The sequence below is a fragment of the Pleurodeles waltl genome, chromosome 6 (assembly GCF_031143425.1).
Source record: "Pleurodeles waltl isolate 20211129_DDA chromosome 6, aPleWal1.hap1.20221129, whole genome shotgun sequence".
NCBI lineage: Eukaryota > Metazoa > Chordata > Amphibia > Caudata > Salamandridae > Pleurodeles > Pleurodeles waltl.
The window spans coordinates 1,555,020,428-1,555,164,606 of NC_090445.1; the positions used below are offsets into that span (position 1 = coordinate 1,555,020,428).

The window sequence follows — 144,179 nt, forward strand, 5'->3', positions numbered from 1 at the left end:
CAAGGTGCACTGCTACAGCAGATGAATGACCAGTGTAACTGAGTTCCTCAGCCTTGGGAGCACAAATATATGTAGGTCATTGTTGGATTTTGCCTTTTTGCAGGGTCATCCCCAATCGTTTTGCCTCCTGCCTCCTAATTTTTCTGACCTGTTTCTATTGGCTTTTGAACTCTGAGCACTTTACCACTGATAACCAGTGCTAAAGTGCATATGCTCTCTGTGTAAATTGTATGGTTGATTGGTTTATCCATGATTGGCATATTTGATTTACTAGTAAGTCCCTAGTAAAGTGCACTAGAGGTGCCCAGGGCCTGTAAATCGAATGCTACTAGTGGGCCTGCAGCACTGGTTGTGCCACCCACATTAGCAGCTCTGTAAACATGGCTCAGACCAGCCACTGCAGTGTCTGTGTGTGCAGTTTTAGACTGTAAATTCGACTTGGCAAGTGTACACACTTGTCAGGCCTAAACCATCCCTTTTATTACATGTAAGATACCCCTACGGTAGGCCCTAGGTAGCCCAAGGGCAGGGTGCAGCGTATGGCTAAGGTAGGACATATAGTAATGTGTTTTATATGTCCTCACAGTGAAATACTGCTAAATTTGTTTTTCACTGTTGCAAGGCCTGTCCCACTCATAGGTTAACAGGAGGGCTACCTTTAAATAGGATTAAAGTATAGATTCCCTTTGAGAGCAGATAGACATGTGGAGTTTGGGGTCTCTGAGCTCACAGTTTAAAAATACATCTTTTGGTAAAGTTGATTTTAAGATTGTGTGTTTGAAAATGTCGCTTTTAGAAAGTGAGCATTTTCTTGCTTAAATCATTTCTGTGACTCTGCCTGTTTGTGGATTCCCTGTCTGGGCCAGTTTGACAGTTGGGCTGGTTGCACCTCTCACTAGACAGTGACACAAAGGAAGCCGGGGTGTAGTCTGCATTTCCTGATGGGCCATCTGTGCTAGGAGGGAGGGGAGGAGTGGTCACTCACACCTGAAAGGGCTGTGCCTGCCCTCACACAATGCAGTCTCCAACCCCCTGGTATGAGTCTGGGGCCTGGGCAAGGCAGGAATTCACAAACAAGAGAGAATTTCCTTTGAAGTAAGTCTACTTCAAAGGGCAAAATGGGTATAAGAAGGGCATCCAAAACCACAGACTTTAGAACACTTCTGGAAACCAAGAGGAACCTCTGCCTGGAGAAGAGCTGAAGAGCTGAGGAAGAAGACCTGCCCTGCCTGTGACTGTGCTTTGTGGAGCTATCCTGCAGTTGCTCTTTCTGCCTGTGCTTGAGGACAAAGATTGGACTTTGTGTTGCTTTCCTTCTTGTGAAGAACTCTCCAAGGGCTTGATTTAGAGCTTGCCTCCTGTTGTTTGAAGTCTCAGGGACAGCAAATACTTCTCTCTGCCAGCACCTGGAGCCTCTGCTGAGCCTCCTACTCTGCCAAGTGGTGCCCATCCAGTTCCTGGGACCCTGAAAGGAGAAGCTGGCAGAACAAGAGTAAGAAAACCATGCACAGACCGCTGTGGGGGGAAGACCGACGCAACTCTGATCCGCAGCTGAAAAATCGAAGCACCTCTGGCTAAGTGACTGAAAATCGACGCTCGCCTGCAATGCGACTGGAAGATAGACGCCTGGCGCTGGAGAAACAACAAGCAGCATCGCTGACGGAGGCTGGTAAGATCGCAACCCGCGCTACGTGGTTTTCAGATCATCGTGCAGCAGAATTTCCGACACAAACATCAATGGGCGTGCAAAAACGACGCAAGGCCGGCCCGGACCCGAGAGTGCGGTTCGAGTCAACACCTCGCTCTCCTGCGGAGAGAAGAAACGACACACGCCAACTCGACTGAAGGAGAAACGACGCAAGGTCTCGCTTGTGAGTGATATTGACGTATCGCAAGCCCTTTTTGACGCACATGCAGGGTTATTTTTGACGCATCCAGATACATTTCCATGCTAACAGCCTTAACGTTGTGTTTAAAATAAAATGAAGACTCTTTTTGCATTTTTAGTGATCACTTGTGTATTGTGGATTTTTTTCGTTTTGGTCTTGTTTTGTTTAGATAAATATTTTATATTTTTCTAAACCTGTGTTGTGTCATTTTGTAGTGTTTTCATTAAGTTACTGTGTGTGTTGGTACACATACTTTACACCTAGCACTCTGAAGTTAAGCCTGCCTGCTCGTGCCAAGCTACCAAGGGGGTGAGTGATTCTCTTTTACCCTGACTAGAGTGAGGGTCATTGCTTGGACAGGCCGTAACCTGACTGCCAAAGACCACATTTCTAAAAGTCATGGTAAAACAACCCATCTGCAATAGAATGTTGTGAATGCTTCAGCCATTGTTCTGCATCCTCATCTTGTAAGACTTCTTTTAATTTGTCCAAAAAATGTAGATTAGAACAGAACCCGATAATTCTTTCTGGGGCGACCAAAGGGATAGGTTTTTGGAATCCTTGCTCTTTTGGAGAGTTAACCTAGATGCGTGAAAGAGTGTCAGCCTTTAGCTGCTGTATTCCTGGCCTATACTTAATCTCAAAATTAAGCTCATTAAAAAAGGATAAAAACCAACACACTGAATTATGGCAGTGCCCCAAAACCCCACACATCCAATACTAGCCCCAAATTATAATAGTATATTTAATTAACATGAGGAAAAAGCATGAAACAGGTACATTATTGGTGTAACCACCCTGCCCCAAGGTAGAAGGCCGGTCTGGCGAGCCAGAGCTGGAACTAGTAAAACAAACCACCAATGCACACTGTACAAGTAGTAATGCAGTCTATTAAAGTGGACAACATAGGTTCTACTGTATAGGAAGTCAGGAAACCGTAAATTCATCAACAATGCAGAAGCACCGGTCTCGCAACTCAATGTCTTTGGCGCTTGCTTTTTAGTCTTAGTGGAACAACGCTATTAGGGGAACAACTCACTTTCTATGATTTTTGGCCAAATTCCCCAAAAACGCTCCAACCTATTGGAAAGCATTGGTCATACTCTGACACGGTTCACCTGTGCCCAGAGTCACAAAAAGGAATAGTCCATCGATAAATGCATACGTCTCTTTCCGTATCACTCTTGTCTCATTTAGGAATAAACAAATCAAGTTCTTGTGCACCGACCTGTTCTGCCACGAGGTGTGGGAGCGCGTGAGTTAGAGTACTGTTCTTTACTTCTGTCTTTGTTTTTAATTTTTGCAGGATCAAAGCGGATGGGGCTGCACTGCACATCTGTAGAGGAAGAGATGCTCTGGCCAATCTCCTCATAGGTCAGGATCGTGGAAGAAGACGCCAGAGAGCCGAAAACCAGCAAGACAGGATGCCTGGAGTGTCACCTGAAGGTAAGTATTTTGAAGTCAAGCAATCCAAAAGACCGCGGGTGCACTTTTAACAGGAGAACTCACACTTTGCTTGACACAGGGGCGGGGCTGAGTCCTGTTAAGTAACTCAGAGACGGCACGCTCCCAGAAGTGTGCAGGAGGCACGAGTGTTAACAGAGCAGTTTTTACACATGCCAGTACTTGTTCATGAGGGTCCTGTTTACACCAAGGTAACAATTAACATAATCCCCTTTAGGAAAACAATTAACACAATCCTCTTCCAGCAATACACATAACTGGGCACATTATGGATAAACCCCTTAAAGAGGCAATGAGTTACCCAAGAGGATAGGAGGAGGCCTGGGGGGGTCATCTCCTACCAGGATACAAGGGTGAGCAGACCGTACGTGAAGCATGCGCCGTGAAAGACTCACATTACCTTTGTGAACAGCACAGGTAGTGCTTAGAATAGAACCTAGTGAGGAACCAGGAAAGATTAGACCCCCACCCAGGGTCTCCTTCCCAGCGGTGGAGGGACACCCTTGTCCTTAGGGTCAGTTTAGCAGAGAGTTCACAAATCAAACGGAGTCACCAACTGGAGGAATAAAGAGAAGTTTATTACATGAATTATAGCTCGAGCTAATACAGAGTCCCAGGACAGTCAAGTGACTATCCTACGGAGGCTGCCCCTTCACTCTGGGGCACCCAACCTTATATACACACAAAACTGCTTAGTCAGAGGACAACTCCACCCCTATCGTATTCAAGGTCCTCTGCGGTCTTCGAATATTTCAGGGATACACTTGTGGTGGGAGAAGGTACAGATGCAGCTGGCAGGAGGTGGCAACGACCTGTACAAACTTGTTCTGGCAGTTACTGACTAAGCACGACTATTCTCGGAACTGTAACTGGAAAAAGTAATATGGCAGCGATAAGCAGATTGCAGCCCAAGGCTGCGAGCACAAGGTCAATCATCAAAGTTCAGGAGGTTTGTCGAGCACATGGCAACATAATAAAGATAAACAGATGCCTAGCAGCTATGGTGTATGATTAACTTTATGTACATTTTCTCACTAGGAAGATTAAGGTGAGCAGCAAATAGAACGTCTCGAGAAGCAGTGGGCAAGACAGATCAAGTGATGGTCAAGCGAGAGATGTACAAAGAGAAAGGATTTGCAAAGGAGGTGTTATAGGTGTGAGAGCTTGGAACATTTAGCACTTCTCAAACTATGCCCTGTGCATTCATCAAAAATGCGAGGGTTGTGCTATGAGAGATAATTTTTGTATGAGTTTAAAGGAAGACCAACAGAAGAGGGGTTAAGTAGGTAAGTAGAAGCAAAGTGAGGGAACCACCTAACTCGCGGGGAGGACGACACCGCCATGGCGGTGGCGGCCCCCCCTTCCCTATTAAATATTTTCCACCAGTCTGACCAGCGGAAACCTTGAAATAGAGCGTTCTCAGCTCTTTTAACATAGCACAGAGGGAGCCGAACTGAACCCTCAGAATGTGCACTGTCCGCAAAGCACACAGTGCACATTCCGATGGTGCTGGGCAGGGAGGCCCATGTACTAGCCTTTTTATGGTGGTGAAGCTGCCATGAAAAGACTGGCGGAGAACAAAGTCGTAATCAGCGGGGCAGCGTTGAGTTCAGCGCCACCGTGGCTGATTACAACCAATACTGCCGTCATCTGGTTGGAATCTTGGATCGTGGTGGAGACGTCAGTCACTTGGGAGTCTGGCTGCCAAACTTGCAAAGTGGCAGTCAGACTGCCAATCCGTGGTGGTTGGACCGACAAAGCCACGGCAGTCTGACCGCCACTGTGAGTATGGCGTTCTTGTGACTGCCAGACTCTTAATCAGGCCCAATATGTTTCAAGTGTGGATAAAAAGGTTGAACGCGTGGACATTCTGAACAGAGAGACGAGACGTAAATCTGTTTGCAAGGTTATGCTGGGAGGAGTGAAACTGTTGATTGAAGCAGATTCAGGCTCACCCCACACGATTACTGGCAAAAATATGTAGGCGGAAGAATCTTTTTGCGGTTTTAGCGCAAGATCTAAAATTCTCAGATATTAACATGGACAGATTTAATGGTGAACCTACCTCTAGGACTGAGTGATGGGCAGTCATCTTTGACTTTAAGACTATAAAGAGAGAAAGACAACTGGAAAATTATATGCGGGAAAGGAAAGATCATCAGTCCCTGGGCAAAAGTTCAGAACAGGAAATTTGGGGTGGGGAGAGGTGGAGTGGGAAGGGACGGGTGAAGCGTGAGCACTGGATTTAAACTGTTTAAATAATTTCCAACTGTATTTTCCAGGAAAATAGGTGCATTTTGACAATTTTCTCATTAGCTAGTTTTAGAGGCCAGTGCCACTCCAAAGGTATGTAAGTTGAGAGAGGAGGTAACGAGCTGCTTGAAACTGACATTCTTAGGCTCATATGATCACAGCGAGATGGACCAATGGTAAAGTGCACCTTTTCACAGACCTTAGGGATCACAATAACAATATTATAGTAGAGAAATTTCCCCTGCCGAAAATAAATGCAGTGCTGGTCTTGAATAATGGGATGAAGTATCTTTCTTCAAATTACTTTTCCTCCACATACCACCAAGTAGAAATATATCAGGACAGTAAGAAATTCACAGCGTTTTGAATGCCACAAAGTTGTTTTTAACACATATGTCACTCGCAATATTGTTGGTAGCTGCTGTGCTTCAGCATATTCCGTATCATTTCCTCAAGAACCTTCAGGGAATAATGATCCATTCAGAATGTCATTTTGGTAATGTTTTTTAACGTCCAGCAAAACATGGTGTCACCTAGGAGAATACTAAGTGCAAGACTGCTGTATACATACTCAATTATTTGGAACATGAAGGTAGTTGTGGGGGAATTAGACCTAAATCTAACTTGCTGAGGATAACTAAAGAGGCACCAACACAACTGAACAATGATGATCAGAAGTCACTCCTTGGATTACTCAGTTTATACAAACTTTAGGAATTTCTCTGTAAAAAACGAATCCACTCCGGGTCAAAATGAAGTTTTTACAGAGCAGCTGAATGACAGGAAGATATTTCCAAAATGAAGCAAGACATTTGTTTTGCAGAACCATTTCAGGCTTTTGATTCAACAGCAAATAATATAGTAATTATAGATGTAAGTTGTAAGGGCATCGGAGCTGTGTTAGTCCAAAGAAATAAGAAGGGAGAAGTGATATATCATCTCCATCACAAGCTTTAAACGAAGCCTGGGGGAACGCTTCTCTGTTATGGAGAAAGAGACACTAGTTCTGGTTTGGGTTTTAGGACACAATTGCCAATTGGTGTGGGGAACAAATGTGTTAATTTGACGGAATTTCAGCCCGTGACTAAGACTTCAATGACTGCTTGGTTATCTATGCAATTAATGGATTGTAACAATAGGATTTAATTTGTTCCTTGAATTAAACACAGAAAGTGGCAGATTTTTTAGCTGACTTTCCTTGCCCTTAAGAGATTCAGAAATGGGCGTTAACAGCAAGATGGCTGACCAATAGCATTGAGCTAGTGCGCTGGCCCCCAAGTTCGTAATCCTACATGATCCTGCTTTCCCTGGGCCTCACAATGACAAGAACATGTGCTGTGGCAGAGGGGCTGAGGTGTGGCCCCCCTGAGGAGAGAGGAGCAACGACTGGAGTCGTACCTGCGACTCCAATAGAGATGGGAGGAGAAAGCGGTGGAGGTCTGGCCCGCAAGATGGCCGGCACAATCGGAGGAGACGCTAGGCCCAGACAGTGAGTGGAGGTACCAGTGCTGAGGGGCTCGAATGGTAAGCACCCGTCAATCGTGCATGAGGCAGCGCACAGAGACCAGGACACTGGCCGGAGTTCTGGCAGTGCGCTGTCCCGAGAGAGGTCACCTGGCGCGCTGCACCTGGCCGGATGCGGAGGAGCTGCAGCCTTCAGGGCCCTACCCAGTGACAGAGTTTGAGCGGGAGGCTGCATGAGTTCAGACTCTGCCCTCCCTGCCCCCCCCCGCCCCACCGCGGCCGCTGGTGCAAGTGCGGTGGTGGAGGAAGAGACTGTGCTGTGCCCCCCCCACCCCCCAGGATCCTGTGGCTACTCTAGAGGCCAAGACATGAAAGTTGGAGATGAGATTGGAGGATGTGGAAGGACAGTCCCGAAGATGCAACCTGAGGGTAGTGGGCTTCCCAGAGGGCGCGGAGAGGCCGCCCAAAGCATTTTTGGAAAACTGGATTCGGGTTGGCGTTACCCAAGGCCCCCCTGTCAGCTGTGTTTGTAGTAGAGTGGGCGGACAGGGCCTTAACCTCTTGGCCGCCTGAGGGCCCCCTCGAGGATAATTATTGCTAAGATGCTCAACTATAAAGATCAGGACATTATCTTGCAGGAAGTGCGTAAACATGGTGACTACCTTTTTGAGAATCATACATACAATTATTTCGTGACTATATGAGACATGTTCAGCTCCAACGACAACCCTTTGTGGCGTTACACAAAAACTGAAGTCACTGGGCTACATGTACATGCTGCTGTTTCCTGCTAAGCTGAAAGTTCTGCATGCTGGCTGCTCAAATTTTTTCCAAACGCCGGAAGTGGCATGGGACTAACTAGAACTCAGAGGGGGTGGGGTGGCCTCGATGACTCCCTCCGCCCAAGGGGGCTGAGGGGATGTCAGAAGGGCCACTAACTCTATGGCCACCACACAAAGTAAAAGTAGACGGCAATGTCATGGCAGCGCTCAGGCAAGAGTGATAGTGCGCCCTGATGGTTCCTTGAGTTTGGCGGCAGGAGAGGGAGGAGGCCAGGATGCTGGTGGGGACAGTTACTTCTTCAGCATCCTCGTGCACGGGGTCTCTGCAGGGAGAAGAGGGCTCCGCCTTAGACTTGGACGAGCGCTGCACCTGAAGGAGATGCACACATGAGGCGTTAGTTTGGACACAGGAGTGCGCCTCAAAGTACCTGAGAGACTGTTGTGCATAACAGACAATGCTTGAAGGTTAAAAACAGGAAACAAGGAGATGAAGAAGGAAAAAAGTGCACATGCTGATCTGTTGATGTGGTGTTGGGGTGGGTCCCCCACCCCACTACCATATGTGGAAAAAAACTGCGGTACTGGCCCGCTCCTTTTTCCTTCCTGGCTCCTCTCCCGTTTGGAGTGAACGAAGGGCGCAGGGCAGCAATAACGAGAGGGGGCTAGCACTACAAGGAGGAATACCTATTGACTTGCTTCCTTGGTTGTTCTTTGTTTTGCTTCTTCTATTGTCTCTTTTTTGGCATATTGGCTGTTATCTGTGGGGAGTGTGAGTGCAAATCGAATATTGGTGGGAGTAGACTTGATGCACGCTATCCTAGGACACCTTGAGCTTCCTTGCGGCATGGTGGGAGTTTCTCTAGCGTTACTTGCAGCCGAGGTGTAGGTGGCAGGCAAATGCAGGATACCCACGTGGAGTGGGGAGACACAAGTTGTTTAGAGGTTTTTACCTGGGGATGGATGGGTGTTAAGGAGGATTGTTCACTGATGCATTGGAGTTTCTTGTCACAGCAGTGGTGGATCAGTTGCACTAACACTATGAAGGATGCTACACTGTGGAAAGTGAGAGCGATGTACACGCAGGCCAGTGGGACGGGCGGGCAGGGCGGAGTGGTGGAGGAGACTGCTATGATTACAAACTGAAATAGATCCCAATGAGTGATTTAGTGCGCTTTCTTACATAGAATGGGCGGGGTCTGAATTAATTTGGAAAATGGAACCGAGTCCACTCATACCCCAGAAGAGTTGGTGTACACATTACTCTCCTACAGGAGAAGCATTTGATGGACCCAGAGGGGCAAAAACTACAGAAAGTGGAGGGGCTAGCTCTACTCTTCCACGTATTTATCTTATGCAAGGGGGGGTTCGATATGGGTGGCTCCAGGGGTGACGCTCCAGCTGAGGGGCCAGGAGGCAGATGTGGTGGCAGATATGTCCTCCTGCATGCGGACCTAGATGGGCGTGAATGTCGTATAATAAATATATATGCCCCGAATACAGATGATGATGAGTTTTTTTGGGCCCAGGAACAGGAATTGCTACTCTATGTTGGGATGCCTATTCTGTGGGCTGGTGATTTTAATTGCGTGCTAGATGGCACAATAGAAAGATGTCTGTCGCAACGGAGCACTAAACCCCGCATGACTACTAGACTCCAGGAAATCATGACGAGGCTGCACTTGGTGGATGTCTGGAGGGAACTTCACCCTATGTCCAAAGCGTACTCATGTTATACCCTGGCTCATAAAGCATTTAGTAGGCTGGACCGTATCCTGCTAACTAATGATGGCTCACTGACTGTGCGGCGGGCAGCATATCAGGTGCAATTTCTGTCAGATCACGGCCCATTGGTGCTGGGGTATGAGACTACCACCCCTAGACAGGCTGTCCCCCTGTAGCGTCTGCGCCATGAGACACTCAGGGACCCTGACTATAGGGTAGATGTGCTGGGTGTGCTACAGGGCTACATCAGGGGGAACTGGAACACAGATCGGGCCTGTGGAGTGGAATGGGAGGCCTTGAAGGTGGCTGTGAGGGGGGTGAGCATAGCTAAAGTGTATGGTAAATGGAGTAAGCTGGAAGAGGAGCTCACACAGCAGGACGGGCCATGGAATTACTGCAGAGCCGAGTAGGAGATGGTGCTGTGAATGCACAGGGGCTCCTGGAGGTGCATAGACGGGTACAGGTCACGTGGAACAGGCTGGACAATCTGGTGCGCAGGGATTATAGACAGCTGTTGCATCGGGAGGGCGACTGATCGGGCACATGTTAGCATGGTTACTAAAGTGTGAGAGGCCTCCACTGGTGATTTTATCCCTTCGTGGGCTAGCTGGAGAAATCATAGTGGGACAGCAATGGGTCAACTCTTTATTACGCCACCACTTGAGGGGTGTATATGCCTCGCCACCGCGTGTGGATAGCACCTTGATAAATGGGTTCTTGGCGGGCCTCCAGCTTCCAGGGCTGACGAAGGCACAGGCAGGGGAACTGGAGGGAGACATACAATTGAAAGAGTTGCAAGAGGCGCTCTGGGATATGCCCAGCGGTAAATCGCTGGGCCTCGATGGTCTTCTGGTTGAATTCTCAGCCACACTTCTCCCTAACCTATTAGAAAACACTGGGCGAGGCACATAGGAGGGGGGCATTGATAGTTATGAAACCAAAACAGGGGAGGGATCAAACTGACCCTAGTTCCTATCAACCATTGTCGATGTTAAATGTTGATGTAAAATTGCTTGCTAAAGTGCTGGCGCTGCGATTGGGACGAGTGCTTATGCACTTGATGCATGAAGACCAATGCGGATACATGCCTGGGAGGGGCACACACATGAATTTGCGGCGACTCTCCCAAGTGATGCAGGAACTTAGAGGCTCTGAGTTGCAAGCTGCACTGGTGGCCTTGGACATCGAAAAAGCATTTGATTCTGACATCGGAGTACTTATGGGAGGTGATGCGCCGAATGTGGATTGGGCCACCTGTTTTATGTGGCACGGCGAGCGAGGATACGCACTGGGATGCAATCTGACTCCCTACTTAGAGAGCGAGGTACAAGGCAGGGTTGCCTGATGTCCTCGCTCCTGTTCACGTTAGCAATGGAGCCGTTGGCGGTACAACTTTGGGAGAGGCTCCAAGCTTGGGGTACAAAGGTGGGGACCAAGGTGCATACGATTTAGTTGTATGCAGATGATGCTTTGGTGTATGTAACGGATCCAGAGTGCTCGGTCCCTCTCCTGTTAAGCCTTATGGATGATTTTGGAGCAGTTTCGGGCCTCAGTGTTAACAGGCGCAAGATGGTGCTCTACCCACTGGCATCTCTGGTTGATTTGGAGATGACGGAGCTCCTGCAGGTGGATCTGACGTGGGAGACAGAGACATTTCAATACTTAGGCATACAGGTGACTCATTCCCCTCGGCTACAGTACAGTTTGAACATGGGCAGAGTAATGGATGGACTCCGCTCCTGTGTCCAATTTTGGACCACACTCCCATTGTCAGCTATGGGTCAGGTCACCCTTAGTAAAATGGTACACCTCCCTCGATGCTTATATATTATGCAGAACTCTTTCTGTGACCTCCCGCTGACATTGTTCCGCCAGATAGACAGGTTGTTGGTGTCCCTGATCTGCATAGGTAAGAGGAGTAGGGTCCGCATCGAGGTACTGAAGCTCGACCTGGTGGACGGTGGATTGGGCGTGCCGGATCTTCATTTATATTACATGGCCGGTCTGTTACAATATGCGGCCCTCTGGTGCGACGATGCACCTAACTGGGAGAAAACCCTGCTGGATGGGACAGTACTAATATGGGAGCTTCCGACACTCCTTATGAGAGGTGCTGGGCTCCCCGAAGGCGCTTTGTTCATGGTTTTGCAGGTAGCTCAGATAGGGGAGCAGGTGTAAAGGGATAGATGAGTAGATATCTGGGGGGTGCGTGCAATGTGGGATGCTGATCTAGAGCTACCATTGGAGGACGGGGACTGGGCCAGGGCACGTGTTAGTGCAGGAGGGATCCAGTAATGCTAGATTTAAACTGGTGCAGTTTTACTATTTGTATAGGGCATATCTGAGGCCACAGCGACTGCATAGAATATTTCCGGCACAAACTGAAAGCTGTGGCCGCTGCGGTGCCTCTCCTGCCACTTTTGCCCATGATACTTGGCTATGTGGGTCCCTGCAGTCGTTTTGGTGTGAGATAGTGAGAGTGCTGAGAGGTGTCACCATAGTTAAAATAGACTTCACGATGCAACACTGTTTGTTGGGATTGCTCCATCTCCCCACAAAAGGGCGGAAAATGACCTTTCAGTTTGCACAGCTGGGGTTGATACTAGCAAAGCGCCGTATTGCTATTCATTGTGCTAGGCCAACTCTTCGGTCCTGTGAAAAATGGATGGCTGATCTGGTGGAATGGGATACAGCTGAGAAGTATAGAGTCTGAAGGTTTCGGAGTGATGTGAATGCTGATCAAGATCAGGAAGCTTGGAACTCTATGATATCGAGCATCTTGGAGGTGAGCCTGAGGAGGAAAATATGGACTGGCAAACAACTGGGAGCTCATGTGACTCTGATAATCAGGAACAGCAGCCAGGTGCTGTAGCGTTAAGCTCTGATCGAATGGCGCTCTTGGGGCGATATATAGGGAACTGAAGTGGATGGGGCTGGTATGCATGGCCCTGTTCAATCACCCCCCGCCTGTGTGGCGATGAGGCAACAGCTGGGGGAGATGCCGGTAAAGCTGGGGAAAGTGAGTGTTTCTGTAAGTAATACATGGCTGTCATGTTCTTCGTCTGGATGAGGAGTATCATTCCCACAATTCAGAGAAGAAAAGCTAGATGGACAGCTAACAGCTCTAGATGGCTGATATGGAGACCCCGGTGACTGGGCTCCCACTGGTCTTGAATGGCCAGGCTCTGTAGATGCACACTCAACCCAAAGAGAAATGAGTCTATTGTAACGGTAATCTGTGGAATTGGGTCGAGAAAAGGTAGCACTGCCAACAACTTGTTAGTGTTCCACCACTACAGAGAGCGATGGGTGTGGCAGCTGATCAACAGTAGATGACCCTCCACCTGAGACCATTGATGCATTAAGCATTCTTGCAGTGGGTGCATATGTAACCTGGCATGGGGTACTATGGCGATGCAGGAGTCCATCATGCTAAGGAGGAGCATGACCATCCAGACAGTGACCTTTTGCTTTGGCTGAAAAACAAGGAGCAACGCATGGAGGGACTTGTCTGGGATAGGCTTTGCCTACTTTTTCATTGAGGGTTGCCCGTAAATAGGGTTGAATCAGAAGGGGTTGGAGGTGGGACTTTGCAATGTTGATGCTGATCCCAGATCTTGCAAGAGGTTTATAACAGCGCGTGTGTGCTTTGTGCAACACTGCTGCTGCACTATGCTCTTTATCAGCTAATCATCCAGGTATGGAAATACATGGATGCCCTGTTATCAAAGATGTGAGGCTGCTACTGCAAAGTATTTTGTAAACACTTGAGACTCCGAACAGCAGCACCCTGAATTGATAGTGTTTGCCACTTACCACAAACCGGAGTCAGCGCCAATGCGCTGGATGAATCAGGATGTGGAAACAGGCATCTTAAAGTCAAGTGCAATAATTCACCTTGCTGTAGCAGCAAACTGACATCCTATATAGTGTCCAGGAGGAAATGTTCTGACCGGATGTATTTGTTGAGGGGCCGAGGTCCAGAATAGGTCTAAGAGACCATCCTTCTTGGGATTGAGGAAGTAGAGGAACACACCCCCTGTAGCCTGTAGGTGTTCTGGCACTGAGTCTATGGCCTCTATGAGAAGGAGTGCTTGAACCTCTTCCTAAGCTGGTGCTGTGGAGAGAGGACATGTTTGCGGGGTGGTAGGTTGGGCTCCAAACGGTAACAGTGTTGAATGATGTCTAATAGCCATTGGTCTGAGGTGATGTGATACCAGGTGGGGTATAACCTCTGAACTCATCTGCCCAACCAGTGCTGAGTGGTCAGGGGAATGGTAGGGCAAGTCACCCTTGCTGGGGGCAGTTCCTTTAAGGGAGCCGCCATTGCCTTTACCTTTGGAACTGTTACCCCTGTATGCCCCTCAGAAGTAGCCTCTTGCCGACTCTGCTGATGCTGGAAGGAAGTGGAGGCGTCTGTGGAGGTGGCCTTAGAGCCACCTCAGTATGCTGACCTGCAAAAGAACCCACAAGGGTTATGTGTCTGGAGGGCACCCATGGCTTTTGTGGTCTCAATGTCCTTTTTTAAAATCTTTTTTTCAGCATCTCATCAAACTGTGGCCTGACGGAAAATGTTACTTACCAGTAGACATATGTTCGTGGCATGTAGTGCTGTAGATTCACATGCTGTGCTTAAGATCACCATCTAGTATTCAGTTTGGAGTAGTACAATTTGTTTTTCTTTGAAGAAAGTTTTCGAGTCACAGGATTGAGTGACTCCTCCACTCGGTAATACTGCGCATGGTCATCAAGTCCTTTGTTAGATTGTTTCTCAGCAGGCAGCAGAGTGAAGTAGTGAAAGAGTAGAATAGAAAAGATGTCCATGCTATGTATTTACATATGTACATTATTTACATAGGATTAAATTGCAATTTCTACACATGTCCGGGGAGGAGGGAGGGTGCATGTGAATCTACAGCACAACATGCCATCAACAGATGTCTACTGCTAAGTAACATTTTCCATTCAATGGCATGTGTAGCTGTAGATATGCTGTACATAGACCGCAAAGTAGTCCCTCCATAAAGTGGTGGCTAGCGTACAGGAGTTGCAATGGTTTGAAAAAGTGTTTAAAGTACAGCTTGTCCAACATTTGCTTGTTGTCATGCGAAGATATCTACACACTAATGTTTTGTAAATGTGTGTGCTGTAGACCCTGTTGCTGCTTTCAAATATCTGCTATAGGTATGTTACCTAAAAATGCCATAGATGCTCCTTTTTCCTAATAGAGAGTGCTCTAGGTGGTTCAGGTAATTGTCGTTTAGCTTTAGTATAGCAAGTCTGAATGCATTTGACTATCCATCTGGCTATAGTTTTAGAAATTGGATCTCCTTTGTGTGGCAAGGAGAAAGCCACAAAAACTTGTTTTGTTGTCCTAAAAGTTTTTGTTCTATCTATATAATACATAAGAGCTCTTTTAACATCGAGAATATGTAGAACTCTTTCTGCTATTGAGTCTGGCTGTGGGAAGAAAACTAGTAATTCTATGGTTTGATTAATATGGAATTGCGAAATTACTTTTGGGAGGAATTTTGGATTTGTTCTTCACGCAATTTTTTTATTTATGAACTTGAAAGAAAGGTTCTTCCAAAGTTAAAGCCAGGAGCTCACTGACACATCTATAGGAGATGATAGTGATTACAAAGGCTACTTTCTATAAAAGGAATTGTAGGAGTAAAGTGGCTCAAACGGTGGAGTAAAGTGGCTCAAACGGTGAAGCCATAAGCCTTGTGAGTACAATGTTAAGATTCCAAGATGGAGCTCGAGGAATTCCTGGTGGGAATATTATTTTTAGTCCTTCCATAAATGCTTTGATACCTGGAATTTTAAATAAAGAAATATGTTGTCTATTCTGAAGATATGTGTAATAAATATTGTACAATGTCTTGTACTGTTGGTTTCAGAGGATGAATGTTTTTCATTTGAGAATAGCAAACAAAACGTTTCTATTTTGCCACATAGCATTGTCTAGTTGTAGGTTTCTGTGCTTGTTTAAGGCTATCCATACATTCCTCCTGTGGTAATTGTAAATATCCAAATTCTATGACTTCAGGAGCCATATCGCTAGATTGAGTGATTTGGGATTTGGATGTCTTATTTGGCCCTGTGTTTGTGTCAGGAGATCTGGTCTGTTGGGAAGCTTTTGATGTGGAACAACACAGAGTTCCAAAAGTGTTGTGTACCATGGTTGACGTGCCCATGTAGGAGCCACTAAGATCATGTTGAGGGAAGATTGTTTTATCTTCTGGACCAGAAATGGTAAAAGAGTGGTAAAAGCATAAGCAAATATCCCTGAAGAAACTCATCTATAGACTATTGCCCTTGGACTGAGGGTGTGGGTACTTGGAGGCGAAGGTTTGGCATTTTTTGTTTTGATATGTTATGAACAGATCTATTTGAGGTGTTCCCCTCTTTTTGAAGTACTATTGAAGGACTTGTGGGTGGAGTTCCCACTTGTGTGTTTGTTGCTGCATCCTGCTTAGTAGGTCTGCTAAGTGGTTGTCTGACCCTGGGAGGTATTGTGCCACTATGTGAATGTGGTGACAAATAACCCATTTCCATATTCTTTGTGCAAGATGGGACAGTTGATGAGATTGTGCCCCCTTTCCCCCATTTTTGAAGATAGTAAATGGCAGTCATGTTGTTTGTACTTATCAACACTGTCTTGTGTTGCAATTGGGAAGGGAATGCTTGCATTGCTAAGAATAATGCTTGCAGTTCCAGGTAATTGATATGAAGAGACCGCTGAGTATTGTCCCATATCCCCTGAACTGTGAGGCTGAGGAGATGAGCTCCCCAACCGTTGTTTGAGGCATCTGATGTGAGTCATCCAAGGCATAGGGTCTACAATGGGCCACCCTTTCATATGGTTTGTGGTATTCCACCAATGTAGAAAGCGATACGTCTGGTGGTCCAACAACACTAGATCTTCCATTTGACCCTGTGCCTGAGACCATTGATGAGAGAGACATTGTTGAAGAGGACACAGATGAAGTCTGGCATGAGGCACTATGGCAATACAAGATGCCATCATCCCCAAAAGTTTTGTAACAGTTCTTGCTGTGTATGTTTGGTTCTGTTTTAATGTAGCAGTTAATATCTGAGCAGCCGGAACTCGGGCTGGGTTGAGAAATGCTATTTCTAATTGTGTGTTGAGGATAGCTCCCACATAGGGTTGTATTTGGAGGAGTTGCAGATGAGATGGGATGTAGTTCATGGTGCACCCCAGAGAGTGTAGGAGACAAATTCTATTTTGAGTGTGTCTTTGACACCGTGTGAATGAATTGGCTTTGATGAGCCAATCGTCCGAATAGGGGAAAACATGAATTTGTTTTCTTCTGAGATGTGCTGCAACTACTAAGAGACATTTTGTGAATACTCTGGGAACAGGTGTGACTCCAAATGGTAATACTTTGAATTGGTAATGTTTTCCTGCAACTACAATTCTTAGGTATTTGCGGTGTGCAGGATGAATAGAAATGTGAAAGTAAGCGTCCTTTAGATCTAACACTGTCATGAAGTCGCTTTGTTGTATAACATCCTGAAGAGTGACCATATGAAAGTGTTCTGGTAGGATATAGTGGTTCAAGGGTCTGAGATCTAATATACAGGGAGTAAACTCCTGATCCTTGGTATTGTAATGGTACTAGATACTATACTATTCTATACTATATATGGTTCTATAGCCTCTTTTAGAAGAAGGGAATGTACCTCCTCTTTGAGAAGCGTGAGATGATCTTGTCAGAGTCTGTGACTACAAGGAGGTATATTTGGTGGAGTGAAACTGAGCTACAGACAGTACCCATTTTGGATAATTTGAAGTACCCATTGATCTGTGGTAACTTGAGACCATTGGGGGTAAAAAAAAGTTGTAACCTTCCCTTTACAGGAGTGGTGTGTGTTGGTATGGTTTGCTTTAAGTCATTGTTTAGTGACGGATTAGGAACCTCTAGATGTAGATGATTTTCCTCTTCCCTCATTGTTTCCTCAATGTGATCCTATAAAGTAACCTCTGGTGTATTGAGAGGTGGGTTTAGTTTGATTTGTGGGATGTACTTGAAATGATGCTCTAAATCCTCTTGCAAATCCTGTGTGTGCTGGCTTGTAGGGCAGTTTGATTATCTTTCTTTAATTTTTCAAGTGTGGTATCCACTTGTGAACCAAATAAATGCTCCTTATCAAAGAGCATGTTTAAAACTGCCTGTTGTACATTCTGTTTAAACCCTGAACATCTGAGCCAGGCATGGCGTCTTATGATTACGCTGGTGTTAATACTGCATGCTGCATCAAACACATCTAATGGAGTTGTTGGAAATTGTTTGTCCCTCATTTACAATTTCTACCCTCCTTTTACGATGTTCTTCTGGTAGATATTGAAAAAGTTTCTTCATAGCATCCCAGTGAACTGTATTATACCAGGATAGAAATGGTTGTGCATTTGCAATTCACCAGTGACTGGCAACTTGAGCTGCCACTCTTTTTCTGTTGCATCAAACCTTTTACTCTCTTTATCAGGAGGAGGTGTGTTTCCTGTTGATTACCTATTAGCCCTTTTGCATGCAGTAGAGGCAACAACAGAGTTCGGAGGGATTTGTGTTTTTATATATAAAGGATCAGTGTGCGCAGCCTTGTACTTTTTATCTACTCTGGGAGTGACAACCCTTGCTCTAACAGGCTCTTTAAATATTTTGTCTGCATGTCTGAGCATGCCTGTAAGCATTGGAAGGAGCTGACTTTCGTTATGAGTTCCACCACTGGTGTTAAATAAAAAAAATCTTCCTCTGTTGGATCAGTGTACATATGTACATTGTGAAATGCTGCTGCCCTAGCTATAACCTGTTGATATGAGGTGGAATCCTCAGGTGGTGTAGGTCTAGCTGGGTAAAGAATCGGATCATTTGGTGTAATAGGATCCGGATGGTAATCATTCCATGGGTCCTGTTCCTTCAATGTATCCCCTAAATCTTGAGACCCGCCAGCTGGAGAACTGGGCGGTATGAACCCTAAAGGAGGGGGAGATGTTGGTGGAGGAGTATGTTGTGGAGAAGGAGGTGAATAACTTTGAGTATGAAAAGATGTCTTTTCTTTGGTAGTCTTTTTTGGAGGCGTAGAGGAATCAAGACTCTCTTGGAAAGTGAATTTCCTTTTTAAAAGGTGCAGGGTGATTTGAAGTTGGCGCTGCCTAGCGTCCATAACGTCTCAAATTGGTTCCACCTGTTATGTAGGGGTGGGTATGGACTGTCCACTCACTGAAAGTCTTTTGTGATATTTTCGGTTCCGAAGGTTTTTGTTGGGGGAAATATTCGGTGCCGAAACATTAGTTGGATGTGTAGAAGTGGCCGGCACGGCAGCATCATGTATTTTTGGCCTTCTCTGAGGCAAATTAAAGGCGCTGGAGGTCAATGCCAAAGATTTGTCTTAGGCTTTATTCGGTGCCTAGGTGGTATGCGAGGCATCCGAATAAGTTTCTTGGCTTCAACCATGGCTGGAAGGCAGAGGCGGACCCGTAACCACTTTTGTTGTTGTTTTGTCAGATGTAAAAGAGGGCTTTTTACTCACAGTTTGTGCTGCTTGTACTGTTTGACTCTCGATGTCCGACTGCACATCAGAGTCTGAATCTTCAAAGGAGAAGGCCCCCTCTTGTCCAAGCTGTGTCTTCTGGATGTCGAGACGCCATTTCCATCCAACGAGCTCTCCAATCTCTAAGTGTCTTCTTTGAAAGAAAAGAATGGCACGCTTCACAGGTCTGGTCGTTGTGGCCTGGTAAAGGACACATATTGAACACCTGATGGTAGTCGGTGTGTGGAAATTTTGAGTGGCATCAAGGGCAAAACTGAAATGGAGTACAGTCCAATAGGGCTTTATGCTTCAATATCACGTGAGAGAGGTAGGCCCAAAGAGGACCTGCGAGGGCCTCTATGCGTCCGAAAGGGCTGAAATTTTTTATTCCGAGTAAGGGAATGGAACTGAAAGCTATTTAAGAATACGCAACCAGAAACAATACCGACGATGATAGTAAGACGTAAAGGATACCGTTTTAGACTGTATGGAACCAAGAACTCGGAGTGAGAGGAACACACGTCCGAAACCGATGGCGGAGAGAAACAATCTAGCAAAGGACTTGATTACCATGCGCAGTATTACCGTGAGGAGGAGTCACTCGAGCCTGTGACTCGAAAACTTTCTTAGAAGAAAAAAGAAAATTGCACTACTCCGAACCAACAGTTGATGGCGAGCTTATGCACAGCATGTGTATCTACAGCAACACATGCCATCGAACTAGGTGTTCCCATCGATGGGTAGGTTGAGGAGAACCTGTTGGATGCCTGGCTTGAAGCCAGAGACATGGAGCCAAGCGTGTCTGCACAGGAGAATGCTGGAACTGATGCAGTGAGTGGCGGTATCAGCAACATCAAAGGCACATCTGATGGTAGTGTTCGAAGTGAGCTTGCCTTCTGAGACTTACTCATGTCCTCTCTTGGTGAAGTCCTCCGGGAGATGTTGTAGGAGCTCATCCATTTTGACCCAGTGGACCTGGTCTTATCGGGAAAGCAGGCCAATGGAGTTGGCGATTCACCAGTGGATGGCTGATTGCGTTGCGGCTCAATTACTGGCTGTGTCAACGTGCTTGATTTCCTTGTCTAGCGGTGGCATGTCACCAGTACCCTGTGCGTTGGCTCATTTGCAAGCTCAATTCACAACCGGGGAGTCGGGAGAGAGTTGATCCCGATGTAGGGGTGGTCTGAAGGAGAGGCCTCATATTATTTGCCAACTAGAGTGGGGGCTACACAGGCTTTCCCCGGTCCCCTAAAGATGTCTGTGGCCTAAGCATACCTTTCAGCAATGGATGGACTGGCATGGAACATTGTGAGGAGGACAGTTTCCAGCAGTAAATCCTCTTCAATGGCATCCCTATGCATGTTGACCTTATGGAATGAGGTCACCTTACCAACAACTTCATGGTAGAAGGTAGTATCTGGTGGTGAGATGAAGTAGATATCGAGGTCTGTGTCATTTGGCTTGTCTATATCATATAAATTCCAAGCGTCATCATGCAGGGGGCATTTCATAAAGATCCCTTGTTTGTTGGTCCCCAAAGAGTATGTGGTGACCCCTGTGGTGTGTAAAGAAAGGGGTCAGCAGAGAAACAAGGTGGGGAGGATCAGGGAGGATGTAGGGAGGGGAAAAGTGGCTGTGAAAGAGTGCTGGCAGTCTTGTTGTGTCGTTTCCTCTGTTTGGGTGATGGTGTGGGTTATCAAGCCTCTTTGAAGGTGAGCTGTCTCTTCGATGTCTGCGTGGCTGAGTGAGTGGGGGTGGATCATTACGTGCTACTGGTGGTCATCAGGTTTGTCCTACTGTTTCTGGAGAACAAGTTCCATGGAGCCAAAAGAAGATGTATTTGGTGCCAGAGCATGGGACATCAGCGCAGAGTGGGCTTTCTATGCTAAAGGCTTCTGCTACAGAAGTGTGTTTCGGTGCTGAGTTACGGTGGTCCACACCAAGAGTGTCGGCTTCCAGATTTTCTTTGGTGCTAAACCATGACTGGACATTGGATCTCAAGCAGGAGTTCGGTCCTGACCATAGCCAGAAGGCAGTGGCAGCCCGGCAGTCAAACCGTTAATAACCCGCAACACAAAAGGTGAATTAAACATGATTAGTCTGGAAAACACAAAAATGGCAAACGGCTGGCAAAGAACCTTTAACAGTGCCAACATGCATAGTCTTGCTGGGCCAAGGACAAAGCAAACAATAAAACATCCAACAGTTTGGTTTGCAAAGGGTCTGCTTTGTAAATTCCACATAAGGTTACTTATTTGTCCCAACGCCTGGCATAAACATACTTCGTACACAGGTTCCTGGCAGTAAGGATGACATCCACAAGCTCAAGGGGTAGACTGGATGCAGTCAACTGCAGCTGATTAATCACACATATAGAGGCATAGATTGTGCAGATTTGGCCTGATCAAACGTCAGCTGCTCATGCCCATAAGTACCAGGTACTACATTCTCCTGCCCCAATCAGGATGACCTGGGCTCAGTTGGTCCTGACATCCTTCAGAACTAGGGGCAGGACTGGCAGAGTCCTAAAGGCATGCAGTAGTCTTGTGGTCCAACCTGGCCTGAATGTGTCTCCTAGAGAGCGTTATTGGGAACTTCCAATGTGCAGAAATGTTGACGCTTAGAGTTCTCAACAGTGGCGAAAAGGTTTCTCTCCACTGTCTGAAGATGAACTTTACCACCTCAAGGTGGAACCATCATTCATGATCCAGCAGGCATTTTAGACTGAGCTCATTCTCCCATGTGTTTCCAGATTTTGCCATGTGGTTCGTGACCAGGGAGATGCCTGGACACTCCAGCCAACTCCGGAGACGCAGAGCCTCTTGGCACAGGACTTCAAACCCCACTTCGCACTTGGCTGCGATATTGTACATGAGAACAAGCAACAGCCTTCCCTTAATGGATGGCAGAAAGGCCTTCAATGCCACACTGATGGCCCTAAGTGCCAGATCTCTACAGAGGCCTCTGATCATTTCTCTTACATGTTCTCCCTAACTCAGCAGTGATGCATCTCTCACTACCATCAACTGTAGATGGGGAGAAGAGAGGATTCTACAGTTGGTTATGTTGCAGTCTAGCAGCAACCACTACAGATCATATGTAGTTTCCTATAAAACCTGAATGATATCCACCAGGTTTCTTTCGTGCTGGGCCCCTGAGACTTTAGATCAAACTGCAGTGTCCGAATATCCCACTTGGTGAAGTGGACTAGTAGGATGCATGAGGTCAACAGGCCAAGAAGTCTCAGATTTGCTCTCACTGGGATCCAGAACAGAGGCTGAAACATCAGGATCATAGCCCGAATGTTCTTGACTAGCTGTGGGAGAGGAAAGACCACGAAACCCCCCTCCCTCCCCACATGTCCAAGACAGCTTCTAGGAACCCTTTGCAAAGAAGTCAGGGTGACTTTGGCCGCTTATCAAGAGCTCTAATGATGTCACGGTATTTTGAAGGTGGTCTACGACTGAACGTTGCAAGTTCACCTTCAACAGTCAATTCTCGAGGAAAGGGTAAAACTGGCATCCCCAACTATCAAAGATGGACAGCAACCACCACCAACCAAACGGGCGATGGTAAGGCCGAAGGGGAGCACAGCAAACTAAAAATCCTTTTAGCCAACCTTGGACCACAAGTGAGCACACTGGATCTGTCCTTCAGCAGGAAAGAATTCAGGTATCAAACTTACAAAATAGAACAAAACCCTCCATTATTTTTCAGCTCCGCAAAATAGCAGGATTAAAAAACAAACAATGTGTAGGGTATTGTAGGCTGTAAGCTAACCTTAGAGGTTATTCTCTTTTGTGGAACAACTGTTCCCCTGAATTGGCCTGTGAACTGCAGGGTGTCCGTAGATTTTGCTGTCGCTTCACATAAGTGAATTTGTCAGGGTGAGGAAATCAGGTAAAGTAGAGAAAGAAGAATGCATGTTTCCCGAAACCTTAAGGGTCATTGAGGTTTTAACCAACCCTGCCAAACATAGTGATGGGCAGGGTTTGACACATGAGCACACTGGCCAAATGTATATGTGAGATTGTATAGGTCGGCAGTGGAGTGACAGGTTAGAGGAAGAAATGCTAGTAGATATGGGAGAGGTCAGTGACTGTTGAGTGCTTCAATCAAAAGGGGGTTAGGTGCAAAGAGATTGAGCTGGTTCTGGATTCCACTTGTACTCTAGGTAAAGTACCCCAGCCCTGTATGTCTTCTGCTTTAGCCTGTGAAGTAGGGGAAGTGTCTGCTACTTTTACTACTAATAAGTCTCATAACTAGCAGCAGCACTTCCTGTGGATGACTACCTGTCCTGCATGACTCAGAGATTATGTGGCCAGTGGAATTTTCTTTTGTACTTTGGGTGTTTTAAAGTATATTGTTGTCTCTTCAATTAATTGCTTTTTATTATTTCTTTTGGTTTAAGAGGGGGGGGAAGATGTTTGTGTTGGGTTATTCCAGTACCGTATTATGTATGTATTACATACCTGTGTTTGGAGTGCAATGTTATTAGAGTAGAATGTTTGCTTTTAAAGTGGACCAGGGCTGGAATAAATTACTTCAGACATGCTCATCTTGGAAATGTTATTATATGGCCCCTGAGTGCAAGAAACATGAAGGATGGCAAGCCTGGCACCAGCCAGGAGAAGGGTCAAAGTGGCTGGGTGCACGTGTCTGTATGAAACTCCACATACGAACAATATTGTACCAAGTTTTGGGTAGACTGTGTGTTAGACCTGTCAGCTCTTGGCATGGTTGTCAGTCTTTTAGGCCTTTGATTTCCTGTTTTGATTCTGTGCTGAATTTGGTTTCTACTGGCTTTTAGGACTCTGGGAACTTTACCAACTGCTGACCAGTGCTAAAGTCAAGTACTCTCTCTCTAAATGGTATGGGTGATTGGTTTTTCCATGAGTTGCCTATTTGATTTACTAGCATGTCCCTAGTAAAGTGCACTAGGTGTGCCCGGGTCCTGTAAATCAAATGCTACAAGTAAACTTGCAACACTTATTTTTCCACCTACACGAGTAGCCCTGTAAACATGTCTCAGACCTCCCACTGCAGTGTGTGCGGTTTTAAACTACCATCTTGACTTGGCAAGTGTATCCACTTGCCAGGTCCAAGCCGTCCCTTTTACTACATGTAAGTCACCCCTAAGATATGCCCAAGTGGGCAGAGTGCAGTGTATTTAAATGGTAGGACATGTACTGGTGTGTTTTTACATGTCCTGGTAGTGAAATACTGCTGAATTCGTGTTTCACTATTGTAAGGCCTATTTCTCCCGTAGGGTAACATGGGGATTGCCTGGAAATTTCTTAAGTGTAATTTCCCATCAGGAACAGATAGAGATATGGGGTTTGGGGTGTCTGAACTCACAATTTAAAAATACATCTTTTGGTGAAGTTAGTTTTTAGATTGTAAGTTTGAAAATGGCACTTTTAGAAAGTGCATAAAAGAAGCAAAAGCCAACACTGTAAGGGGATCTCTGAGCCTAACTCATTCACACATTTTTCTGGCTCCACCTTAGAGAGCAATATTGCGCAGAGGCGCTGATTATAAGTCTTTTGTGATAGTTCAGTCAGGGATCATGTCCATTGCAAGACAATACTTTGAATTCTCTCTGAAGGCCTAATCTTCTTTGACAGAGCTTACCGCAGCTCTCTATTGTTGACGCATTGAGAACCCACTGGATTCAAGGGGTCTCTTCAAGACACAGAACACCTAGGCACAACTGTTAGCAAAACACTAAAATAACATTTACTACTAAAGGAAATCTCAGGAATGCCAAAAGATCTCACCACAATGCCCTTTACACACTACACATTCCGTTAAAAATACCTGATCAGTAGGAACTGCTATCTTGCTAAATAGCTTACTACCACAGCGGGGTCCCTCGATTTGGTGAAAGAAAATGAATGGCCTCACTGTTATACATTGTAACACAATGCTAATACTGTAGCTAACCGTGTGTTTTCAAAAGATTTCAACAATGTAAAGTCATTTAAAAACACAAACTCAAAATGTGCTTGTTAAAGCATCACGAGTGACATGCAAATTTCATGTGCCACGAATCCAACAACAAAGACACAATAATACAATAAATTACAGCCAAATAAGCGTTGAGACAGCATTTCAAAATGAGCTTGGTGGAAACTAAATTGCAAACAAATGTCACTTGCCACAAAAAAAAAAAAACCTAAAATGGTAGTAATATTCCAGTCTGAAAAGCAAAAAAGGACATTTCAAAATGCACACCTGCTGCTGCTGAAAATGTAACCTCAATCTTACTTTACCGAGTAGAGAGAAGAAAGGCTCCTCAACTTGCAGCACTGAAGTGTAAATCACTTTAATTGCTTGTACTAAAACAAACAGATTTACAGGATCACATTAGAATAAAGCAAAATCCTAAAATCTAAAGGCAAACGCGATGACGACATCTGACACTGCCAGACATTACCCTATGCTGGCTCGCAATGCGTCCAGACCAATGTTCATCAAACAAAAGGCACCTGTAGTTTGGGGGAGGGTTATATAGTATGTGACCTTCACTTTTAATGTAATAAATCCTGTGCTTTATCATCCCAATTAAGAAAATTACAACAAAAATAATAATAACTCCAGCATCATATTACATGAATGTTAATGAAATAAATCAATAACCATACAAAAATTACTTTGCTGAAAATATCAAAGTGCATTCCTCAATTCAAACCAAACAATTCACTAAACCAATTAGGTGGTTGTCGGAACTGTAGTCCAATTCTCCCACCTTTCTGTTTGCTGCAAAGATGAACTGCATGGAAGTGCAGAAAAAAACACAAAATGAACATTATTAAAGCCTTAACTTCGCTGTAGCAGTAAACCCTGTCCAACATCCATGCTTATCTGACAAAAATCCTTCAATGCTAAATCAGACTACATAGGTGACCCAAATTAATAACCCCAATATGTACCAACAGTATAAATAAAATGAGAATTGTTACTACCTTCAGTGGAATTGAAACACTGAAATACAGGATTATGGGAACTGGAGTCCATTTAGCCAACATCTGCCCAGGTCACACACAACTAGCCATTACTACGCTAGCCAACCTCCATAGTTGACCACAAATACACCCTGGTGCCAATGTTTTCCAACATTTATTATGCCACACTGACCACAAATGATTGCAAAGAGGGGGACCCATAATACTATACCATGGCTGGCAAATTGTTTACAAACACTATGGTTAGCAATTAACCCCTTAACCGCTGGGCCTCCCCCCGCCCCAAGACCACCTCCCCCCCCCACCTCCCCTAAGTGCTGAGCCCTTTTTTGGATATTTTGGGTAGTTTGCGCTTAGGCCTTCATAACTTTTTGTCCACACCAAATTTGCTTCCTTTTTTTCCAACATCCCACGGATTCTAAAGGTACCCAGAGTTTATGGGTTCCCCTGGAACAGACCACGAAATTAGCCAAAATACAGCTAATATTTCTTTTCTTTTCAGAAAAACTGGAAAAAAAGGGCTGCAGAAGAAAGCATGTATGTATTTTTCCCAGAAAATGGCATCAACAAAGTGTTTGTCGTGTACAATCACCATCTTCCCACCTTTCAGGAATAGGCAGACTTCAACCAGAAAACCAAAATTTTCAACACAATTTTGGAATTTTAATGGGACATACCCCATTTTTACTATTTTTGGTGCTTTCGGCCTCCTTCCAGTTAGTGACAGAAATGGGTGTAAAACTAATGCTGGATCCCAGACAGCTAAACATTTCTGGAAAGTAGACAAAATTCTTAATTTAGCAAGGGGTCATTTGCGTAGATCCTTCAAGGTTTTCCTACAGAAAGTAATAGCTAAAATAAAGAAATATTGAAATTGAAGTGAAAAAACAGCCATTTCTGTCCACGTTTTCTTCATGCCATCTATGGCAGATTTTTTAAAGCAATATATTGTTACGTCTGCTGGACTATTCTGGTTGCGGGAATATATAGGGCTTGTAGATTCATCAAAAACCCTAGGTACCCACAGCCAATCAATGAGCTGCACCTTGCAATGGGTTTTCATTGTATACCGGGTATACAGCAATTAATTTGGTTAAATATAAAGAGTAAAATATAGGTATCAAGGAAACCTTTGTATTTCCAAAATGGGCACAAGATAAGGGGTTGAGAAAAAGTGGTTATTTGCACATCTCTGAATTCCGGTGTCCCCATACTAGAATGTGATTTACAGGGACTTTCTCAAATATACTTATTTTTTGCACACGGTCTTACATTTGGGAAGGAAAATATTTAGAGAAAGACAAGGGGCATTAACACTTGTTCTTCTATTCTGTGTTCTCCCAAGTCTCCCGATAAAAATTGTACCTCACTTGTGAGGGTAGGCCTAGTGCCGGCGACAGGAAACACAACATGGACTCATCACATTTTACCATTGAAATCTGATGTTTTTTTTGTTAAGTGCCTAACTGTAGATTTTGGCCTCTAGCTCAGCCGGCACCTAGGGAAACCTACCAAACCTGTGCATTTTTTAAAACTAGACACCTAGGGGAATCCAAGATGGGGTGACTCATCACCAGGTTCTGTTACCCAGAATCCTGTGCAAACCTCAAAATTTGGCACAAAACAAAACACTTTTCCCTCAGATTTCGGTGCTGCAAAGTTCTGGAATCTGAGAGGAGCCAAAAATGTCCTTCCACCCAGCATTCCCCCAAGTCTCCAGATAAAAATGGTACCTCACTTGTGTGGGCAGGCCTACTGCCCGCAACAGAAAATGCAGCCAAAACACAAAATGGACACATATTTTCCTCCCCAAAGAAAACTGAGCTGTTTTTGCAAAGTGCCTTGCTGTGGATTTTGGCCTCAAGCTCAGCCAGCACCTAGGGAAAGCTAGCAAACCTATATATTTTTGGAAACTAGACACCTAGGGGAAATCAGAGTGGGTTGACTTGTGGACTCTCACCAGGTTCCGTTACCCAGAATCCTTTGTAAACCTCAACATTTGGCAAAAAAAATCAAAACACTTTTTCCTCACATTTTGGTGATAAAATATTCTGGAATCCCAAGGGCGAACCACTGTCAATTTAATTTCTTTATTTAAAAAAATTGCTTGTTTTTTTGTTTTCCCTCCCCCCGCACCCAGGCTAGGTGAACCATGGCTCACTTTTTAAACTACATAGCTTCCCCCCCCCAAAAAAAACCTGGTACAATGCCAGGCTTCCATGCTCTGGCTTTAAACCAGAGGTCTAGCAACCAAAGCTCAATATGCCCTTCGACAAGGAGCATCTTTTCGGCCCTCAAGTGGACTCCACCCATGAGAAGTTGAAAACAGATACAGCAAAAGCCATGGGTCCTCTTTTCCCCCCTCACAAAGAGCCACTTTTCGTCACCCCACGTTTAGAGGCGGTTACAAATCAACAACCTCAGAAGCCTCTACCTCCCCTCCGAGGGGTAGACTTACTTTTATTTATTTTTTTAAATATGCCCCCAAAGGGCGGGGGAGGGGGTCCAGCCCGTTTTCAGCAGGGGCCGACCCCCCCCCCACCCCAAAGTGAAATCCCTCATGTCTAGTAGGGTTTCCTGGCCCCGGATCGCAGTGCAGCTGCGATCCAGGGCCAGGATATCATTGCAGGAAGGCCTGGTTTGAAAAGGGATAATCTCCCCTTTCAAATGAGGCCTTCCCGAATAGTGGGGAAGCCCGTTTGGGGCCATTTTCCCCACCAGAGTAGGAAGTGGCCTTACCTGCTGCTTCCTGCTCTGATGGGGAAAATGAAGTGTGACGTCAGCGCACCTCGCTGCGCGCTGACGCCACAAAGGGGCGGCGGGAGACACGGAAGCTCTTCTGTGTCTCCAGGGGACATGGAAGAGCTTCTCCTCACAACGCACCAGAGGATTTTACAAACCTCTCCCTGGTGTTGGCCACTGGTTGTAATCCGATGCCCGCACTTATGAGGTTAACACAAATTGCTTCACATCAACCCCCATCTACTGGAGAGTCTTGTCCGTAGTGATCGTACTAGGTACTGTTGCAGTGGAACAAATACTGTCCAAACCAGAATATGAACGCTGTTCACAATAAATTCTGTAATTCGTTGAATTAATTCAACCCCTCTGTAGCAGTATTAAATTTCAAAATCACAGTGGCTTCTTTTCTCACAAGTAAGGAGTATAAATCACCATCTATGTCCAACCTTGACCACAGCCAGCACTGCCCATAGCACATAATTGTCTGAGTGATGGTGATCTAAAAAAATGGCTCACAATTGGTGCTGAAGTAATCCTGCGTCTGATTCGGGTCTTATGTTGAATAATACATAACCTTACTTCTTGATTGGTCTACCCAGTATACAATTTATCACAAGGACACACAATACCACAAATAACGTTTTTGGTTTTGCAATTGGAAAATTCTAAATTACTCCATTTAATTATTTTATGCTCAAACTCCAACCCTTTAATAGTGAAATTGCAACACACGCAAGAACCACATTTGTGGTGGCCCTCTATTATTCGTGTTGACAACAGGGAGCGGCGGTGAGTGCTGTCAAAGAAGATTAGGCCTTCATGGACAATTTAAAGTATTGTCTTGTAATGTACATCATACCTGACTGAGCTATCATAAAAGACTTATAATTAGCACCTCCAAACAATATTACTCTCTAAGGCGGAGCTAGGCCCAGAGTTCCCTCATTCTTTTTAGGGTCCAGCGCACAAGCGCTCCGTCCTTGTTGTAATCTCTTTTTGGGCTTGTAAAGTCCATGTCACACCTGTCAATTTCATTGGTTTGTGAATTTGCCTTTCAAAATCCGCTTGCTTTCATTAGTGAAAGGCATGCATATGTCATGCCTTTTCCGTTGTTTAGCTATCCTAGAGTGCACCAACCAACTACTGAAAACTTACGAGGCTCGACGTTTTCAGCCTGGTTTCTGCACTTATTTACCTTTTTATTTCCCTCATGAGTGGCATCGGACTGTTGGGTACAACACCATCAAGACATCGTGATAGCCCCAGTTGGAGCTATTATGTTTCTAAGCGCTATACTGCAATTTAATCTTTTTCATATCTTTGCTTGTGTATGTTGGGTTTTTGTCGTTTTGGTCTTGCTTTATTCAGATAAATATTGGCTATTTTTTTAACTGGTGTGGAGTACCTTTGTGGTGTTTTTACTGTGTGTTACTGTGTTACTGTGTGTGTGTGTGTGTTACTGTGTGTACAAATACTTTACACATTGCCTCTGAGAAACTGGACTGCTTGAGCCAAGCTAGCAAGGGGATGAGCAGTGGTTATCTTAGCTGTTTGGCTCCCTTACCCAGTCTAGGGTGAGGGTCCCTACCTGGACAGGGAGCAACCCACTACGAACAAGAGACCTCATTTCTAACACTGTGGCACACGCATTATCCCAGAGGATATAATCTCATGCTTGGACCGAGTGCACATTAGAACAAAAGACAGAATAAATTTCAATTAAGGTTCTTTAATTTCGTGATTCTATTTTGTATCCATAATTACATTGACAAAACACAGTGATGCAGGTGAAAATGAATGCAAACAAGTAAAAAGTCATGAAACATCACTTAAAAGACTGCTCTCTCACATCTCACCTGCTCCCACAATGAAGAACGCTCATGCCCACAGCAGCAAAATGGGCACTCCACGTCTGCCCGACCAACTTTCCTAGCACACCTTCCTTGAGCTAATAACTGCACACCACACTCCTGCACATGCACAATATAGCACACCTCACACCAGCCCATGCATCGCTGTAGCACTCCTCATTCCTGCTCATACTGGAAGGCTGGTTTAGCATTCACTACACTGCAAAGAGAAATTATGCTATCTGTTCTGCATGTAAGCACCACACTGGATCTTTTCTATAGCACCTACACTGAGATCAGCTCTATATTACCACTCCACCATGCATTCACCTAGCACAAGCCCCATTTACTCCTACGCAAACATGGCTGTGCTCTAGCATACCTGCATCCTTCCTATGTGTCACATTAGCACACTTCACTCCGACAACATCAAAGACCATGATTAGCATGCCCCACCACTTTCCACAGTGAGGGGCTCTCAAGTCTCAAGGACAGCACCCACACCTGCTTCAAACACAACTCACTCATTTCACACCGAAACCCATCCTACCAAACCTACACTCCTGTCATATCAAAGGCTGCTCTAGCCATTCTCACTCCTATCTCATGAAAGAATTGTAACAACACTGTATCACTTGTTTATGCTGAAAGCTGATATAGCACACTCCACTATTCCCCAAACCCTGCTCTAAAACTTCACATCCGCACCTAACTGGCTCTTTATAGCACATTCTAATTCAGCCCACAAAGAGCCCAATTAACAGAATGAATTCCTACTAATACTCTGCTCTACTACACCCATTCCTGCCCACAGTGAGAGAGGCTCTAGAACACCCTAAATCTTCTACATCGCATTACACTCTAGCTCCCAACCTATGATTTGTAAACAGACATGAACTAAGGGGCATATTTACAAGGAATTGGCGTAGGGCAGCGCTGCAAGCCTTTCTGCTGCACTTAGCGGCTGAGTCCAAAGTCCAGAAATGCACCATATTTACAAGGTACAGTGCATTTCTGTCCATTCCCCTGAGCTGGCGCACAAATTGCATGACGCAGCACACATAGAAAGAGGAAACAACGAGGAGAAATGAGGATATTTCTCATAGTTGCATTTGCCCTGGTTTACAGATTTTCTGAAATCTGGGAATGCACCAAAACCCATGTGGGAACACCCATCACAACACCCACAGTATGCCAGATGACTTTGCATGGCCTTGAAGATATGGGTCTGCACTATGCACCACTGCTGCGTCATAAAAAGTGATGAGGCGGAACAAAGGGCTTGTAAATATGCCCCCAAGTGAGGTGATCTCCTGAGGTGAAAACAACAAATAGCAGAAAAACAACAGGCTTTTAGAAAGAGCTGCTCCAACACACAGCGCATAGTATTTTAATAAGACACAACAATATTATATTTGTACATTCACCAAGCGGAATGCGTCATCCCTCAGTTGAAGACCGACCCAGTGGTGAAGAAACATCTGTATTTTCTTCTCACAATAAGTCACCCCACAACCAAACGGAGAGGAGACAGGGGCAGAGTCTTGGTTTAAATAGGTCACCCCAAGGGGGACAGAGAGGTATATTCTGGAGTGAAGGTATTGTCTAGTACTGAGGGATGTCAGAGCAGAGCCCAGAGTTGAAGTCTTGCCTCAGATGCTTGGCACACTCATCTTGAAAGGTGCAGAGCGTAGGAAGGATGAGGAGAAGGAGAGAGGAGAATTATTTTACATGCAGGTAATTTAGTTACTTTACAGGATGATGCATCTTCCTCAAAAGCTATGATCATGCAAATCTTCCTCAGGGATCCATCATTGATTCAAATTGGCAATGCGCTCCAGATAAGTAAGACGTTTTGCATTGTGATATACGGAAAAACCTTTCAGTTTGGACAAGCAGAGAAGTCTCACACTGAAATGGCAGACATAAAATTCAGTCTTAGGGTCAGAAGTGTTGTACCTGCATATACTTCATGCTAAAGATTCGCGAAATATTTTCAAGTGGATAGGTGTCCTTAGAGTGTGCATGTAGTGGTGGTTAACGGGAGGTGGGGGAGGGTAGGGACATGTACATTGTATTTACCTTAGCAGGAGACTTTCATGGTCGTAGGTTTTAGGGAGAGGGGGGATGGATGTTGAGACAGGGATGGCAAAGACAAAGCACTGAGATGACTTAGGGGTCTGTGTGAGTTTCTCAAAGTGGATAGAGTTCGGTAAACAGGAGGTGGGGACAGAAAGAAAGACTTGTTGAAAAGGGTGCTGTTGGCATTAGGTCAGTTTTACCAATATAAGAGTACATTAAAAGCAAGTGAAAGAGGCAGAAAGGTATTGGGAGAATAAGCAATTTGGGTGAAAGTCTAATTGAAAAAGTTGACAGGGAGTGAAACCTGTAGTGGGATACCGAGACCTGCTGTGGACACCAACACACTGAAAAAAGGTACACAAAGAGAGGCTTTATGGGAAGCATTAGCCCCCTTCCTTTGGTTCAAATCCAAGATTTTTGTGACACACATGCCAGAATTAAATCTCCTTTCAAGTCGCAGTGATGCCAACAGGCTAACTACTTTTGGCAGTTTTTTAACAAATGGACAGGATAGATACGAACAAAGAAAGATGAAGAAACAGGATAGAGTTTCAGAGTCCCTAGCTGGAGTCCCTGCTGATACGTATGCCCCTAACAGATCTGCAATGTTGCAGTTCACATCCTGAACTTCTTAATCATTACGTTGACTGGTAGCACACAAGGATGGTGGCCAGGTCGGGGAGCATCAGTTCTTCTCTCAGAGAAGTCCATGAGCATCAGCAAGTTGTATGTTTTCTTTTAAAAACCATGATTATTCATAAAAGCACTGAAAGTCTGTTCCTTGGGACGGTGCTTGTCCAGTCTGCTCTTCACGCATCGCTGAGAACCTGATGGAGAAAACCCAAGAGAACAAGGGGAAAACAGGTGAGGGAAGATAAAGCTGCTTTGAAGTATAATTCGGCAGATGCACAATATTTCAAATATAATTTAGGCCTTAAAATTACAGTAATCCTTACATCAGTCATACAGATTTGTACATTCAGTTAGCAGGTATATCACTGGAATAGTTTGTAAATGCTGCATAAAACACGACAGAGTGCCAGGTCGCATGCATGCATGTTTGTAACATGGACCCCCTCGAATTGAGGCCTTGTCAGTATAGTTGTGCCTGCAAAAAAAACAATCAACCATGGAGTAAGAATTACAGAGATATTGGATGTTTCCAGCCCACGCTGCTCAACAGTGTGGGACAGTCTCCTGAGGTAAATGCCCTGGGAAGGGAGTTAGCCATGTTGGGTTGCAGGCACCTGTTTACTCACTTGAGCAAGACTTGCGAAAGGACCTAGCCCTCGGACCTTTTGTAGAGACTGCCAGTAACAGCAACTCAACCCTTCTGTGTGGTTGTGTATGTGTGCTTGGTTGTCATACCTACACCAGACAGCCTTGTGTGATGCTCCTATACACAAAGGGAACTTACATTCCCCAATTAAGAGGCTAAAAACATCACTGACCCTAGGTTTAGCTTTGAAAATCCACGCATGATTAGAAACACCTCCCCCTATGCCACAGCCAGCCACAAACCACTGAGCTACGTTGCAGACTGGGAAGAATGTACATCAGACAGGAGTAGTAGTGATTTTAGGACGAGGCCGTGCCTGTCCACCTGGCCCCATTCGGAGCAAGAGTCCGAAGCCCATGATCTATCAGCCTGCAACTTTAGGCCTCTCTGGGGAAGCCCGGTACAGCTGCTAGAAAGGCAGCATTGATTTTAACTTCTACCTCCTTTCAAACTGTAGCCACCAAGCCCGCAAAGGCCACCACTTCTCCTGCTCCCACTGTGTGGATATTTCTGATCAGCTGGTTCACACCTTGCCCGCCTGTCATCTCTCATTGCCAAAGAAAAAAGGCGACTCTCTATGCCCCCAAATCCGGGTTATACAGATTAATAGCAAACCATCCTACCTAGCAGGTAACGCAATTCCACATTTTTATTAGTCATCACCTGCATAATTCTATGTGACAAAAATGACTTTTTGATTTGTAACCAACTGATGATGTCTTCAACGTGTCCAATAAACAAACTAGCATACAGGGATTACAGTGGAAAGGAAAGTTCAATACATGTTTGCGTTATATCATAAAACTTAAAAAATGTATATAGTTCTCATAACAGAAATATGCCACGTTGGAGAAATTAAAGATCTGACAAATCACAGACATCTAAGTGCTGAACGTTATGAAAAATGTTATGTTCACAGTTCGAAAATGTACATCTAACTGTCATACTACAACAAATAATCACAGACTGTATTTTCAGTGTACTATTGTTTAGCGTTTGAAAGCACCCACAAGTAAGTACATGTACTATGGGCAATGTTTTGACTCTAACTGTATTTGTAGGAGCCTTCATTAGGACAAGAGATGACATTTATTTATTGAAAAAATAAACAGCATACAGTAATAACTGGCACGGTGATAAGAGATGTCATTAAGATTCAATTAAAGCGTAATGTCGATTCTAGGGCACATAAGAATGAGGGTAAAAGAAGTGAGATTTATGTACTAATAAAATTACACTATTTGCAACCAAACGATCAAAGACCATCATGTTAATTCAAATGGTAACAATTCTGGCATATGGAACAAAACGAAAGACTGAAACTTTTGCCTGTCTGTAGTCTGTACAAGACCCTTCCCAAAACGTCTCAAACTACAGCCTGCAAATTAACAGTTGTCAGATTCAAGAGACTATCCTGCAGTTGTAAACATATAGCACACTCGCAGAACAGTCACGCTACGGTGAAAGAAAGGGGAAATGTATAATAATTTACTTTTACTTAACGATACTGTCAGTTATTCAATAATCTGAATTTAGCCTAGAACACACTCTTACTTTCAGCCCAAGTCTATTTTGTGAGTACCATATTAGCCAGACTACAACTGTACTATCTGTTTTCCAGGCTTTCTAAGACACCAGCAGAACATTCTCTCGTTATACTGGAGGCGAGAAAAGCACTGAACGCTTACAGTGAAAACACCAGAGTGTAATCGAAAATGCAGGCGGCCTTTGGCTTCCTGTGCATGGACAATGCGGGATATCCAGTTAACAATCAGGCAAAATCAAGATGGACTGCTAAGTATACCAAACTATGTTATGAGATAGGAAATAAGTAACGAAAGGTAGGTATTGTATGATTAAAACCGTTACAAAAACATCATATAACATATTGCTACGAGACATACCAAGTACACGGTCCTATTTTGATCTCAAGTTAAAAAACAACTGGGATCACAAGACTGTCAACTTAAAAACCATGGACACAAATAGAAAAAGCCTATTTGAGGGTCGAAACTAGTTACACCCGCTATAATTGGTTCTGGACTTGTCGGAATATTTAAGCATAAAAAGTGCCCTAATTGTTTTCTCACTAAAATCAATTACTTACTGTAAGGAAATGCCTCCTTGGCATGGTTACCCCCTGACTTTTTGCCTTTGCTGATGCTATGTTTTGAATTGAAAGTGTGCTGAGGCCTGCTAACCAGGCCCCAGCACCAGTGTTCTTTCCCTAACCTGTACTTTTGTTTTACACAATTGGCACCCTGGCATCCAGGTAAGTCCCTTGTAACTGGTACCCCTGGTACCAAGGGCCCTGATGCCAGGGAAGGTCTCTAAGGGCTGCAGCATAGCTTATGCCACCCTGGGGACCCCTCACTCAGCACAGACACACTGCTTGCCAGCTTGTGTGTGCTAGTGAGAACAAAACGAGTAAGTCGACATGGCACTCCCCTCAGGGTGCCATGCCAACCTCACACTGCCTATGCAGTATAGATAATTCACCCCTCTAGCAGGCCTTACAGCCCTAAGGCAGGGTGCACTATACCATAGGTGAGGGCACCAGTGCATGAGCAATGTGCCCCTACAGTGTCTAAGCAAAACCTTAGACATTGTAAGTGCAGGGTAGCCATAAGAGTATATGGTCTGGGAGTCTGTTTAACACGAACTCCACAGCACCATAATGGCTACACTGAAAACTGGGGAGTTTGGTATCAAACTTCTCAGCACAATAAATGCACACTGATGCCAGTGTACATTTTATTGTGAAATACACCCCAGAGGGCACCTTAGAGGTGCCCCCTGAAACCTTAACCGACTATCTGTGTAGGCTGACTGGTTCCAGCAGCCTGCCACAACCGAGACATGTTGCTGGCCCCATGGGGAGACTGCCTTTGTCACTCTGAGGCCAGTAACAAAGCCTGCACTGGGTGGAGATGCTAACACCTCCCCCAGGCAGGAGCTGTAACACCTGGCGGTAAGCCTCAAAGGCTCACCCCCTTTGTTCCAGCACCGCAGGGCACTCCAGCTAGTGGAGTTGCCCACCCCCTCCGGCCACGGCCCCACTTTTGGCGGCAAGGCCGGAGGAAATAATGAGAATAACAAGGAGGAGTCACTGGCCAGTCAGGACAGCCCCTAAGGTGTCCTGCGCTGAAGTGACTCTAACTTTTAGAAATCCTCCATCTTGCAGATGGAGGATTCCCCCAATAGGGATAGGATTGTGACCCCCTCCCCTTGGGAGGAGGCACAAAGAGGGTGTACTCACCCTCAGGGCTAGTAGCCATTGGCTACTAACCCCCCAGACCTAAACACGCCCTTAAATTTAGTATTTAAGGGCTTCCCTGAACCTAAGAATTTAGATTCCTGCAACTACAAGAAGAAGAGGACTGCTGAGCTGAAAGACCCCTGCAGAAGAAGAAAAGAAGACACCAACTGCTTTGGCCCCAGACCTACCGGCCTGTCTCCTGCCTTCTAAAGAAACCTGCTCCAGCGACGCTTTCCCCAGGACCAGCGACCTCTGAATCATCAGAGAACTGCCCTGCTTCCAGAAAGACAAGAAACTCCCGAGGACAGCGGCCCTGCTCCAAAAAGACTGCAACTTTGTTACAGAGGAGCAGATTTAAAGACCCCTGCAAATCCCCGCAAGAAGCGTGAGACTTGCAAAACTGCACCCGGCGACCCCGACTCGACTGGTGGAGAACCAACACCTCAGGGAGGACCCTCCGGCGGCTCCAAGACTTTGAGTAACCAAAGTTGTCCCCCCTGAGCCCCCACAGCGACGCCTGCAGAGGGAATCCCGAGGCTCCCCCTGACCGCGACTGCCTGACTCTGAAATCCCGACGCCTGGAAAAGACCCTGCACCCACAGCCCCCAGGACCTGAAGGATCGGAACTCCAGTGCAGGAGTGACCCCCAGGAGGTCCGCTCCCTTGCCCAGGTGGTGGCTACCCCGAGGAGCCCCCCCTTGCCTGCCTGCACCGCTGAATAGACCCCTTGGTCTCTCATTGAAAACCATTGAAAACCCGACGCGTGTTTGCACACTGCACCCGGCCGCCCCCGCGCTGCTGAGGGTGTACTTTTTGTGCTGACTTGTGTCCCCCCCGGTGCCCTACAAAACCCCCCTGGTCTGCCCTCCGAAGACGCGGGTACTTACCTGCTGGCAGACCGGAACCGGGGCACCCCCTTCTCTCCATTGAAGCCTATGTGTTTTGGGCACCTCTTTGACCTCTGCACCTGACCGGCCCTGAGCTGCTGGTGTGGTAACTTTGGGGTTGCTCTGAACCCCCAACAGTGGGCTACCTTGGACCCAAAACTGAACCCTGTAGGTGGGTTACTTACCTGCAAAAACTAACAATACTTTACCTCCCCCAGGAACTGTGAAAATTGCAGTGTCCACTTTTAAAACAGCTATTTGTGTTTTATGTGAAAAGTATATATGCTACTGTAATTATTCAAAGTTCCTAAAGTACTTACCTGCAATACCTTTCAAATGAGATATTACATGTAGAATTTGAACCTGTGGTTCTTAAAATAAACTAAGAAAATATATTTTTCTATAACAAAACCTATTGGCTGGATTTGTCTCTGAGTGTGTGTTCCTCATTTATTGCCTGTGTGTATGTACAACAAATGCTTAACACTACTCCTTTGATAAGCCTACTGCTCGACCACACTACCACAAAATAGAGCATTAGTATTATCTCTTTTTGCCACTATCTTACCTCTAAGGGGAACCCTTGGACTCTGTGCATACTATTCCTTAATTGAAATAGTGCATACAGAGCTAACTTCCTCCATTGGTGGATCAGCGGTGGGGTACAAGACTTTGCATTTGCTGGACTACTCAGCCAATACCTGATCACACGACAAATTCCAAAAATTGTCATTAGAAATTGATTTTTGCAATTTGAACTATTTTTCTAAATTCTTTAAAGTCCTGCTAGGGCCTTGTGTTAGTCCCTGTTAGCATTGCTTTTAGAGTTTAAAAGTTTGGTAAAAGTTTGAATTAGATTCTAGAACTAGTTTTTAGATTCTTAAAAAGTATTCCAACTTTTAGAAGCATAGCCCCTCTTTCTGATTCTGGCGGGCTGCGGAGGCCGCCCGCCAGAATTCAGCCCTCCATAATACCGCTCCGCGGTCAAAAGACCGCGGAGGGTATTATGAGTTTTTCCCTGGGCTGGCGGGCGGTCTCCAAAAGACCGCCCGCCAGCCCAGGGAAAAACTCCCTTCCCACGAGGATGCCGGCTCGTAATCGAGCCGGCGGAGTGGGAAGGTGCGACGGGTGCTGTTGCACCCGTCGCGTATTTCACTGTCTGCCAAGCAGACAGTGAAATACTTGTAGGGGCCCTCTTACGGGGGCCCCTGCAGTGCCCATGCCATTGGCATGGGCACTGCAGGGGCCCCCAGGGGCCCCGCGACTCCCCCTCCCGCCATCCGGTTCCCGGCGGGAGAACCGCCAGGAACTGGATGGCGGGAGGGGGAGTCGGAATCCCCAAGCCGGCGCAGCAAGCTGTGCCGGCTTGGAGGATTCCTGGGGGCAGCGGGAAACCGGCGGGAGACCGCCGGTTTCCCTTTACTGACCGCGGCTAAGCCGCCGCGGTCAGAATGCCCCGCGGGGCACCGCCGGCCTGTCGGCGGTGCTCCCGCGTGCCGCGGCCCTGGCGGTTCTATACCGCCAGGGTCGTAATGAGGGCCAAAATGTCTAGTACAGATGTGAATGTGGTGGAACTCGACACCACACCTTACCTCCATCTTAAGATGAAGGAGCTAAGGTCACTCTGTAAAATAAAGAAAATAACAATGGGCCCGAGACCTTCCAAACTACAGCTCCAGGAACAGTTGGCAGAGTTTGAAAAGGCCAACCCCTCTGAGGATGGCAACACAGAGGATGATGATATTGACTTGGAGGGAGATTCCCCCCTACCAGTCCTATTTAGGGAGAACAGGGCCTCTCAAGCCCTGACTCCAAACATAATAGTCAGAGATGCTGGCTCCCTCACAGGAGGGACCAACCTCTCTGAAAACACTGAGGATAACTCCAGTGAAGAGGACATCCAGTTAGCCAGGATGGCCAAAAGATTGGCTTTGGAAAGACAGATCCTAGCCATAGAAAGGGAAAGACAAGAGATGGGCCTAGGACCCATCAATGGTGGCAGCAACTTAAATAGGGTCAGAGATTCCCCTGACATGTTGAAAATCCCTAAAGGGATTGTAACTAAATATGAAGATGGTGATGACATCACCAAATGGTTCACAGCTTTTGAGAGGGCTTGTGTAACCAGAAAAGTGAACAAATCTCACTGGGGTGCTCTCCTTTGGGAAATGTTCACAGGAAAGTGTAGGGACAGACTCCTCACACTCTCTGGAAAAGATGCAGAATCTTATGACCTCATGAAGGGTACCCTGATTGAGGGCTTTGGATTCTCCACTGAGAAGTATAGGATTAGATTCAGGGGGGCTCAAAAATCCTCGAGCCAGACCTGGGTTGACTTTGTAGACTACTCAGTAAAAACACTAGATGGTTGGATTCAAGGCAGTGGTGTAAGTAATTATGATGGGCTGTACAATTTATTTGTGAAAGAACACCTATTAAGTAATTGTTTCAATGATAAACTGCATCAGCATCTGGTAGACCTAGGACCAATTTCTCCCCAAGAATTGGGAAAGAAGGCGGACCATTGGGTCAAGACTAGGGTGTCCAAGACTTCCACAGGGGGTGACCAAAAGAAAGGGGTCACAAAACCTCCCCAGGGGAAGGGTGGTGAGACAGCCAAAAAGGAAAATAGTAAAGAGTCTTCTACAGGACCCCAAAAACCTGCACAGGAGGGTGGGCCCAGAGCCTCTTCACAAAACAATTTTGGGTACAAGGGTAAAAACTTTGATCCCAAAAAGGCCTGGTGTCGTAGCTGTAATCAGCCTGGACACCAAACTGGAGACAAGGCCTGTCCCAAGAAAACAACCACTTCTAACTCCACTCCAGCTAACACTGGAATGGCTAGTCTCCAAGTGGGATCAACAGTGTGCCCAGAGCAAATCAGGTGTCACACTGAAGCTACATTAGTCTCTGAGGGTGGGGTGGATTTAGCCACACTGGCTGCCTGGCCCCCTAACATGCAAAAATACAGGCAGCAGCTCTTAAGTGTAGAGGGCCTGAGGGATACAGGTGCCAGTGTCACTATGGTGACAGAGAAACTGGTTTCCCCTGGCCAATACCTGACTGGACAAACTTATCCAGTCACCAATGCTGACAATCAAACTAAAGTACATCCCATGGCTATGGTAACTTTAGAGTGGGGAGGGGTCAATGGCCTGAAACAGGTGGTGGTCTCCTCAAATATCCCAGTAGACTGTTTGCTTGGAAATGACCTGGAGTCCTCAGCATGGGCTGAGGTAGAACTGAAAACCCATGCAGCCATGCTGGGTATCCCTGAACTGGTGTGTGTCAAGACAAGGGCACAGTGCAAGGCACAGGGTGAAAAAGTAGAGCTGGAGTCTGGAAGAAAGGCCCAGCCTACCAAGAGAAAAGGAAAGTCAGCTGGGAAACCAGCTGCAACACATCAAGAAAAAGAGAACCTCTCTTCTCAGGAAGAAGTTCTGCCCTCTGCGGGAACTGAGCCTATGGAGCTGGAACCTTATCAGGTTGAGCTCTTGGGCCCAGGGGGACCCTCAAGGGAAGAGTTGTGTAAGGGGCAAGAAACCTGTCCCTCTCTTGAAGGCCTTAGGCAGCAAGCTGCTGAAGAGTCCAATGGCAAGAAAACTGGAACACATAGGGTCTATTGGGAAGATGACTCATGTACACTGAGGCAAGAGATCCCAAACCTGGTGCCATTAGGAGAGTAGTAGTGCCTCAGGAGTTCAGAGAGTTTATTCTGACCTTAGCCCATGATATTCCCCTTGCTGGGCATTTGGGACAAACCAAGACGTGGGAGAGGTTAGTCAACCACTTCTACTGGCCCAACATGTCCCAGAAGGTTAAGGAGTTTTGTGTCTCCTGTACCACCTGTCAAGCCAGTGGTAAGGCAGGTGGACATCCAAAGGCCCCCCTCATTCCACTTCCAGTGGTGGGGGTCCCCTTTGAAAGAGTGGGTGTGGACATAGTGGGTCCACTTGAACCTCCCACAGCCTCAGGAAATATGTACATCCTAGTAGTAGTGGATCATGCTACTAGGTATCCTGAAGCTATTCCCCTTAGGTCGACTACTGCCCCTGCAGTAGCCAAGGCCCTCATTGGTATCTTTACCAGAGTGGGCTTCCCTAAGGAGGTGGTGTCTGACAGAGGTACCAACTTCATGTCAGCATACCTGAAACACATGTGGAATGAGTGTGGAGTGACTTATAAATTCACTACACCCTGTCATCCACAGACTAATGGCCTTGTTGAGAGATTCAAAAAGACATTAAAGAGCATGATCATGGAGCTCCCAGAAAAACTCAAAAGGAGATGGGATGTCCTCTTGCCATGTCTGCTTTTCGCTTACAGAGAGGTGCCTCAGAAGGGAGTAGGGTTCTCACACTTTGAACTTCTGTTTGGCCACCCTGTAAGGGGACCACTTGCTCTTGTTAATGAAGGCTGGGAGAGACCTCTTCATGAGCCTAAACAAGACATAGTGGACTATGTACTTGGCCTTCGCTCAAGGATGGCAGAGTACATGAAAAAGGCAAGCAAAAACCTTGAGGCCAGCCAACAGCTCCAGAAGTTTTGGTATGACCAAAAGGCTGCACTGGTTGAATTTCAACCAGGGCAGAAAGTCGGGGTTTTGGAGCCTGTGGCTCCCAGGGCACTCCAGGACAGATGGAGTGGCCCTTACCCAGTGCTAGAGAGGAAGAGTCAGGTCACCTACCTGGTGGACCTGGGCACTAGCAGGAGCCCCAAGAGGGTGATCCATGTGAACCGCCTTAAGCTCTTCCATGACAGGGCTGATGTGAATCTGTTGATGGTAACAGATGAGGACCAGGAAGCTGAGAGTGAGCCTCTCCCTGATCTCCTCTCATCAGACCCTAAAGATGGCTCAGTGGATGGAGTGATCTGTTCAGACACCCTCTCTAGCCAACAGCAATCTGACTGTAGGAAAGTCCTGCAGCAGTTTGCTGAGCTCTTTTCCCTAACCCCTGGTCAGACACACCTGTGTACCCATGATGTGGACACAGGAGACAGCATGCCTGTCAAAAACAAAATATTCAGACAGTCTGACCAAGTTAAGGAAAGCATCAAGGTGGAAGTCCACAAGATGCTGGAATTGGGAGTAATTGAGCACTCTGACAGCCCCTGGGCTAGCCCAGTGGTCTTAGTCCCCAAACCTCACACCAAAGATGGAAAGAGAGAGATGAGGTTTTATGTGGACTACAGAGGACTTAACTCTGTCACCAAGACAGATGCCCATCCCATTCCTAGAGCTGACGAGCTGATTGACAAATTAGGTGCTGCCAAATTCTTAAGTACCTTTGACTTAACAGCAGGGTACTGGCAAATCAAAATGGCACCTGGAGCAAAAGAGAAAACAGCATTCTCCACACCTGATGGGCATTATCAGTTTACGGTTATGCCCTTTGGTTTAAAGAATGCCCCTGCCACCTTCCAAAGGTTGGTGAATCAAGTCCTTGCTGGCTTGGAGTCCTTTAGTGCAGCTTATCTTGATGATATTGCTGTCTTTAGCTCCAACTGGCAGGATCACCTGGTCCACCTGAAGAAGGTTTTGAAGGCTATCAAGGCATCCAAATGCCAGATAGGGCAGGGAACTGTGGTTTACTTGGGACACCTTGTAGGTGGAGGCCAAGTTCAGCCACTCCAGCCTAAGATCCAGACTATTCTGGACTGGGCAGCTCCAAAAACCCAGACTCAAGTCAGGGCATTCCTTGGCTTGACTGGGTACTATAGGAGATTTGTGAAGGGATATGGATCCATTGTGACAGCCCTCACAGAACTCACCTCCAAGAAAAGGCCCAAGAAGGTAAACTGGACTGTGGAATGCCAACAGGCCTTTGACACCCTGAAACAAGCTATGTGCACAGCACCAGTTCTAAAAGCTCCAGATTACTCCAAGCAATTAATTGTGCAGACAGATGCCTCTGAACATGGGATAGGGGCAGTTTTGTCCCAAACAAATGATGATGGCCTTGACCAGCCTGTTGCTTTCATTAGCAGGAGGTTACTCCCCAGGGAGCAGCGTTGGAGTGCCATTGAGAGGGAGGCCTTTGCTGTGGTTTGGTCCCTGAAGAAGCTGAGACCATACCTCTTTGGTACTCACTTCCTAGTTCAAACTGACCACAGACCTCTCAGATGGCTGATGCAAATGAAAGGTGAAAATCCAAAACTGTTGAGGTGGTCCATCTCCCTACAGGGAATGGACTTTATAGTGGAACACAGACCTGGGACTGCCCATGCCAATGCAGATGGCCTTTCCAGGTTCTTCCACTTAGAAAATGAAGACTCTCTTGGGAAAGGTTAGTCTCATCCTCTTTCGTTTGGGGGGGGGGTTGTGTAAGGAAATGCCTCCTTGGCATGGTTACCCCCCTGACTTTTTGCCTTTGCTGATGCTATGTTTTGAATTGAAAGTGTGCTGAGGCCTGCTAACCAGGCCCCAGCACCAGTGTTCTTTCCCTAACCTGTACTTTTGTTTTACACAATTGGCACCCTGGCATCCAGGTAAGTCCCTTGTAACTGGTACCCCTGGTACCAAGGGCCCTGATGCCAGGGAAGGTCTCTAAGGGCTGCAGCATAGCTTATGCCACCCTGGGGACCCCTCACTCAGCACAGACACACTGCTTGCCAGCTTGTGTGTGCTAGTGAGAACAAAACGAGTAAGTCGACATGGCACTCCCCTCAGGGTGCCATGGCAACCTCACACTGCCTATGCAGTATAGATAAGTCACCCCTCTAGCAGGCCTTACAGCCCTAAGGCAGGGTGCACTATACCATAGGTGAGGGCACCAGTGCATGAGCACTGTGCCCCTACAGTGTCTAAGCAAAACCTTAGACATTGTAAGTGCAGGGTAGCCATAAGAGTATATGGTCTGGGAGTCTGTTTAACATGAACTCCACAGCACCATAATGGCTACACTGAAAACTGGGAAGTTTGGTATCAAACTTCTCAGCACAATAAATGCACACTGATGCCAGTGTACATTTTATTGTGAAATACACCCCAGAGGGCACCTTAGAGGTGCCCCCTGAAACCTTAACCGACTATCTGTGTAGGCTGACTGGTTCCAGCAGCCTGCCACAACCGAGACATGTTGCTGGCCCCATGGGGAGAGTGCCTTTTTCACTCTGAGGCCAGTAACAAAGCCTGCACTGGGTGGAGATGCTAACACCTTCCCCAGGCAGGAGCTCTAACACCTGGCGGTGAGCCTCAAAGGCTCACCCCCTTTGTTCCAGCACCGCATGGCACTCCAGCTAGTGGAGTTGCCTGCCCCCTCCGGCCACGGCCCCACTTTTGGCGGCAAGTCCGGAGGAAATAATGAGAATAACAAGGAGGAGTCACTGGCCAGTCAGGACAGCCCCTAAGGTGTCCTGAGCTGAAGTGACTCTAACTTTTAGAAATCCTCCATCTTGCAGATGGAGGATTCCCACAATAGGGATAGGATTGTGACCCCCTCCCCTTGGGAGGAGGCACAAAGAGGGTGTACCTACCCTCAGGGCTAGTAGCCATTGGCTACTAACCCCCCAGACCTAAACACGCCCTTAAATTTAGTATTTAAGGGCTTCCCTGAACCTAAGAATTTAGATTCGTGCAACTACAAGAAGTAGAGGACTGCTGAGCTGAAAGACCCCTGCAGAAGAAGAAAAGAAGACACCAACTGCTTTGGCCCCAGACCTACCGGCCTGTCTCCTGCCTTCTAAAGAAACCTGCTCCATCGACGCTTTCCCCAGGACCAGCGACCTCTGAATCCTCAGAGAACTGCCCTGCTTCCAGAAAGACAAAAAACTCCTGAGGACAGCGGCCCTGCTCCAAAAAGACTGCAACTTTGTTACAGAGGAGCAGATTTAAAGACCCCTGCAAATCCCCGCAAGAAGCGTGAGACTTGCAACACTGCACCCGGCGACCCCGACTCGACTGGTGGAGAACCAACACCTCAGGGAGGACCCTCCGGCGGCTCCAAGACTGTGAGTAACCAAAGTTGTCCCCCCTGAGCCCCCACAGCGACGCCTGCAGAGGGAATCCCGAGGCTCCCCGTGACCGCGACTGCCTGAATCTGAAATCCCGACGCCTGGAAAAGACCCTGCACCCGCAGCCCCCAGGACCTGAAGGATCGGAACTCCAGTGCAGGAGTGACCCCCAGGAGGCCCGCTCCCTTGCCCAGGTGGTGGCTACCCCGAGGAGCCCCCCCCTTGCCTGCCTGCACCGCTGAAGAGACCCCTTGGTCTCTCATTGAAAACCATTGAAAACCCGACGTGTGTTTGCACACTGCACCCGGCCGCCCCCGCGCTGCTGAGGGTGTACTTTTTGTGCTGACTTGTGTCCCCCCCGGTGCCCTACAAAACCCCCCTGGTCTGCCCTCCGAAGACGCAGGTATTTACCTGCTGGCAGACCGGAACCGGGGCACCCCCTTCTCTCCATTGAAGCCTATGTGTTTTGGGCACCTCTTTGACCTCTGCACCTGACCGGCCCTGAGCTGCTGGTGTGGTAGCTTTGGGGTTGCTCTGAACCCCCAACAGTGGGCTACCTTGGACCCAAAACTGAACCCTGTAGGTGGGTTACTTACCTGCAAAAACTAACAATACTTTACCTCCCCCAGGAACTGTGAAAATTGCGCTGTGTCCACTTTTAAAACAGCTATTTGTGTTTTATGTGAAAAGTATATATGCTACTGTAATTATTCAAAGTTCCTAAAGTACTTACCTGCAATACCTTTCAAATGAGATATTACATGTAGAATTTGAACCTGTGGTTCTTAAAATAAACTAACAAAAGATATTTTTCTATAACAAAACCTATTGGCTGGATTTGTCTCTGAGTGTGTGTTCCTCATTTATTGCCTGTGTGTATGTACAACAAATGCTTAACACTACTCCTTTGATAAGCCTACTGCTCGACCACACTACCACAAAATAGAGCATTAGTATTATCTATTTTTGCCACTATCTTACCTCTAAGGGGAACCCTTGGACTCTGTGCATACTATTCCTTACTTTGAAATAGTGCATACAGAGCCAACTTCCTACATTTACAAACACACAAGATATATGAAAGACTCATGCATCGAGGCACAGATGCCTTGTAAAATCCATTTCACTGTTTAGTCTGCCATATCGGAAAACACTTAGTGGAATCACGGAGAACCTTAACTGAATTAATGATCGCTTGTTTTAATGTAGTAGACGACCTGTTGCACAACCTTCAAAGTGCAGTAGATGGCAACTGGTCATCCACTGAAGTGAAAATGAAAATGTTTCTAGTGAAAACAAAAGAAACATTTTCTCTTTAGAAATCAGTCAGAAAGCAATGTAAATGCTTCCCTCACGCATGAGTTTGATTTGTCTCTATTTTACTGTAACGTTTTCAGCTCCTTGGCTCCTTAGCTGGTCTTCATCCTCCACCATTGAACCGGATCTTCATCCACAGAATGGTAGGTAGTGGCTACTGCCCCACCTGGACACTCCTGCATGGACTGGACTGTTCCTTCTTTTTGCAGATCCTCTTCTACCGGAATCTACCGGTGGGTTCCACTGGACTGGTCCTGTTCTTGCAAAGCTCTTTTTCCAAGTCCCCTTGTTAGTCTTTGAGAAGACCAGGTAACTTACCTTTGCTCTCCTGGTTGCTGGAGGGTCATCTAGGTACTCACCTCTTGTGGTTCAGAGTTCTCCCAGCTCCCTTCCAACTATTCCTTGAGTGGGGGACCTAACTTCGCAATCCACTATTTAGTATATGGCTCTCCCCCCAACCCCCTTTAGGGGTCTAGCTATGTTAAGTAATCTAGTTCAGTGTTACTGTAGTAAAGTACTTTTATCTTGTAATTTTGCAACACTGTGTGGTTTCTTTCATGTGGGATAAGCTACTGTGAGACTACTGTGGTATTGCATGTGCTTTACACTCCTTCTAGATAAGTCTTGGCTGCTCATCCACAGCTACCACAAGAAAGCCCTGGCTTCCTAGACATAGTCTCACTAACTAATAGGTGTTGGCTCTACCTGGTATAAGGTGTCCACCACACACCAGGGCAGCTTCCTACAATATCAGTGCAGGCATTCCTTAACGTAAGCTGCCTTTTTTGGATCACCAGTGTGACTAAATACACTGATCATATTATTCAATCACTTAGAAAGTACCCTTATTTACATTGTTAACTATATCATCATTTTCAAAGGTTCTATGCCTGCAAGAAAGCCTAGCACCTTTATGCTCTTGTTACAAACAGAGTTACAATTATGAACTATATGTTGTGGAATGAGCCACTATCTAGCATGGCTACTACTTGAAATTCTAATATTAATATAAAAATACGTATACACTGGTGGTTGTTTGGACAAAAAACGACCATTTAATACACAAAAACCCAAACTGTGAAATAATACCATCAACTCAATACTGCATTTATCTGTTAGCTCTGGGGTGTAAATTATAGGGATAGTCCAATATATATCATCCTCCATGAGACCCATTGTGCGTTATCATCTTTGATGAACAGATTTAAGTTGAAATTGATGCTTAAAATCCACATGCTATCCCCACTCTGTGCTCTCGAACCAATAAATTGTTTGTCTATCAACTAGGTAGGTGCTGATGCCATTTATGTGCACTAGCACCTAGAGGTTATAGTCAATTGTTTAAATTCCTCCAATGTACCTGGAGGAAATTGATAGATGTTTGTGGGTTGGTGCCACAATATTGCCTTGAGGGCTGCTCTTGCAGGCATTTTTACTAGGAGCAATTAGTGCACAGGGTACCATGGTAAATCATCATTGGCCCTGTTTTATATCACTAACTTTCCTTTCTTTTCTTTTCGGCTGAACTTGATTGCTGTCTTGGAGTCTTCCGTGATGGTCAAAGCTTCCAGGACCTTTGCACCACTAAGTCCTGAACCGCGAACTTGAATGCATTTGAATTTCGGAAGAGAACAAGCGGCTACTTCAATTCAACTTCACCAGACATTGACCTGGATCTCTACAAGCAGCAGGAAGAGTAACCATTCTACAGGAACATCTTTTTTCGTAGGCTAACACTATATCACACAAAAAAAAAAAAATGGGCTGTACCGTTCTTGCCAGGAACAAACTGAACTTCAAAACTGTAGTCTATCAAGCGAGAAGTCAACCTAGGAATATGAGCTGTAGCATTCCAACTAACCCAGGTGATAGAAGTCCGACTAGAGGCTTATGGTCTGTCATTAACACAAGTCTACTTCTCCAAATGTAATTTCTAAAATGTTCTGCCGCCCACAAATAGGCATCCAATTCTCTCAATGACTGCACACCTAACCTTGGCACCTTCTAAACTGGTAACCAGTGTGTTAATATTACATAATGGATTATGCTCACAGTTCTATACACAGCATTCATTTGTGGTCTGATTTATGCACCAACACAATAGGCGAGACCCAATCCAAGGATTCTATTCCTTCTATGATGTTGTCTTTCACCAACCCCTTGACAAGCTCTTCTAATTCCCTTCTTACGTTTTTAGGAAGGACCCTCAATTCTTGCTTCACAGACTGGGAACCCATTCTTCAAGTCCAGCATCCTTCACCTACAACATTTGCTCTTTGCCACTTGGATTCAGTATTACCCCAAAATCCTACTAATCTCCTGACCCTAGAACATTTACTCTCTTGCATGCTACATACACTTTAATTGATTCTGAATGATCTTTGAAAATTAGGTCAACTCTGGTAAAACCAAGAAAATCAATGGTGCTTCTATCAAACGACAGTCACACAATATCAGAAGGCTCTAAATATTCCTCCAACAATATACCTCTAAACTGTTCTGATAAGTCGCCTCTAGTGAAAATAAGCCAAGGCAAACCTGAATGCACCAAAACAGGAAATGTTCTTACGCGCACAAAACATGAAGGTGGCCTTTTGATATTTTCTACATTGCAAGACTTTCTTTGCTGAAGCATGAATACTGCCCCTGAACCCTCTTTCTCAAAATTTTTGTTTTCATGTACAGTACCCCTATTGTCAAGATGACACCTTACACATGCAACCCTACTTTTATAACCTTTGGAATACCTTTTACCTTCTCTACACACCTTAGCAAAATGACTCCTCTTATTACAATTTTTACTCCTTGCCTAAAGCCAGGCATAATTTGGAAGATAAAACAAATGTAAAATTACCACACCTGTAACAAGTTGCTTATCCGCTTTCCTGGAAAGAACGTTTTCGTCCTTAAGAAAATTATTGCGTGCACAACATACTTCCCCACATGTGCCTCCCTTCACTGACAGTTCTTATACACTGATTGCTCTATAGCTTTAGCAGAGAAGAGAGTACCCTTCAGACTAGGGTCACCCAGTACTCATGACTGTTTCTGTATTTATTTTACTTCTAACACTGACAATTATTTGATCCCCAATCATTTCATCTTCCATTGCACACTACAAAAAGAGAGCAGGTAATGAGGTAAAAAATTCAAAGTGTCTCTCCTCCCTCTAGGTTCTGATATAAAATGTATCTCTTTCTAATGCCAAGCTAGAGCTCTTCTTGAACCGAATCTCTAAATGTAATGTTGCTTCATCATATTAATCAGTCTTCCAGGCATATAATTTGGGGAACCATTCTAAAAACAACTTGCTCATCAGAACGTAAACATTGTAAAATAAAACATTTACGATGTTATATAGTAAATTTATCAGTGTTCAGTTGGTTTCATATGTGTGAGAAGCTCCTCCTTCCATTGTCCCTCTTGAATTGGACGTTCATCTTTGTCTTGCAGAAATGTTGGTGTGTTTCAAACGGCATGTTGTCGATTCTGATATAAATAATGTCAAATAGATTGTAATACACATAGAACATAACAAATAATTTAACAAAATCTATAATATATCCGTGAGCAAGATCTTGTAAAGCATATAAGAGAGCGTATCATAGTTGCATAAAAGTAACTGGAGTACACTGAAATGTTAGTAGAATGCGTGCATGTCACTGAGGAATATGGTTTTCACAAACATTACTGCTAGTAAAGTGACACACACAGTATTCAACAATGTGCTCTTGTCACCGTCTTTATAGTCATATGGAATGGTTTGATCACTACCATGGTATTTCAAAAGAAAACAATGACACACAAATATTATTTTTAGCAATTTAACAAGTGTTTACATGTCACAATGAGCTTAAGGTATGAATAACAAAGTCAGAATTAGTACATCACCATTAGTCTCCGCACCAAGAACTAGATAAGCTGAAACCTCAGAAATATCCTCCAAAGAACAGAGGAACACTGCAAAGGCATGAAAAAGCACAGCATCTTCACAGCCAGAAGTCTTAAAATGAGCAGGTGTGAAAAGGAAAATGTTACTTACCCAGTAAGCATCTGTTTGTGGCATGAAGTGCTGTACATTCACATGCTTAGAGCAATCTCACCACCATCTAGTGTTGGGCTCGGAAGTGTGCAAGTTGTTTTTCTTCAAAGAAAGACTTTCAAGTCATGAGGTAGAGTGAATCCTCCTCTTGCTGGTAATGTGCATAGGCATCAACTCCATTGTTAGCTTGTTTTCATGCAAGGCAGATGAACATAGAATGTGAAGGACTGCATAGCATGGTAAGATGTCCATGATAAATGAATATGTGATAACTTGTAAAAGTAACTAACACACACACACACACACAGGTATCCAGGGGAAGGGTTGGGGTGTGAGAATCTACAGCACTACATGCTACGACCAGATGCTTACTGGGTAAGTAACATTTTCCGTTCGAGGCATGTATGGCTGTAGATACTCATGCTTAGCATAGACTGAAAAGCAGCCTTCCACAATAAGCGGTGGCTAACCTGTGGGGGTTACAGTTGTTTGAAAAAGTGTATGTAAAACTGCTTGGCCAACACTGGCCTGTTGATTGGCCAGCACTTCCACGCAGTAATGTTCGGTAAATGTATGTAGTGTAGACCATGTAGCTGCCTTACATATGTCACCTATAAGAAGGTCTCTTAGGAAGGCCATCAAGGCTCCTTTTTTACTACTGGAATGAACTCTAGGAGGGATAGGCAAAGTTATTTTAGCTTTAGCAAAGCAAGTTTGAATGCATTTGACAATCCAACAAGCAATGCCTGATTTAGAGACGGCCTCTCTTTTGTGTGGTTTTGAAAAAGCAAGAAAGAGTTGTGTTTTTATAAAAGAGTTTGTTCTAGCAATATAATACATGAGGGCTTGTGTTACACATAGGGCGTGTACAGCCTTTTCCGCAACTGTCTCGGGATGGGGAACAATACTGGCAATTTAATAGACTGATTAAGGTGGAACTGAGACACCATCTTTGGAAGAAATATAGGACTGGTACATAGTACCGCCCTTTCTCTATGTAGTTGAAAGAAGGGTTCTTCTAAAGTTAATGCCTGGAGCTCGCTGACAAGTCTGAGTGAAGATATGGCTGCTAGGAATGATACTTTCCACAATAAAAACTGGTGGGTGCAGGAGTGAAAGGGCTCAAATGGAGGGCCCATTAATCTTGTTAGTACAATATTGAGATTCCAAGTAGGGGCAGGTGGCACCCTAAGAGGAATGACTCTTTTAAGACCTTCTAAGAAGGCTTCAATGACAGGAATTCTGAACAGGGAATCAAGTTGTCTGTTTTGCAGATATGCGGACACTGCTGCTAGATGTAGCCTTAGAGCTGTAAAAGCTAGACCAGTAGCATGTAAATGGAATAGGTAACAGACAATTTCTTGAGTTTTAAAGGATCAAATTGCTTGAAACGACGGTAGTGGACAATTGTTTTCCATTTTGCAGTATAAGAAGCACAAGTAGTCGGTCTGCATGCTTCTTTATAGATACATGGTTGTGGTAGGTTCAAATAACCAAACTCTAGGACCTCAGGAGTTAGACTGCAAGGTTGAGGGATCTGGGAGTCCAATTTCTCCATGGTTCTGCGTGAGAAGGTCCTGTCAGTGCAGCAGAACTTCATGAGAAACTACTGAGAGTTCTAGAAGTGTGGTAAATCATGGTTTTCGTGCCCATGTGGGAGCCATTAGGATGAGGGTGACAGATGGCTGTCACAGTTTGCGAACCACAAACAGAAGCAGTGGGAGAGGTGGAAAAGCGTAAGCAAATACCCCTGACCAACTCATTCACATTGTGTTGCCTTAGGACTGTGGGTGTGGGAACCAGGAGGCGAAGTTTGGGTATTTTGGGTTTTGTGCTGTGTCGAAAAGGTCAATTTCTGGGTGACCCCAATGCCAGAAGGATTTGTGGTTGAAGCCTACCCTGCGTGTGATGACATTGGACCGAACAAGGTTGTTGAATATGTCAGTGGTATGACGTAGCATGCCTTTAACCATTAGCAGATATTGTGTTGAGCATTAGGCTGAGGAGAGTGTTTCAAAAAGACAATCATCCTCTAAAGGCTAAATATGTAACGGTACCTTGTAGGAGGTGGCAGCCACGTCTATCAAGTCATGGTAGGTGGTGGTTTCATCTGGTGGAGAGGCTTTAGCGGGCTACAGATCTGGGTCTGTATCATCATGGGGCTCCGCATCGTAGGAATCCTATGAGTCATCATGTGGTGGGATGCAAGAGGTCGTCTTCCCCCCCCCCCCGCACTCCCCTGTGGGGTGAATGGAACCCTGTGTAGAGTATGGTGTGGGCTCTATTGGTTAAGGGGGTGGTGAGTGAATGTGGTGCACAGCAGGAAGTGGTGGTGAACTGAGGTGCACAGGGCTTGTGGACTTGTCCACCTTCTTTATCTGTTTTGGTGGTGTTGGTGCATCCAATGCTTCTTGGAAAGATAACTGTCTTTTGGTAGGATGTGCCCCAGAATGAGGTCTCGCAATGATATGGCCATTGTCCGGGTGTATCATGATATGTTTCTGTCTTCAGGCTATCTCCTCCTGTAGTCTTTGAAGCAATGGTTCCACAGTTTCGGAACAGAGTATGTTTGCCGAGTATGAAAGATTTCAGTTCTGATTTTGAACTCTTCAGTGCCGGTATCTTCAGTGCCAAGGGTCTTGGGTCCGAAGACTGAACTTTTGGTGCCGAGCTGGTGCGTTGTTTTGGCACCGAAGGCTACGGCTCAACTTCGATAGAGAAGGAGTCAGTTCAGAAGCATGTGGCCTGTGCTGTTTCATTCGGCACCGACGCGGAGTGTGTCTGATTAAGCCGGTCGGTGCAGACCATGGCCTGAAGGCAGTGGTGGCCTAACAACAGCCTTTAGCCATTCTGGTGTCAGTGGGCAACCCTTTGTGGTGATCTGCTGGGGTTGAGGTGGAGGGAACACAGTACTCACAGGCTGACATGGAGTGAGGTCTTGCACCTCCAGTTCAGAGCTAGGCCTGAAGCTCCTGTAGAGGGTCTTTAGATCCAAAGATGTCAGGTGTATTTTATGCGCTGCAGCGAGACAGCTCAAGATATCGAGCTCTATGGTCATGCAGCGTTTTCTTCGACCGAAAAAAACTTGCAGGCCTCACATTTAGTTTCTTCATGTTCAGGGGAGAGGCTCAAGTTACACACTTGATGGAAATCGGTGCCTGGGTATTTGGCGTGGCAGCGAATCGGAAGAGCATCCGTTCCATCACCGAGTGGACATGGGAGTTGAGGGAACATCGAATCTTAAGTCAGCCCTGAAGGGCGAACGCCCATGAGGGGCCGCAGCCGATCACAATCAATCCGATGAAGCTGAAGTCGATGGAATGGACGAGGGAGACTGAGGAGAGCTGTGATCGAAAACAATATAGACAGTAGTTTTGAAAGGCAACCAACGACTTTGTGTTGAACCGGAGCAGAGGGGCATACGTCAAAACCCAACGGCAGTCGATACTCTTGCACATTACCAGCAAGAGTCGTCACTACCTCATGACTCGAAAGACTTTCTTTGCAGAAAAACAACTTGCACACTTCCGAGCCCAATACTAGATGGCAGGATTATGTTAAGCATGCGTATCTACAGCCACACATGCCTTGCAAGATTAGTTTCCACCATCACGCAGGATGGAAGTTCATTCAAATGGGGATGTGCAATGCAGTTACTAATCAGTGGACCGCTTCCTTTGATAGATGGATTTATGCAGCCTGCAGGAGGCCTTGCTTTGAAGAGGCATGTAGTCATTATCGTCTCATTTAATTTGCAGGTCGGAAATCTTCAAACAAGTGCACATGCTGCTGTGATGTAGTTACAGCTTCAGCCAGTATGTAGATTTACATGAAAAAAAACAGTATCACATTAAAAACCATGTTGATCTGCAGTAAGGCGAGTCAAATCATCACCAAAATGTTAGAAATACAAACAGGTAAAGAAACTAACATAGAGCTTTTATTCAAAATGGTGCAAAACTCCAACTGACAAACTCTTATTCTTTTAGCTGTGTGGCGGCACCTTGCATGCTCAACACCCTAATTACTATAGTATCCTTTCTCTTATATCACTTTTTGTCTTCACCTCAGTGTCTCCCCTTTCCATTTCTTTCCCTATTTGCTGTCTATTCTCTGGCTATTGTTTCTCTTCAATGTGATGCTTTTAGCTTTGTTTATACTCTGATGCCTCTTGTAAAGAAATGGCTTCCTGTTGCAGTTACCCCCCACTTTTTGCTTGATACTGATGCTGACTTGACTGAGAAGTGTGCTGGGACCCTGCTAACCAGGCCCCAGCACCAGTGTTCTTTCACCTAAAATGTACCATTGTTTCCACAATTGGCACAACCCTGGCACCTAGGTAAGTCCCTTGTAACTGGTACCCCTGGTACCAAGGGCCCTGATGCCAGGGAAGGTCTCTAAGGGCTGCAGCATGTCTTATGCCACCCTAGGGACCCCTCACTCAGCACAGACACACTGCTTACCAGCTTGTGTGTGCTGGTGGGGAGAAAATGACTAAGTCGACATGGCACTCCCCTCAGGGTGCCATGCCAACCTCACACTGCCTGTGGCATAGGTAAGTCACCCCTCTAGCAGGCCTTACAGCCCTAAGGCAGGGTGCACTATACCACAGGTGAGGGCATAGGTGCATGAGCACTATGCCCCTACAGTGTCTAAGCAAAACCTTAGACATTGTAAGTGCAGGGTAGCCATAAGAGTATATGGGCTGGGAGTCTGTCAAAAACGAACTCCACAGCTCCATAATGGCTACACTGAATACTGGGAAGTTTAGTATCAAACTTCTCAGAATAATAAACCCACACTGATGCCAGTGTTGGATTTATTAAAAAATGCACACAGAGGGCATCTTAGAGATACCCCCTGTATTTTACCCAATTGTTCAGTGCAGGACTGACTGGTCTCTGCCAGCCTGCTGCTGAGAGACGAGTTTCTGACCCCATGCGGTGAGAGCCTTTGTGCTCTCTGAGGACAGAAACAAAGCCTGCTCTGGGTGGAGGTGCTTCACACCTCCCCCCTGCAGGAACTGTAACACCTAGCAGTGAGCTTCAAAGGCTCAAGCTTCGTGTTACAATGCCCCAGGGCACTCCAGCTAGTGGAGATGCCCGCCTCCTGGACCCAACCCCCACTTTTGGCGGCAAGTCCAGGAGAGATAATAAGAAAAACAAGGAGGAGTCACTGGCCAGTCAGGACAGCCCCTAAGGTGTCCTGAGCTGAGGCGACTCTGACTTTTAGAAATCCTCCATCTTGTAGAAGGAGGATTCCCCCAATAGGGATAGGAATGTGACCCCCTCCCCTTGGGAGGAGGCACAAGGAGGGTGTACCCACCCTCAGGGCTAGTAGCCATTGGCTACTAACCCCCCAGACCTAAACACGCCCTTAAATTTAGTATTTAAGGGCTCCCCTGAACCGAAGAATTTAGATTCCTGCAACTAACAAGAAGAAGGACTGCTGAGCTGACAAACCCCTGCAGAGGAAGAACAGAAGACACCAACTGCCTTGGCCCCAGACTTACCGGCCTGTCTCCTGCCTTCCAAAGAAACCTGCTCCAGCGACGCTTTCCAAGGGACCAGCGACCTCTGAATCCTCTGAGGACTGCCCTGCTTCGAAAAAGACAAGAAACTCCCGAGGACAGCGGCACTGCTCCAAAAGAACTGCAACTTTGTTACAAGGAGCAGATTTAAAGACCCCTGCAACTCCCCGCAAGAAGCGTGAGACTTGCAACACTGCACCCGGCGACCCCGACTCGACTAGTGGAGAACAACCAACTCAGGGAGGACCCTCCGGCGACTCTACGACTGTGAGTAACCAAAGTTGTCCCCCCCGAGTCCCCACAGCGACGCCTGCAGAGGGAATCCCCAGGCTCCCCCTGACCGCGACTGTCTGAACTCCATTTCCCGACGGCTGGGAAAGACCCTGCACCCGCAGCCCCCAGCCCCTAAAGAAACGGAACTTCTGTGCAGGAGTGACCCCCAGGAGGCCCTCTCCCTTGCCCAGGTGGTGGCTACCCCGAGGAGCCCCCCCCTTGCCTGCCTGCATCGCTGAAGAGACCCCTTGGTCTCCCATTGAAAACTAAAGGAAACCCGACGCTTGTTTTCACACTGCACCCGGCCGCCCCCGCGCTGCTGAGGGTGTACTTTCTGTGTGGACTTGTGTCCCCCCCGGTGCCCTACAAAACCCCCCTGGTCTGCCCTCCGAAGACGCGGGTACTTACCTGCTGGCAGACTGGAACCGGGGCACCCCCTTCTCTCCATTATAGCCTATGCGTTTTGGGCACCTCTTTGACCTTTGCACCTGACCGGCCCTGAGCTGCTGGTGTGATAACTTTGGGGTTGCTCTGAACCCCCAACGGTGGGCTACCTTGGACCCAAACCTGAGACTTGTAAGTGATTTACTTACCTGACAAAACTAACAAAAACTTACCTCCCCCAGGAACTGTGAAAATTGCACTGTGTCCACTTTTAAAACAGCTTATTGTGTTTTATGTAAAAAGTATACATGCTAAAGTAATGATTCAAAGTTCCTAGAGTACTTACCTGCAATACCTTTCAAATGAGATATTACATGTAAAATTTGAACCTGTGGTTCTTAAAATAAACTAAGAAAAGATATTTTTTCTATAACAAAACCTATTGGCTGGATTTGTCTCTGAGTGTGTGTACCTCATTTATTGTCTATGTGTATGTACAACAAATGCTTAACACTACTCCTTTGATAAGCCTACTGCTCGACCACACTACCACAAAATAGAGCATTAGTATTATCTCTTTTTGCCACTATCTTACCTCTAAGGGGAACCCTTGGACTCTGTGCATACTATTCCTTACTTTGAAATAGTGCATACAGAGCCAACTTCCTACACCTCTCCTCTCTCTGCCTTTCTCCACACCCTTCATGCCTCATTCAGTTCTTTCACTTTCTACCTTAATTTAAATGCACATTATCTTTTTTTACTGTGGTACACTGCAATCTGATTTATCCAGGTGCCATTCTCACCCTTTTCCTGGCACCATATACAGTGTTATTTTGCCTGTTTTTGTACCCTGCCACGTCTTACAAATTTGTTTTGCAGTTTTATGTGGCACAATCTTGACCCGAAGGTATTGAAGCCATGTACATGCGCATCAGTTATATAATACAAGGAGGCGTACAGTTTTTGTGTTTTTAGGCAAAGGAAGTTTATGTGATTTGACCAGAATCGAAGGATGTTGACCTGACACAGAAACTCAAACCTGGTTCCCGGTACCAAAATCAGAGCCGCCTGAGGTCCAGATAAAGCTAAAATCCCAGCAGGACCAGCTGTTAATGTGGACAGTATGATTAGGTGCACAGACATACCCACACATTACCGCCTTTGTCTGATGAGGTCCTACTTGTATTCAGAGAATTCCATTGGAAGAATCATGCACCACCCCGCTGACATGGTATGCCTTTGTGAAAATACATCAAAGCCTTTCTACCTTCAGGAGAGCCTTCTCCCTCCCCACCCTTCCCCCAGCTTCCAAAACTCTTGCTTTCAAGCATATGGCAGAGCAGTGACCTACATATGTTGGGAGTGAAGTGCGGTGGTGATCCACTGGTGATGATTTTTAAGTTGTTCTTTTGCACGCTAGAATCAAATGACTGTAATATGTTGCAGCTCCCTCGATGCCTGGCAGTTCTGTTCCCCCCAGGGATCTACAGACAAGCAGACATGAATATCATCTTTGTCAGGATGAAATAGTGTGAGATTACCGGCATAGACAGGCGTCTGGCTACCCTGAGGGAGAAGACGACTATTTAGTGTAATTAATTTCAAGATTTTTGCCTAGACTACCACAGCACACATCCTTTACTTATTCAACATGTTTTAAACAATTTTAATAAAGCTTTTAAAGGAAAAAGTTCATAAGTGAAATGAATCTGTAATGGTATGGCTATTAAATAAACTAAAAATATTTCTAATTAATGTCAATTTTAGGTCTGGGTTTCAACAGTGCAGCTGTCCAACAGACCAACTGCTAATAATATGTGGAGAATGGGCTTGAGGTTCACTCTTGCAAGCATTTGTTTTCTTTGACTAGGTCTTTTAGCAATGGATTAAGACTTTGTCATTCAAATGCTGGCTAATCCCAGTAGAATATTTATTACCTACCTAATGCTATATGGGTGTATCCTTTAGCCTCCACTCCATTGCCTGCATCAAACTGAATGAAGGTCTAGTTTACAACTAACACTCCCCTATGTTCCGGTTGGCTCCTTCTCTTGTGTCTCGTTCTTATGGGCTAATGCAACATGAGTTAGCACAATAAACCCAGATCTATTGGCTTTTAGAATGCTTGCTGAAATTGCCTTTACAGATGTAAGCAAATCTGCAAACAATTGTCAACTACTGTCCAGAAGATGAGCATTTCTTACAGCTTTGGGGGATTTAAGATAGAATGACCAATACAACATTTTCAAAATATTGTTATGCTAAATGTAAAGGGTACTGTTCCATTCTTAAGAAATAGCTTAAGTATTCCAATCAAGTTTTTGCATGCACGAAATGGTTTATCAAAGGTTTTGTTTTCAGATTAGACAAGCTGGGCATTTTTATTACTGCATTGCGATGTTCAATTTTGTTGCTTATTTAATTGTGCCAATCACATTTTCCAAAAAAATGACTTACCCTCACACATTGCCTGAAGAAAAATGTAAAATTCCTTCTACATATTCCTTCTCTGCATAAGAAACCTTTCAGCCAGACTTTACAGGAGGCTTGGCCTAATGCTCATTAAACTTATACTAATCATCACACTTACTAGAGTTAACAAAATGTTGCTGCAATATGAGATTTGCTTCAGGCTTGCTCTTAATTTTTTATGGCGGGTGTTAGAAATTGGGTCTCTAGTTGGCAGAGTTATGCACCCTATCCAAGTAGGGACCACAATCCTAGTCAGGGTAAGCCAGACACACACCCTAAATTAACCTGTGCTCACCATCTGGTAGCTTGGCACAGATCAGTCAGGCTTAATTTAAGAGGGCAATGTGCAAAGTATTTGTCCAACACTTAATTACACAGTGAAAGACACTACAAAAAGACTCCACATCAGAATAAAAGAATAGATATTATTTATCTGAGTAAAACAAGACCAAAACAACAAAAACCTAATCAGTAGAAGATGAGATATGATTTTTAAAGATTAAATGTGAAAATAGTGCTTAGAAGTCTACAGCGATAAAAAGGTTACTTGAGAATGCAAGGAACTGCTCCCATCCTGCAAATCCAAAATCCCGGCCAACCGCAATGGAGGGAAGGCCAGCTACAGAACCTACGCAGGGTCCGCTGAACAGTGCCTTTGTTGGTGCAATGCGTCATGGGCGAGGACGCAATGCGTCGATATTTCTTGCTGCACTTGGGGCGTCATCGGGCTCTGTAGAAATGGATGTGGATGCGTCACCAACAGGTCGCGCAGAGTGTTGTCGTCGGGGCACGCAGTAGGTGAAGCTACTGTCATCAGGTAGCCGCAGCATCGCTGTCGGAGATGCCATGTGTCGATTTTTCTGCTTCATTCAGGGCAATGCATCGCTTTTTGAAGTTTGTAGCTGCAGAACCCACTTTTGAGGCCCAGGTCTGGAGGGGGCACCTCAGGCAAGGGTCGGACTTACAGATGTAAGTCAGCAGCACCAGGACAGCTGCAAGTAGTCTTTGATGTCCCAGAGATGGCAGAAGAACAGGAGGGCAAGGCAACAAGCCCTTGGAGACTCAGGGGTTCAAGGACGTAGGGAGCAAGTCCAGTGCCTCTCACTGCAGGACAGAAGCAGGAGGCCAACACAGCAGAGCAAACAACTAAGTGGCAGTCCCTCCTACAGCACAGCACACAGCAACACTAGGCCAACACAGCAATGCAGTTGCAGAGCGGCAGTCCCTCCTGGCAGCACAGCAGGCCATCCTCTGGGCAGAGTGTCCTTGGTTCTAGAAGAGATCTGATTTGGTGGAGTTTGGGGCTAAATATTTATACTTTGGTATCCTGGTTCTGGAAGGTGGGAGAAACTTCCAGGCATTCCTTTGAAGTCCACAAAGTCCCTGTCCTGCCCTCCCTGGCTCCAGACATGCAGCCAGTTGTGTGGGGAGAAGCATAGTCCTATTCAGGTGTGAGTCAGGGCTAAGCTCCACCCCCCATCAAGCCAGTTAATGGACCATTAAGGCCCATTAAGTGACACCTAAGCTCCCATTGTGTGACTGTCTAGAGGGAATGCACAAAGTCCAGCTGTCATCTACCCCAGACCTGTATTCAGAGACAGACAGAGGCACAGAATGTTTAAAGTAAGAAAATACAAACAAAACAAAGAGGAAGAAGGAGGTTGTGGGTCTGGGTATGTCCTCCTTCTAGTCTATGTAACATTACAAAGGAGGCCCAGCTAAAAGAACTACCACAGGATGGATAGGAAAGAGGATTTTCCTGTTAGAAAAACCCTCATCACCAGGGTTACCCCTTGGTGACATGCTTCATCAGTGGGTTTCTTCCCGTCCCGCTACGGAGCAGGGCATGCTACGACCTACGGGATACGTGGAAGCACTGATGTAGTCTCGTCAATGTGAATCACAGGAGGGATAGGAGTGGTGGGGTCTTGGGTGAGTTACAAATACCTGTCTCCAAGTAATTCCAATGATTTTATAGATCTCTTGGAGGCGGTATGATTAAAAAGGGGCTGCGGAAGTGGGAGATGTAATGTACCTGACTTCCTACTCTACATGTTTCAGAGCATTACCCCTAGGCTCCTCTTCAGGACCAAGGTGGACTCCCTGTTGCCACTCCTTGTTTGAGTACCTCTAATGAAAACATAAATAATACATGCACTGTGATATGGTGCAATTCACCTTACTAATGTAGTGGCATAAGATAATACCTATCATTTATGGTGTCCATCATTGATACCTGTGGATATACAAGAAAGGCATAGTTATAATAGCCCCCATTTGTAATGGGCCGCTACATATGTTGTTTGTGGGTGTGGTACCACCTATTTGCAAACTGCACCCCACTCGTGGGAAACGGCACTCGTGAATATCAGGACTGAGAGACTAAAGTACTCTCACAATCAACAGTACAAGACATACTACATTTAAAACTTTTAAACATGTAAACGTGAAACACACCAAACAGCACACACGTGGTGCACGCGTAACCTACTCAGTGGTATTTGGATTCTTATATTATAGCTCCTCCGGGAGGGGGTGTGCTTGTCGTCACACTCTAAAGATTTGGCACAGTTTTAGAATCAATTCATCTTACAGTATCTATAGCACCATGTAAACAATGTTCAAAAGGCACTTACTACCTTAAAGCGACACTCCCGCTCTGTACCTAATGCTCACCTCCCCGGGGTCTGAAACTTGAATGCTCACATGGGAGCAGAGTTTAAATGTGCAGCAGCTCTTGCATCTCGGTATGCTAAAGCGCGCAACACTAGACCGCTAACTTCCCCAAGATGGTGGCCTCCCATGGAACGAAGAGGGGGGGGACTGGTGGGTTTGGGGGTTCTGAGGACCCTAAAAGTAGGTATCCTTTGTGGGTGCCTGTAATTGCACAGAGGTCATTGGGGCTTCATGGGCTTACAGAGGCAGACCTGGCGATTCCCATATAGTTTTGGTAATTATTTGGGAGTTTCTTTCTTGTGTTTAACGAAAGGTTACTCGTTCCCTTCTTACTATGATGGTCATTTCCAACAACGGGAAAATAAAAGGATAGCAGACATTTTCAATATAGGATTATTAAATTAAATAAATCAGCCTTTCTGACAATCCCCAAAGATTCTACTGTTAAAAACGTTTCATAACCTACCTCTAAGGCTAAAGAGCCCTCCTCATCAGCCCAGAGAAAAACCTTTCTATGAACATAAAATCAAGTGTTCCCTGGAAAGATGTCAGTCCTCCTACCTTCCGTGCAAACTCTGGGAGAACAAACGAGGCCCGATGAACATCGGAATTGTAATACCGAAGGTTCCTTTCTTCCACCTGCTCTTGAGAAAGCTCCTGCACTGGCTCTTGGAAATGCGTATTCTAGAGAGAAAATAAAAATACAGATTTACAAAATAAAACTCACACAAAACGGCAAGAAACATTTTAAAGTATATGATAAAGGGTAGGAAACACATAAGAGAAGAGTTATGGTTCTATGAAGTGGGCCTGGTCGAAACGTGCTGGAGTCGGAGCTAGGAGAAGACAAGACTAGAGGGATGCACAGCCCGCTCTCAAAACAAACCAATGACTTGTCTTTATAAGTAATAAAATCGTAGACATTTATTCAAATTATTACAGTGATCTAACAAAAAATTCAACATCTACATATTTTATTTGAACTGATTACTATCTTTTTAGTTACTTACACTTTGTCACCTAGGGTTTCAAAATATTTCGAATCTTCTAATTGTACATCTCATAGACATAAACTTAAAATAAAACATCCAAATCACGTAGGAGAAACTCAAGAACGTTGTGTATCTGTTGCATACACCTGCAGACCAACCTGGACTAAGCAGGCTTTTGCAAATCGAATCACACAACACACAGAACATAAATGGCGTAAGTTGATTTGGAGTGTGCCCTTGAAGCAAACAAGATACACCCCACCCCCTCACCATCTCCCCTTCCTCCCAAAACTGCAGTTCAACACATTCTATACTAAGTAGGTGATCTAGAAAAAATATTTGATGTGAGAACCCTGCCAGCCCCAGTGAAGAAGGTCCAAGCATGTGAAATACTCACAGGGTTCTTACTGCACAGCATGAAGCCAATCTGTCCACTGGGATAGGTAGGAATGGTGCAGTAGGCGTATCCCACTACTGGAAAGAGAGTCTTGCAGAAGTGATGCATCTCCTTAATAAGGTCCAGGTGCAACCACTGGCATTCTCCTGCAAAAGAAACAGGAGGATATGAAGGAAAAGAGTTAAAACCTCTACATCATAGAAAAGAGTTTTCTAGTAATGAGCTGGAAGAAGAGATTCACACCGTCTATTCCCCAGAGAAACCTTTCAAGCATAGGACCAAGATATGAGAACTACTTCCCAGGGAAAGGCCTTGCAAGCCACAGTTTGAAACCTCAAAACTACACCATTTAAAACCTGTTAATAAAGTTTTCAAGTATGAAGAGAGAAGCCCAAGAACCACACTTTCTGCATGCAGGGAAAAACTTCCTGGTAACTAAGGGGAAGTGCCACATTGATTTAATCCAAAAAAGGTCATTCCAAACCATATCTTGTAAGGTGTAGACCACATCTTCTGAACTCAATGAAGAATATTCTCAGCCTCAAACCTTCTGAACACAATAAAGGACCTCTTATGCCACTGACTAGCTGTAGAGAACGGCAAAAAAAGATGAAGGAAGGAATGCTGAACAATGCAAATATTCACCCCAAGTCACAAACATCTGGGTTTAATCAATCGTTTTTCCCCCACCACGCTACACCAGTTTGGACCCAGCCATATGCAAATCAGTCTTGACCCTGTTCCCCATGGGAACAGTCCAGCCCGAACTACCAAGCCAGGTCCTCCCTGGACTGGAAACAAGCATCCTGGGACCGGTTTCAGAGTATCACCCTTCAACAGCCAGGCTAGCTTGAATCCAGTGGTGCAGTGACCACGGGACCCACATCTGAGAATACCCTTCCCATTTAGGGCAACAAAGGCAAAAAGAACCGATGATGGACAGAATGCTGAACAATGCAGACATTCACCCCCAGTGACAAAGATCTTTTTGCTTTTAGCTGTAGAGAACAGCACTTTCCAAACCACGGAAAAATGATTCCATTGACTGGCTAAAACTTGATGAACAATATTTTCAGGATCATAAAACAACTAAGAAATATTCTAGATAGAAAGAGTCACGTTTCAGGGCTTTAAATGCCAAAAAATAAAACGTGAAAACACGGGCTGAGACCGCAGTACCGCTAGCCATATAGACAACAAAGAAACAACCATGCCACAGTACCTTCTTTTCTTACCCCTTCACCCCTGTCCAAAAGCTAAGAAACGTAGACAATATCAGTTCTACTTTGAGGACAAACTACAGCCACCATTGCCCGCCACAGCAAAATTATAAAATTCTATGGGTCCTCCTGGGACAGAACGTGCATCTCACCCTGGCAGCATAGGATGCCGTCGTCCCTGAGCGCAGTCTTCATCAGCTGATAGTAAGACTCTTTGAAGAGGCTCTCAGCGGGGCCTGTGGAGCAGAGGACTTACACATTATTGAAGAAAACGTTATTCATCATTAACCACTGTTTAACACCTTCTTGCGGCTGTATATTTATCTGATGTGCATACTCCTTTAAAGGCTTGGGTTACGGAGGGATCAACTTCCTTTACTCAAACTTTTGTTTCAGCTTTGACTGCAGAATTTTCTGGAGAGACTCTCGGCAATAGTGATCAGCAACCAACAAAAGGACCCGGCAAAAACCCATTTCAGCCACACATATTTTTACATTACATCATGCACGCTGTCCTGTTAGTGGTGCGTGTAGATAGGTTTATTGTGCTGTTGCAATAAATGTCTCTTTAGTTCGGTAGGGATATGCCGTCCTGCTTTGTGAGGTTTTTCTCAGCAGCGCCCTGAATGCCGCAGTGAACGTAAGACTCATTTAAGCCCATTGGTGGTACTTCATTCATTTTGATTTTTTTCGACACAGAACTGTGGGACACAATGGACGCACCATCTTTCTGAGTGAGGGGGGTAATTCTGCCTTGACTCAGGCTATGTGATGGGTGAGAGGAGTGGCAGTGTGAGTGAACAGCATGTAATGTGTAACTAAATGTAATTCTAAAAAGAAACATCTTTCAATCTGTTACATGCTCCTCTCCCAGCTCTACATAATCTAATACGTAACACAGTTGCATAACTATTGTTACAATAACTCAGTTTCTTTACTTTTCTTCAATAAACACTTAATAGAAGGACATGCATGATTTTCCACCATGTGCCACGTTTGTGTCATTTTCATATGAAATGTACGTCTGGTTAGCCAGGAAGATACTGCTATGGTTTGTGGCATCCAGGTAAAAGCAAGCACACCAAATAATGCCATAACTTGAAAGACACAGAAATGCTTGAGCCTGCATCATACCAATACACTGGGGACATATCCCTGCACGCACCAGAAGCGGAAGAGCTTGAATAAATGTAGAAAACGTAAGTGCAAGCCATGCAAAATGAAGAGCAGCATAAACGTTTCGCGTGGTGGGAAGAAATGAAAAAGGCTTGGCCACAAAATAGGGATGAAATACTGCTGTGGTGGAATGTGGTAAACTGATACACAGTCCGATTCTGAAGGAGCAGGACCACAAAAATGCAGGCAGGAGTGACAAGTAACTGAATTGCAGAAGATTTCCCACCTCCCCTCAGCAGCTGAAGTGGACGGATTAAGCTGCTACCTTACCCACAGGATCGGAGGAGTCTGTGATGATCACATCAAATGCGTCCTGGTTCTGTTTCATGAACTCAAAACCGTCTCCGACATGTAGGGTGAGTTTAGGACTCGAGTAGCCCGAGGATAGGCTAGGAAGATACTTTTTCGACACGTCTATTACGGCCTGTTAAAAAAAAAAAAAAAAAAAAAACACAGACACGTTATACAAGTGAAATGGGTGCCATGAAATTCTAGTTAATAATTTTTAACATCCATTCAGTTTCTAAGTACTGAAATCCTCAACTCGTGGGATGTGAGACACGACAAGCGAAATTAAGGTAAACTGCGAATACATCCAAAACACACAACCACCTGAGTACACAGGATCCAGGCAGGAATATAAGCCTAGACCAACAGGTCTCCGGAGAGCCTCTAGACCAGGGATACTCAAAGTACGGCCCGCGGGGCTCATGCGGCCCCTCTGACCTTTACATGCGGCCCCTTGGGGACAGGAGCACTGGGCAGCTGTTTGCTTGACTCTGCACTAACAAAAATATTAAATACACATAATAAATCATTTATTTATCATTTATTTCAAACTGAATTGGTGTTAAAGAAAGGATGTAACTAGGGATTCTTGCACTTAACTTTAGAAACGCCTTCATTTTTAAAGACATCTTGCAGCATAAGTGTAAAACTAAGACAGTCGCTTCAAAATAAAAAAAAGTGTATTTAGTTAACATGCAGAACCTTTTAGTCTTAGTACAATTTATTTTATCAGTGCATTGAGATGTATTCATTTAAAAGTTATAGTTTTCAAAGATACATTTGGAAACAAATTTGGAAACATTAATTATTTTCCTTACCCTGAGAACAACACCAATAGTAAATTAAAGAGGCATTCACTTGGTATGTGCACTTTATGGGTGGCCTGGGTTCCTATCATACATGAATCATGTATTTCGAGGTCATCTTAAATGTGATAATGCAGCAAAAGGAGGGAAAGTGACACTAAACAATTGCCTAGGATCACACAATTTGGAAAAGTGGGTAAGCCGGGATTAATTCCAGGTTTTCTGGTTTACTATTGTTTATTTCAGCCACTAGATGTATATCCTTTGCTTCCCCTACACCTACCTTGCGATCAATCCCCCTAGCCACCCCACCCAACCGCCACTACCCTGGCATCAATGCGGCCCCCAGGCACGTCACAGACCAAACTTTTTGGCCCCTGGGAAAATGTTTGTGAGTACCCATGCTCTGGACATAAATGAAACGCGGTAGGGGTGTCCCACTAAAGTAATCGAGTACACATAGCTCCATTTTGCCCAAGCCAACAGGTTACAGCACTTCATTCCAGAATCTCTAGACAAAGAGTTCAAGTATAAACCTTAATTTCATACCAATTCTCCACCAAAATTCGACAATGAAATTGTTTGCAGCATTGTACGAACAGGCCAATCTGTACAGTGCAGCAACTTTCGCCTCACTGACCACCACCAGACCAGATTGAGGAATTTGCCTCAATTTCATAAATAAAAAACACTACGACTGCTTTATGGGGTCCCCTGACCAGTGAGACATATTTCAAAACTACTGACATAATTTATTCTACTTCATAGTCTCCCAAATAACATCCGTGTGAATCTGCAGGAACGTTTCACTTTCATGCATATTTTATATTGGTAGACATACTTATACACTTTTACTTCCCAGCTAAGTGGTCTATCGTGATAAAACAGTGTCTAAGCAAGCCTCACAGCCCTCAAACAAAAGCAGACGTCCAACAGGCTAGCTGGTGGAACAGATCAATTCCTCCTGAGCTTTACAAGAGCAGATGAGGTTTCTTACAATCAGCATTGGCCAATCTCAGGGACAGTAAACAGTCTGTAAATAGTACAATCAATGGCAATAGAGCTCCCTATTTTAATGCGAGTGCCGAGCTCGGGCTTTGCCATGTTTGTCGGTAAAATATTCTTGGGCAAAAAATTAAAAATACTAGAGGCAAAGCAAACAGAGATCTCATGGTATCTCAAAACTGTACTTTGAATTCAATGTTTTCTTTTTTTTCTAAATAGTTGAATTAGTTTTTTTTGTCAGGTTTAACATGTCTCTCACTTGTGCCTCAACAACAACAATTACACTGGAGTGGAGTTGTCTTCGTTCAATTGTTATTATATGGCATTTTTTCGTTAAAGCTAGGCATTCAAACAGATATCTGGTAGTGCACTGTAATAGGTAATCTTGCATGCAATCATGCTACGTCAGTATCATGAGAATCTTCTTCTACTGTTTCCCTCATGTCAATACCACAGTATTTCCTCCATGGTCCTCATATCTTATGAAACTTCTCTGGGCAACCTCTGGCCTTGTATATCACCTTTTCAGCAGCCAAGTAAAGGTCCATTCCTCCATTCCATTTTAATCAAATGTTTTCAATCTTTATAAAGGCACGGATTAATTTTCAAACACTTTTCACCAGGCAACGCAACAGAAATTAATACGAATAAAGAAGTGTCAAAATTTAAATTAAAAAGCTTGCCAATACCTAATTTCCTTTCCAGAGGATTCAGCGGTTTGGTCCTGGGTAGTAGCCTGGGTCTCCAGGAGAAATGTCAAACTAAGTACATCTTCTGCCTCAGACGCCCGCTAAGCGCAGCAGATGGCCCCTTCTCTAGCACCATAGAAGCCTTTGTGTGCCAAAGACTGTGCTTTTATGCAATATGTGGAATGCATGAGATAAACAAGAAGTCTGATCTTAAGCCATACCCCGCAAGACTAGCCCCTTTGCTGTGCTTTTACAAAGAAGATGGGAAGGGTGGGGAGGAACACAGCATTGGTGGGGGTGGGGTGGGCGGAGGATATTTGAGGCATGGGAGGAAGAGAGCTAGAAAACACATACACAGGGAGTGCCTAATCAAAAGAAAAAAGCTGTTCTATAAAAGCAAGTAGTGGAAGCATACAAGTCAGCGAGTCAAAAGGATCATAAAGAGACTCACATATAGATATTTCTGATGGATACCACTAACTGCAGATTCCTCACCTTGTGAAGAACCCTGAGTGCCAGAGTGGATCTGGAGATTTTTCTCAGCAACTCCCTCATGCACCAGTAGGTGGTGTTGTGCAGCACCATATCAGGTTGTTTCCATCCCAGATGTGACATTGGGGTCTCTACATAAACACCATCTAACAATCGTGCCTTCGAACGAGGATCTGGTGCTCATTCCCTCGAGTTCTGTCAGACTTGACAGAATTTTTATTTCAAACTTTTTTCTAGTGTGCTAGGGAAATGTACCCTACCAAAGCAAAAGAACTGCCATAAACAGGTGTTGGTGACATGCTCACATGAGGTCTGTCTTTGGTGTCTGGGCTCCATACATGACTCAGCGCTGTGTGTCAAATGTGTCAAGATTAACTCAAAGGCTCTCAGGACTGCGAGGCCACAATATATGTCACAGAACATCGCCTGAAGTCGAACTTGTGAATGTCACTGAAATAGAGATCTTCAGGCAAGTCAAAAATTGAAGAAACACAAGAAGTCTAATTATGCTCCACTACATCCCACCATTTCCATCGTTCGGAGTTAGGCCACGTCTCAGGTACCTCCAGGCCACGAATTCTGTCTCCCACCCAGGAACTTATTCCTACCCTCTTTCAAATTTGCCCTACTTCTCTGGCCATGCGCGATGCCACAGCAAATCAGGAAGTTTAAAAAGGATAAGAACAGAATCTTCGGTACCTGACCGGATCCCGCTGCTGCACTTTTGGGTCCAAAGGGTCCAAGGTGGCTTCCAGTTGGTCTACTGCTGGTGGATCCATCCCCGATTGTGTCATTTGAACTCATCCAGAGGTTGACTTCGGGTCAGTTGCCAAAGACACTTACGGTGCCACAGTCCTGAGTGCCAAAGTCGATGCTGACATGAGAGGGGGAGCCAACAGTCCTGTCAGATTTAGAAGCAAACCTGAATTGACTTCTATCGGCCTCCCATTTGCCCACAGTCATTTAAGCAACAATTTCATGACTATGGCAAAGGTGATTACAACACCAGTACCACATATGACGAGGAAAACCTGTTTTTAGACCTACAGGAAGCAGGTGGCTTAGCCACTTCTTCTAACACTTATCTTCATTCACCCTTATCTAAGGCAGCTACAGAAGAGGCTGCCTCCTTTGCCATTTCATTTGGAGAGCAGCAAAAGTTTTAGACGCCACTCTGCTCACCAGGGAGGTCAAAAGAAAAGGCTTAATGGAGGTCCAACACCAAGGACAAAACACAGGAGCATCATCTCCCTTTCAACAAGACTCTCACGGACATAATGTTGGACACCTGGGCTACGACATGACCTTGCCCTATACTTAACATGCAGATTGCAAGGCGGCAAAGGCCTGCCCCAGGAGACCCTGCCTTCTTTCTCCAGCATCCTTCACCAGAAAGCCTGGTGGTACATGAAACTCATGGAAACATTTGCAAAGAGAATGTTCTCCTCAGCTAGCCTTGCTCTGAGATCAGTAAATACCATCTGTCTCCAAGGGAGTTACTCGAAAGCACTGATGTACATGGTGGCAGACATCTTGCCAATGGTGCCAGATGATATTCGACCCAACCTTCAGCTTCTCATACAAAAGGCCAAGATGCTATAAAGTACTACATAAGATCAGACCTTGACACTAATGACTGCCTGGGTATAACAGTCTGAATCAGTGCTGTGCTTCAGCACCATGCATGGACCCGCTTCACCTGATCTTCAAGCGATGTTCAACAGTCACTCATAGACTTGCCATTCTGCGGGACTTGCCTATTGGGAGACAAAGTGGACTGAGCCCTAGAATGCTTTAAGGACAGCAAAGCAGAGTGCTCGCTTGGACTGGTGCCACCTGTGCATCAGCTCCCCCACCAGCCTTGCCCCTTTAGAGGCTTCCGAAAGTAGTATCAGTAGAGGCAACATCAAACCAAATATCAATGGCAACAGGCCTCGCATGCCTTTCAAGAGAGGCAGGCTGGGAATCCAGCCGCCTGCGTCCATGCCCCCAGGGGCAATGATCTACCCAATCCCCTAGCCTTCTTCAGCAGCTGCCACAAAACAGTTTTCTGTCACCCTTGGCAGCACAGCATCAACCGGTGGGAGACTGCATTATTTTTTACCTCCACAGGTGGAAGAGCAGCACATCCGACCACTGGGTTCTCCAAATTGTTAAGAATGGTTACTCACTCTCATTTCTGTCACAACCCCCCCCCGGACATGCCTCCCACGCCTCATTACTTCCCAGAGGACCACTTGTATGTACCTCAAAAACAGGTCCAGGCTCTCTTGGCCAAGGGAGCCAAAGAGAGAGTGCCAACATCAGAGATCAGGGCTGGTTATTATTCCCATTATTTTCTGATGCCAAAAAAAGGATGTAGGTCTTCACCCTATACTAGATCTTCTCCCTGTGAATTTCTTCCTCTGAAGATCAAGTTCAAAATGCTCACCCTGGCCTAATTTCTGTCTGCCCAGGATCGAGGGGACTGGATGGTGGCCCTCAACTTGCAGGATGCATATTTTGACATCCCTCACCCTGTCAAATAGTCATCAACAACCCCAAGACCGCAACCAACTTGTTAACATCACTGAGTATTTCCATCATTGTGGCAAACTCACACCTGATTCCTTCACAGCGGCACCCCTTCATCAGAGCTATTTACGAGGCTCTTTCAAGCTATTCCTCTGCCTCAATAAGACCTGGACATTCAGGCTATGATCCCGATGTTTCAACCCCTGTCCTGGGTCTCAGTAAGAGTGGCTCTGAGCCTTCTGGGCCACTTGGCCTCCTGCATTTTGCTTGTGGACCACGCCAGGGAGCACATCCGGGCTAAGGAGTGGGATCTGAAGTCACAGTGGGCTCAGCACCAGCGCAGCCTGTCAAACTCCATCCAGGTGTTGAAGGAGAATGCAAAAGATCTGCAGTGGCGGCTGCTCAATTACAACTGGAGCAGTGGCTGTCCTGGACTCAGGGGACAGGTTGTGCCACTGGATTTGCAGGACATTGATTTTCACATCCCTGTTCTGTAGGCCCACAGAAGCTACCTGTCGTTTCAGGAAGGCTAAAAGCACTTTTAGTGCTTGTTGCTCCCTTTCGGCCTTAGCAGTGCACCTCGGGTCCAAGCACAAACAGAACCTTTCGGATTCCATCCAGGTGATGAAGAAAACTGCAAAATACCTGAAATGGTAGCTGTTAAACCACAATTGAATTGGTGGAAGATCCTCTCCTTGCCCCACCCAGATCTAACGGTTGTGACAGATGCATCATTGCTGGGTTAGGGAGGTAATATGGGAGAGGTGACCAGAAGACGTTGGTCACTAGCAGAAGCCTGCCTCCTCATCAACTTGCTGGAGTTGCGGGCAATGCACTTGGCAGTGAAAGCGTTCCTCCCAGCTATCAAGGGGAAACAGGCGCATGTTCTTACAGACAACACTACCGCAATGTGGTACTGCAACGAAGAAGATCGAGTAGGGTCTTGGGTTCTGTTCCAGAAGGCCTGCACCCCTGGAAGTGGCTGAATAGTCAGGGCATCTCCTTGGATGCACAGCACCTGGCTGGATCTTTGTAAGGAAATGCCTCCTTGGCATGGTTGCCCCCTGACTTTTTGCCTTTGCTGATGCTATGTTTACAATTGAAAGTGTGCTGAGGCCTGCTAACCAGGCCCCAGCACCAGTGTTCTTTCCCTAACCTGTACTTTTGTATCCACAATTGGCAGACCCTGGCATCCAGATAAGTCCCTTGTAACTGGTACTTCTAGTACCAAGGGCCCTGATGCCAAGGAAGGTCTCTAAGGGCTGCAGCATGTCTTATGCCACCCTGGAGACCTCTCACTCAGCACAGACACACTGCTTGCCAGCTTGTGTGTGCTAGTGAGGACAAAACGAGTAAGTCGACATGGCACTCCCCTCAGGGTGCCATGCCAGCCTCTCACTGCCTATGCAGTATAGGTAAGACACCCCTCTAGCAGGCCTTACAGCCCTAAGGCAGGGTGCACTATACCATAGGTGAGGGTACCAGTGCATGAGCATGGTACCCCTACAGTGTCTAAACAAAACCTTAGACATTGTAAGTGCAGGGTAGCCATAAGAGTATATGGTCTGGGAGTCTGTCAAACACGAACTCCACAGCACCATAATGGCTACACTGAAAACTGGGAAGTTTGGTATCAAACTTCTCAGCACAATAAATGCACACTGATGCCAGTGTACATTTTATTGTAAAATACACCACAGAGGGCACCTTAGAGGTGCCCCCTGAAACTTAACCGACTATCTGTGTAGGCTGACTAGTTCCAGCAGCCTGCCACACTAGAGACATGTTGCTGGCCCCATGGGGAGAGTGCCTTTGTCACTCTGAGGCCAGTAACAAAGCCTGCACTGGGTGGAGATGCTAACACCTCCCCCAGGCAGGAGCTGTAACACCTGGCGGTGAGCCTCAAAGGCTCACCCCTTTGTCACAGCCCAGCAGGGCACTCCAGCTTAGTGGAGTTGCCCGCCCCCTCCGGCCACGGCCCCCACTTTTGGCGGCAAGGCTGGAGGGAACAAAGAAAGCAACAAGGAGGAGTCACTGGCCAGTCAGGACAGCCCCTAAGGTGTCCTGAGCTGAGGTGACTCTAACTTTTAGAAATCCTCCATCTTGCAGATGGAGGATTCCCCCAATAGGGTTAGGATTGTGACCCCCTCCCCTTGGGAGGAGGCACAAAGAGGGTGTACCCACCCTCAGGGCTAGTAGCCATTGGCTACTAACCCCCCAGACCTAAACACGCCCTTAAATTTAGTATTTAAGGGCTACCCTGAACCCTAGAAGATTAGATTCCTGCAACTACAAGAAGAAGGACTGCCCAGCTGAAAACCCCTGCAGCGGAAGACCAGAAGACGACAACTGCCTTGGCTCCAGAAACTCACCGGCCTGTCTCCTGCCTTCCAAAGATCCTGCTCCAGCGACGCCTTCCAAAGGGACCAGCGACCTCGACATCCTCTGAGGACTGCCCCTGCTTCGAAAAGACAAGAAACTCCCGAGGACAGCGGACCTGCTCCAAGAAAAGCTGCAACTTTGTTTCCAGCAACTTTAAAGAACCCTGCAAGCTCCCCGCAAGAAGCGTGAGACTTGCAACACTGCACCCGGCGACCCCGACTCGGCTGGTGGCGATCCAACACCTCAGGAGGGACCCCAGGACTACTCTGATACTGTGAGTACCAAAACCTGTCCCCCCTGAGCCCCCACAGCGCCACCTGCAGAGGGAATCCCGAGGCTTCCCCTGACCGCGACTCTTTGAACCTAAAGTCCCGACGCCTGGGAGAGACCCTGCACCCGCAGCCCCCAGGACCTGAAGGACCGGACTTTCACTGGAGAAGTGACCCCCAGGAGTCCCCCTCCCTTGCCCAAGTGGAGGTTTCCCCGAGGAATCCCCCCCTTGCCTGCCTGCAGCACTGAAGAGATCCCGAGATCTCTCATAGACTAACATTGCGAACCCGACGCTTGTTTCTACACTGCACCCGGCCGCCCCCGCGCCACTGAGGGTGAAATTTCTGTGTGGACTTGTGTCCCCCCCGGTGCCCTACAAAACCCCCCTGGTCTGCCCTCCGAAGACGCGGGTACTTACCTGCAAGCAGACCGGAACCGGGGCACCCCCTTCTCTCCATTCTAGCCTATGCGTTTTGGGCACCACTTTGAACTCTGCACCTGACCGGCCCTGAGCTGCTGGTGTGGTGACTTTGGGGTTGCTCTGAACCCCCAACGGTGGGCTACCTTGGACCAAGAACTAAGCCCTGTAAGTGTCTTACTTACCTGGTTAACCTAACAAATACTTACCTCCCCTAGGAACTGTGAAAATTGCACTAAGTGTCCACTTTTAAAACAGCTATTTGTGAATAACTTGAAAAGTATACATGCAATTTTGATGATTTGAAGTTCCTAAAGTACTTACCTGCAATACCTTTCGAATGAGATATTACATGGAAAATTTGAACCTGTGGTTCTTAAAATAAACTAAGAAAAGATATTTTTCTATACAAAAACCTATTGGCTGGATTTGTCTCTGAGTGTGTGTACCTCATTTATTGTCTATGTGTATGTACAACAAATGCTTAACACTACTCCTTGGATAAGCCTACTGCTCGACCACACTACCACAAAATAGAGCATTAGTATTATCTATTTTTACCACTATTTTACCTCTAAGGGGAACCCTTGGACTCTGTGCATGCTATTCCTTACTTTGAAATAGCACATACAGAGCCAACTTCCTACAATCTTTAAATGCCAGAACAGCCAGACTCAGCCAACACTGCCTTGTGGATCACAAATAGTGGCTGCAGTCTGAGATGGCGCTGGGCGTCTTCCAACAACGGGGTGAACCCTAGGTCAACTGTTTCACCACCGCAGAGAACGTAGACGGTCTAAACTTTTGTGTGTTGACGTTCTCACTCAGAGACGTCTTTTGCTTCAGTTGGACCTCAGCACCCTGTACATCTTCCAGCTTCATCCTCTCCTGCCCAGAGTTCTCACAAAGATCAGAAAGGATTGGACCAAAGTAATTCTAGTGGTCCCCGGCTGAGCAAGAAGAGTACAGTACCGGAAACTGTTGTCCTCTGCTCCAGTTGCACCTTTGGGAGGACCTCCTGTTGCAGCAAGAGGGCATGGTCCTGTATCCGAACCTGCACAACCTGCACCTCCATGCTTAGAGATAGAGCAGTGAAAGTTGATTGGTTTCAATCCTCCTCCGGAAACAGTTGGTTTTATCTTGGCAGCCAGGCGTTCTTTCCCCAAAAGCGCAGGGAGAAGTTTGTTGTATGGTGTTTCTCCTGCAATATACAGCCCTTACAGGCACAGTTACCTGACATACTGCTATGTTGTTAGCCCAGCAAGGACTTGATGTGGGGAACAGTTAAAGGTTACTTACTTCTCTCTCAGCCTTTTACACCTACTCGACCACCATCATTGCTCAAATCATCTGTTATGAATAAGCCCTTTCAGGAAACGCATCCTATGTTCCCATCAAATATTTTTCTGATGCCTCAATGGGACCTTAATTTGGTTTTCACTTATCTCGTGTATGCCCCATTTAAACTAATGCAATGCTGGTCACTAAGTGGCCTCACGCTGAAGACCATCATACTCACAGCAATCACTTCAGCTCATCGCATGAGCTAAAACCACTGTCCAGCTGTTACATACCAGCTTCTATCCAGATAAACTGGTATGCAGAACAAAATCAGTATTCCCACCAAAGTTCATCATACTCTTCCACATACGGCAATCTATCACCCTGCCAGCTTTCTTTGCCCTACCTTATCCAACCAGATAATAAGAAAGACTCCACTGCCTTGATCACAAGAAAGCCCTGGGCTTTTTCCCTAGGGCAAATCTCCAGATGGATTGTCTTATAAATTAGGATCTGTCATGAGGCAGCCCTTAGAAAGTCTCTGCGCTCATTCCACCAGAGCAAAGACTACTACTACTGCACTGGCACAAGGTGTGCTAGTCTTGAACATCTGCCAGGCAGCTAGCTATGTCAGCAACAGTTCATATGTTCACGAAACACCACTTTCTGGATATCCAGGTCTGCCAGGTGGCACATTTTGCCCAGTCTGTTCTGCATGATTTCCTGATCCGAGCCATTCCACAGACCTACCAGCTGGGGAGGTACTGATTGGGTATCTATTCTAAAGGGGAGGAATAAGCAGTTATAAGTATCCATCAGAAGAAAAGGTTACTTACCTTCTGTAACATTATCCTTTATGGATAATCTATGTAACTGCAGATTCCTCACCTAGCCACCCTCTTCCCTGCGGAATAGACTCATCTAGTCCACATAATAAGATTCCAATGTAGAGATCGGCACACTGGTACAATCTTATTTCCAGTGGCTCCGCATCAGATGAAACAGATAGAGATCCGAAAGAAAAGGAAGTCAGCCTGCAAAGGTGACACTTATGTTGGGGCCGTAACACCACATCCAGGGTGGAACAGACCTGACACGGAACTGCACAACACCACATACCAACACACAAGGGAACAGATTAAAAAAAAATCCAGATCCAGTTGAGTGGATGTGTGTCTCCTCAAGGTCAGGAATCTATGGTGATATTTCACCAGAAAGAGTGTTCCAAAAGGTAAGTAACTTTTTCTTCTCAAACACACAGCTTGAGCTGTCAGGTGAGAACTAAAATCACCAACAGTAATAGCAGCCCAATAAATCAGTGTCTACACAGTTTGGTCATGCAGCAGGCCCAAAGGAGCCACATTAAACTCATCTCAATTACCTCAAATAGCACAATCTTCACCAAATATTTCAAATTAAATCCCTGCGTTTTAACCAAAATGTAGTCTAGTAACCTAATGGTCCTGCATAACAACCTCAAAATACCACTCAAAAATGAACCCTGGCTTCTGAGCAGCAGCCACTTTTCTTTTCTTCTGGCGTTATGGTGTGCCTTGTAAACGTTAACTAGAAGAAAACCATAATCTCTTAAAAGACACTTTCTGTTCTGTCCTTCCACTTTCCCCTCTCTCCCCACACATGCAGCCATGGACCTGAGTACTTTCCAGCAGTGGTTCCTTGAGAAATGTATAGAGTCAGACTATTTCTGTCAAGGCAGAAGGTCTACAATTTTTTTTCTAAAATGTGGGTCAATCGTTTTGTCTACAAATAAAACTGTAAAATATTTACAAAATTGTTTCTGCATATATTGCACAGTTCTATGCTCTTTATAACACTCTACTACAGAAAAATTCTCACTCACCTCATCGATTTCACACTGCACCACAGATTCTACTAGTGGGTGTTTCACCACCTCTCTTAACACTCCACCGTCACCACCACCAATAATCAAGACCTAAAATGGTAGAAAACAAATTTTAAGCACATAGCTTATAAAATAGGCAGACGCATAAAACAGATCAAAACGAACCAGAGTAACAGGTAGTTACCTCAAACTTAAATTTCCCAGTATGGACTTTTGAGGGAAGAGGGAGAAAGACAAAAATGAAGGGTTCAGACATTACCGTTCTTTCTGTAGGATACAGGGACTGTTCTCATTGATGTATGCAAAAAAAGAGCACATGACAGCAATCTGTCATAGAGGCTGTGTGTTTCCCGGAGTCAAAGCAGGCTCACTGTAAAAGCATAAATATCTGGTAACTGCTGATTTCCAAACGCCCACCCACCCCACATTTTTTTTATAATAACCTGCAATTCCTGTAAATTATTCACATGTGAATTTAAGTAGTTTTATAGAACATCCAGCAAAATACTGGATTCATCCTGAAGCCTTGGTTATCCTTAACCATTTGCCGAAACACATCATCCACGAGAAAGCAAGCATAATTCTCACCTAACACCTAAACTGTTTTCAACTATCTTGCTTATGTATGGAAATACATTTACCTCTTATATTCCAAGACCAATCACTCTATTCGGTCTCCCCCGCCTGCTGTAGACCACAGGGAGCCCACTGTGGCTCCACAGGGTCAGTGTCATGCCATATTTCCAGAATAACCATTTGCTATATTATTAAATAAATGTGTCAGTTTATATTTTTGTGTACTTCTATGTACTTTTATACTGTGATCATCTCAATGCATTTTGGACTAAAAGGAAAAGGAAAAGACACCCCTTTTCAAGGCCCACAAATCAACTGAAGATGAAAAATTATGGAAATCCTACAATGTTAATCAAGAAGGTTCTAAGAAAATAGGAGTTTTGCAATCGGGGAGGGGAGGGGTACAGGAATTTGCAGCTCCCCACTGATTCCAGTACTTTGAGTCACAGAATATATGAAGAAAAAATGTGTTTGAGCCTATGTTTGAGGATTGCAAGGGCTTCTGGGTAAGAAAACCTTGTGGGATCCACACGAGACACACCACCGAATGCCAGCACAGACAATATACTCGCACACAAGTTATCATTAGGTCTGTCGAATTTCAGCATTGTTGCAGGCTGTACCTGCTGTAATATGCACCACTGCTCAAGAACTATGAAAAAAAAGAACAACAAGGAGATCCTGGTCTGTAGAACCCACTTCACAATAAAAATCACATTTATTCTTACTTGCCACTCCCATATAGGATTAAGGAATTGCTGCAGCAGGCATCAAAGCACCATCGCTTTAGGAGCTTGGCAAGTGACAAATGTAGAGTGGAAGGCTCCGCCAATTTCTAGACTCAATACCACTGGCATCAATCTAGCACCTATACTCGTTTCTCTACCTGCAGAGTGTACTTTGGGGCATATTGTGTAATAACCTGCTTGGACCAGTTTGTGCCAGTAGCCAGCTTAACTGAGGAAAGGGACGAATTTGCAGTCCCTTTTGAAATACATCAGTTGCCACAAATGCCGGTAGCACCTTAGAGACATTCCTGTAACACTCCCCAGGTCTATTGCAAAATCTTTGTGCCAGATACTTGACCTTTTAAATTAGGACATCTGCGATGACCTCGCAAATTCCATTCACTCCTTTACTTTTCTAGACATTAAAAAGGGGAGGGGGGGGGGAAGTTATGACATTGGTAAGGTAAAGCGCAGAGAAACCACCCTAGGTGCCTCATACAGTATTAATGTTAAATGATTAAAAATCCCCCGTAAATTGCTTACCAGCCCTGAATCCTATTAAACAATCTAAATGAGACATTGCTGACTCCACACTTCACTCAGACGTGCACAGAACATGTGCCATTCTTGATCACTTTTTGGTGGGTGAGACATTGGTGAGCTGAGTGGATGACACAGACATTCCCAGACCAAGCCCCAACACCAATACGACAGCTGTAAGACACACATAGAAGACAGGCGCTAAATGACACTTTAACAACTTACTCAATAAAGCACCCCTTAGGGGTGAGATAACCAACTCCATAGGTAGCTTTAAGCTTTAAAATCAAAGGAATGGTGTCAGTCGCAACACTACAGGCTGCCTCAAGGCAGTGCTTAGTAGATGCTGTACATTGGCATTATAACGTCTGGAAAGCCAACTGTGCATCGTAAAGGAGCAACATAGATGGTCTTTGTCTCAAACTGTGGAGCAAAAGCTTGGCAGTAAGGGCCCAGCTACAAGCACTGGATTTGGATAAAGTCAAGCATATGTTGGCTATTGTGAAAAGCTGACAGCTAACGTAATTAGTGAATGGGTGAATGGGAAGCAAATGCAGGAAACCTGGCTCAAATTGATGAGTGGATTGCTGAAACCTTTAGGAGGTTCTACTTCAGTGTCGGTGATGGGAAATTGGTACAACCTCACGTCACCAGAGAACCTCTGTGGAACAGGTGGATGCCTTAAAGACTCCCACTGGAGTTGCTAGGCTCAAGGTGGAAAAAGCATCTGGCAATGATGGTTGCATGGCGCTGATCTATAAGATTTTCTGGCCCACCATGGAACCTATTATTACAAGAGTGATCATCTCTTTTAGTAATTCAGGATCCCTACAAGAGCTGCTGCAGTGATCACTGGTACACCAAAGCTTGAAAATTGCCCTTTTCTGTATAGCTCCTACAGGCCAATATCACTACTAAGGTCAGATGCAAATCTATTCATGGCCATCCTTCCAATATAATGGGACCTTTGATGACAGGGTTGGTAGACCATGACCGATCTAGTTTCGTACAGAGAAAGTAGCGTGATGACAAAAGCAAAACGTCTTACACTTGCTATGCTACTCTCCTTAGATGATAAAAAAGCATTAGATAGGGTTGAATGGCAATATTTAGAACACACACTTGTGTCACCGAGTCTGGGCACACAGTTTTGCTAGGTATATGGGTCCAAGAACTGCCATTAAGGTAAAATTTGAGGCCTTCGTATCTGGAGAGGCACAAATCAGGACTGCCATTTGTTGCCCTCATCTGTAGCCCTAATAATGCAGCAGTTTCTCAACCATTCAAGATATAGGAGAGATACAAATTGGGCAGGAAGAGTTCAGGCAGACCATGCCTGCAGACTATAAACTGTCCTTAAGTGACAAACCTGTTTAGTCACTCCTTCCAATAATGGGAAGTATCCTCAACAACGACTCCTGAACAACGAAGTTGTGGAAAATGAAAGCAGAACAACACTTTTGTTAACCATGACTTCCTTGTTCAGGGCCTTAACCACGCATGTGCTGAACCACGTACATGCATAGTTAAGGCACAGAAGAAGGGAGTCGGCTGAGGAGGACAACGTGATCAAGGAGGAGGTAAGTGGGGGTCAGGGTATTTTTAGTTTTAGGGGGTGAGGGTGGTTTAGGGGCAGAGCAGGGGGGTCAGGGCATTTTTAGTTTTAGGGGCGAGGGTGGGGGTCGCAGTATTTTTAGTTTTTGGGGGTGGAGGGGCACAGGGTGATTAAGGTTTAGGGGCGAGGGCGGGGGGTTGGGTTATTTTTTGTTTTTGGGGGTGGGGGTTGGGTTGGTTTAGGGGAGGGGAGGTCGGGGCATTTTTAGTTTTAGGGGTGGGGTGGGGGTCCAGGGTATTTTTACTTTTTGGGAGTGGGGGGTTGGGGTAGTTTAGGTTTTCGGGCGGAGGTTCGGGGTCAGAGTATTTTTACTTTTTGGGAGTGGGGGGTTGGGGTGTTTTAGGGGCAGGGTGGGGGGGTCGGGTATTTTTAGTATTTGGGGGTGGGGGTTGGGGTGGTTTAGGTTTGTGGGGTGGGAGGTCGGGTTATTTTTAGTTTTAGGGGTGGGGTGGGGGTCGGGGTATTTTTTGTATTTGGGGGTGGTGGTTGGGGTGGTTTAGGTTTTAGGGGTGGGGTGGGAGTTGGGGTGCTTTAGGTTTTACTGGTGGGGGTTGGAGTGGTTTTAGGGGCAGGGTGAGGGGTTGCAGTAATTTTAGGGGTGGGGGTTGTTTCAGGGGTGGAGGTGCGGGGATCGTGGTAATTTTTAGGGGTGGGGGTGGGGGGGATGGGACACATGCTGGAACCATGCATGCCGTTCACTAATGCCTTTACAACGAAAAATCGTTGTTAAGGCATTCGTGGTAAAGGCATTAGTGGTAACAACAAGGTCGTTGTTCCGACCTTGTTGTTCGGGCATGCGTTGTTCTGACGTATATTCTCCAATAATGGCTGAGCTGGAACTCTTTTGGAAGATATCAGGTTTTAAATCAATATACGGGAATTCGAGGACTACCACCAGAACTCACAGACACACTGAGCCCCATACGTTCTGAAGACGTCACATAAGGCCATTACGACCATGCGTATTTAAATAGAACACTACATTGCACAGATCGTGTTTTTGGATTATTTTACGCCTCTGACCGACATTAGGCAAGCACTACGAGCCTGGACTGTGGGTTCTTTTTCCTGGACTGGCAGGACGTGGTGACTAAGATGACAGTATTGCTTAAATTGCTGTACTACATCCAGATGATATCACTGCCACCTACTGTACGTGATTATGCAATTCTAATCTACCATTGACAATTATAATTGGAAAAGTAAAAAGCCAAAAATGCAAATAAATTCAACACCTGCCGACAGCAATAAGCGAGATGTCCTTCCAAATCTAATCTGCCACTCGCAAGCTGCACATTTTAGGTTTATTATTGGAGGAAACGAGAAACCTACAAACAGGGCTGCTTCATCAAGCATGTTATACCAAGTATCCCGTTATGGCTAGTGCCCGGATTGGGGAAAAAAGACATATGAACTGAAGCTTATATTCATCCTGGGGTACACAGACCACATTGTTGGCATGGAATAAAGTGAGCGATAGGAAAACATTTACCATGTTTCCTTAACTTTTTTGCCCATTTGTTAAAATCCAAAGTTCACTCTGGGCTTAGAGTGGGGTAAATTTAAAAGATGGAGAGTAAGGAGCTCATTAACTGAGGTATCCTTATTCAGGAATTACAGTATAAAAAACTGGGGGCACCTACAGATGTAGATGTGCTCTTAACGGCGTCTGAGAGCTTAGTGACTTTCAGAAGTGGATTAATTGAGATACCACTTAGTAGTGCAATTGCCATCATACACAAAATTCTACTAGTTGGCAAGCACCCTGGGTGCATGCTCATCAACAAGAAATAGGAAAAACTTGGAAAGGAAGCTGCAAGAGAAGTGGAAGAAGGTTTGTAGAATGACTCAGAAGCCAACCAGATTTTACGAACTGGAGGGAGGCTGTCAGTGAGGTGCACGTTACCTCACACCAAGAAACTGCATAAGAGGGATAAAGACAACAATTGGAGCGGCAGGAGAGATACAGGATTATTTTTGCAAAGAAATTCTCGTGTGTCTCACTCTGTGTGGCTGATGATGGGTTCAGACTGTCTAATTTCCAGGAGTCTTTGTGCTCATGCTTTGCTTTCTGGTCTATGATGAGCCGTGTTATGTGCTCCTGGAGATCCCCAGGCAGCAACTGGTGCAATTAGCCTTATGATGTACGCTTAGCGAGTTCTCAAAGCCTCACAGTCAGTTGGAGATGCTGGGCTCTCGCAGTTTTGGAGACTCTTTTGTGCTCTTTCTAGGAAACCTGGCCCCATCTGTCACTTCTTCTAAATATGAGGTTTTACCAGCTTCTCCTTTCTCTCTGTCCCACACTAGACAAAGTGCCTGTATGTTACTAGCTATCTACTGAATATCATACTGCACCCAGACCTAGACGTTGGCAGTATTGTTGTAACTATGAAAATAAATTCACAACAAGAATGTACATACTTTGTTTCAAATGTTTGTCCGTGATGCTGGGGGATGCAGCACACTCCAGACTGGATGGGGACAGAGTGCCTCCACCAAGAAGGGGGGTGCAGAAGGGCTGAAAGGGGATTTAGAGGCCAACCTCGTTCGGGCAGGGAAGGTGAGAGTGACAGGGAGTGAGTTAGTTTGAAAGCAAAGGCAAAGGAGAGGGAAAACAGGATGGTGGATACACATGTTGAGAGCAGCAGAGCCCTTGGTGCCCAGGATCCAAATCTACAGCCATAGATAGCTGCTTTTCAACAGTCCCTCTGTCTCGACCCTGGCACAACAGTCCCCCCCGACGCTCTCTTTTTACTGCAAATGTAAGACTTTCGGGAATTCAAATATCTGTTTAGAAGTACACCTGGAAACCTTTAACAGACACTTTTTCCACATGTAATCCTAACGTGTGTGCACTATATTTTTGCATGAGTATACCTGCTCATGCGAAAACCTACTAAGCAGGGGAAAAAGCACTTGCTAACTTTATCTTTTGTTTTCCTCCACTAAGAAATGAATAAGACCTTGCTAGTATCCAATCCATTTGGTAATAATCGGTTCTTATCGCAACTCTGGTACAATGACAGAATTATCATAATCCGTTGCATCACTGCTTGGCACCGAATGAGAAAAGTAGATTATTTTTTTCCAACGGCAAGTAGACTTCTAAAGCATTTCGTCCCTGGAGAAGTAAATATTTTAATACCCAACCAAACAACCAGTCAAACGAAAATCCAGCTCCACAGATAAAGACCCAGACATACACTTCACTGATGTTGATGACAACGTTGAGGATCCAGCACTGGACTTAACTAAACAGACTGACAAATACCTCAACCCCTGGGAGAAAAATAAAGAAGACACACTTTAACATTGTGCTAGGAAGTCAAGAAAATATCGAAGGCAAGCAGACCAGGTGTACCTAAATTGACTCACGATGTCTGGAAATAAAAACTCATCGGTGTGTTGTCACAAAACAATACCAGTCGTCAAATGTCTGCTATGTTTATCAGCCGAGTCAAGGGAGACTTTCGTGCAGGCGTGTGAATCTAGAATAGTTTCATGCTGCAAGACTTGTTATCATCTAAAACTCCCCAACTGAATACATTCCTCCTTCACGGAGATGCCAAGCCATGCAGTCATCCTTAAGGTGGCTTTAATTGCCTATATCAGACATGTTCCTTTAGATTAAATTTGTAATACTACAATCAGACCTAACCCTCATGGTTTTTCTAGGAATTACTCTGGATTCTCATTCTTGAGCTAGTGAACCGTAAAGCAAGGCTTGCTGAAAAACATTTTTGATTAGGCTATAGGATGACACTTTCTTCAGCACTCTACAGTACTTCATGCTCAAGAACCTTCCCATTCATGGACTGGGACATAAGTATAAGATCAATTTGTTCACCATGGTAATTCCTGTAAATCCTTAGTTCTTCAGTCCCTCAAGAACGGCTGCCAACCCTCTACTTCGGAAACAATTATACAACACTGCTCTTGAAGCAACACGTCATAAATGGACCTCTGGATCCAACTCACTATCTTGAGTCACCCTATGCTCACATCCTGACATACACCAGAACCCCCAAATCCCTAACTACCAGCATTCAACTCAACCCCATGTGGGCTCAACATTCTAATGCCTGTACAGACTAAGAAAACAGCAGTTACCTCAATGAGTAACTGGTTATTTTGTTATTCCCAACTGAGGTAAAATGAAAAATCACATCTTGAGCTCTTTTGTGGTATAGGTGAGGTGGTCTGAGGTCAGGACAGGAGACCTATCTTTAGCAAACAAATGGCGTACTAGTGAGCTTTTCTTATCCGGATCTTGGTTCCTTTGTAAAGAAAAATGTTTTTTTTGTATTACGCTGTCCATATTATCATAGTTTTATTTCCTATCTAAAATAAATAGCAATCTAATCTCCATGAAAAAAGACTGTTGTGGTGGTACCTTTAATTTGAAAATGGATAAGTTACATCTTATTAGTTCTTCCAACCACCTGGTGACCACTGTAGGAAAGTGCCTCTTTTTGACATGGTTACCTCCCTCTTTTTGCCTGGTACCTGATGTGATTTTGACTGAAAGTGCACTGGGTTTCTGCTAACCAGGTCCCTAGTGCCAGATCTCTTTCCCAAAACTGTACAATTGTTTCCCTAAGTGGCAAATCCTTTAGCAACCTCTGCAAGTTCCTAGTAAATGGTACCTCTGTAACCTAGGGCCTGAGGTACTAAAAAAAAAAAAAAGAGAGTGAGTCCCTATGGGCTACAGCACGAATTGTGCCACCCTGCCTCACCAAGCACATGCCAGCTGCCACTGCAGGCTCCATGTGTTGGTGCAGACAAACGTTAAAACACAACATGTCACACATCCGTTTGCCATGTTCCCTAAACACCCCATGCAATATATGTAAGTCACCCCTACAGCTGGCCTGACAGCCCAAAGGCAAGGTGCATTATATTACATGTGAAGGGTATATCTGCAATGCCCCTGTCATGTCTTTGTCGATTCTTAGACATAGTAAGAGGTCAGGGAAGCCATTTTAAATGCATGTGCTGGACTCTGGTCAACATGAGTTCCCCAGCTACATGATGGCTTCACTGAAGATAAGGATATTTGGTACCAAACATCTCGTATTGATAAGCCCACACTAATTCCAGTGATGGATTCATCAGTACATGTACCCAGAGGGCATCTTAGAGGTGGCCCCAGAAAACCTACCTGCCTCTGGTGTGCTTGTAGACTGGTTTCTATCACCCTGCCACCCGAGACATTGTTCTGGTCCCTTAGGGTGAGAGCCTTCCACTCTCAGGAGGCCCAGAACAAAAGCCTGTCCGGGAAGAGGGTGTAACACCCCCTCCCATAGGATGAATGCTGATTAGACTTTCTAAGGCGGTAAGCCTCAAAGGACTGCCAGCTTTGAAATGCGAATCCAGGCTCCCCCTCAAAGGAGAGGAAGCCAACCCCCTTGTCCAGAGCCCCTTGGCACCTGGACAGTTAGGAAAATTAGCTAGTCAGGTAAGCATGCCACCGTCAGGGTAGGACTAACCCTAAGGTGGGCTAAGCTGAGGTGAACACGATTTTTTTCAGATTTAGCCATCTTTGAGATGGCATACCTAGGAATTCTGGGACAGGGCTATGCTCACTTACAAAAAGAAGTGGTCATATAAGGGGCGTAGTGACTCCAAGGGTCAGTAGTCCATTGGCTACTACCCTACATGCCCCTAACACCCCTACATTCAGTATTTTGGGCAACCCCTGGCACCAGGAAAGCAGATCCTGATGACCTAAGAGGACCAAGGACACTGAAGGGACGCAAAAGCAGAAGATGAGAAAAGAAGCAGCTGACCTGGTACCAACCCCCCCGGCCTCTCTGCATCCCTTGTCTGCACAAAAGTCGACTCAACCTGCAGCTGTGACTCCAGAAACCAGGGAGGACTGCCTGCCTTCAATAAAGACCCAAGACCTCCCATGAACAGCAGACCTGTTCTCCAGCAAGAAGGGACTCTGAAGCCTCCGGAACTGCTAAAACCCGACACCTGAAGTCACCACTGCACCTGCTGTCTCTGACCAGAGTTGAAGTGGACCACTGGTGTCAACAAGGTACGCAAGCCCTCCAGAGTCTGAGCCAACGTAGTTTCACCCCTCCTGGACTCTCCGACTACACCTGCAGCCTCTGCACTGAGTCCCCCTCTACTGCAACCGCTCCGGAAACCCAACACCTGAAGACACCTCTGCACCCGTCACCCCTGAGCCATGGAGAAGAGGACCAACCTGTGCCCGAGCATCGTGAGGCCTGAGCCCCACTGTTGGCTCCTCCCAACTGGCTTCCTGCCCAGAGCCTGCAGCCTCTTTTGGCAGTGACCGATCTCCATTGAAATGCATTGGGCACCCAACGCTGTTTTGCACCTTGCACCCGGCTGCCCCTGTCCTGCTTGTGGTGTACTCCTGGTGCTGCGTTGGACCTTGCCCACCACTAACTTTAACTCTTGGAGATTAATCTTGTAAGTCGCTGTACTCTACCTATTTGCAGAACTTGTTGTTCCTCTCAACGGATAACACTGCAGAACTCAGAAATTGCACTGTGTCCACTGATTAAAGTGAAAAGAATTCCCATTTAAAAACGTACTCTCTCGAACGATTTTTCCCTGATGCCTAAGCATATATTTTTATAAATTGGTGTGGGTCTCATTTTTGAGTGGAGTGGCTCATTTATCGAATAGTGTTTGTATTTGTGGATGCCTTGCACTCCCCTGTGTTAAGCCTATGGCTGCTTGATCACACTACCTTCAATGAGAGCACTTTGGGTTTGCATAGCAAGCCCCTGTCAAGTCACTGGGGAAACCCTGGACTCTCTGCACAGTACTGACATACCACATAAAGAGCCAGCTTTCTACAATCACCAACACAATAGTTTCCTATTTTGCATGACAAATTGGCAGCTATTGAGAAACTGATTTCCACTGCATGTTGAAGTGCTGGTCAGGGTCACAGCAAATGGGTTCCTGATATCTAGGCAGAGCTCATTGCAGGCGTCACAATACTTATGAAACCAAGTTCAGCTAAGGTCGTTGAATCTAAAACATGGTCTTACCAGGATGTTCAATATGAATTTTCTACATTTGGAGGAACAGAAATAGCACATTATCTATGCTATGGTTGTAGACATAAACTTCTCTTATCTAAAAATGCACACATCTCATCTGCTTTCAAAGGCATTAAGCGTTTTAAAGTAATACCCCTTTACTGCAGAAAAAAATACCAAAAGGAATAGAATACTTTTGTTTCTTTTGGTAAATGCGTTCCCTAAAACAGTTGTGCATTAAGTTCACAACAAATTAAAAAACACGCTTAAATAGGCACATTATTCTGCAGAGTATTTTATATGAAGAACATTACTTGAGTTTGGAGGATCCAAAAAGTAGAATTTATCATTGAAGTATTTAAAGAAAAAGCGGAGATTCCCAGATCACCCTTCATGTGGCAGATGTATGGCCATGACTAAAATTGATTAATGCTCTCCTGTCATGGGGGCAGGGCATTAATAAAGATTAGACATTGGAAGCTTACATGACCCAGAACTTAAACATTTGTTATAAAGAAAAACATTTTTTACGGGTAAACCTGGAAAAAAGGTGAAAACCCTGTAAACCTTGTAAACCTGATGGAATACAAAGCTGACTAACTGTTCCAGGGTACTGGGTGCAAGCAGAGAATGAGACAAAATGCCAGACAATGAGATCAAATGTTCTCACTTAGTAAACCGACTTCACTTTCTCAAAGGAACCTGGAGCGGACTAGCCATAGCTTGGTTATCAGAATGTGCACCTACAAAGTCTTATGCTTTTAGATAAAAATAAAGGCTAAAGCCATCACATGTGCCTCTAAGTTCCAGTGTCACAAACCTGGTTATCAAGGTTCTTTTTGTTCCTTTGCATGCATTTACTCTCAACATGCCAACTCTCTCTCCATCTGAAGAAATATATGTGTATTTTGTTCTTTTGGTGATACCAGTCCAATCTGCAGGACAGGTTTGGTGGTTTAGTCAGAAAAAATGGTTAATAAATCTGGGATGTCTCTGGATTGCACAAATATATATCTGTATGGCAAATTTCCTATTCTATGCACCACCTCATTATCTTGATTTAGAAGGCTGTATGATTATGAGCTTAGTACAAGAAAAATCCCCCTTTGTTGCTGCCTGTGACACCGCACAGAGGTAGTTCCTAAATGCACATATGCAGTGTAGAGAACTTCTTGGCTACATGTCATGGCTGGAATGGTAGCCTTGCCACTATTCACGGTAACATTTCACTGCAACCTTGCTTTTCTCGTCTTCAATCACAATGTTTTCCAACTTCTGTCAGCACTGTATGTTTTCTGTCCCACTGAGATTTTCTGAACTCTGTGTCTCTGATGGAGTGTTCTGAAAGTTCCCCATTAAGGAAGAGCAGAGAGAAGTGGTTCCATTTAATCTCAAGGAATCCTCCACTCTCCTTCAGTGGTTCATAGTAATTATGGCTTTTTCAGGTTTCTTGACACCGAATGAAGTAACTTCTCTTATTTATAAAACTATAATGACACCAATTCCGGTTAACGATTCTTCCTATACACTTTACCTGTTTCATGTTTTCCCCTCCAAATTAAACACACTTCCGGTGGGTTGTGTGGAGAGGACACTGATGGGCTTTGTGCAGTGCGGTGACAAGGGGCAGATGATGGGTTCATCTGCCGAAGAGTATCAAATCAGGCACTAAAATCCCTCAAGCATCTGCAGTGTACTATCCAAGAAAACAAACTATGATCTCCTCCTTGTCTACTGCTCAGTGTATGAATCCTAATAATCAGTCCAGGGTAATCATTCTATTGTAAAGAAAGACATACTGGGCTACTGCTCAAGAATAAACCAAACTCAATGGAATCATAAACCCTTGTGAAGATCTTAATAGCTTAACCCGCATAGCTGCATTGAGGGCAGTTTGCCCATCTCACCTTACGTGGGTTTGGGTGACTGCACAGAGGTAAATTGACAATCATCTCTTGGTAAGAGAACTCATCCCGCTCCGTACACTGAATGACGCCATCTAGCACCAACACATTTCCATAGGTTTTACTGAAAAATACAAAAGGGAAACATCAGTTAACAGAATTGGACACATTCCTGGACCCCTACACATGACTTACTAATTAGAGCTTTATACATGTCATACTTCAGACTTTTATCCCACATTCTCCCCAAAAGCTGCTGTTTCAGGCGTCTTGTGCACCAGCCTGTCCCGTGTGCACTGCACACGGGGCAGGCCTGTGAACAACAGACCTGGCACCTTTTGCTGCCAACGGCACTTGCCTGAATTTAGGCCAGGGCCGTAGGCAGGGAAAGAAAGCTGCTGTTTCAGGCCTCTTGTGCACTGGCCTGCCCAGTATGCACTGCACACAGGACAGGCGGGTGCACAAGAGGCCTGAAATGGCAGCTTTCACTACCTATGGCACTCTCCTTAATGCACCCGATCTCGAAAGCGCTAAGCAGGGTCAGGCCTGGCTGACCAGTCCGACCCTGCTTAGCACTTGTGAGATCGGGCGCATTCAGGACTCCGTGGGTCATGGAACTCTGCAGCGTTACACAGTTTCTTTCAACTCCGCGGAATTCCGTGGAGTTTGACTCCATGAACTCTGCCCAGGCCTAATTATGACGTTCATATTACAATCATAAGCTCTCAGAGGTTGCAATTTAAACAGAAATAAAATTCACAAGAAGCTTTTTAAAAGAAAAAAACTACACATCATCTTGATATTTTCTCATCTAAAGATGATATATGCAATTAAAGGCTCAGATAAGCAGCAGTGCCCCTCGTAAAGCAGTCACACGGAACAACCACTAATTGGGTGAGAAATCAAAACATTCATGAACAGCAATACAGCCACAATTAATGACTAGCCAACCTTTTTATAACAAGAGTTCTATTTTTCCATCTAGCTGAAGTTCTTCTTTCTTAAATCCATTTAAGCAAAGCCCATACTGGCACATCCAGAGGCGCTATGGGATTAATTTTAAAGAAAGGACTTGAGGAATGCAGCTGTTACTAAGCATGTAAGTACCACACAAGTCATTACAACGCAGGTAAGGTTTTATTGTGAGTTTATAGTGTGTTACTTTAACATACAAATTAAGTAATTATTATATGGTTGTAAGTGAAATAACTTTAAAGCGAAATATATATACATATATACACACATAGACACACACACACTTAACTACATTTTGAATACGTATTCTGTTTTATGTCTGGGTTATGTCTCTTAGAAAAAAAGATAGTAAGTGGTGTTTAGGGCTCACGGATGAATAATATACAGGGGCAGTACGTTTTTTTTTCAGTTTCAAGGGTAGGTAGTGAATAGTGGTAGTTTGGGGTTTTCAGGAATGGATACGATGGGTTACATTATATATAAACATACGTTAACACACACACATAAATATACCCACACACGTTTAACAAGCATTGGCAAAGCCAATAAGTCTTGCCTTTTGGTTTTGGCAATGTGTTTTGCCATTGTACTCCAGTGTGGCTGCTGTTTAGCATGGCTAAAGGTTAGCGCGCGGAACGTCGGAGTAGCGTGTCATAGACTGATTTGTGGGAGTGTTGTAAAGTAGAGTAGCGGGGAGTAGAGTGTCGTTGAGTAGAGGGGAGTCAAGTTCAGCAGCAGAGAGTGCCAGAGTGGGGTGGAATAAGGTGGAGTGGACTGAGTTAGTGGGGTGAATTGGAGTAGAGTGGATTACATTGGATTGGAGTAGAGTGGGGTGGATTGGTGTGGAGTGGACTGATTTAGTGGGGTGGATTGGAGTAGAGTGGATTACATTGGATTGGGGTAGAGTGGGGTGGATTGGTGTGGAGTGGACTGTATGGAGTGTGGTGGATTGAAATGGGGCAAAGTGGGTTGGATTGGGGTGGATTTGATTGGAGTGACAGGGCTGAGGTGGGTGGGGTGGATTGGATTGGATTCACTGGATTGGAGTGGGGTTGATTGGGGTGGGGGAACTGAACTGGTACAGGGTGGATTGGGATAGAGTGGGATGGATTGGAGTACAGTGGGGTGGATTACACTGGGGAGGGGTGGGTTGAAATGGGTGGGGTTGATTAGATTGGGGTGTGGTGAGCTGCAGTGGGATGAATTGGAGTGGGGCGGATTGGACTGGAGTGGGGTGTGTTGGATTGGATAGTGGTGGATTGGAGTGGGGTAGATTGCATTGAGGTGGGGTGGATGGATTGGATTAGGGTGGACTGATCTGGGATGGGGTTGATTGGGGTGGGGTGGATTGGACTGGCGCGGGGTAGATTGGAGTGGGGTAGGCTGGATGGATTTGAGTGTGGTTGACTGAATTAGGGTGGGTGGAGTGCATAGAGGTGAAGTGGATTGGAGTGGGGTGGAGTGGATTAGAATGATTGGGGGTGAACTGGATTGAGTGGGGCAGAATGGATGGGGTGCGGTGAATTGGATTGGTGTGGGTGGACTGGAGTGGGGATGGATTGGGGTGGAGAGGGTTTGGATTGCGGTGGGGTAGATTGAAGTGGGGTGGATTGGATAAGGGTGGCTTGGAGTAGGGTGGATTAGGCTGAGTAGGGTGGATTAATGTTGACTGGGATGGACTGGAGTGGATTAAAGTGAATTGTATTGGAATGGTATGGATTAGGGTGGTGTGGGTGGATTGGAGTGAGGTGGATTAGGTAGAGGTGGACTTGATTGGAGTCGGTGGACTGGGTTGGATTGGAGTAAGGTGGATCGGACTGGAGTGAGGTGGATTGGGTGGGGTGGATTGCATTGAGGTGGATTGGTGAGGGGTGAATTGGAGTGAGGTGGAATGGAGAAGGGTGGGTCGGATTGGAGTGGATTGGATGGGGTGGGGTGGTTTGGATTGGAGTGGTGTTGGGTGGATTAAAGTGGATTGGACTGGAGTCGGTGATTGGACTGGAGTGGGGATGGATTGGAGTGGGGTAGGGTGGACAGGATTGGAGTGGGGTGGACTGGATTAGGGTAGATTAAGGTGGTTTGGAGTGGGTGGAGTAGACTGGAGTAGGGTGGATTAATGTGGACTGGGTTGGACTGTAGTGGAGTGGATTAAAGTGGATTGTATTGGAGTGGGATGGATTGGAGTGGTGTGCGTGGACTGGACTGGAGTGTGGTGGGTTGGGTAGCAGTGGACTTGATTGAAGTGGGGTGGATTGGGTTGGATGGGTGCAGAGTGGGTTGTATTGAAGTGGGGTGCGATGGATTTGAGTGGGGTGGAATTAATTGGTGTGGGGTGGACTGGATTGGAGTTGGGTAGATTAAAGTGGTTTGGAGCTGGGTGGATTAGACTTGAGTGGATTAATGTGGACTGGGTTGGACTGGAGTGGGGTGGATTGCATTGGAGTGGGATGGATTGGAGTGAAATGGATTGGGTAGCGGAGGACTTGATTGGAGTGGGGTGGATTGGGTTGGGTTGGACAGAACTAGGGTGGGTTAGATTGAAGTGGGGTGGGATGGATTGGGGTGTGGTGAGTTGGACAGGAGTGAGGTGAGGTGGATCGGACTGAAGTGGGGTGGATTGGACTTGAGTGGATTGGGTGGGGTGGATTGGATTGGGGTGAAGTGAGGTGTATTGGATTGGAGTGGGTTAGATTGGACTGGGCTGGATTGGGGTGAGTTGGATTGAGGTGGGGTGGGGTGGAAATGATGCTTGGCCTGCGGTGACGAATTACTAGGCTGTAGAGAAGAGTGCCACACAAGCTAACAAATGGTAAGCGACAGGTGGGTTCTAAGCCCTTTCCTGTCCACAACAGTCTGGCATGCAAGACGCATGCGCTAGCGAACGCACTCCCTGGCTCGATCCTATAAAGGTGGCATACTTTCATATTACAAAGAAAATAGTTATAAGTACCTTTATAAAACTGCTTTGGTGTGGGCTCTGAATAGAAAAGCAGGAATACTGAGTGGCCACAATATTATGGCCAGAATACTGAAACCCAAAAGTAACTGACTTGTACACAACTCTATATATATGTACCTTGACAATATACATATCACCGAGGTATGCAGATGTGAAGTTAAGAATGGTAAATTTCTACCTCCCTCTGTGTACTTATCTTCTTGATAGTTTGGGTTGTGTATTTTAGTCACTATACTGTGACCACTCGATATTCCGGCTTCGAAATTGCAGACTACAATCCAATCAACAGCTTTCATAGTGAGTAATACTTAAAACTAGTGTTTGTGTGTGTCTATATCTACATACACAAACATTTCATCTGACACCGCCAAAAAAAAAAAAAACATCATAAGTTAGCTATTTATGTAAGAGACTTTAACAGTATTACAGTATCATGTGGATTTCTTCGAACATTCAAGCTTCATCACATTGAAAGCGTGATACTATGTGTGTTAGTGAGGCTTCTCCAAGCAGCCATACTGCAGCTGGCTCAGGCAGATGCAGAAACAAACTAAATAATCATAATTGTGCTGAAGGGGCGCACTTTTTTCTGTGGAAGCACGTAACTGCTACCCAATCAAAACATGTCTTCCTGTCCACCAACGTGAGAGGCTAGCCAAAGCACCACTATGCACTACTCCTGAAAGCTCTTTATTAGATTGATCACATAAGGTGTGGCAGCAATTGTGCTGTCACGCCAGACATAAAAACTCACTATTTGTATTCTGACCTCAATGCTATTTAACCAACTGACAATTTAAAATACTGTGGCCTTTTTCTGTTGAAAGATGACCTCATGTGGAAAAGGGTAATCTGTGGAGACAACAAGCCATTAGGGATTATGCACCTTCGTCATTTCCCTTATTCCTGCTTTTCTCTTAAGTCTCCAGCTGGTAGATTTGTTCTCACGAACTAGCACTGAAAGACAGACACAGCTGTGCTTTTGTTACAGCACTATCACCTGCAGCTGCAGAAAGTGCAGGGTTGAGCGCTGTATGTAAACACTGCGGAGTGTCTCCATCCCCCTACATCTTCATATAGTTACCAGTGATATAGGAGTCAGCATCCAAAGTGAACACTGAAACCCGGGCACACTGGCCAAGACAACTGGGTGAAGGGTCCAAGAAACGCTTGCCATCAATATCAGCATTATTACGGTGCAAAATGAAGTCATTTTCTGGCAACAGAGGAGCATGGTTTCCAAACGCAGGGTGTCTGCAGACAACGAACACTGTGCATTCCAATAAATGTGTAAGCCTCACATCCTAAAGGTACCACTCCCTTGGCACCTTGCCCCTGTCAGATGATCATGACAATGCAACATCCACTGAAGTAAGATATAAGAAAAATATTCACATATAATTGCTCTGTCTTCCTCCACATCTTTGAAAGAGCACACGTACCACGAAACAGTCTTCCTAAGGCAGGTCATTTGTGCATATTAATGTAAAAATGTATTTTTAAACACTTGAAGTGGAGGATGTCATTCGCAAAGAGTGAAATCCTATTTCCAATTCACCGTACCAACCGAACCCCATGATAAAAAAAGATCATGCCTGATGCAATCTGCCAGAGACTCAAGGGATAAAGGGCCAGATGTAGCAACCAGTTTGCGACTCGCAAACGGCAAAAATCGCCATTTGCGAGTCGCAAACCAGAGTTTGCTATTCAGAAATGCATTTTGCGAGTCGGGACCGTCTCGCAAAATGCAGTTCAGAGTCGCAAATAGGAAGGGGTGTTCCCTTCCTATTTGCGAGTCGCAGTGGTATGCAACTCCATTTGCGACCGAATGGAGTCGCAGTTACCATCCACTCGAAGTGGATGGTAACCCACTCGCAAACGGGAAGGGGTCCCCATGGGACCCCTTCCCCTTTGTGACTGGACCCCATATTATTTTTTCAGGGCAGGTAGTGGTCCAAGGGACCACTACCTGCCCTGAAAAAATTCCGAAACAAAAGGTTTCGGATTTTTTTTTAAATGCAGCTCGTTTTCCTTTAAGGAAAACGGGCTACACTTGAAAAAAAAAAAAATGCTTTATTTACAAGCAGTCACGGACATGGAGGTCTGCTGACTACAGCAGGCCTCCATATCAGTGAGTGCCCATAGTCGCTATGGGGCCGCAATTTGCGACCCACCTCATTAATATTAATGAGGTGGGTCTTTGCAACCCCATAGCGACTCGCAGAAGGTGTCTGAGACACCTTTCTGCATATGGTTTTGCGACTCGGAAATTGCGAGTCGCTCGGAGTCGCAATTTCCGAGTCGCAAAACCAAGTTTTGCTACATCTGGCCCAACGTGAATAACGGAAAACAGAGGACATCCCAACCTCTCTCACCTCCACACCTTTATGGTCTGTGATAATACACCATACACCATCACCTAGGCAAAGGATTTGTGTCAAACAATATTCCAAAACCAAAAACCATTTCCTCCAACGCACTGCAGAAAATCAAATTCCCTTTTCCAATCTACTGACAATATAACTAATAATATTTTATACACGTTGCTGCCATTATCAGATAGATTATACATTCTAACTGCATTTATCCACTTCCTCCCCAAACCCCACGTCCTCAATGGCTCTACAAATATCCTCAACCCACATTTCTGTACAGCTCTTTGAGAACTACTTAACACCAAATGCGTGAAGGGTCTGTTGCCCCAACATTCACCCTCCCCACTTATAAGTACAGTGCAATGTCACAACTACATTGATTGAGATGCCAACCTGCAAGTGGTGAAAAGAATGGTTACAATTATCTATGAAAAGACCAAAATACTCGCCCCAACTCAACACAGCAGCACGCATATGAGAGTCAGTCGAAAATAAACAGGGCCACATATACTGTACACGTTCCACAGAGAAGGAGGGCAGTCACCTCTATTTTAGTCTTTATATTTCCTACCTTTCAATAAATAGTTCCATCCTCTGGGACAGGAGCTGCATAGTTTCTGTGACTTTTATTACACATGTTGGAAGTTGTGCAATTGCTCCCTTAATCAAAATATAAAGTGAAGATGTGTTTTGTGGAAGAAGCTCTTTTTCAAGGCTACTAGTAATGCTCCTTAAATTAATCAATAGTAATCTTGTCTATTCATATGTCAGGATAATATAATTTCATGTTACAAAAATCCAATCATCTCTTTGTTCACTGCATCTTATAACATCTGATAATGATTAGGTTGGTGCCCAATACTACAAATGAGGACTCAGTATAGCAACAACTTATAATCAGATCCCTGAGAAACAGCAAATCAAGTTCATGTCTCTGCTTTAGTGTCAAGATCCTCTCATAGTAAAATTACTTGTTCTACATTTATATCAGGGACCCAGAGAACATCCACAGGATCGCAGCAAGAAGCCACGCCACTCAAGATATACTTAGGAGTATCAGGGATGTTGTACAAGAAAAGCAACAACATCTTCCTCGCACCAGGATATCACATTATTCCTGCGACTGACAAGTGGAACAGGAGGAGTACATAATGCTTGTTGACTGTTGTTAGAAAATGGGTTTCTAGTCGGCAGAAGTATGCACCCTGTCCAAGCAGGAACCCCAATCCTAGTCAGGGTAAGTCTCAAACACACCCTTAATTAATCTATGCTCATCCCCTTGTAGCTTGGCACAGAGCAAGCAGGTTTAACTTTAGAGGCAAAATGTTAAGTATTTGTGCAACACTTCAAACAGTGAAAACACCACACCAAAGGATACCACACTAGGTTAGAAAAATAGAGCTTAATTTAATTAACAAAACAAGACCAAAAACGACAAACATCCTATAAGCAGAACTTGAGATATGATTTTTATAAAGAATAAACTGAAATATAGTGCTTAAAAGCTTAAAGTGCCAACGGGGGCAACGTCAAGAGTTCAGGCCGACCATGACGGAGCATCAGCAGACTACAGGGACCAAGTAAGGCTTGCGTAGTAGCGAGTAGCGAAGATTTATTGATTTTCTCTATGTAGCAGCAGCTATGCGTCTGGTCCGAGATGTGGAGGTTCTGAAGAGGATGCGCTGAGGTCGGTCCGCAATGGAGAGGCGATGTGTCAACTCCGATCCACGCAATGCGGTCAATGCACTGTTTCCAATACACGCAACAGGGGTGATGCGCCGGTTCTGATCTGTGCAGCAGCTGTGATGTGTTGATTGGACTGAAGCAGCACTTTATACCCACTTCCAAGTGCACATGACTGGACTGGCACCACTTGGCAGGGCAAGACTCACAGTTGATAGAGTGCAGGTGCTGTAGCAAGAGAGTTGGAAGTCTTTTGTGTCCCTGAGCCTTCAGAAAACAGTAGACCATTCAGCTGGCTCCTGGAGTCACTATGGGTGTTGGGGGTAAATTAATGTGGGCCCAGTCCTTCTTACCAAGGCAAGGAGGACAGCAGGCAGCAGATCCGCACACCTAAGCAGGAGTCCAACAGAGTAGCAGTCCAGCAGAGTTGCATCCCTAGTAGCAGCACAGCAGTCCTTCTTTCTAGCAGAGTATCCACAGATGCAGGAGGGTACTGAATTGGTGGTGTTTGTGGTCCAGTATTTATACTTAGTTGTCCTGGTTGTGGAGGGTGGGAGAAGCTTCTAGACAGGGACTTTGAAGTGAAAGGAATTCCCTTCTTCCGCCTTCCCTGGCTCCATGCTGGCCGGAGTGACAATACAGGTTTGTTAAGCCCTTTGTGTGTGGACAGGACACAGCCAATTCTTGTGTAGTGTGAGGGTGCAGCTAGCAACTACCTCCGATCCTACCGAGGATGGCCCATCAACCACACCTGAACTCCCTTTGTGTGCGGCTGTATAGAAAGAATGCACAAAGCCCAGCTGTCACCCCACCCCAGAAGTGTATTGGAGACAGGCTGCAGGCGCAAGGGGCTAAGAGCAGGAAAACAACTTTCTCTAAAAGTAGCATTTTTTAAATTGTAACACTAAACCAAACTTTACCATTAAAGAGGATTTATCATCACAATTCCAGAGGAACTAAACATGACATTTCTACCAACTTCTCAATCAGGAAATACAGCTTATTAAATGTAATAATGAATCCCCAGTGTTATCCTATGAGAGGGGTAGGCCTCATAGTAGTGAAAAACAAATTTGAGAGTTTTTCCACTACTATGACATGTGAAACTTAAAAGTACATTTCCTTACTTTTAATATCACCACACCCTGCCCTGTGTGCTACCGAGGGACTAACATAATGGTGACATATGTAAGAAGAGTGGACTTTAAAGCTTGCAAGGGGGTTTAAATGACAAGTCAGCATGGCGATTTAAACTGCACACACACAGGCTCTGCAATGGCAGGCCTGAGACATGTTTAGAGGGATACTTAAGTGGGTGGCACAATCAGAGCTCCAGGCCCACTAGTAGCTTTAATTTACAGGCCTGGGCACATATAGTGCACTTTACTAGGGACTTGTAGGAAAATTAAACATGCCAATTGTGGATAAGCCAATAATACTATGTTTTAAGGAGTGAGATCATGCACTTTAGCATTGTGAGCAGTAGTAAAGTAAAGCGCTCAGCGTCCTAAAGCCAGCAAAAATAGTTCCCGCAAAAATCGAGGAGGAGAGGCTAAAAATCTGGGGGAAGACCACCCTAAGACTGATAGATGTAACAACTATTAAATAGTATGGATTCCCCAATATCTTGTAGTCATTTTCTGCCAACTATTGAAATACAAAGCACACACTGTTAGGCTGCAATCATAGCACAGATAGTGCATCCATGGTAAAGATCGTGGATAGGGCAAACAACTGTAATGACAAATACAGCCATGTTAGGAGTGACTTCAACAGTCTATACCAGTGGATCCCAACCTTTTCACTTCTGTGGACCCCCACTTTATCATTACTGGAACCCAGGGACCCCCGCTGAAACATTGTTGGAATCCAGGGACCCCTCCACTGAATCATTACTGAAAGCTGGGGACCTAATCTGTTATTATTATTAAATATTCTGAGCAGTCACGGGCCTCCTAAGGAGGCTTCACGGACCCCGAGGGGTCACCGGACCACAGGTTGGTAACCACTGGTCTATACAGCCTACTTATGTTTATTGTTCCCCATTTAGAAAAACAGTTCCTTACAGGGTCTATCCTACAGTGATCACGGTACCCAGAAATCCCTTTGAGCCTTGTTATTGGACAAGGTGAAACCAGCGTACTAATTTATGCTGTTTTGAATGTTCTACCTTTCCTCACCTGCTTCATGTTGCAGCATGCATTCACAAAGACCCAAAGGTTCACCCCAGTGCTTCAGGAGAAACAATCATTTCTAGGTTACCATATAACCTAGCCCCTGGACAAGTAGGGCCTGCACATCCTGCCCAACAGCAGCTGCTGTGTGCCCTGGGTGTACGACCTACTAATGGTAAGCACACTTTGCCTTTGATTATACAATCAAAAATGTAACACAGTCCATAAATATTATGTTCACATTGTCAGTGACGGCGTTTCAACATTATATCATTTGAGGGTCATCATCAGGACTAACGTATCTATAATACAAGAGCAACGTATGTAAAAAGTTATCCAGAAATTCAATTGGCTAAGCATACCCAGAGATTTATAAGTTAGAGAAGGTAGAACAGGGTGAACATAACATTTATCAACTGTTGACACCTTTCGACATTAGAACTACTCATACCACTCACTATATTGTTCCACCTGTCATCCGGTTTATACACACGTGTATGCTATTTTGATTTTATTCACTGTGTGATCACCTGAGCACAGAGCATTTGTTTTGAAACACACCGCTAATACACACTATATTTTATACAGAATGTGTGGGTCTAGCCTTTCTTTTTCCTGCCATTAATACATATGAACAATTCTAGCATTGATTAATTTAAAAAAAATAGATAATTGTTGTACATTCTTCCACGTTAACCTCTGTTGGATATGTGTCTGTATGCCTCTAGTTTCAAGTGGTTTTGGGGTACCCCTATTCTTAATAGCCTTCACTTGTGTATGGCAAACCTCAACCGGGGCCAGGCAGCACATGCCCACGCCATGATCTGCATCACGGATAGAGCCTAGTTCAAGATCGCAATCAATTATGCAGTTGCACATACTATTACGAAACTGACTGCTGCAGGCTTACGCTCTACTCTATAACTATCAGGAGTGCTTAGCATTGTTACCCTTTGCGGGTGTGAGGATCCTTGAAAATAACAATAACTACACAATGTATGCGACATAATAAATGGCAGTGACCCTCTTTGTGGCAAGAGGCCCGGCCCTTCCAGATGGCCCCTTATAAGACCCCACTCCTCCCATCCTGGCGCATAGGGCAAAAAAACGGAGCGGGGGGCAGCCCTTTCCACCTACCGTAGCCCCGTGTGGGAATCCAGCATCCTAGCAAGCAACCAACGCTAGGATGCTGTCCCCTCTCTGTCGCCATGTGTGCGACGTGGCCAGCTGCAGTAGCAGCACAGTCTCAACTATGGTCACGAGCGGGGCTGTACAACGCAGCGCTTCAAGTTTCTATTACCGTGTCATTCTACACCTACGATCTGGCATGTGTATCTCGCATCCTGACTAGCAGATGACAATTCCCAGGACCCTCTAATTGCGCAGCACCCTCTTCGCTACCCGTTCACGTTCTTGCCTTAGTCTTTACAACTACTAGGCAGGGTTCATATACTACGGGGGCACATATGTTGGCTTCAGTACATTCTATGCTTCATAACCTGGACTGCAACCAGTAACAAGGTTGCAGTCTCTATTAAGACTATACTATTACAGCATTGTACGCTTCAATGCCACTTCAGGGATCCGAAGCACAAAATTTGCAGTGGCTCCACACCAAGGTTTTATGCTTTTAATATGCTGTCAATACTATGGTTGCAGACCTGCGGTGTGCACTTAGGGTGGCGCATGCGCACCTCACCTCCTGAAGAGAAGGATATCTTGATAGGCGGACCTCCGCTGGTAGAGGACCTCCTCCACCTCCAGGGCCAGCGCCTGCCCCGGCCACAGGATGCTGGCCTCCCGAAACCAGCCGTCCCGAATAAGGGCCTCCATGGTAGGAGCGGACCGTGCAAGGGCCGGAGCAGGGAAAGATGGAAAAGCAAGACCCTCCTCACACAAGCTGCTACGGCAGCTGAGATTTCGATCTGCCAATAGGAAGCGAACGCAAGCTTTGCTCGGGCAATCAAAACTCTAGCTGTTTTGAAGGGCGGGACCGCTGAACCAGCATGTTCGGGAGTACTGGTTGCAAGACGAAGCTTGCCCACGTGGGCACGTGGGCTGCCGAAATCGGGGGTACAATTCAATCCAGATTTAGAAGAAGGACTGATTTAGAAGAAACACTGGAATGCAGGAGCCCATAAAATAACAGAACGATTAGTACAGTAAGGGGCAGTAAGATAAAAAGGATAAACAATTCTAGATTCTCTGAAGGACAATGAAGCGAGTATTGCTCCTTTAGGGTTTGAGCAGTTTTAAAGAAGGTACAGATTTTGTGAATGATGAAATATAAATTTGGATGTCTCATATGGACGCAGAGCTCTTAAGTTTCCCAGTTCTGTGCTTTTCTGCCTCATCTTGTCTATTTGTACATATTCTCTGTTTTATACCGCACAAACATGTTCCAAAAGCATTAAAGCGTTCTACAACAGAAATGAGATGAAGTAACGTATAACAAGCATTAAAATAATAATTAAAGGATCACGGTCTTAGCTAAAGTGCTGTTGAAAAAGGACGATTTTAGGATATTTTTAAATGTGGGCAGATATTGTCGTCCGAACAGATGGTGGAAGAGAGTAAAACATTTTCTAGCTGTCGTGACAAGAATTTTTCAATTCTATTAAGGACACGGAGGCGAGGATTATGCTTCTCCATCTATGCTTTTAATTTTTAGAAGCAAATTAGAAAACAAAACATCACATCCTGTGACACAGAATCACATGACCACCATAGAGCGTAGCCCTATATAAACCCCTTAGGGACACATCTCCTCTTTCTTTGCGGGAGTCCAATAACAGTAAAAGTGTCAAAAACAATCCCCAACAGGAGAAAGAAACTGCAAACGACAAAGGACCTCAACGTTCCACCGAAAGTCCACAATGGGACCAACCAAACAGCTCCAAGGCGGAGATCTCCGATGACAGGAAAACAACAACTTCAGAAGAATCTGGAGTCACTAGTCTTCATTACCTAGAAGTGAACAAATAAATCGAGCCATAAACACTGGACTATACCCATTGACCTTATATATCATTTCAAAAGGGACGGGTAAGAAAAGGAACACAGCATCAAATTAAGACATATCAATAACATGCATGACATAAGTATATAAAACACTTTTTCAAGGGAGGGATAATCCTCGCCTCCATGTCCTTAATAGAATTGAAAAATTCTTGACGTGACAGCTCGAATTTTTTGTATTCTATGTCAAAACCAGAGGCACCGATTATGCTAGTTTAAAGCTGATCTAGAACAATTGTTGCAATGTCTAAAATAGGCTTGTAGTAAAAAGCTTTAAAGGTAGACTCAGACGAATAGGCAGCCGCTCTCAAGATGTCTTCTAGGCGAGATCCTAAAGAAAATACCCTAGAAACCATGGCACCTCTCGCAGAGTGAGCCCCAAACTGAGTGATATCAATGCCTGCCTCACTCATAAGCCACCGCATCCATCTAGCTAGAGTGGCCGAAGATACTGGGCGGAAAAGCTTTAACAAAGAAATTAATAATTGACTGCCCATATCAGAGCGAAACTTGGCTGTACTTACCTCATAAGCCTTCAAACATTGCACAACACACAACTTTGTATTATCCGGGAAACTAGGATAAAAACAGACCTAGTATTACGGCAAGAAATATTAAAGAATACTTCCTCAGGAGAAAAGACTCTGCCTGACGGGTCTAAAGCCCTTAGGTCAGAAACTTGTTTGCCTGATACCAAACACAACAACATAGTAAGTTTAGCAGATAGCTGTTTCATGGACAGGTACTTGTTGGCAGGCTAAAATTCTAAAAAAAAACTAATACGATATTAACATCCCAAAGGGTAGAATAACGTGGTTGAGGAGGATTAGAAAAACGAATCCCTCAAAGAAGTTTATACACAATCGAAAGCTCACCCATAGGCTTCCCTTCTATAGGAAAATGACCTTCTGAGATGGCCGATCTGTAATTGTTAACAGATCTGTAGGCCATACCCAAAGCAGCCACATGAGATAAAAAATTGAGTATCAAAGAACAATCAGCTGAGAATGGATCAACACATCGTTCACTGCACCAAGAATGCCAACGATTCCAAGCGGATGCGTAATGCTTGTGAGTGCTAGGGGCCCAGGACCTCACGATGAAATCATAAGATTCGCGCCAAAAGCTTGGGAGAGACCATCGTTCTCTGAAATTCTCCACGCCACCAGAGTCACGGAGTGCGATTATACTAGAGGATGGGGAAGACCCAGCGGTTCCAAAGATGCAGAAGAATAACTGGAGGGGAGCAGGCCATCTCCAAAACCACAGAGAACCAAGCTTGAGCTGTCCAGAGTGGAATCACAAGCACCAGTTCTGCTCTCTGACGACGAACCTGAGTCAGAACTCTGGACATCATCATGAAAGGAGGAAAAGCGTATCCCAGAAATTGGGACCAGGTCTGCATAAATGCATTGGTTGCCTGAGCCTCGGCATCCGGGCGCCAACTGAAAAACTGATCCAACTGCCGGTTGAGGGGAGACGCAAAGAGGTCTATTGCAAATGGGCCCCACAGATGCTGGAGAGAATGAAATATTCTAGGGAGAAGTCTCCAATTGCTGAAGTCTTGAAGGTAACGAGACTGCCAATCGGCCACTGTATTGCTCTGACCCGGGAGATACTCTGCTATTACTGAAATCCGATGTTGAAGGCAGAAGTGCCAAAATCCTTGGCAATCTCCACTAGAAGGCGAGATCTTGTCTCGCCCAGCCTGTTGACATAACGGACTGCCGAAATGTCCATCTGGAGAAGGATGCAACAATTCGACTTCTCCAGAGAGAGACCGCGAATCACAAAGGAACCCGCCAAGAGTTCCAAGCAATTGATATGAAGGTCCAACTCCTCCCTTGACCAACAACCCCCCCTGACTATCGAGCTGCAGCGAGCTTCCCAGCCCCAGCGGCTGGCATCGGATTCGATCACGATCTCCAGAGACAAGCCAAAGATCGCTGTGCCATTCCAAGCATCCATATGATTGAGCCACCAACAGATCTCGGTCCTGGCCTCGAATGAGAGGGGAACTAGGGCAGAATAGCTGAGGCCCTTCTGAAGATGGGAGATCTTCAGACGCTGAACGGCCCGGTAATGAAGAGGACCCGGAAAGATAACCTGAATGGACGAGGAAAGGAGGCCCACCATCCGAGCTAGGCACCTCAAAGCTACCATCTGTTTGGACAACAATCTCCTCAATTTCTTCTTTATGTTGTGGACTTTGGAAGGAGAAAGGATCAATTGAGCTAAGACCGACTCTACATGAAAACCCAGAAACTCCAACTTCTGGGAAGGAACCAAGATGGACTTCTGATGTTGAGGATGAAGCCCGAATCCTGAAGGAGGGAAATCGCCCACTCCAAATGGGTCATCAGAAGAAGAGGGCGCTGAGCCATGATGATAAGTTTGTTGAGATATATGATCAGACGAACCCCTTTTGCTCGAAAGTATTCCGCCACTGGGCTCATCACCTTCGTGAAAGCCCAAGGTGCTGACGACAGGCCGAAAAGAAGAACCTTATATTCGTAAAAACGGCCTTGCCATAGGAACTGCAGAAATCTCCGGTAAGGAGGTAAAATAGGAATGCTCAAGTAAGCATCATTTAAGTCTATGCAGACCATCCAATCATTTTCTCTTGTGATGTCCCTTAGTAAGTGAATGCCCTCCTCTTCAAGTGATGATAAACAATCCAGCCATTGAAATCTTTTAGATTTTGGACCAGACGGAAACCTCCGCCCTTCTTTTGTACCAGAAAAATCGGACTGAGAAAACCGTGAGGATGAGGAGAGGAGGCCACTATGGCCCCTTTGGATAGAAGCGCTGTGACTTCCAGAGAGATGAACTCCTGATCATGTAGGAAAAAAAACATCTCCTGGGAAAACACCCCCTGAACAGGAGAATCGTAAAATTCCAGTTTGAAACCCTGAATAGACTCTACAACCCAGGGGTCCTGCATGATCTTTTGCCAGTTGCAAACAAACAAGGCTGTCCTGCTGTAAGGAAATGCCTCCTTGGCATGGTTACCCCCTGACTTTTTGCCTTTGCTGATGCTAACTCATGACTTGAAAGTGTGCTGGGACCCTGCTAACCAGGCCTCAGCACCAGTGTTCTATCCCTAAACTGTACCTTTGTCTCCACAAGTGGCACAACCCTGGCACTCAGGTAAGTCCCTTGTAACTGGTACCCCTGGCACCAAGGGCCCTGATGCCAGGGAAAGTCTGTAAGGGCTGCAGCATGGTTTATGCCACCCTGGGGACCCCTCACTCAGCACATGCACACTGCTTCTCAGCTTGTGTGTGCTGGTGGGGAGAAAATGACTAAGTCGACATGGCACTCCCCTCAGAGTGCCATGCCAAGCTCACACTGCCTGTGCCATAGGTAAGTCACCCCTCTAGCAGGCCTTACAGCCCTAAGGCAGGGTGCACTATACCACAGGTGAGGGCATAGGTGCATGAGCACTATGCCCCTACAGTGTCTAAGCAAAACCTTAGACATTGTAAGTGCAGGGTAGCCATAAGAGTATATGGTCTTGGAGTTTGTCAGACACAAACTCCACAGTGCCATAATGGCTACACTGAAAACTGGGAAGTTTGGTATCAAACTTCTCAGCACAATAAATGCACACTGATGCCAGTGTGCAATTTATTGTAAAACACACCCAGAGGGCATCTTAGAGATGCCCCCTGAAAACATACCCGACTTCCAGTGTAGGCTGACTAGTTTCTACCAGCCTGCCACACACCAGACATGTTGCTGGCCACATGGGGAGAGTGCCTTTGTCACTCTGTGGCCAGGAACAAAGCCTGTACTGGGTTGAGGTGCTTCTCACCTCCCCCTGCAGGAACTGTAACACCTGGCGGTGAGCCTCAAAGGCTCACCCCTTTTGTTACAGTGCCACAGGGCATCCCAGCTAGTGGAGATGCCAGCCCCTCCGGCCACTGCCCCCACTTTTGGTGGCAAGGCTGGAGGAGATAATTAGAAAAACAAGGAGGAGTCACCCACCAGTCAGGACAGCCCCTAAGGTGTGCTGAGCTGAGGTGACCCTTACTTTTAGAAATCCTCCATCTTGTGGATGGAGGATTCCCCCAATAGGATTAGGGATGTGCCCCCCTCCCCACAGGAAGGAGGCACAAAGAGGGTGTAGCCACCCTCAAGGACAGTAGCCATTGGCTACTGCCCTCCCAGACCTAAACACACCCCTGAAGTCAGTATTTAGGGACTCCCCAGAACCTAGGAAACTAGATTCCTGCAACCTTAACAAGAAGAAGGACTGCTGGCCTGAAGCCCTGCAGTGAAGATGGAGACGAAACTGCCTTGGCCCCAGCCCTACCAGCCTGTCTCCCAACTTCGCAGGAAACTGCAACAGCGACGCATCCAACAGGGACCAGCGACCTCTGAAGCCTCAGAGGACTACCCTGCAACCAAGGACCAAGAAACTCCCGTGAACAGCGGCCCTGTTCAACAACCTGCAACTTTCTTGCAACAAAGAAACAACTTTAAAGACTTCACGTTTCCCGCCGGAAGCATGACACTTTCCACTCTGCATCCTACGCCCCTGGCTCGACCTGCAGAAAACCAACACTACAGGGAGGACTCCCCGGCGACTGCGAGCCCGTGAGTAGCCAGAGACGACCCCCCTGAGCCCCCACAGCGACGCCTGCAGAGGAAATCCGAAGGCTCCCCCTTACCGCGACTGCCTGAAACAAGGGACCCTGAAATCAACACTGTACCCGCAGCCCCCAGGACCTGAAGGAACCGATCTCCAGTGCAGGAGCGACCCTCTACTCCCTACTCCCTACTTCCTATCTGAAAACCGACGCTTGTTTGCACACTACACCCGGCTGCCCCTGTGCCGCTGAGAGTGTACTTTCTGTGCCTGTTTGTGTCCCCCCCGGTGCCCTACAAAACCCCCTTGGTCTGCCCCCTGAGGACGCAGGTACTTACCTGCTGGCAGACTGGAACCGGGGCACCCCTCTTCTCCATTGAAGCCTATGTGTTTTGGGCACCTCTTTGACCTCTGCACCTGACCGGCCCTGAGCTGCTGGTGTGGTAACTTTGGGGTTGCCTTGAACCCCCAACGGTGGGCTACCTTGGACCCAACTTTGAGACTTGTAAGTGTTTTACTCACCTGCAAACCTAACCTTTACTTACCTCCCCCTGGAACTGTTGATTTTTGCACTGTGTCCACTTTTAAAATAGCTTATTGCCATCTTTACAAAGCCTGTACATGTTATTGCTTTTATTCAAAGTTCCTAAAGTATCCTAAAGTATCTAAGTGAAGTACCTTATATTTAAAGTATTACTTGTAAATCTTGAACCTGTGTTTCTTAAAATATATTTTTCTATATAAAAACTTATTGGCCTGGAGTAAGTCTTTGAGTGTGTGTTCCTCATATATTGCCTGTGTGTGTAAAACAAATGCTTAACACCACCCTCTGATAAGCCTACTGCTCGACCACACTACCACAAAATACAGCATAAGAATTATCTCTTTTTGCCACTATCTTACCTCTAAGGGGAACCCTTGGACTCTGTGCACACTATTTCTTACTTTGAAATAGTATATACAGAGCCAACTTCCTACATTGGTGGCAGCGGTGGGATCTAAGACTTTGCATTTGCTGGACTACTCAGCCAATACCTGATCACACAACTAAATTCCAAAAATTGTCATTAGAAACTGATTTTTGAAATTTGAGCTATTTTTCTAAATTTTTAAAAGTCCTTCTAGGGCCTTGTGTTAGTCCCTGTTAGCATTTCTTTAAGAGTTTTAAAGTTTTTTAAAAGTTTGGATTAAGTTCTAGAGATAGTTTTAGATTTTTAAAAAGTATCCCAACTTTTAGAGAAATAATGGCCGCCTGCCAAGGTTGGACCGCCGGGCGGCCGCCAATGCAGCTGCACTCCCGCCACGGTCATTTTGAGATCCCCGCTGGGCCAGCGGACGGAAACCTGGTTTCCACCAGTTGGCCCAGCGGGGATCACTGCCGCAACACAGGAGCCGTCTCCAAATGGAGCCGGCGGTGTTGCAGCTGTGCAAGTCATGCTTTTCACTGTCTGCATAGCAGACAGTGAAAAGCTGCACAGGGCCATGTCAGGGGGCCCCTGCACTGCCCATGCCAGTGGCATGGGCAGTGCAGGGACCCCAGGGGGCCCCGCAACTCCCCATACCGCCAGCCTTTTCCTGGCGGTTCAAACCACCAGGAAAAGGCTGGCGGTAGGGGGACTCGTTATCCCCTGGGCAGCGCTGCAAGTAGCGCTGTCCTGGCGGATTAAAACCGCCGGGACTGAAGTGGCGGTAAACCGCCGGTCCCGGCGGTGCGACCGCAGCGCTTACACCGCGGTCGTAATACCATGGGAAGCACCGCCAGCCTGTTGGCGGTGCTTCCGTCGAAACAGCCCTGGCGGTCTTGTAATGACCCCCAATGTCTAGTACAGATAAGATGGTGGTGAAACTCAACCTCACCCCTTACCTGCATCTTAGGATGTCAGAGTTAAGGACTCTCTGTAAAATAAAAAAAGATAAAACTGGATCAAACCCTACCAAAGTACAGCTCCAGGAGCTTTTGGCAGAGTTTGCTAGAGACCACCCCTCTGAAGACAACCTTACAGAGGGGGAAGCTAGTGACCAGGAGGATAATTTCCCCCTTCCTGTCCTAGTTAGGGAGACCAGGGTTTCTCATACCCTGACTCCACAAGTGATAGTCAGAGATGCTGCTTTTCCCACAGGGGAGTCCAGCAACTCTGGAAGCATTGAGGGCAGCTTCAATGAAGATGACCTCCTGTTAGCCAGGATGGCCAAAAGATTGGCTTTGGAGAGACAGCTCCTAGCCATAGAAAGGGAAAGACAAGAGATGGGTTTAGCTCCTATCAATGGTGGCAGCAACTTAAATAGGGTCAGAGAGTATACTGACATGCTAAAAATCCCCAAAGGGATTGTAACAAAATATGAAAATGGTGATGATATCACCAAATGGTTCACAGCTTTTGAGAGGACCTGTGCAACCAGAAAAGTAAACAAATCTCACTGGGGTGCTCTCCTTTGGGAAATGTTCACTGGAAAGTGTAGGGATAGACTGCTCACACTCTCTGGAAAAGATACAAAATCCTATGACCTCATGAAGGCTACCCTGATTGAGGGCTTTGGATTCTCCACTGAGGAGTACAGGATTAGGTTCAGGGGGGCTTAAAATTCCTCGAGCCAGACCTGGGTTGGTTTTGTTGACTTCTCAGTCAAAACACTAGATGGTTGGATTAATGGCAGTGGTGTAAATGATTATGAAGGGCTGTATAATTTGTTTATGAAGGAACACCTTTTAAGTAATTGTTTCAATGATAAACTGCATCAGCATCTGGTAGACCTAGGTCCAATTTCTCCCCAAGAATTGGGAAAGAAGGCAGACCACTGGGTCAAGACAAGGGTGACCAAGACTTTCACAGGGGGTGACCAAAAGAAAGGGGTCACAAAGCCTCCCCAGGGGAAGAGTGTTGAGACATCCAAGGGAAAAAGTAAAGAGTCTCCTACAGGGCCCCAAAAACCTGCTCAGGAGGGTGGGTCCAAAGCCTCTTCACAATCCTCATTTGGGTACAACGGTAAAAACCTTGATCCCAAAAAGGCATGGTGTCGTAGCTGTAATCAGCAGGGACACCAAACTGGAGGCCTGTCCCAAGAAAGGTTCCACTTCAACTACTACTCCAGTTAGCACTGGAATAGCCAGTCTCCAGGTGGGATCAACAGTGTGCCCAGAGCAAATCAGGGTCCAAACTGAAGCTACATTAGTCTCTGAGGGTGGGGTGGACCTAGCCACACTAGCTGCCTGGCCCCCTAAAATGCAAAAATACAGGCATCAGCTCTTTATTAATGGGACTAGAGTAGAAGCCCTGAGGGATACAGGTGCCAGTGTCACAATGGTGACAGACAAACTGGTTTCCCCAGGACAATACCTGACTGGACAAACTTATCCAGTCATCAACGCTGACAATCAGACTAAAGTACATCCCATGGCTATCGTAACTTTAGAATGGGGAGGGGTCACTGGCCTGAAACAGGTGGTAGTCTCCTCTGCTATACCAGTAGACTGTCTGCTTGGAAATGATCTGGAGTCCTCAGCATGGGCTGAGGTAGAACTCAAAACCCATGCAGCCATGCTGGGTATCCCTGAACTGGTGTGTGTCAAGACAAGGGCACAGTGCAAGGAACAGGGTGAAAAAGACGTGTTGGAGTCTGGAAAAATGGCCCAACCCTCTAAGAGAAAAGAAAAGAAGACTGGGGAACCAGCTTCAGCACAGAAAAAGAACCTCTCTTCTCAGGAAGACGTTCTATCCCCTGAGGGAACTGAGCCTATGGAGTTGGAGTTCTTGGGCCCAGGGGGACCCACAAGGGAACAACTGTGCAAGGGGCAAGAAACATGTCGCTCTCTTGAAGGCCTTAGTGTCAGGATACTTCAATTCGATTTCCTCAGAAGCAGAAGATAACTCCTCAGTCCCGACCCGAGCTACTCACAACGAATATTAATCCTTCGTGCTGAGTACCCCGGAGGGGGAAAGGGGAATGGGATGGTCGAGAGACTGCCACAGAGATGATGAACGCCAGTACTCAGTCTGCCTCTTCACATCTAAGATTGGATACAGCACCTGCAAGAGTCACAGTAGCAATTACTAGGGACATACAACATCAGTTTTTCACTTTCTACTCTCAACACTTAATTCTCTTTAATTCTATTATTTCTTCACTCACCCTGAGTTCTCTGTAGCCTTGCTTCTCTCTATAAATGATAGCTCTTTTTAAAAAAATGCTTATTACTGATTCTGGAAGAACTTCTCAACCTTTGTTAGAGATTGGTGTTATGTTGCTATATATATATATATAGTTGGTGATAATGCGTTCTTCAAATCAGCTGATGTTATTTAATTTCTCCTGTCTTATTGTGACTTCTGTCAATACTTGTATTTGTAAATGCTTGTTTATTAAAGTTCGTTTCTCCTTTCTTACTTCGACATTTGTTGATAACTTGTATTTGTAAATGCTTGTTTATTACAGTTAGTTTCTCCTTCCTTACTTCGACATCTGTCGATAACTTGTAGTTGTAAATGCTTGTTTATTTAAGTTCGTTTCTCTTTTAAACTCTATTTTGGTTTATTACCATTGAATTTGTAAATGCTTATTTGTTAACAGTTCGTTTCTCCTTTAACTTGGCCTTTGTTTATAACCTTGACATTTGTAGATACTTGCTCTTTTAAAGTTCGTTTTTTCTTTGACTTTAATATCTTAAACAAGAACCTTGTAAACATAAGGTTAATTCATACATTAACTCTGTAGCCTTGCCGACTTCCACGGGAACGGTCTACTATCAAACTCTTCGAATAAACCTTGACAATATTTATCCGTTTTCTGTAATATAATCTTCAAATGTAATTTGACCTCACAGGAGTTTCTGTTCTGAAGCGCGCTCTCTCTCCACACAGCTGATTCCTGTCAGACCTCAGTTGAAGTGCAAGGCTTCCAGCTGGAGAGCTCGTAACCTAGCAACCAACCGATTGCAAGACTAGAACTGTAACTAACCTTCAGGACTCACAGCGGCCATCTTGGATCTTCTCTTCTTGATTCTTCCTTTGAAATAAGCGCAAGATTACTCTGCAAACCTTCTTCCAGTTTGGGCTTTGCTGTCTCCACTGAGGATATCTCTTTGCTTTTCTCATGCACTTCTTTGATTTGACTTGGCAAGTTTGTGTGGTCATGACAGTACTCCCCCTCAAGGAACAGTTCTCCAATTTAGGTTTGCTTGGGTAGGTTCTATGAAAGTTTCTCACTAATCTTGAAGCATGTACATACTCGTGCGGCTCCCAGGATCGTTCCTCTGGACCATAACCTTTCCAATCAATTAGATAATAAAGCTGGCCATTACGGATTTTGGAATCTAAGATTTGATTGACCTCATACTCTTCTGCAGAGCTAATCTGGATAGGAATTGGAGGGGAGTTTTGACGTACATTTGGAGGACTGTTCTTTAACAAGGAGACATGGAAAACAGGATGTATCTTTAGATGAGCTGGCAACTGCAATTTAACTGCCACTGGATTGATCATCTTGTCAACTTTGAATGGGCCTATAAATCGTGGCTGAAATTTGCGATTTCCTTTGAGACGTAAATGACGAGTGGATAACCAAACTTTGTCTCCTTTCAAATAAATGGGGCTCTCTCTTCTTTTTCTATCAGCCTGAGTCTTATATGAGTCTTTTGCTTGAATTATGTTTTTTCTAGCCCTAACTAACGTGGTCTGCAAATCCCTCACCATCTCTTCTACTTCAGGCACTGAATCATCTTCTTTACCCAACATTACATTAGGATGTCTACCATGGTTCAGATAAAAGGGGGTGAACTCAGTGGTGGAATGAACAGCATTATTGTAAGCAAATTCAGCTGCCCACATCAACTCGGGCCATTCCTTCTCTTTATCGAATAAATTTAGTCTTAAATACTGTTCTAACTCTTGATTCACTCTCTCTGTTTGCCCATTGGTTTCAGGATGGTAACTGGTAGAGTAACGAGAATCAATTCCTAATCTTTTACTAAAGGCCTTCCAAAAGCGAGAAACAAATTGGGACCCCCTGTCTGAAACTAGAATTTTTGGGATGCCATGGGCGCGTACTATGTGTTGTGTAAACAACTGTGCAACCTGTGGGGCTTGAGGGATTTCTTTCAAAGGAATGAAATGCGCCATTTTAGTGAAAGTGTCTACAAAAACTAGGATAGTGTTAAAACCTTGGCTACTAGGGAGGTCCACTATAAGATCCATAGTAACAGTATGCCAGGCATGGGGTGCAGTGGGCAAAGGTCTTAACAGACCTTGTGAAGCTGTTCTATTTGCTTTCCCTCTTTGACATTTGTCACAAGTTGACACATATTGTCTTATCTGAGTTTTCATTTTTGGCCACCAAAATTCTCATTGTATTAGATTTTGAGTCTTTTGAATTCCTTTGTGTCCAGCCAATTGATCGTCATGATAAGCCTGAAGAATTTTTTCTTGCAGCTCCACAGTCGGAACATACAGTGCACCTTTAAAGTATGGCAAACCTTTTTTTATTTCTCTTCCTTGGCCTTCTTTGGACCACTTCAGCATTCCTTCGAATGTTAAGTTTTCTTGAATTTCTTTGGTTACATTTTCATACAATATGGCAGATATGAACTTCTCTTATGGAATAATCAATTCTTTTTCTGGAGGCTCTTTAACTGCACCGGTATCAATTCGAGATAGAGCATCTGCCTTCCCATTTACTTTTCCTGGTCTGAAAGTGATAACAAAATCAAAGTCTGCAAAATATAGAGACTAACGCAGTTGTCTAGCTGTAAGAGTTCGAGCTGATTTTAAAAACTGTAAATTTCGGTGGTCCGTGTAAACGGTCACTTTATGCTTAGCTCCCAAAATGTAATGCCTCCACTCACGAAAAGTTTCTTTGACTGCCAATAGCTCCTTATCCGCAATTGAATAATTTATCTCTGGTGGTGTTAATTTTCGAGAGAAATAGGCCACTGGATGTAATTGACCTGTATCTTTATGACGCTGGGAAAGGATACCTCCTATGGCAACATCTGAAGCATCTGCCTCCACATAATATGGCTCATCTGGATTGGGGGAGCAAGATTGGAGCTGAGACGAAGGAATTCTTCAAAAAATTAAAAGCATTTTCAGCTTCTTTTGTCCACTCAAACTTCACTCCTTTCTTCAACAATCGAGTAATGGGTGTAACTGTTTGAGAAAAATTGGATATGAATCTTCGATAAAAATTAGCGAACCCCAAGAAACTCTGGATCTCTTTGACATTGCAAGGAGAAGGCCAATGTTGCACTGTCTTTATCTTGGCAGGATCCATACTAACTCCTTCTGGTGACAAAATGAATCCTAAGAACTCAACTCGTTCCACATGAAATGCACACTTCTCCAATTTTACATAGAGATGGTTTTCTTGCAACCTTGTGAGGATGGATCGAACATGGGAAATGTGCTCCTGTAGATTGTCGGAAAAGATTAAAATGTCATCTATATAAACCACGGCAATCCGGTCGAGGAATTCTCGTAATATATCATTAACGAAATGCTGGAAGGCAGCGGGAGCATTGCATAACCCATAAGGCATCACTTGATATTCAAATAATCCGTATCGAGTCCGAAAAGCGGTTTTCCATTCATCCCCTGAAGCCACTCGAATCAAATGATATGCTCGTCGCAGGTCCAATTTGGTGTAGATTCTAGCATTCTTTACTTGATCTAATTAAACTGACACTAAAGGCAGTGGGTTTCGATTCTTGATGGTAACCTGATTGAGGGCTTGATAATCAATGCAAGTTCGAAGACTCCCATCCTTCTTTGGTATGAAAAATAGTGGGGATGACACTGGAGATTCAGAAGGACGAATAAAACCATTAGCAAGATATTGATCCAAATACTCCTTTAAATGTTGATTCTCTGCTTCGGTCAATGCGTATATTCTGCTACATGGCAATATCGCACCTGGCTCCAGTTCAATTTTGCAGTCGTAGGGTCGATGTGGTGGCAATTTCTCAGCCTCCTTTTCATCAAAAACGGCGACTAAATCCTCATATTCTTTTGGGATTTCTGCTGTCTTTAGTGCACAGATCATTGAAGAGTGTGATGATAAACAGGCCGCTTGGGACTTGGTGGACACTTCCACTCCATCATGAAAGTAATTCTCTTTGCAGTAAGAGGAATTCATCTTGATCGTTCTTTTGCTCCAATCAATTTGTGGATTATGTTCTGTAAGCAAGGGCAGACCCAAAATGAGTTGAAATTGTGGAGCATCTATCAAATTAAAGATTATCTGCTCCTGATGTCCACCAAAACCTTGCATCTGAATTGGTTCGGTCTCATGGGAAATGGGTCCTGAAGAAAGATTAGTTCCATCCACAGCTCTTACTACTTCCAAAGTAGATTTCTTGATAAATCGAATACCTATTTTACGAGCGTATTTGATATCACAGAAGTTGCCCGTAGCTCCAGAGTCTATCATAACTGAGATCCCTTGAATTTCCTTCTCAAGGGTCTTAACTGATACTGTTTGTACCAAATGTGGCGCTGCGGTTTGTAAGGTATTCGCCACTCGTTGATCTAAAGGAGTTGTCTTGGGTTCTGCTTTCATCAGGGCAACTCCCTCTACTGATGAAGCTGGCCTTTTCCCGACTGAAGAGCTTTGGGTTTCTTGGGACAGTTTTTAACAAAATGCCCAGATGCACCGCAATATAAACATAGTTGATTCACTCTTCTTTTCTCTTTTTCTTCCTTAGATAAAGGACCTCGGATGGAACCAATTTGCATTGGTTCTTCTATCGTTATCCCTTCTCCGGCTCTCGTATGATCATTTCTTACACAATCAATTCTCAGGGGAAATGGTCGATACTCTCTTCTCTTTTCTGCTCTTCGTTCAGTTAACCGGTGGTCAATCTGTAACACAAGATCAATTAACTCCGAAATTTCAATGGGTCTATTTGGAACTTGTGCTAAGGCATCTTTCAATTCATCTCTCAGTCCACGATAAAATATGGCGGCTCTTTTTGACTCCGGACAGGCAGTCTCTACAATGAGTTTATTGAAATGAGCCAGATAGGCTACTAGATCTTTATTACCTTGCCTGATTTCCAGTAGTTCATTGTCAGTGGCTTGAGCTGCAGTTCGCTGATCAAATATTCTTAAGAACTCTTCCTTGAAATTTTGGAAATTATATAAAACAGGATCATTTCTGGAAATTATTGGCATGGACGATGCGGCCGCATCTCCTGTCAGATAAGACAATATAAATGCCACTTTGGACTGGTCTTCGGAAAAAATTACTGGTCTACATAAAAAATGCAATGAGTATTGGGTCAGAAAAATCTGCGCCTTATTTGGATCCCCACCGAAGCGCTCGGGTTGAGCCAAAGGAATAATAGGGGAAACCGCATGAATTACTTGAGTGGATATACCTGCAGACTGTGAAGGGCTAGGGATTTGTGAAAACACAGATTCATTTGATTTAGCGGTGTTCCCTAACTCATTTATTCGCTGTTTTATTTGGACTGTTTCTTCTATGGTGTTATTTCATTGTTTCTGTAACCCTTCCAAAATGGTGGCTAATGCTTTTATATCAATTCCTTCTGCCATTCTGCTCAGGAGGAAATCTGTTTTTTCCCTAAAATTAGGGTGATGGCACTTCAATCTGTCAGGATACTTCAATTCGATTTCCTCAGAAGCAGAAGATAACTCCTCAGTCCCGACCCGAGCTACTCACAATGAATATTAATCCTTCGTGCTGAGTACCCCAGAGCGGGAAAGGGGAATGGGATGGTAGAGAGACTGCCACAGAGATGATGAACGCCAGTACTCAGTCTGCCTCTTCACATCTAAGATTGGATACAGCACCTGCAAGAGTCACAGTAGCAATTACTAGGGACATACAACATCAGTTTTTCACTTTCTACTTTCAACACTTAATTCTCTTTAATTCTATTATTTCTTCACTCACCCTGAGTTCTCTGTAGCCTTGCTTCTCTCTATAAATGATAGCTCTTCTTAAAAAAATGCTTATTACTGATTCTGGAAGAACTTCTCAACCTTTGTTAGAGATTGGTTTTATGTTGCTATATATATATATATATATATAGTTGGTGATAATGCGTTCTTCAAATCAGCTGATGTTATTTAATTTCTCCTGTCTTATTGTGACTTCTGTCAATACTTGTATTTGTAAATGCTTGTTTATTAAAGTTCGTTTCTCCTTTCTTACTTCGACATTTGTTGATAACTTGTATTTGTAAATGCTTGTTTATTACAGTTAGTTTCTCCTTCCTTACTTCGACATCTGTTGATAACTTGTAGTTGTAAATGCTTGTTTATTTAAGTTTGTTTCTCTTTTAAACTCTATTTTGGTTTATTACCATTGAATTTGTAAATGCTTATTTGTTAACAGTTCGTTTCTCCTTTAACTTGGCCTTTGTTTATAACCTTGACATTTGTAGATACTTGCTCTTTTAAAGTTCGTTTTTTCTTTGACTTTAATATCTTAAACAAGAACCTTGTAAACATAAGGTTAATTCATACATTAAGGGGGTTATTACAACTTTGGAGGAGGTGTTAATCGGTCCAAAAAGTGACGGTAAAGTGACGGATATACCACCAGCCGTATTACGAGTCCATTATATCCTATGGAACTCATAATACGGCTGGTGGTATATCTGTCACTTTACCGTCACTTTTGGGACGGATTAACTCCTCCTCCAAAGTTGTAATAACCCCCTAACTCTGTAGCCTTGCCGACTTCCACGGGAACGGTATACTAACAAACTCTTCGAATAAACCTTGACAATATTTATCCGTTTTCTGTAATATAATCTTCAAATGTAATTTTACCTCACAGGAGTTTCTGTTCTGAAGCGCGCTCTCTCTCCACACAGCTGATTCCTGTCAGACCTCAGTTGAAGTGCAAGGCTTCCAGCTGGAGAGCTCGTAACCTAGCAACCAACCGATTGCAAGACTAGAACTGTAACTAACCTTCAGGACTCACAGCGGCCATCTTGGATCTTCTCTTCTTGATTCTTCCTTTGAAATAAGTGCAAGATTACTCTGCAAACCTTCTTCCAGTTTGGGCTTTGCTGTCTCCACTGAGGATATCTCTTTGCTTTTCTCATGCACTTCTTTGATTTGACTTGGCAAGTTTGTGTGGTCATGACACTTAGGCAGCAAGCTGCTGAGGAAACAAACCGAAATGTCAGTGGAACCCACAGGGTCTATTGGGAAGATGGACTCCTTTACACTGAGGCAAGAGATCCAAAACCTGGTGCCACTAGGAGAGTGGTAGTGCCTCAGAAGTTTATTCTGACCTTAGCCCATGACATTCCACTTGCTCGGCATTTGGGACAAACCAAGACATGGGAGAGGTTAGTCAACCATTTCTATTGGCCCAATATGTCCCAGAAAGTAAAGGAGTTTTGTGCCTCCTGTGCCACCTATCAAGCCAGTGGTAAGACAGATGGCCACCCAAAGGCCCCCCTCATTCCACTTCCAGTGGTGGTGGTCCCCTTTGAAAGAGTGGGAGTGGATATAGTGGGTCCACTTGAACCTCCCACAGCCTTAGGGAATCAGTATATCCTAGTAGTAGTGGATCATGCTACTAGGTACCCTGAATCAATTCCCCTTAGGTCCACTACTGCCCCTGCAGTAGCCAAAGCACTCATTGGTATTTTTACCAGAGTGGGATTTCCTAAGGAGGTGGGTTCTGACAGAGGTACCAACTTCATGTCAGCTTACCTAAAACACATGTGGAATGAGTGTGGGGTGACTTACAAATTCACCACACAATACCATCCACAAACCAATGGTCTTGTTGAGAGGTTCAACAAGACATTGAAGGGCATGATCATGGGGCTCCCTGAAAAGCTCAAAAGGAGATGGGGTGTCCTCTTGCCATGCCTGCTTTTCGCCTACAGAGAGGTGCCTCAGAAGGGAGTAGGGTTTTCCCCCTTTGAACTTCTGTTTGACCATCCTGTTAGGGGACCACTAGCTCTTGTGAAAGAAGGCTGGGAGAGACCTCTTCATGAGCCTAAGCAAGATATAGTGGACTATGTACTAGGCCTACGTTCAAGGATGGCAGAGTACATGGAAAAGGCAAGCAAAAACCTTGAGGCCAGCCAACAACTCCAGAAGATGTGGTATGACCAAAAGCCTGCTATAGTTGAGTTTCAGCCAGTGCAGAACTTCTGGGTTGTGGAGCCTGTGGCTCCCAGGGCACTTCAGGACAGATGGAGTGGCCCTTACCCAGTGCTAGAAAGAAAGAGTCAGGTCACCTACTTGGTAGACCTAGGCACTAGCAGGACCCCCAAAAGGGTGATCCATGTGAACCGCCTCAAACTCTTTCATGACAGGGCAGATGTAAACATGTTAATGGTTACAGATGAGGACCAGGAAACTGAGAGTGAACCTCTCCCTGATCTCCTCTCCTCTGACCCTGAAGATGGCTCAGTAGATGGAGTGGTCTACTCAGACACCCTCTCTGGCCAACAGCAAGCTGACTGCAGGCAAGTCCTCCAGCAGTTTGCTGAGCTCTTATCCCTAACCCCTGGTCAGACACACCTGTGTACCTATGATGTGGACACAGGAACCCAAACAGCATGCCTGTCAAAAACAAACTGTTTAAACAGTCTGATCAAGTTAAGGAAAGCATCAAAGTGGAAGTCCACAAGATGCTGGAGTTGGGACTAATTGAGCACTCTGACAGCCCCTGGGCTAGCCCAGTGGTCTTAGTCCCCAAACCTCACACAAAAGATGGCAAGAGAGAGATGAGGTTCTGTGTGGACTACAGAGGGCTTAATTCTGTCACCAAGACAGATGCCCATCCAATTCCAAGAGCAGATGAGTTAATTGATAAATTGGGTGCTGCCAAATACTTGAGTACCTTTGACTTAACAGCAGGGTACTGGCAAATAAGAATGGCACCAGGAGCAAAAGAGAAAACAGCATTCTCTACACCTGATGGGCACTACCAGTTTACTGTAATGCCCTTTGGCTTAAAGAATGCCCCTGCCACCTTCCAAAGGTTGGTATATCAAGTCCTTGCTGGCTTGGAGTCCTTTAGTGCAGCTTATCTTGATGATATTGCTGTCTTTAGCTCCAACTGGTAGGATCACCTGGTCCACCTGAAGAATGTTTTTCATGCCCTGCAAGCAGCAGGCCTCTCTATCAAGGCATCTAAATGTCAGATAGGGCAGGGTACTGTGGTTTACTTGGGACACCTTGTACGTGGAGGCCAAGTTCAGCTACTCCAACCCAAGATCCAGACTATTCTGGACTGGGTAGCTCCACAAACCCAGAAGTCAGGGCATTCCTTGGCTTGACTGGTTACTATAGGAGGTTTGTGAAGGGATATGGATCAGTAGTGACACCCCTCACAGAACTTACCTCCAAGAAAATGCCCAAGAAGGTTAACTGGACAGTGGAATGTCAACAGGCTTTTGACACCTTAAAAACAAGCTATGTGCACAGCACCAGTTCTAAAAGCTCCAGATTACTCTAAGCAGTTCATTGTGCAGAAAGATGCCTCTGAACATGGGATAGGAGCAGTCCTGTCCCAAACAAATGATGATGGCCTTGACCAGCCTGTTGCTTTTATTAGCAGGAGGTTACTCCCCAGGGAGCAGCGTTGAAGTGCCATTGAGAGGGAGGCCTTTGCTGTGGTCTGGTCCCTGAAGAAGTTGAGACCATACCTCTTCGGTACTCACTTTGTAGTTCAGACTGACCACAGACCTCTCAGATGGCTCATGCAAATGAAAGGAGAAAACCCTAAACTGTTGAGGTGGTTCATATCCCTACAGGGAATGGACTTTATAGTGGAACACAGACCTGGGACTGCCCATGCCAATGCTGATGGCCTTTCCAGGTTCTTCCACTTAGAAAATGAAGACTCTCTTGGCAAAGGTTAGTCTCATCCTCTTTCGTTTGGGGGGGGGGGGTTGTGTAAGGAAATGCCTCCTTGACACGGTTACCCCCTGACTTTTTGCCTTTGCTAATACTAAGTTATGACTTGAAAGTGTGCTGGGACCCTGCTAACCAGGCCCCAGCACCAGTGTTCTTTCCCTAAACTGTACCTTTGTCTCCACAATTGGCACAACCCTGGCACTCAGGTAAGTCCCTTGTAACTGGTACCCCTGGTACCAATGGCCCTGATGCCAGGGAAGGCCTCTAAGGACTGCAGCATGGTTTATGCCACCCTGGGGACCCCTCACTCAGCACATGCACACTGCTTCTCAGCTTGTGTGTGCTGGTGGGGAGAAAATGACTAAGTCGACATGGCACTCCCCTCAGAGTGCCATGCCAACCTCACACTGCCTGTGCCATAGGTAAGTCACCCCTCTAGCAGGCCTTACAGCCCTAAGGCAGGGTACACTATACCACAGGTGAGGGCATAGGTGCATGAGCACTATGCCCCTACAGTGTCTAAGCAAAACCTTAGACATTGTAAGTGCAGGGTAGCCATAAGAGTATATGGTCTGGGAGTTTGTCACACACGAACTCCACAGTACCATAATGGCTACACTGAAAACTGGGAAGTTTGGTATCAAACTTCTCAGCACAATAAATGCACACTGATGCCAGTGTGCAATGTATTGTAAAACATACCCAGAGGGCATCTTAGAGATGCCCCTGAAAACATACCTAACTTCCAGTGCAGGCTGACTAGTTTCTGCCAGCCTGCCACACAGCAGACATGTTGCTGGCCACATGGGGAGAGTGCCTTTGTCACTCTGTGGCCAGGAACAAAGCCTGTACTGGGTGGAGGTGCTTCTCACCTCCCCCTGCAGGAACTGTAACACCTGGCGGTGAGCCTCAAAGGCTTACCCCTTTTGTTACAGCGCCACAGGGCTTCCCAGCTAGTGGAGATACCCGCCCCTCCGGCCAATGCCCCCACTTTTGGTGGCAAGGCAGGAGGAGATAATTAGAAAAACAAGGAGGAGTCACCCATCGGTCAGGACAGCCCCTAAGGTGTCCTGAGCTGAGGTGACCCTTACTTTTAGAAATCCTCCATCTTGTGGATGGAGGATCCCCCAATAGGATTAGGGATGTGCCCCCCTCCCCACAGGGAGGAGGCACAAAGAGGGTGTAGCCACCCTCAAGGACAGTAGCCATTGGCTACTGCCCTCCCAGACCTAAACACACCCCTAAATTCAGAATTTAGGGGCTTCCCAGAACCTAGGAAACTAGATTCCTGCAACCTTAACAAGAAGAAAGACTACTGACCTGAAGCCCTGCAGTAAAGACGGAGACGACAACTGCCTTGGCCCCAGCCCTACCGGCCTGTCTCCCAACTTCGAAGAAAACTGCAACAGCGACGCATCCAACAGGAACCAGCGACCTTTGAAGCCTCAGAGGACTGCTCTGCAACCAAGGACCAAGAAACTCCTGTGAACAGCGGCCCTGTTCAACAACCTGCAACTTTCTTGCAACAAAGAAACAACTTTAAAGACTTCACGTTTCCCGCCGGAAGCGTGAGACTTTCCACTCTGCACCCGACGCCCCCAGGACCTGAAGGAACCGAACTCCAGTGCAGCAGCGACCCCCAGGCAACCCTCTGCCTAGCCCAGGTGGTGGCTACCCCAAGGGCCCCCCTGTGTCTGCCTGCATCGTTGAAGAGACCCCCTGGTCTCCCCATTACATCCTATCTGAAACCCGACGCCTGTTTGCACACTGCACCCGGCCGCCCCTGTGCCCCTGAGGGTGTACTTTCTGTGCCTGCTTGTGTCCCCCCCGGTGCCCTACAAAACCCCCCTGTTCTGCCCCCGAGGATGCGGGTACTTACCTGCTGGCAGACTGGAACCGGGGCACCCCTGTTCTCCATTGAAGCCTATGTGTTTTGGGCACCTCTTTGACCTCTGCACCTGACCGGCTGTGGTAGGCCGATTGAAAGAATAACATGTAGCTCTGCCATCAGGTAAGTAGGTGGTTTATTGATGAATATAGTGAATTGTGAATATGGTTTTCTCTCTGTGTTTTCTTGTCGTTCTCAGAGGGGTTTTCACTCGGTTCTCTGGATCTTTTACGTCTTCTTGGTTCTTCTCCTCTCTTTCTAGGGCTCCCAGGAGGTGCATGCGGATAGAAGAAGAAAAGTATTGGTAAGTGGTTGGTTTCACTACCTGGGTTTTTGTTTTTCTCCTTGTCTATCTGCCTCTAGGTTCCACTCGTCTTACTGATTTTCTCTCTTCCTGTTGTCGCTGTCCTTTCTTGGTTTCTGCTCTTTCCTTGTCCCTTGGTCTCCTCTTGACTTTCCCTTCCTGCCCGTAGCTTTCCTTGGTTCCTTCCTGTCTTTCTCTTTCTTCTTGCTTTAAACTATTGCTTCTGAGGCTCTATGCTGTTGTTGTTATTGCATTCCTCTCTGATGCACTGACTGTCTATCAGTATGAGTGCCTTCTTTTATTTTTATAATGCGAGTATTTCTATGTAGCCCCTTTTTCCCCACCAGTGAAAGAAAACAAACAATCATACAGTGCCCGATTTCTATCCCCTTTTTCCTACCTCCCACCGCCCACTCCCCCTCGTTTTGCCTTTCCCAGACCCGCTCCTCCCGTCCTCCCTGTACTTGTTACGGTGTGGTCACGCACCTGGATAGGCCACGCTTCTCCAGAAGCATGGTGGGATTCCGGATTCCACCTCCCAGGGTCACCGCGGGTTGCAGACCTCCGTCTGCCGCCTCTTCGTCCTCTTCTCCCTGGCTGGGGAGAAGCCACTCTCCACGCTCCGCGTTGCTCGTGACTCGTTCCTCCTTCCTCGTTCCCTCCCTCCTTCTCCTTCGTCACCCTTCTCTTCTTCCTCTTCGCGCTCCACCTCCTTGTCATCCTCCTTCCTCGTCCCAAACTCCGACTTCTTCACTCGTCCTTCGTTTTTGGTTCCCCCGGGGAGTCCTGACGTCATGGCAAAAGAGCGTTTCCCATTGGTGCTCGCCCCGTGGAGTTCCGGAATACCACAGGCAGCGGCAGCACAAGTCGGCTCTGTGCACGGGTCGGTTCCAGCCGGCCCGTCACATACACTCCCCCAAGTGAGCGGCTGATAGAGACGCTCTGCCGATGGATAGCCTGACAGAAAATCAGTGTTTGCCATTTGGGTACCTTGGGAGTGTTGAATCTGAAAGGAGAAAGGCTGAAGTGAGAGGAACCACAGCAGAATATGGGAGTTAGTATCTTTGTTGTGGGTGAGCCAGGTGAGGGGAGCATGATCGGTTACTAGGGTAAAAGTCCTGCCCGCTAGATAGTATCTCAGAGACTCCACTGCCCATTTTATTGCCAAACACTCTTTCTCTATTGTGGGGTAGTGTTTTTCCCTTGGGAGTAGTTTCAGGCTTATATACACATTAGGGTGCTGGGCCCATCTTCTTGTTCCTAGGACAGTACTGCCCCAAGGCCCACGTCTGAGGCGTCGGTTTGCATAAGAAAGGATTTCTGAAAATCTGGACAACACAACACTGGTTCGAACGTTAGTGCGGTTTTTAGCTTTTCAAAGCTTTGTCTTTCTACATCAGAGAGAGGCGGTAGGGTGTTTGGACAGGATTTCCGTAGAAGATTAGTAAGTGGTCCTGCTAACGTGGAGAATTGTGGAATGAATCGTCTATAATAACCTACGAGACCTAGGAAGGCCCTTACATCTTTCTTCGTACGTGGGAGGGATATTTTCATGATGGCCTCTATTTTCTCCACTTGTGGTCTGACCTGTCCTTCTCCTAGTACATAGCCTAAATATTTGATTCTTGTGTGTCCCAACCTGCATTTCTCAGGGTTTGCTGTTAGATTAGCCTTTCTTAATGCCTGTAAAATGTCGCCTAAATGTTTCAGGTGGTCCTCCCAGGTCTTACTATATATTACAATATCATCGAGATATGCTGCTGCATACTGATGATATGGTCGTAGGATCCTATCTATGAGCCTCTGAAAGGTGGCGGGCGCCCCATGAAGCCCAAACGGAAGGACTGTGAATTGATATAGTCCGGATGGCAGTCTTTTCTTTATCCTCTGGTCTCAAGGGTATTTGCCAATACCCTTTGGTCAGATCTAAAGTGGACATATACTGGGCTTGACCTAATCTATCAAGGAGTTCATAGATATGTGGCATGGGGTACGCGTCAAATTGTGACAGGTCGTTGACACGTCTATAATCTACGCAGAAACGGGTGCTTCCATCCGGCTTTGGTACGAGTACCACCGGGAGCACCAGGGACTATTCGACGGTTCGATAATGCCAGCCTCTAACATGGATTGCACTTCTTGTTCGATGATTTTCTTTTTTGCTTCTGGGATACGATATGGTCTCTGCCGGGCTATGCTATCCCCTTTTATACGAATGGTATGTTGCACTAATGCCGTTTGACCTGGGGTCTTTGAGAAGATGTCTCGGTTGTTTTCTATCAATTGGGTGAGTTGCCTGTGACAGGGTTCTTTGAGTGCTGAGTTTATTTGGGGGGGGGGTCCCCATAGGGGTGTCTTGAGGAAGGGAAAGGGTAGGGGATCTTCTCGTTGGTGTCCTGTGTGATATACCTGAAAGGCAGCTCACACAAGGGTTCCTGACACTTCTTAAGTAAATTAATATTATATATTTGTTCTCTTCCTGAACCTTGTGGTATGGCCAGTTTATAGGTGTTGGGATTGATTTGTTCCATAACTTCGTAAGGTCCCTGCCACCGGGCTATTAGTTTATTTTCACAGCTAGGTAGCAAGACTAACGCCTTATCTCCTACCTTCAAACTACAATAGACACTTCTAGCATCATACAGTTGTTTTTGTTTTATCTGGGCCTCTCGTAGGGTGGAGTGGGCCTCTTCCCACACCGTATGGAGATTGTCTCGTAATTTGCGGGTATAGGTCAAGAGGTCTTTCACCTCTTCCTCTGTTTCTTCTCATTGCTCAGCCAGCATTTCTAGCAGGGTACGGAGTTGTCTCCCGAGCAACAACTCGAAGGGGCTATGTCCGGTGGAGGTCTGAACATGGGTGCGTATGGCGTATAATACTAGAGGTAGTTTCTTCTCCCAGTCTTTTCCGGCGTCGGAAATACTTTTTTTGAGTAGGGATTTAATTGTCCGATTATACCTCTCTACTAATCCATCTGTTTGGGGATGGTAAACAGACGTTCTAATTTGTTTAACCCCTAGGGAGCGGCTCACCTCTGACATGAGTCTGGACATAAATGGGGTCCCTTGGTCGGTGAGTATTTCTTTCGGAAACCCCACCCTAGAAAAGAATTCTATCATTGCTTGTGCAATGGCTTTTGTGTGCATGCTGGGGATGGGGATAGCCTCAGGATAACAGGTGGCATAATTGACCAATACCAAAACGTACTGTCGTCCTCTTACCGAAGGTGCTAGGGGGCCAATAATGTCCATCCCAACTCTGGTAAACGGAGTTTCTATGATAGGAAGGGGTTGAAGGGGAACTGGCGGTGTGGAGAGGGGTTAAAGAGTTGGCATTTTGGGCATTCAGCACAATGTTTACGTATTTACCCAAACACTCCAGGCCAATAGAAGCGCCGTAACACGGCTTCTTCCGTTTTCTCCCTCCCCAGGTAACCTTCCCCATTATCCCCATGGGCTAGGTGTAGGACCTGCTGTCTATGGCTCTTGGGAACGACTAGTTGTAGGTCTCCCCCCCCCCCTGCGGTGGATCTTCTATATAGTAGGTTGTTTTGTATTAGGAATTTGGCGACCTTCCACATGATCCTCCGTGTTCAAGGCTTGATGCCAAGCATGTTTTAGGGTGGGGTCATCATGTTGAATCTGACAGAAATCTCCCGTAATTGTACAAACGTCGCTGGCGACTTCTGGAATGTCTATAGTCGGGGAATTCCGAAGCTGTGTATATTTTTTCCGTTGTTCCCTCTTTTGCTTCCTGCTTAATGTAATTCGGGGTCTGCGACTCTCGTCCTCACCTACTCCCAGAGGTACCTCTTCCCACCATGTCCTAAAACTATGCTCCTGTCCTGCTTTGGTTAGGAGGGAGGGGAAATCCCCATAGTCAGTTCTGAGGATGATATCCTCGCCCAAATGAGGAAGCATTCCCACCCTTATTGTCTCATCTTTTCCTCTCCAATTCAGGCGTACTGTAGCCACTGGATAATATAGTTGATCCCCGTGGACGCATGCGATTAATACCTGAGCTTGCAGATCCCTTTGATTTTGCAAAACTAAATTCTGTCTGATCACGCTTTGACTGCACCCTGAGTCTACTAGAGCTGTTCTTTCGATTTCGTTGAGGAGGACGGTTAGTGTATATGTCGGCCTTTTCCCTCCGGACCATAATAATACCCGCCATCTCATAAGCCCGATCTCCATGGGTTCTTCAGGATCCTGCTTTAACGGGCACTGTCTAGCGATATGGCCCCATTCTGGAGCCCGGTGGTACGCACACACTAGGTCTACTGCGGTCTGATTCGTCAATCCCGGATGTTGTCTAACCCAGCTTCGTGTGTTTGAGGGTAAGGCATCCAGATACTGTTCAAGTACTAGAGTGTCAAACATCTCCTCCCTAGTACTCTCTGTCAGATGTAACCATCTTCCTGCGGCATGATGAACTCTATAATATAATGTGCGAGGGTTCTCTTGATGCTGCCATTTTATCTGGCGGAACCGTGTGCGATAGCTTTAACTATCCAGTCCGACTCGTTCTAAGATGGTTTTCTTTATCTCCTTGTACGGAAGAGTGCCACCAGGGTTAATGGCTTGGTAGGTGGCTTGCAAGTGCCCTGTGAGCAATGGCGCTATATACTGGCCCCATTTTTCCACAGGCCAATTCGCCGTGCTGGCTACTCTTTCAAAATTCGTAAAGTATGAGTCCGGGTCTTCCTGTTCTTGATACCGTTGCAGCACACTACTCGGCACATTTGGATGGACCTTTGTATTGGCGATGGTGTCCGTAAGTTTACCCAGGGCTGTTTCGTGGACCAGCTGGTTATTTGCTATTATTGTCGCCTGACTTTTGAGAGCCGTTTGCAGAGCCTCACGTTCTTCCTTTGCCTCTTTCATCTGTTGTTCCCACACGATTTGTAGGTGTCGTTGCCCCTCAGCCAGTTGGGCGATCATGTTGGCCATTGTTGGTTTCTCTTCCATGGTGGCGTTGTTTCCTTCAATCCCACTTCTGACGTACTTGTGGTAGGCCGATTGAAAGAATAACACATAGCTCTGCCGTCAGGTAAGTAGGTGGTTTATTGATGAATATAGTGAATTGTGAATATGGTTTTCTCTCTGTGTTTTCTTGTCGTTCTCAGAGGGGTTTTCACTCGGTTCTCTGGATCTTTTACGTCTTCTTGGTTCTTCTCTTCTCTTTCTAGGGCTCAAGGGAGGCACATGCGGATAGAAGAAGAAAAGTATCGGTAAGTGGTTGGTTTCACTACCTGGGTTTTTGTTTTTCTCCTATCTGCCTCTAGGTTCCACTCGTCTTACTGATTTTCTCTCTTCCTGTTGTCGCTGTCCTTTCTTGTTTTCTGCTCTTTCCTTGTCTCTTGGTCTCCTCTTGATTTTCCCTTCCTGCCCGTAGCTTTCCTTGGTTCCTTCCTGTCTTTCTCTGTCTGCTTTAAACTATTGCTTCTGAGGCTCTATGCTGTTGTTGTTATTGCATTCCTCTCTGATGCACTGACTGTCTATCAGTATGAGTGCCTTCTTTTATTTTATAATGCGAGTATTTCTATGTAGCCCCTTTTTCCCCACCAGTGAAAGAAAACAAACAATCATACAGTGCCCGATTTCTATGCCCTTTTTCTTACCTCCCGCCGCCCACCCCCCCTCGTTTTGCTTTCCTGGACCCGCTCCTCCCATCCTCCCTGTACTGGTTACTGTGTGGTCATGCACCTGGATAGGCCACGCTTCTCCAGCAGCGTGGCGGGATTCCGGATTCCACCTCCCAGGGTCACCGCGGGTTGCAGACCTCCGTCTGCCGCCTCTTCGTCCTCTTCTCCCCGGCTGGGGAGAAGCCACACTCTGCGTTGCTCGTGACTCGTTCCTCCTTCCCAACCAGCGCCTCGTCGCCCTTCTCTTCTTCCTCTTCGCGCTCCACCTCCTCGTCGTTCTCCTTCCTCGTCCCGAATGCCGACTTCTTCACTCGTCCTTCGTTTTTGGGTCCCCCGGGGAGTCCTGACGTCATGGCAGAAGAGCGTTTCCCATTGGTGCTCGCCCCGTGGAGTTCCGGAATACCACAGGCAGCAGCAGCATAAGTCGGCTCTGTGCACGGGTCGCTTCCAGCCGGCCCGTCACACCGGCCCTGAGCTGCTGGTGTGGTAACTTTGGGGTGCCTTGAACCCCCAACGGTGGGCTACCTTGGACCCAACTTTGAGACTTGTAAGTGTTTTACTCACCTGCAAACCTAACCTTTACTTACCTCCCCCTGGAACTGTTGATTTTTGCACTGTGTCCACTTTTAAAATAGCTTATTGCCATCTTTACAAAGCCTGTACATGTTATTGCTTTTATTCAAAGTTCATAAAGTATCTAAGTGAAGTACCTTATATTTAAAGTATTACTTGTAAATCTTGAACCTGTGTTTCTTAAAATAAACTAAGAAAATATATTTTTCTATATAAAACCCTATTGGCCTGGAGTAAGTCTTTGAGTGTGTGTTCCTCATTTATTGCCTGTGTGTGTACAACAAATCTTAACACTACCCTCTGATAACCCTACTGCTCGACCACACTACCACAAAATAGAGCATTAGAATGATCTCTTTTGCCACTATCTTACCTCTAAGGAGAACCCTTGGACTCTGTGCACACTATTTCATACTTTGAAATAGTATATACAGAGCCAACTTCCTACACCTGCCCCCCAGAATTACTTCTGAAAACTAAATGAGCCTCACCTGTAGTACTGGGCTCCTGATAGGTGGTGTAGGATCCCTTAAATCTTCCTCTCCTTAATCGATTGCAACCCCCACGGGACCTGGTGGAATAGAAGGTGGAGGAGGAAACCTGATATCCCCCCTGGGGTGTTGGTAGGAACCTGGCGGGGGGCCTTGATAATCATTACGGCTGATGGCTAGCCCTCTCTAATGTCCGTCCCTGGAAAAAAGTGGGCGAAGAACCTTCTTTATGGAGCCTTGGGCCTTGTCAAGGTTGGCATAAGTGGAGGCGAACTTAGAAAGTTCCTTGAGAAGGCTTTAAGTGGGGACCATAAGCCCAACCCACAATCACAACCCCCGGAGGCAATCAGGGCTTACGAAATGTGGGCCGCAATCCTGAATTCAATGCAAGCAACAGTTATGGCTCTCCAGTTCAATTCAAGTAAAATGGACATTCAGGTAGATTTGCTAAATACAATGAAGGTATTTGTTTCCTGAATTGACAGCAAGCTGGAAGAATTAAATGCTTTGATAACAAGGGCCCAAGCCAAACACACTAATGATTTTACCATCTGCTCTTGTAAAGAGGTGGTAGATAAATTATCCCAACTGCCGCTAATCCTAGCAGGAATATTAAAAGAAGTTCGTTCTGCCCGAAATGATGAACACACATATGTTAACCCCCTCACTACTATGTTAACATCTGCACCACTTGCGCAGAAACAAGAGGAGATGTTTCACTCTTCCCAAGTGCCCTCATCGCCAACCATAAGAGACAAAAGAGACTTGGCAGAAAGTAATACTATAGCAAGCCTTAGTATGGAAACCATGGAGACTCAGTTTCCCTCACAAGCTGACAATAAGCCCGGAAACTCTGAGAACCCCACAACTTGGATTTTATTAAAAAGAGAAAGGAAACGGGCAAGAAAAGGAAGGAAGTCTGTATGGTCTCACCAACTAACTGCTACAAAGGCCACCAGAATCACCCCAAATTAACCAAGCAAGGAGAGAATGGCATCAAGTGGATGGTATAACAGGGACATTATTTCCCACGCTAACACAAGTACCAACCTAAATGCAGACGTAAAGAATACCCTTGATCTAGCCGGTGCCATTCAGTCAATAAGGTCTCCTTCGGGCATCGGTCGCCCACAGTAGTTGGCAAACACATGGACAAAAGAACAAGTCCCCCAAGGGGTCAGCAGAGTGTAAAGCTAAAGATTACTATGCCTGGACAATTTAGCCAACTATCACAGGCCAATTTAAGCAGCAAGAGAAAAGAACATGGTACCAGACAGTGTGAAGCTGGGTACAGGAAACAAAACTGGCATGCGTAGCAAAACCAGTCAACTCAAACAGGTACGAATAATTATGAACCGAATTATCAGCTGCTTTGAATTCCAGAATTCACCTCAAGGTCCCCTGCAGATGTTCTCAATCGCTCTACTATCTTAAGACTTATAAAAGCACTTCCAGACATACAGAATGTGTCCACGGACGACATTGGTGTTATAAACTTTATTCAAGCAAGAGGCAACAAGCATATGGACCCAACGCTTACTATCTTTTCAGTGCCGGACCTCTCCAAACAGATAATAGAGAGGAAGGACCTACTGAAAGCCTGGGGTATTGCAGTGGCCATCTTTGAAGGCGAGCGATATCCATCCCCACTACTAGACTTTCAACACTCGGAAATGCCTACGGACACATGGTCAGGCTTGCATGGAGTACAGGCTGACATCCATCACAGTAGAGTAACTGAAGAAATGATTAGCGAAAGGAAAGCACTCAAGACCCCCTTGAGAGTTCAAATATGGAAGGAAGAAAGGAGGAAAAGATTGGTTTTAGGTCAGAGATCTCAGCCTGACTGGAAATGGTCATCAACGGCATCATCCTCAGGAGCGACGGGCAAAAACTGAATAGCTAAGGAACATCTGCTCGTGGAACATAGGTGGCCTACTGGCAAAGATGGAGGACCCAGCAGTAACAATTTTTTTTAGTTCATTTGACATTATAATCCTACCGGAATCCTTGTTAGCATAAGCATCCTAGTGAAGATCACAGAGCACCAGGAGGAAGATCTACCCTTTCAACTAGCCAGGCTTGATGGATAGGGAAATAATATACAGGAACCATTGATCTTAGTCAATATATACATTAAGCCAAAAAAGAAAACAGTTGAAGTCAACAAGTCACTAAACCAACTGGTAAGGATAAAAAGCACAGTACAATCGGCATATTGGCTAATTTCGGGTGACTTTAATCTCTATCTATTCCATAATCCTGGTGAAGATCATATTCAAACAGTGGCAATGGTGCCCGGCCAAACTCTCCCAATAAAAAGTAGGAAAGATAAGTTAGGGGAGAGTTTCATAAGCATCTGTGAATCTGTAGGCCTCTTTGTGCTAAATGTTCGGAAGTCGCTCGACATCCCTGTTGCATGGACAAGATCCTCAGGGAAAACGGTTTCTTACCTAGATTACACACTGGTAACTCCTGCTTTCTACACATTAGTGAGTGACTTTAGTATTATGGACTGCGTGGAAAGTGATCACAAGCTGCAGATAATCGGGATTCGATCTTTACCATACAAGCCAGAGGAAGCGGCAGCCCTGAAAGGGGTGATTGGTACTAAAGCGACTGAAATGGTCATCTAATACTATCGAAAGCCAAGCAGAAGAGTCTCTATTAAGGCTAGAATCAATGGCTTTGAATTTGGCAAATTCGACAGCGGTCTGGGAACACTTTGCTATTGATCTCATAAACAAAGACTCCTCAGGAAATACAATAAAGGGAGTACAATTGAATTATCATAAACGCTTACATATACCACAGCCAGTTCGTAGAAGGAAAGCAGTTGTAGGTAAACTACTAAGGCAACTGCGTAAATTCCCAGAAAATGGATCACTATTGTCCACCTTGCGAGAGCAAAGGAAACTCCTTAAAAAGGAACTATGGTCCTTTAAAAAACATCAGCAGGAGACGCTTTGGGCCAAACTACACTATGCATCCACAACATCTGACTCCAAAAGATTCTGGAAACTCATTAATATCATAGATAAGGGTCCAAAGGCAGCTAATAATGCAAACATAACAGAGGAAGCTTGGGTGTGCCACTTAAAGTCTCATCTAATAGAGTTGCTCACTAAAGAAGGACCGCTAACTTAGGGGTTCACTAAAAATTGGGAACCCGATGCTTCGAATAATTTGAAGATCACGGCATCAGAATTAATAAAAATCATCGGGAAGTTGCGAACTGACTGCACCCCGCCTAAACGGTTTACCGCAGGCACTGTTTAAACAAGCAGCAGAAAGATGGGCCAATTACCTGGCTGCAATGTTCAATCACGTGCTTACAACAGGAATGTCCCGGCAACCTGGAGAGGTTCAATAATCCACCCCATATACAAGGGAGGGAACGCTGCTTCGCCAAGCAATTACAGATTAATTGCCCTCTTAGACGTTGACCTCAAATATTTTTCATCTTGCGTGCTACAACACTTAGAGACATGGATTGCAGATAACAACATACTGCCCTTAAACAAAGGGGCTTCACCAAGTATAAAGGAACGTTAACGAACCTCATGGCACTGGGACTGATCATCAACAGAGGAAAAGCAACTGGGACTCCCACCTATCTGTGCTTTGTTGACTTTAAAGCCGCCTTTGATTGTGTCCCCTGTTGCAAATTATGGGCCAAACTACAGCTTTGGGGGTTACCAGCTACTATTTTAAATGCCATCAAATTGATTTGCTCTAATACATGGGTGAAGGTTAAATTGGGGGGAGGTTCACACCTATCTAGGGTAGTTAAAACAACAGTCAGTGTTAAAAATGGCTGTGTATTGGCCCCAGCACTTTTTAACCTGTACATAGCAGATCTCTCTGCTAAGCTAAACAATCAATCACCCCACTCCTCCTCTCTAGGTGGCCAACAACTATCTAATATGTTATATGCAGATGACCTATTATTGTTTAGTAACAACCGAATAGGCATGCAAAAACTGCTAAATAATTTAGATGAGTATGCAAGAACAAACGAATTAGAAATTAACCATAACAAATCTAAAATGATTATTCTCAATTGTAGACCCACTAGCCAGTGTCAATGGTATCTGAATGGAAAAACCTTAGAGGAAGTAAGCTCATACAGATACCTAGGAGTCGTGATAGATGTCAGAGGTAATTATGCGCCACAAAAAGAAGCGATAAAAAATAAGGCGCACATACTTGTTCACGCCGCTGGCAAGCTTGCAAATTCAATCTGTGGCCATGCTCTGAATTCATTGACAGCCATAATAAGAGCAAAATTACTTCCAACCCTCACCTATGGGGGTGAAATAATGAGGGGGATAGAGGTAGCTCTCCTGGATAAACTTCTGGTAAAGACATAGAAGCGTGTCTTTCGGTTACAAGGACATGCCTCCCCAGCCCAGGTCAGACTTGTCTGAGTCACCAGATCCTCGGGGTCTGCGCACGTTCCCAACACGTCCACCACTGAACAGCTCCAAGACTCTGATAGATAAATCACAGAGGCTAAGAGAGTTCAAGAGGGGAAGAGGGGATTAGGAAGGGAAACAGCTGGGAAGGAGACCTGTAGTAAGAAAAAGGTTAGAACACACAATATGAAAATTATATCTCCTGAAATCAATACTAGACTATGATTCTAAGCATAGTCATTCTGAAAACATGAACAATCTAAGAATTAAGTTTAAAATGACTAAGTTTCAAGATGGCCGGATACCTGTAAGGGAATCAAGATGGATTAAATGAAAACTTTCTTATTCAAGTACTTTCCTTTACATGAGAATCAGAAAAACATTCTGACTAAATTTTAAACCAGTCATATAAATCCTTTTTTGAGAATGCATACTAGGACCATACAATATTGCATCTAGAAACTCTGATCTTCTGTGTACTCTTAAAATGTTTCAACACAAATTGCGCATATTGTAGATTTTTATATATATATATATATATATATATGTATATATATATATATATATATATATATATATATATATATATATATATATGTAGTAAACACCATAAAAGGATTGTGCACCATGAATAACACAATATGGATTCAGGAAAATAAATCACATAACTTGTCAACTCGAATATTACATGATAAATATCTTAAAATAGTGGCACACAATAAACAACATGAATTAAACTCGAGGAGAGAATCGTGCGTCTTGTCGATTCGAGTGTCACTATGTAAAATGCCAAGAAATGGTAGTACGCAATGAATATCAAAGTCAAATCATCATTAAACGAATCGCGCGTCTTGCCGATTCGTAAACCACGATGTAAATGCCAAGAAATAACAGCTCACAATGAATAACAACATCAAAGTACAATGAAACGAATCGCGCGTCTTTTGCCGATTCTTAAGCCACCACGTAACTGTCAAGAAATGGTAGCGCGCAATGAACAACAAAGTTAAAACACCATAAAACGAATCGCGCGTCTTGCCGATTCTTAAGCCACCATGCAAATGTCAAGAAATGGTAGCGTGCAATGAATAACAAGATTAAATTATCATGAAACTAATCGCGCGTCTTGCCGATTCGCAAGTCACCCTGCAAATGACACAAACACTCAAGCGCATATTTCAGACGCGCAAAGTACTCTGTCAAATCATAAAAGAATTAGGCCCAAGAACATGAGAGTTCTCGATAACGGCGTCGGGAGGCCAGCCCAACCACCTTCTTACCGCCCAGAACAAGGATCTCCAAATGAAGAATGAAAGTCAGATGTCTGGAAGATCAAATAGGCCACCGGGACAGGAGCTCAGGAAGTAGCTGCTGCTCTGCATCTGGACCTCTGAATAGTGAGCACTTGGAGCTGGGCTGGCTCCTTTTTATAGAGTCTTGGCCCAGCCCACAACCACACCCAGGCATGTTGCAGGGAAAGTCTCTAGAAGGCCCTGGAAAGGGACAACACCCTAACACACTCTGAAAGCCTGTAGCAATACATTGCAAATGAACAGCATTTGTAAGCACATTAAAAATAAGTCTGCAGGATTGAACTCTGCAATGCAAAAGGTTAAACAACAACATATCAGCACAATGCATAAATTACGTTGTTTGGAGAGTGCTGGGTTTTTGCATTCTAGTCGCCAATAGAGCGCGCACTGCCCTGGTGTTGACAAGACTGGAATTTATGTTTGTTAAGCAGTCGCTTGCTCGTCCTGCGGCATATATCAAATGCTGTTACAAACTGAGAGGGCGCCCACTAGCTAATTTAGTTTGGCAGGAAATTAATTTAGAAAGAGGGAATAGCATTTACAAAAGGTATCTGGAAAAGAGTATAATTCTTTTGAACTTAGGCGATGTATGGGATCAGTCGCTTCCCTCTCTGGCATTCAACAAAGCAGTGAATAAATCAAGTAAATTATACAGCTGGCTAGAAGACAGTGAAGTTCTGGCTAAAAGGTTGCATGGTTGGTTGATTCTCAATTCATAAAAAAACTCTCAAAGAATCACCACTTATGGCTGCCCCCTATTCACGGAAAATCAAATAACGCTTTCTAAGGCTGAAGTTGGGTGAAGTTCCAATGCTAAACCTCATGCCAAAATGGAAGAAGGGGCCGCTAGCAGGCACCCATGAGTGCCACCTATGTCATCTGGTGGAAGAAAACTTGGTGCATGTGGTCTGCATTTGCCCAGCTTTGGCTGCTGAAAGAAGATGATTATTGAAAAAATAACTAAATATCTTAGGGATCAGATCACGTAGACAAGCTTTAACTGAAGCATTTAATTCACAAAACATCATATTGAATATTAGGCTGGTTCAATTTTTGGACATTTATTCCTCCAAAATTGTATGTGCTGAAACAAGCTAGTGATAGGGAGAGTGCCAATGGAAACAAAATCCATCTACTATGAATAAATATATTAAAGAGAGGAAGTCTCTTAGGTAACGTTGCTTTGCATCCAGCCAACCCTGTAATTAAGTCATGCACCAGCAACTGGAATTCAGAGGGGGCAAATCTGTAGAATGTATCAAATTATTTTTATTTCTCGATTTTTATTGCAATAGAAATGTCTTAGTGCACCAATACTGTTCTGTTAATGTTGAAGGAATATTTTTATGGTTTTAATTAACTAATAAAATAAACATTCATTCCTTGAGAAAAGGAGATCCAAAAAGCAGACCCTGCGCCAAAGGACCTTGGGATCAATCTTGATTAAAATGGAGCTCTGCCGCTCACTAGATATAGCGCAGTTTGCATTTCCCAGAAAACGTAAGGCCCTCGGGGCCCAACCAACCAGAACATCGGGATTAACTGGAGTACCCAATGCCTTAGCCTGAAAACCCAGCTCCAAAATCTTGGTGAAGGGGCCTGAGACATCTAGGAGTTTGTCCTGACAACCACGCCAGGCACAATCAATGCCTTTTTTTATGGTCTTTAGAGAATTTCTTATGATAGGTTAGAAGGGTGGGATCTATTTCCGGAGTCTCAGTAACTTTTGAGGGAAAATCAGGCTTAGGACATTCAGATCTCAGCCTAGACCGGACATCTTTATCAAAACAATGGTGAATGTGTGCCTGGACATACTCAGCCACTTTCGAAGGCGGAGTCCAGGAGGAAGATCTAGGATGAACGATATCTTCCAGTTCAAAAGAAAGTACTTTCAAAGGGTGAGAAGGCACTTGAGTATGTCGGGATTTGGCTTTATGCTTACGAGGAGGAGAATCAGAGTCCCTGTCTGGGTTGTTAGAGGAAGACGAGGAATCTGAAACCCCTTTACTATCATCTCTTAGATGAAGCGATTGTGAGGATGAGTTACCATGCTCTTAATTCAAGGATTGTACGAGTTGTTCAAAATCAGCTTGGTGAGGGTTTGCAACAGAACTTGAGTTGGTAGATCCTGCAAAAACTGCAGCTCTTCCTGGCTGCTAGACTGTGGGTCCCAGCCCTGCTGCTCAGCAAAACCCAATAAGTGATGCTTAATCGGTTGGATAGCTTGGGCCAAGGCCACGTTGACAGTGTGCCGAAGACCAGCATCGAGGGCATAGACAAGGTCTTGCTCAAATGACCCCACAGAGTCATCATAAAAGGTACCTTCCCCCGATTCTCCTTCATAGCCAGCCATGGCATAAAATGTCAGGTCACCTAAGGTGAGAGTTTTAAAATGGGCAGAGGAACTGCCAATAGGTACTTCAAATAAAGTGGGGAGGCAAGCTGATAACTTTAAAGCAGGCTAATATCCTCAGGGAAGGCCCCAAGCCAACAGTAAAAAGTGGAGGGAGGCCTGCTTACATAGAGGAAATTCCACTAATAAAGTGGCGTCCACAAAGGCAAAGGCTAATAATTATTATTATTGCAGCCCAAAATGGACAATCGGGCGTATGACGAAGAGCAGAGGTGCAAACCTGTAAGAGACGCAACACGCGTCTCTCTAGTGTTCCGAGCCCCAGGGGAAGGAGCTGATAGAGTCAGACTTAAGCGCGCAAGCGTGCGATGCAGGCCCACCAAAAATAGAAAGAGGACAGCACGTCAAGCAAGATGCGCTGTCCTCGCTCTCCTCCTCACGCTCCACAGATAATAAAAGGTGAGGGTCAAGGAAACCCTTGCGGGGAGGTAAACGCTCCCACCAGGACGTGCGCAAGGAACGGGCGATAAAGAACTGGAGCGTCCGATCACAAATCACCAAGTCGAAGAGGAGCGCAGCACGGTGCGGGTGAGCGGTAATTGTAATACACAAAAGCACTCGAACGTGACTCGTGTCCCAAAGCAAATATAAACATATAAATAATAGGATTGACACTTTACTGGCTGCGAAGCAGCAAAGAAAGAGGAGGAGTTGTGTCCCTAAGGGGTTTATATAGGGCTAGGATCTATGGTGGTCATGTGATACTGTGTCACAGGTTATGATGTTTTGTTTTATTTTCTAATTGGCTGCTAAAAATTAAAAGCATAGAAAGAGAAGCATAATCGGAACCTCCGGTCCTGACATAGAATTTCAAAGCCTTGTTGCACTTGTTGAGAAGCATTTTTTTAATACACAGTCCTGACAAGTGCCCCAGGTCCTTGCGTGATATGCTACTTGAGTCCAGTTTTTTTCTTGAAATCTGGGACTTGCAGTGTTATATATTCCACTTTAAAACAGGACTTCAAGTCCCAGAAAGAAACCTGGCCTGAAACCAGTTTTGCCAGATTGGGCTATTTCCCGCACAAATGGGATCATGTTTCCCATTTGTGCAAAAAACTAAACTAAACGGAGGCTGCTTACTTTTTGGGCGAATATTAGCCCATTGTGCACATTTACTGAAGCTGGGGCAGTGCCTCAGCAATGTCAGCAGCACTCCTGGCCTTGGCTCGTTATTGGTGCAGTGCAGTCACTCACTGGGTGCTATCATCATAGCAGTCAGTCAGAGTTGCCAGTCCACCAGCCTTGGCTTGCTCTTTGTGATTCGCTGAGCACACATGACACTGTCACGTCATGCACACTGAGCGCAAATTGCCCTGGAAATAGTGCTCGTGGACATGGTCCAGACCTTGGGAGGGGAGATGTTGGGGAAAATCAAAGGTGTTTGGCATGCCCAGGAGCCTGAGTCTGCAAGTCTTTGTGTACCCAATAGTCTTCAGGTTAGTTAATATATTAATTATCCTGCTGGAGAAATCTATTTTGTAATTTAGTGTTTGTTTATTGTGAAACACTCTTATGTCCTGAGGCATGGTTTGTGCCATGTAAAACTGTCATACATAAAATGTGGGTTCTAATGTTCTCCAAGAGTTAATAGCAAAGTGTTAACATTTGTTTTTACAAAGAGATACAAGTTAGTGGCCAAATTGCACAGTCTAAAATTGGAAATGTGGGATTAATGCCAGTTTCACTGCTTGACCAAATTGTGTGATTTTAGCAAATATTATTTCAGCTAGCCTCCTTTTTTTGTTGTTCGTCACGTATGACAAAACCTTTGAATACGTTTATTACAGGATGCACGCTCTACAAAAAACCCTTCTTGTGTTTGATTTAATAGCCTAAATGGTTGTGCCATCTGTTTTAAGAATCTAGGCCACATATAGGGTACATGTCACCCGACTTGCCTCTTAGTACACTAATAGCATTGTCATCATGGAGGGGGCAGGAGTGGTTCTCAATTTATGTTTAAAAACTCTCACTTGTAAAACATGCTTCTCAATAGAGTGGTATAATTTGATGTGCTAGGGTAAAATGCTTCCATGTGTTAAAAATACACTTTTTTGAATTGTGAAGATGTCTTATCTTCTAACATACTTTTTGTTGCAGGATGCAGATTTGCATTCCAAATAGATTTATGGCTCGACTTGAGTATGGATTCTTGAAGTCAGAGATTACCCTTGGCTAGGCTCTGGCTTTGCTCAGACTGTTATGTTTTGTGCTTTGGCCTCCTCTATAGTATCTATGTAGATCACTCAGTAGATTACTTTTTTGTCACTGAGGTTTTTTTGTTACTTAGTCACAATCCTAATATAGCACAGTCAGAGGTTCCTTTGGATAGTAATATGTTTGCGATGTAAACTACTCTGACATCCTACATACTCCTACTCTGACATGATGACTAGAGCTATAAAAGAAAAGACAATTAGTAACTGCTATTTTCATCGTTACTGTCATTACTTCTACAAATCTGAGTTTCTTACAGTACTTGCATATCTCTCACATGAAGAGGTTGAACAAAGTCAGAAACCTTGCTCCAAATCATAGCACTCTTGCACCATAGTGCAAGGGTGTCTGCGTTGTTGGCAGGATTGTTTCTGTGCAGCAAGGGACACATTCCTGCACAAAAACAACTCATGGAGGCTTTTTCCTCATTATATTTTTGCCACAGAATACTGCACACATAGAAATAGGTAAAAACAAGGAGAAATAAAGATATTTCTCCTCGTTACTCTTCCCCTGGGTAGGCACACAGTTTTGACACATTCTCACATTTACAGATCGTTGTAAATCTGGAAATGCGCAAAATCTATGGGTGTTACGTGGGAAAACCTACCCCAATGCCCCCATGATACCGTGTAAGGCAACGCAGCGACTTGTGCTGTGTTGCCTCAGACCATATATAAGAGGCCATGAAAAGCCGCACAAAGTGGCTTTGCGTTGCCTTGTACATATGGGTCTGCACTCTGCGTTGCCGGTGTTTCATAAAATGTGATGCACCAGCGGCACAAGGGGCTTGTAAATAAGCCCCTGTTTCTCTCCATTGCATTGAAATCTAGAGCACTTTTTGGTAGGTATTGGGAGATTAAGTGATTTGCCCACAAACAAAGGATGTTGATGTGATGCCGACATCTGAACCTGATACTAAATCTCCAAAGTCGGCAGCTCTGGTCATTACGCCACACCCTCTCCCAAGTTTGAATTTATTCTGACCGAAGTAACAGTAAGATCGTAATTGATCTTCAAAATCTGTAGTTACTATTAGATTTGAAACATGAGTATAGAAGTGCCTAGGTGCCCATTGAACCTCTTCCTACTATACACATATTGAATACAAATTAGGATTAACCTTAAAATGTTTCTTGAAGGCTGTTCTTGCATAAGTTTAAAGTTGCAACTTTGGGCCGCTTTTTGGGCTGAAACTGGTCTGCGTTGGCTGAATTTGGGCTTGAACTTAGACATTAGGCTTGGGAAAGGTCTCAAAATCTGGCAACACTGACTGAAACAGCACATAACAGATGGAGCTAGGAAAGTTGGCAGATATGTATACAGCTTTTTTGCTTGATTGTGGGAAGCTCAAGGAGACAGGCTTCTGCGTTCCTCAATTCTAATTCTCCTTGTGCACCAGAAATGTTCAGTTTATCAGTCAAGTAGGGGAGAGAAGAGTTATGACCGGCTTTGTGAGTGATGCAGGCAAAATTAAATAGAACTTTAGTTTCAATGTGTAGCCATTGAAGAGTTATCAGGACATAAGTGATGTGATCAGATTTATTGTGGCCTGTAACAGAGCTGTTGCGTGTTGCCTGCAGCACTGGCTTGAGGCTTGCCAGATGAAAATGTGGGAGCCTGGAGAGGAGCAACTTCCCATAGCACAGTCTGGAACAATGAGTTCCTGGATGACAGGCAACAAGGCCTGGTCTGGAATGACCAGCCTGTTGCCCTGAAGTAGCCTGAGATGGAGGCAGTCACTCAGCCGTATCGGCTACTTGCCTCTGAAGGTTAAGTCCCTTGTTGAGGATTTAGTATTGCTTATAATAACTGATTTACAGGCCAGGGCACCAAAGGCTTCCATCCTTTCCTACATAGGAAGGTTTGAATTCTTTGATGTGATTATTACAAATTCTGTTTTAGTTGGATTACGTTTAAAATGGTGGCTTGATGACTACCTTTGGATTCTGGTCAGGGTATTGGAGAGTAGTTGAAAGTTGTTCATGGAGGAAATCATCTGGTGGGTCTCTGTATCATCAGCATACTGATGAAAGAAGAACCCTATAGTTTACTAACAATCTCTCAAAGTGGTTTAGGGTATAAGTTGAATAGATTTGTGGAAAAGATTGAGCCTTGTGTAACCTTTGATGCAGGATGACTTTGCTGGAAAAACTGATCCCAATTTTAATTACTTGAAAGCAGTTCAACAGACAGGAGGCATACCAGCTAAGGCCTACCTCATAAATGCCTATCCATTCCTTGACTCTGTTAATT

The 144,179-nt window shown here is 45.3% G+C and overlaps 1 protein-coding gene across 1 annotated transcript; it reads right to left on the bottom strand.

The window, feature by feature from the left end:
- Positions 1-30,555: 30,555 nt before the first annotated feature.
- Positions 30,556-103,118, bottom strand: SRM (spermidine synthase). The gene is made up of 8 exons (XM_069241234.1): positions 102,897-103,118; positions 91,035-91,155; positions 78,641-78,733; positions 66,905-67,058; positions 65,611-65,694; positions 64,239-64,384; positions 63,411-63,533; positions 30,556-33,601 (listed from the first exon to the last, which is right to left on the bottom strand). The coding sequence occupies exons 1-8, from the start codon at positions 103,028-103,030 to the stop codon at positions 33,584-33,586; spliced, it is 873 nt and encodes a 290-aa protein (XP_069097335.1). The 5' UTR covers positions 103,031-103,118; the 3' UTR covers positions 30,556-33,583.
- Between the last annotated feature and the right edge of the window lie 41,061 nt (positions 103,119-144,179).

Bases quoted from the DNA above. Each gene is read 5' to 3' on its own strand.
- SRM (XM_069241234.1), bottom strand. From the start codon at position 103,030: ATGGAGGCCCTTATTCGGGACGGCTGGTTTCGGGAGGCCAGCATCCTG. The intron at 91,156-102,896 runs GTGAGGTGCGCA...TGTATTTTTCAG, and splicing joins GATATCCTTCTCTTCAGGAG to TAAAACCTATGGAAATGTGT. The intron at 64,385-65,610 runs GTGAGATGCACG...TTTCTTTTGCAG, and splicing joins CGGCATCCTATGCTGCCAGG to GAGAATGCCAGTGGTTGCAC.